The sequence below is a fragment of the Podarcis liolepis genome (genome assembly GCF_965112155.1).
Source record: "Podarcis liolepis genome assembly, chromosome: 1".
In the NCBI taxonomy this organism is placed as follows: Eukaryota; Metazoa; Chordata; class Lepidosauria; order Squamata; family Lacertidae; genus Podarcis; species Podarcis liolepis.
The window spans coordinates 57,085,418-57,223,950 of record NC_139554.1 but is presented as its reverse complement, the minus strand read 5'-3'; the positions used below and the strand labels follow the sequence as shown (position 1 = coordinate 57,223,950).

The window sequence follows — 138,533 nt, the reverse complement described above, 5'->3', positions numbered from 1 at the left end:
TACAGGGTTCATTAATTGGTTGCTTTCATGTTAATGTACAAACCATGAATGGTTTCCTGGAATGTTCATTGTTTTTAAAATGTATTATCTTCAAAGTATACTCACCCCTTATTTTGAAAATAGCAACAAACTCAGTGTCAGCAAAGAAGAGTCAGTGAGCAGGCTCTCCATCATAATTCTCTCATTCAGCTGCAGCCTGCTGAGTTGATCAGGATCAGTGGTGAAAAACAAGAACTGAGTAAGTACAGTGGTACCTCGGGTTACATACGATTCAGGTTACAGATTCTGCTAACCCAGAAATAGTGCTTCAGGTTAAGAACTTTGCTTCAGGATGAGAACAGAAATCGTGCTCCGGCGGCATGGCAGCAGCAGGAGGCCCCATTAGCTAAAGTGTTGCTTCAGGTTAAGAACAGTTTCAGGTTAAGTACGGACCTCCGGAACGAATTAAGTACTTAACCCGAGGTATCACTGTACCTTGTGGTCAACAAGAAGGTACAAATGTTTACTCTGACCCTGCATAGTGGTCCTCATACATTATTTTTTATCCTACTGATTGTACAGAAAATTACTTCTAAATGCCTCAGGGAGGCCTATTTAATATCTGTTCTAGCAGCTTGTAGATAAATGGACACCAGCTCATTTGAATTGGTATCTTTGAAATGGAAAATACTACGGGAAGAAAGGGGTAAAAAGAAGGTATTAGAGATATCCTTCCCAAAGAACTATTATAGAGGGAAATGTTTTGTGGTTTTGCCCATATCTCTCATAGCTTCCTTTAGAATCCATTTCTTATATAATCCTAATCATTTAAACACACTTCTATTTCCTTTATCAGACCAATGTAATAGAAAAAAGGTGTGCATTGACAGGCACTGTGTGTTATCTCCCAGACCTAAAATGCTTGATCCATATGCTGTACATTTATGTAGGTAATTTTATATTTTCTGCTAAATTTGTCAAGAACACTGGAAAAAAGTATGTGGAACCTCTAAGCTATTCAGTGGCTCTTCTTTGCATGCAAATTACCACTAGCTGCTGCAGTCAGAAAGTCATGAAGAAATACTGTAAAAAGGGCTTTATAATCTTAAAGTGGAGTAGAAGTATGCACTTCTGTAACCTATGAAAACCTTATTTAAAACATTTTAATTAAAAAAAGAAGAAATACATGTGAAGATGGTCATAGTTTTCTCAGGAAATACATTTCCTTATACATTTTCATAATGGTACAGTGGTAACTCGGTTCTTGAACGTAATCCATTCCGGAAGACAGTTCGACTTGGAAAACCAAGGTGCAAAGGACTGGCTGCAAGTTCAACTGAGAAAACTGAAAAACATGCAGCGGAAGCTAGTTGACTTATGAGGTGTGTTTGAAAACTGAAGGTTTTCGGCATTCAAAAACAGAAACGTTTGGCTTCCGAGATGCTGGAAAACTGAGGTACTACTGAACCCAGCACAACAATGAATACAGTCAGAAGGTCAGGTCCCATTGAAAGTCCTTCTCTCTCCCTCCCTTATCAAAGCTGCCCACCTCTTTTGCCCAGCTTGTCCATAGGTTGTCTTGCAAGTCTAAGATTCTAAAGGATCCCATTCACACCAACACGTGACACTTATTTTCTCGGTATCTCATGTATTTGTGTACTTGACCAAACCCACACAACTCATGGACCACTAAGACAGACACAGTGCTTTAGACATGTATTGTGGCCTAGCAGGTTTCTCGTTGCTTTTGTAATCTTAGCAAGCAACTAAAACAGGACAGTCACTGAACCCCTGATGAATCACCAAACACTGCTAATAGACTCCAATTCAGTGCAGACCTGCTTTAGGAAGCTTCTTCATAGCAGACTTTGAACATTCTTGTTCCTTTCACTATATCAGACCCTCCAAGTGTCCGTATTTTCCAGGGACATCCCTAATTTAGAGAAGCCATCCTGGTTTCTGTGTTGGGTTTTCTTAATATTGATGTGGTCAATGGTGCTACCCAGAGGTGTGTGTTTGTAATTATAACCTGCATGGCAGCACTCTTGACAATTGAACACACCTGTAGTATCTTAACAATTTAACTAATTAGCAGGGAGGGGAGTTTACCTGCTGCACCAAATGCAGTGATGTGATAGGGTAATTGATTATTCTGAAAACTGTATTTAAGTTGACCAAATGCTTTGTATGGTACTGGATGATGTAGAGTTGCAGCTGTTTGATTATTATTTAAAAATAAAGATAAGCAAAGATATTGCAAGCATGTTTTTACTCCATCACCCCAGTCGCTGTGCAAACTCAGTTGGCGAAGAAAGTCCAACATTTGATTCCAGAATGTCCCACATTTCATTAGGATGTCCCTATTTTCACTGGAGAAATGTTGGAGGGTATGGAGTTATCCAACCCCGGAGCCATCTGAAGACAATCCTGTATAGGGAAGTGTTTTTTTTTTAATATTTAATGTTTTATTGTGTTTTTTATATATGTTGGAAGCTGCCCATAGTGACTGGGGCAACCCAGGAAGACGTGTGGGGTATAAATAGTAAAATTATCATTATGGAATGGAACGTCCCTATTTTCATCAGAGAAATGTTGGAGGGTATGCTGTATTTTTTCCTCATTGAAGCATGGTCTGAAACTGCACATAATCAGTGCTGACTTTTTTATTTAGATAGGTTGCTTCTGTAATGTAACTTTCAAAGTGTTGGATAGGACACTTCTGTTTATTTGCTTAAATTGCTCTGATGTGTTTATCAGAATGTCTGTCTAAAATTCCCATGCAGCACAATGCTATGCTCCTTTCCTTAGAAGCAAGCCCCACTATATCCAATGAGACTGAGTCCTAAGCATGCATCCAGTTCCAGCCCTAAACTTCTCAGGTATTCTGCTTATTAGCTTGTTCTCCCTTTGCTGCTACTTGTGCATGATGACAAGTGCATGTTTGTTTGCATCATATATCCTCGCCTAACACTTTCGATTTTTCACTGCACCTATAAATTGGGCAGCAATTTATGAGTCCATTCCATCAAATGCATTGTGAATGGTAAAAGCATTTGGGGCATGTCATAAGGAGTTCTGTATGACTGGAGCCTTGCTGGAGGCTGTGATCAGCATCAGCTACATATTCAGGGTGTTATCCATTATTACTGTTACGTAGGATAGAACCAATGAAATACCAAAATCAGTTTAAAACAACAACATCACATTTACAGCTACTGTTGAATAGATTAAAATGAATACAATAAAACAACTGTCTGCTTTCCAGACATCTTCTTTTAAAGGTTGTTGGGTTGCTGTTTTTTTGCTAGCTTCTGGAAGGCTGTGCAAGAAGAGGTGTGCGCGCCTCCTTTAGAAGGGATTTTTGGAGCATTTGCATAGCAACAGAACAAACCTTTCTCCTGGTGACAAGCAAGCATATTTCAGAGGACAGAGAGGAGGAGCTTTGAAGATGATCTCAATCAGGGGTTGACTTTGGTAATCTTCCGTAATATGGCGCCCTGTGCAAGGCTAAAATTTGGCGCCCCCAATGGATCTTTTCATTTATTAATCTTCTCCGTTTTGTGTCCCTTTGTCTTTGTACCCTGGGTGGGGGAAGCGCCCACACTGCCCTAAATCTGGAACTGATCTCAGTACATGGGCAGGTTTGGGGGAAGAAGGCACTCCTCTAGATAACCGGGTCCAGAATGATTTGGGGGGTTGAAGATAATCACAACCAATTTGAATTGTGCCTAGAAGCAAATAGAAAGTTAGTGCAGCTGCTATAGTAAGGAATCCCCATGCACCCTATATGCGGACTCTGTTAATATTCTGGCTGCTGCAGCTTTTGTATCAAGGGTAGCTTCTGAGTATTCTTCAAAGGCAGTTCTATACAGAGTACGTGGCAATGATCCAGGTATGATGTAACTAAGGAATGCATCACCATGTCCAGATCTGCATTCTCTGGGAATGGGTGTAGTTGGAGAACCACTCTAAGCTGGGCAAAGAAACTGCTGGCCACAATGGCACATTTTCAAAAAATGTAAACAGCAGCTGAAGGGGGGGGGGAATTTGTCTCGGAGCACAGGAGATCAGGAGGGAGGAGTTTAACTCTTTACCCCTTACCATAGTCCCGATGAAAACTGATCCTCTGAAGCTGCTATTTGCATCACAACAGCTTCCCTCCCTGGTGGGTGGGTAGATGTATCAGGACCACAGCAAGTTTCCCCACCAGTTTAAGTTCTGATGCTGCTTAGGGCCCCAGAGGCTATTTATATTACCATATTTCTTTTGTTAATTTCCTGTACTGCTTTACTTTTCTTTTGGGGTAGGGGGAGATCTCTAAGCAGTGTACAACCTATCTTAAAACACATAAAGATTGAAAATGAAATACAGAAGACAATAAAGACCCACATTTTAAAAATGCATGTATTTTTTTACATTAAAAAGTGTGTTAATTGCATTCACTGAGGCTGAGTCTACACAATCCATTTAAAGCACACCCATCTCCCAAAAGGGGAAAAAATAATCCTGGGAACTAGAGTTTGTTAAGGGTGCTAGGAACTGTAACTCTGTGAGGGATAAATCACAGTTCCTAGTATTCTTGTAGTGGAGGGATATGCCTTATGTGTGCTTTAAACGGATGGCGTGTATGCAGACTCAGTTAAAGTTACATCTAGTTTAGCTCTCATGGTGGCTCTGTGTTAACTTAGAGGAATTGTTGATCATTTGCTCATTAGAAAAGCAGCAACTGAACTGCCTTGCTGTGCGATTCCTCTGCTAGTTAGCAGCTTTCTTGTGCTTTCCAGAAGAAAGGATGCATTTGCTAATGGACAGCTCCTACACACTTGACGTGCTCCAAAGTCATGTGTAGATTCTTCGTTCCCCATTTGCCTTTTTTTGTACCAGTAATTTATTTTCTGTGCCAATTATTCTCTTTTGCTGAGACAGCTAAGCTGAGCGTCTCTCTGTCTGCACGAATGTTTGCAATCCTCCTGAGATATACCGTGTCAGATACAGCACTAGCATTATGCAACACAGTGAGGAGTGCAGCACACCCACACTTTTAAAATACCACAAGGTGAATCTTAATTGCATATTTATTGAGAAATAATACAAAGTGTTGCTGTCTGGTCTTTGACCATAATAAAGATTGATTGACTGAATGAAAATTGTTTTTCAGCAGTCATATTCCATACATTCATGGGAAATTTGTGTAGCATTATTTTGTTGTGTCTGATAACCATTTGAAATATTGGATTGACACATGTGCCTTAAAAAAAAGAATGCACCTTGAAGACATTTATTTATTTATTTAGAAGAAGAAGACGATGAGTTCGGATTTGATATCCCGCTTTATCACTACCCTAAGGAATCTCAAAGCGGCTAACATTCTCCTTTCCCTTCCTCCCCCACAACAAACACTGTGAGGTGAGTGAGGCTGAGAGACTTCAGAGAATTGTGACTAGCCCAAGGTCACCCAGCAGCTGCATGTGGAGGAGCGGAGACGTGAATCTGGTTCCCCAGATTACTGTACGAGTCCACCGCTCTTAACCACTACACCACACTGGCTTTTTTACCTGTCCTTTTCCGTAAAAAATTGGGGTTTGCATGCACACACGTTCCAATGCTCTGACTCATTGGTGTGTTCAGGTAAATGCCTGAACACATCTTTGATGTTACACTCATCAAGTGATGAACATGTGTTGCTTTTTTGTTATTTATTGTTTTCATGCATGAGGATAGCAATAACAGTAAACAGAAACAAAAATCTAAAAGTCTGGAAATGAAATATAAAACCAGTCTATAACCACAAAGCCATTATGGGGGTGATTCAAATAATATGGTATCTCTCACACATACTGTACATCTTATCTAGATCTTACATTGTGGTTCATATTGTCCATATCTGAATAAATCACCCAACCACAACTTTTTCACCACTTCTGGTAGTGTCTTGTATTCTCCAGTGCCCATTGTATATTGAATAAAGTCCCACCAAACAGCACAAAAATGCTTGTGGCTGTGCTTTTAGTTGTATCAAATGTGTGGAGAAAGCATTTTTTCTGATATTGCTATATACCATATGTTTCCATACCAAGTCTTCAAAGACACATTATCCAGGTTTTTAGGTGATAAACATGTGTGTGTTTGAATTAGTGCTTAGGAGATACCTAATATGGACATAACCGGGACGCGGGTGGCGCTGTGGGTTAAACCACAAAGCCTAGGACTTGCTGATCAGAAGGTCAGTAGTTCGAATCCCCACGATGGGGTGAGCTCCTGTTGCTCGGTCCCAGCTCCTGCCCACACAGCAGTTTGAAAGCACGTCAAAGGAAAGTAAAAACGGTGTTTCCGTGCGCTGCTCTGGTTTGCCAGAAGTGGCTTAGTCATGCTGGCCACATGACCCGGAAGCTGTACGCTGGCTCCCTCGGCTAATAAAGCGAGATGAGCGCACAACCCCAGAGTCGGTCACGACTGGACCAAATGGTCAGGGGTCCCTTTACCTTTAATATGGACATAACCTGGTTGGTGCAGCCCAAAACCCTTCTTACAGTCATAAAGGCATAGCTAATTTACAGTCAAATCCAGCTGAATAAAATAGAGCTCATGACAAAATCAAAATGAGATCTCGCTTTCGGTGTGAGGAAAGAGAAGAGCCCCCTACTAGAAACATTAATAAAATATGTGATGGCATGAATACACCCTTTGCCATAGTTAGTATTTTAGCACTGTGGCTTGCTGGTCATTGCCACGGCACCTACTATATCAATACTATGTAGTAGAAGAGCATCCTTATAGACATGTTTCTGCAGCAACTTTTGTTATTCCAGAAAGGGATTATAAATGCAAATTTTAGGGTGTGTGACTGGGATGAAAAAAATGAGGGATCTGCCAAAGTAAACGACTGAGGAATTCATCTATCAGCGTTCTCAGAAAAGGAGTCAGATGTAGACCACTTCTAAGTATAGCGAAAACGCGTAAATTTGGAAAGCTAAATATTTCTTAAGTTACTTTTCCATCTCCTTTCCAAGGATCCATTCACTGTTTTCACCAAACACACACTTGCAGAATACAGGCAGTTTATACACTCAGAAAACAGTACTCGCATGTTTTTTCCCCATCACACACAAAGCTTTGCCCTCTTAAGGTCCCAATCCTGCAGAATATGCTTCAGCTGTAGCTGGATTGCCATGAAAGCTTCCCATATATTTAGCATATGTTTTGCAGCAAGAGAGTCCATTTTTGTCATGGTGGCAAAAGCTTCACCAGCTGAATTTTCACATGTTGTGCAGTTATTGAAGAGACAGGAGCTATGAAGGGGTGCAGGGAGTGGACAATGCTTTCTCTATTATCTGTGCACCTCTTACTCTAGGATAAATTGGGTAGGCTTGAATGGAGTTGGCCTTAGGGACAGTGTTAAAAAGGTGCTCTTTACTCCATAATTTCATCAGATCCAGGATTTCTGGCCCAGGAAGTTCTCATCATGGTTTTGGAGGAAATCAGTGTTGAACTGAGTCTGGGGGATCTAGGTTAAAATTTATGTCCTTCGATTTACAGATTGGGTGAGTTTGGGCCAGTCACTGTATTTCACAGTGCAGTTACCTCACAGTGCAGATAAAGGAGGGAGCCATGGAGATTATCCTGACCTCCACAGTAAGAATTGTCTTACTCGGCTCCAACAGAACTTTTTTCAGCAACACACAAACATACACACAAAATTCCCTTAACTTTTTCAAATAAGTTTGGTTCCCCCGCAATTCACATGTGTGAAGTAAGATCAGCGAGAATGCTCATTTAATTGCAAATTTCTCTTTTCTGCTTTGTGTTTCGCTTGACAACATATGAAAGACTCAAGATTAACCTCTGTGAAAATGCCCCATGCCTCTCTGCAAGCACTAGCACTCTGTCTGCCAGTAGATAGCGTTTGTTTGCCATCCTGGGGCTCACACCGGACCCAGTGGGAACATCTTCTGCCATGATCAATGCTGAATAGCTGCTTCTTGGACCTTCCATGTCTTCAGACACCAGGAACATAGCAAGCTGCCTTATAACAGGTCAGACTGCTGGTTCATCTTGCCAAGTACTGACATCTTTGTTTGCAGTGGTTCTCCAGAATTCAGTCTTTCACTCACCTACTACCCCATCCTTTTAATTGAAGAAAAATAGTGTTTTTTCTAATGGGTAGATTATGAAGTGGAAGTCATCATGACAGCCCTCCATAGCGTTGCCTCCAAGGAGAGTACAAGCATGCAGGCAGCTGTTTATATCCATAAACTCAGTGGCCCTTACTTCTGACTTCCACAGGTTCAAGTTGCGAAACAAAATCAGCATTAACAAAAGATCTAGAAAGCTGAAGCGCAACCCCTTAGGCTTTAATTAGAAATGTAAACAATTTTGCAAAGATGTGTTATTTAAATTGCTCACATGAAATAGGAGTCTGCTTGATTATTGTCTTCATTCTCCAAATTTGTCGCAAATCAACTTGAAAGCCTCATTGTCCCCTCATTCACACGTCAGGGCAGGGAGAATCCATCAGTAGTTGTTCTTGTTCTTAAAAAAAAGTCCTGGAGCTGTGCTCCCCTCACCTATACCGTGGGAGAAGCCAAGGATTTTTACCGTGACACCTTCCTCATGTAAAGCTTGTAGACCAGATGTGGAGAATTTCTGGACCGCCAGCTGTTGCTGAGTTATAGCCCTATCAGGCCAAGCATGAGCAACAACTAGGGATGATGGGACATGTAGTGTAGCAACAGCTGGAAGGCCAAATTTTCCCCCATACCAGTTGTAGACAATCAAGAAGCTACATTTTTTTGTCCTCATCCTCTGATGTACACCAACAAAACCAAAATGCTCAGGCCCAAGGTGGCTCTGGGAAGGAACCATCCTCCATATCTCCTCTCGCAGCCAAAGTGTTTCTCCTACAGGCTGGTCTCAGCTTTCATGGATAATTCTTAGTCATAAACTCTTATTTTTGCAAGTGATGTTTCTTGGTTTGAGAAGTTATATTGATTCAAAATGGTCACCGCCACAGCCAGTGCTTCAGTTTTTTAAAAGCAAGGGTTCATGTGCATTTAAGTGAAGTCATTAATTACTAATGTATTTCTCCCCAACATGCCCCCCCTTTGAGTCGCTCTTTATTATACTCCTACGTCGGCACTCCTCTATTTACAGACAAACTGAGTAAAACACACCTAGTCATGTTGTGAAATTTTATTGTTTCATTTTTTGGCTAGAACTTTTGTAGGTGTAGACAGGCATTTTTATTTTTGTAGCATGAGAGGCATATCCAAAGTCATTGTAACCTGACGGCTGATCCACATAATAGCGCTTTGACCCAAGAAAATATTACAGCACAAATTATGGCATTTGAGATAAGTAACACCCCAAAGGGATTGGAATTTTACTGAATGGCTTAAAATGAACCCATTGTGGAGGCAAATTTATAGTAATCCTTTGGTATTTCTTTGTGGATAGTGACTTATCTAGGAGGAGCGTGACCTGGTTGCTGCAGCACAGTCTTAAATTACTCAGGATTTTGAGGTACTGACTAATAAAAAGCTTTCACTCATATAAATTACATTTGGGGCTTGGCAACCAAACAATCCTCCAGATTTTCCCTAGCTCTTCCCAGATCATGATTATGCAAATCTTTTACAGGAAACTAGTCATAGTTATGACAGTGTTCATGCAAACTACCAGATTTCTCCCTCATTATAAAATCTTAAAAAGTTCATTTCTCTGCCCAGCAACTAATTTTAATCAAGATAGAGGAAGAGGGTCTCCTGGTTGTGTCAGACCAGACCTCTGCCCCCATTTTCTCAGAGTAAGTTCTTAGCTACCACTCTGTAGATGCCTCCCTTTTGCCTTAGCTGAATTTGACCATCAGAGCTTTACATGTGGATCCCTAGGTTTCAGCTCTGTGTTCCATATTTCCATAATTCATGATTATGCAAATATTTTACAGGTATCTATAGTCAGTCCTCCTGAATGTGTCCGTGCACAAAGTACATGGTGTGCCACCATTGCATAAGGCACTGAAGGTATGGAGCAACAATATACTTTCTAGCGCAATTTATTTTTCTCATCCTCTTCCGGCCAAAGTAACCGAGGTTGACATCCTATTTGCCAGCGGTTGGGAACTTTTTCAGCCTTTGGACCACATCCCTCACTGGGGAAGTTTTTGGGGGTAGTGGTAGGCATGGCCTGTGATGGGTATGGCCAGAGGCAAAGGTGGGCAGATCAACAGAGGCAACAAGTTGGGTGTAGCCCTGAGCCAAGGAGGTAAGTAACTAGGAAAGGTTTTTTTATGTTAAATGTTTTATTATATTTTTATACGTATATGATGGAAGCTGCCCAGGGTGGCTGGGGCAACCCAGTCAGATGGGCAGGGTATAAATAATAAAATTGTTGTTGTTGTTGTTGTTGAATAGGACATCCCTACTTTCATCGGAGAAATGCTGGAGGCTATGTAGGTTCCATGCCAGCCTCACAAAGGTTTCTCCTTACACACTCCAGCCCATCTCTGCTTCACCCAACCAGGCAATCAGGAAGCATTTCACAGTTCAACCATACAATCCAGACAGACAGAAGCATTTGAATTGGACACAGAGTAGGCCTGGTGAGGGGTGTGCCCTAGAGAAAGTGGGTGCACCTGGGAATGAGGCATGGCCCAGTGAGAGTGTCAAGGGCCAGAGGCCTGGAGGGCCATGTTCAGCCCTGGGCCTCAGGTTCCCCACCCCTGCTATATACAGTTACCTGAGATTGAGTCCCCTGGACATCAGTGCATTGCATTCAGTGTTGCATGCACAGAAGACAAATTTGGGTAAAGCATCTTTCCCTCCCACCCTCTGTTTATATATTTCAAAAGGGTTCAGGAGTGTCTTCCAAATGTTGTCATCTGGAAGGTCAAGGTTCTTCCACTCAGTTGCAGGCAAATCTTCTACTGCAGTACTGGTCAACACAGCCAATGATTAGTAGTCCTCCATTACCATCTAGAAAAGTTTTTTTTTTTGGGGGGGGGTATATGGGGACGAAAAGGCCAAGGGACAGATTAGTTGCGCAAGCTGCCTTCTATTTGTGCAATGTTGGATGCAGCCCAATGGTACTAACATCTGAGTACAGATATGCTGGATTGTCACTATGACTTGCACGATGGAATGCAAGGGTTTGGTAACATCTGCAACTGCAACGTAATGGTGCCTTCTTCCTTCTCCTTCCCTACTATCACAATATCACCCTCAGAGGATCCTGTGTTGGAAAACTACTCATGTAAATCTGAGGATCTCAAGGACTATACTGGCACAGTTGTGTGCATGCCATTCTTTGTTGATCTGCTACCTATAAGAAAGTTAATTGAAAATGTTGATACTATAGACTAGTGCTTAAATACCCCCAGTTTATGATTTGGCGTTATGACTTAATAAATTCAATGAACATAGTGTGCGTTCTTGTTTCTGGTGGCCACTTATACAGGGCAAAACAAGTAAATGTTTTTGAAACTGCAAAATGTGTGTGTGTGTGTGTGTGTGAGAGAGAGAGAGAGAGAGAGAGAGAGAGAGAGAATTCATGAATTTGAAAGGTGTCATTCTGAAGAAGATAGGAAAGGAAGAGTTTGTTACATAAGAACTTGTATAAGACACTAACAGTGCACTTCTGTGTAAGTCTACTCAGAGGTAGGTCTCTTTACATACAATGAGATTTACTCCCAGATGTGTACAGAAGGGTGACTAACCTGTGACCTATGGGCCTCCTCCTAAGGTTTATAGCAGCTCTCCTGTAGATCACCCCAAAGTATGTGCAGCATTTTAAATTAGTCACTGTGGTGACATGATGCCAAATGATATTTGTGTCTCCCCCCAAAGTGTCAAATGGCTATTTTTAAAAAAAGAAAAAGATTCTACCTGAGTTTAAGAATGGATAATGAATGCTAAAAATGATTTAAAATATTAGAATGATTTGAAATATATGAAATATATAAAGCTGATGAGAAGGCCTTTTGGAAAGTGATATTGAGAATTGCGCTTGTCACCATGCCTGCTTTTACACTTTGGCCAGTCCCACCTTGACATACAGCTCACGGAGTCTTGAGCATGAATCAATGCCCAAAAAAGGTTTGCCAATTCTGATGTACAGGATTGCAACTTAATTCTGCTGTTCTTCAAATACTTGAGACTGTGTGGGGATGCTTTCCCCAATACCACTGGGTGCATGGAGAATTAACTCTGTAAAACTGACGGAACTTGTGTTATTGTTATTCACATCATGTATTTCCCATGAACATTGAGGGTTGGGGACATTTGCCCAGAATCTTGACTATAGTTTGGAGAGTGCGGATCAATGATATCTTTGTGCTGGTTTGTGATAACTTGAGACAGTGAGCTAGTGAGGACTGCATCTTTGGGCAAAAGAGTAGCATCTTATTTCTTCTACGTGACCTCCTACACTTTTTCTTCTTCAAAGTAAGCGTTGCATAACTAAGGCCTTTATGCAGACATTCCTCTTCAAATTGGATGTTAACCTGAGACAGCTCATAAGCTATTATTGGAGGCCTGTCTGAAGATGCAGGTTTTATTTGTTTGTTTAAAAACAGATTAACTGCCTTTCAGGTCACACTGCCCTCAGAAGGCAGCATACAAAATTATGCAGCAAAATTAACACTATATAAAAGCATCAAATTAAAATCATATTAAATCTTGAAAATGAATTGTAGCTCATTTAGGGCGTATTCATGTAATTTGAATGTGTCAAATTTTATTTTTCTAAAAATCATTGTTCCCAAGCTGAATCGTTGATTTCACAATTACACCGAAATTATACTAGTCTTGCATCTTGTTAACATCTGTGAAAATAACATTATATGAGGAGGAAATGCTTTGCCAAAAAAAATGTGCATATGAGTCACAATTGCAGACAAACAGGATGCACTCATATGCTGGATTTTCATGAGATTTTTTTAATACGAACTGAAGTGGAAACTGAATTTAGGATTGGGATTGGGAAAAAGAGGAACTGAAGTTAAAAGATTCAGCCATCCCTAGCTGGGAGACTCCTTTTAGTGATGCTCTGGCAGTTCTCAGCCAAAGGGAAACACAATCAGATGCTTCTGCTACCAGCTGGAAGACCACACACTACTAAGAGATTGCACTCCCTACCTCCCAGGAAGGAAACCACAGCTAGAAGAAAAACAGCATGGCCCTATCAGAAAAGGAATAGCTGCAGGAATCTTGGGATTGCAAGAATCTGCTTTAAAGTGAGCCAGGCCATTGATCAGTCTAGCTGAGTATTGCCTATATCTCCAGAGTTTTAGACAAGGGGACATTCCCAGTCTTACCTGGAGATGCTGGGGATTGAATTTAGGGACCTTCTACATGCAAAGCAGATGCTCTCCCACTACAGTTGTCCCCTTCCCTGCCAGAAAGAACATTGGAATCTATATACCAGCTGGAACCGCAAAGCTGAAGCAAAGCACTCTCTGGCTTCTGCTCCTGGCCAGAGGGCAAGACTGTGTATGTGTACTTAAAGGCAGTTAGTTCCATCTGTCCAGATCAGATAATGTCGTTGAGATTATGTCACTTCAAGAATTAGTATCTGTCTTTGATTCCTTTCCTTTCCTCTCCCCATTCCTTTTTCCTTTTATTATATGTTTATTAGACTGAGTCTTCCAGCATTTTAGAATTTAGAAATTCTTCTAAATTTCTGTACAGGGCTTAGAAAAAAACTTAGGTGCTTAGTAATTAATAATGGTAATTTCTGCATATTTACATAAGGTGTAACTGCTGCTGTGAGATGGAGATCCAATCATATGGAAGTAGTTTCTCACGGGGAGCCAGGCCACGGTGATAATGTATGAATTGGGCATTAGCCACGCCTGGAGTGCTTATTTTGGCAGAATATGCTGGCATTCCAATGCGCTAGCTCAGCACCTTTCAGCAGTTCAGATGATACGTTTTCGAGGGCACTCTTAGACCGACATCCTAAATCAACGTGGGTAGCTGGGAATAAGATCCTTGAGTTATGTTTACTTTAATCATAAGCCTGCCTCTTCACTTTATAAAGAATATGGTAGATTTATAATTAACAATGTACCACCCTGAATTTTTAAAAGGCCACTAATTCAAGAGTTACACTACCCTTTGCGGTTACCGTTCTCGTTGAGCAGGTTTCTGAAGATTATAAGCTTTACCATTGTGTTGCTCTAATGCCCGAGACATCTGCTTCTAAGGAGGCATCTGAGCTGCAGAACAACAATCCAATTGTGGTTGGCAAAGTCTCTCCGTTTTTGAAGATTGTTCATTAAAAAGTGATGGTGAATGACAGACAGGCAATCGGGGGGGGGGGGTCCTTTCTCATTATAGTCTTTCTGCAGAAGATTTGAGACTAGAACACATGAAGAAACCCCAAACAGCAAAAAAAGGTTACACAATATATAGGATTGAAGATTAAGAATTTTATCAGCATTCACACATACACACACCCCTTACTATGCTTCACAAGTTAACTTTAACAGTTGAATGGGGTGGAGCTGCGTAGGATTCAAACTCCCATTGGCCCCACACCGTGTGCCCAGTTATCAGGAATGAGGGGAGTTACAGTCCAGCAAGAGATGGAGGCTCACCGGTTCCCTATCTCTGCAATAAAATTACTACCTGTTGAACCTTTTCTTGTCAGTGGTACCTCAGTTTAAGAACAGTCCGGTTTAAGAACAATTCGGTTTACAAACTCTGCAAAACCGGAAATAGTGTCCCGGTTTGCGAACTTTACCTGGGTCTAAGAATGGAAGCCGAACGGTGGAAGGGCACCAGTGGCAGAAGGCCTCATTTGGGAAAGAGCATCTCGGTTTAAGAACGGTTTCGGTTTAAGAACAGACTTCTGGAACAGATTAAGTTCGTAAACTGAGGTACCACTGTACAGTCATATATATTTAAGACAAGTCATTTTGTAATACTATGATCAGTGAAGGTGTACCTAGGTGGGATGTTTGTTAGAAAATTAATTTTTATGACAAAATGCCCATTTTGTTTTTTAAGACGTGTGCTGGAAATGGGTAGAGCAGCTTTTAAATTCAACACCTGCAATTTATCATAAAACAAGGTATTAAGCTCTACCAAAGCATTCACTATATGGGGAAAATAATATACCTGATGAGGGCAACAGATTATGCAGCCTGATCCACTCCTATTGTCAGAACTATTGATTAGTTTAACTTGGGACTTTAAAATTCATACTAGTTTGTGAGCATGGTGGAATCCTGCCTTGTGAGATGTTAAAATAAAAAAATTCCTTCCAGTAGCACCTTAAAGACCAACTAAGTTAGTTCTTGGTATGAGCTTTTGTGTGCATGCACACTTCTTCAGATGTTATAAAGGTAGTCTTGGCCCAGTATACCTGAAGGAGCATCTCCACCCCCATTGTCCGGCCCAGACCCTGAGGTCCATCTCTGAGGGCCTTCTGGCGGTTCCCTCACTACGGGAAGTGAAGATACAGGGAACCAGGCAGAGGGCCTTCTCAGTGGCACCTGCCCTGTGGAATGCCCTCCCAGCAGATGTGAAGGAAATAAACAACTGACTTTTAGAAGACATCTGAAGGGAGCCCTGTTTAGGGAAGTTTTTTTAACGTTTGATGTTGTTGGTTTTTTATTATTGTTATTAGTGTTCTGTTGGGAGCCGCCTAGTGGCTTGGGAAACCCAGCCAGATAGACAGGTTATAATTAATAAATTATTATTATTGTAGTCTTTAACAGCTGCATTAAATTGATCACATAGTTGCCTATGATTGATGTGCAATCCTTGAGAAGATGAGTGAAAGCAGGTACTTTGAATTATATAAGCAACCAATAAATACTGATGCTTTTGCATTGACTTTGCACTAGTCATTAATGCTAACTTCAGTTACCTTCAACCTGACACACTTTAAATTCATACTAGACAGGAAAGGCACATACATTTTGAGGCCTTCAGCCAGGTGGTGTCCAGAATTGCTTTTTAAGTATATTCTGAGAACTCAAAAGTGAATTTACTCATAAATACACAAGTGAAGCAAGAATGAAAACGTAAGCTGATTAGAACTTTCACTTATCTAGCGCCCTGAAACAAAACTCAGAACACTGTTTATTAGGAGTAATAAGGCCTGTGGTATGTCTGGTTCATTATATATTTGTGTCTATAGTGTTGAATGGATCTGATCAAATAGTAGGCAACCTTGCCAATTACTTACTGATGACCTGCTACTAAATTCTGGGTGCTCTGCTACAGGAGTGCACAGGATTGGTCTGAAGTGTCTCTATGAGCCTTTTGTGACACCTAAAACCATCATAGGCAGAGAGCCAACAACTAGCCTAATAGTTTAGCAACGCTGACATTGAAACAGTTGTCCAAACAGGGTGCAGCTAAGACAACCCTCTTGCAATATCCGATAGGCAAAGACAATGTCTTGAGTGTATCATCCACATACAAAACTATCCTCTGGGGGAAAGGCAGAAGGTACTGGGTTCAATCCCAGGCATTTCCATGTAGGACTGGGAGAAACTCTTGTAAGTCCTAGAAACTTGTAGACAGTACTGAGCCAGAAGAGGCAATGATACCAAAGTATAATGTGAAACTTCTGCTCCCTTGACGTTTCACCAAACCTGGAAAATTTTCTAGAAGCGCTTCAAGATCTTACTGACTGGTTTTCTGGGACCGTGCTGAGGAGGAATGGTGGGAACTACCCCCTTCCCCTGATTCTGAGTCTTCCCAGGAAAAGGATGACAGTGTAGATTTGGAACAGTGGTTTGCAGAGAGGAATAGTTCAGAAGGCAGAAACTGGGAAATACTGGATGGGGAACAGTCTTTGGACAGCATTCCTCCACTGCCCTTCCCAAGGTTGAGAAGAGCTCAGAAAGTCTCAGAGCAGAAAGAGCAAAGGGTACAAGTTCAGATTTCAAGACGTAGGAGTGACGTAGATTAATAGGGATGGATGGGGTGTGAGCCTTAATTGGGAGCACCGCCATTTCTAGGGAGACATTTTCTTTTGTCTCTCACTGTGATTACTAAAGAATCGAACTGGTAAGACGTTCCTTTTGTTTGATCTTCTTTACTGACACAGGGAAAGAAGCCGATTCCCCAAATCCTGACACAGGTAGACCTTTAGCTGGTGGAAATATTCTCTTCCTTGTATCTCCATCCTGCATGAAATCTTCAGATGTTACCTGTTTCATGGAAGCTATTTGATAACAATATGTGCCTAATTAAAAAGGGTATACTGCAGCCATAGGCAAACTCGGCCCTCCAGATGTTTTGGGACTACAACTCCCATAATCCCTGACCACTGGTCCTGTTAGCTAGGACTGCTCGTATAAACCACCCACTTGTAGAATTCAAAGCTTTTGTAATCAAGTCTCTTTAGTAAAATTACACATGGTGTAAGCCATACTGAAAGAAACTTGGCACAAAGTCTACCTTACGAATATTACAGAATTTAATTTTCCTTGAAAACAGAGTTGTTTCTAAAGAGGATTAAATCATTTGGCAATATTATCCAACACAGTTATGTAACTGAAATGGTGAAGAAATTATATGTGCTGTTTTATCCACAACAATATCCTTACTGGAAGGAAAAGAAACAAAGACAATAAACTTTTTAGAAAGGAATGGAAATGTTTTATAGAGTATTTACAAACAAATTGTAAACAAATCAAGACATTGGTAGGATTATTGTAAGAACCTGCGGCTTCAAAAATGTTTATGAGATAGATATGAGAATAGATGACTAAAATAATAAGTTAATTTGGAGTATGCAGGAAATGATGAAAATAAATGCAAAGAACCGCAGAAAGAGGGGGAAGAAGAGTCAAAGTTTGAAATGTTAGAACGATTGTTGAATAATTGTACATTTGTACATAAACGGAAATTATAAATTTAATTATATAAAAAAGAAAGTCACCATGTACTTTCACATATCTGATTCTCATTTCTACTTCAAATATTATCATTTTTAATGCATACATTTTCTCCTCTGCTTAACTTACAAAGAAGGCATCCATTAAAATTAACCAAGAGAAAATCTATTGTAACCTAGGGGTTGCTAAGGAAAGAGGATAGTGTAAAATATAATTACTACTGCACTTTTCAAAGAGAAAAGGCTAATGTTTCATTTTGGCGTACTTTTATACGTGGCACTCTTTCAACACTATCTAGCTTTTCCAGAGACAGACTCTTTGTTGATTTAGTTTAAAGCTGTTTTAAAGAACTTTTCCATTTGGTGCCATGCTAGGCTTTCAAAATGCAACTTGTCTTTTATTTATGAAAACCTTACAATAATTTGAAGTTGTAAGACATTTGCATTTTGATCTTGCTATATTATAGAATACGAGCCACAAGGAAAATCCTAAAGAAACATGCCAGTTGTGCTGTGAAAGTAAAGGGAAAGGGAAGTCCCAGATCCTTCAATATGCACAATTGGGAATCCAGACTGCCTTGGGAATCCTTCAGGATTTTAACAAACAGCATAAAATGGTTTGTATTTAGCAACAATATCTCACTAAAACCAATAAGCACATATTGTGCAAAATGTTAAAAGTTGCTTGGGCGTGAACCCTAAAACCTATTGATATTTCCCTGAAATATCAGTGTCATTTTGGTAAGAGATGTCGAGGTATTAAATGATCCCATTTTCTTCCTTTGGAACTGCAGTAGGATCAAGTCCATGTTGCTTCATTTGTACCGCAATATCAAAAAGGTAGTCATAACATTCACACCTAAAAGACAAAACGAAAGAAGTTGGCATCTTGCTATGTGATTTAGCACTAATTGTAGCAATATGAATTTTGTGTTTTTTCTTATACAACGTTATGTTGGCAATGTCTTTCCTCACATTAGAAACATAATCATAAATAGCAACAAGACCTGAATTAGTTTTTTTAAACTATGCTTAGCTTCCAAGTCTGTGCTACGATCTGCAAAACATGTGAAGGCTTTTGAAAATATTTGCAAAGGGGAATTGTACTCCCAGGGATCTTCACTTTTGGGAATCTGAGTGTTTGAGGGCTGTTCTCAGTATCTACATATATTAAAGGAAAGACACAGGTGAAGCAGAAGTGGCGATAGCTTCATCTGAAAGCAACATGCATTCTCTAGTACACTTGGGAGTGTAAAATCCAGTGGTATTTGCTTGCAACAGCAGAGGGCTGCCATTGTGCTGCTTCATAGTTGTACTCACATAGTTGTACTGGGCTATGAGTGATTTCCAAAGAAGAAGAAGAACTCACATTGTCTTGGCTTTTTCCCAAGTTTCTCCCCAAACATAGACTCCATGACGTCTGACCAGCACAGCACAGGAGTCTGGGTAGTCATCCATTGCCTGAGCCATTCTTTCCTTCAGGTCCTTCTCTTCAGGTGTGTTCTCGACAATAGGAACCACTAAGGTATCATCATACCTGAAAAGATGATGGAATTGGGACACGTGTTCCGTTTCAGGTTAGCATTGTGCTTCTGCTACCTGGAAAGGCTGGTCCAAAGCAATCTGGTTGGCATCCGTCTGTCTCAGGAGACAATAGAAGAGTATGTCCCACTTTTCTGCCACAAAGCCACCCAGGTGATTATCAATGAATTAAAATCAGCAATGGTATCCCGTATACCCAGGGAAGAGCAATCCTTTCTACCTGGCTCTCCTGGTTAAGCTGGCCTCCTGCTGGCTAACAGTGGTACATTACCCCTTCCATCAGTTCAAGATGCATGAAGACAGGAGGACCACTGCAGGGATGCCTAGCAGAAGCATTCGCCAGTGGAAAGCCCCAATGCAGGATGTTTTGGAGATGGGGATTGACTGAGTTGGTCCCAGGTCTGCTGGATCCCAAGCCAGTGTCACTGTTGTCATGCAACAGCATTAAGCCTGAGCTGGGTCATATTACGATTCCCCCACCTTCTGCTCCACCAGCTGTGTACAGCAGAGCTCTGGATGCTTGGTGGCCCTGTCACTCTGTAAAGACTCCCCAGTGTGTGTGTGTGCTGGATTGCAGCCTAAATCACGTAGCACAATGACGACACCAGCACCATGTTACCATGGTATTAGGAAGAGTTTGATCTAAAGCATAGAAGTGAATTAAAGAGGAACTAAATCATCAAAGAGACAGTGAACATCACAGCTTGTTTGTACTAAGGACTTTTTGAAACAAACATTTATTTGAAAACATCTCCCTATCTATGTTTCCATTGGTTCATCATGGCATTGGCACTCAGGAATGGTAGCGTTTGGCTGCACAGCATCAATGGGCACGACCAACCAGGTGACTTAAGGCAGCAACCGTGCACCACACGCCTACCTGGGAACAAGTCCCACTGACACTTATTTCTGAGGAGAAATGCATAGGATTGCATTGCAAGTGTCAACAATTTCAAAGAAGTTGAAACTCTTCTTAAGTGTGGCTAGACTCTATCAATTGTTCTGTATTTTGCATTTATTTGTCTTAAGCATTTACCAGCAACAACGGAACGTCACTCTGCTGTGACAAACAGCACAATATTAATCTCTTGTTATTAATCACCAGCATATGGTAGGTGATGCTACATTGTTGGAACGGGTTATTACTGCAACGGACATAATATCCATGAATTGTAAAAAAAAGTCTGCTTATGCCACTGGTCATCCTAAAACACTAGAGAAGTCAATTCCAGAAGTTAATTGTGCAAAGATCAGACCACTTATCAGTTTCGCTGGGTCACGAGTTCTTTCATTTTGAAGGGAGTGAGGAGAGGAAAATATCACGTGAATTCCAAGAATTGATGTTTTGTTCCCTAGTGTAATTGTTTGCTTAGAAGTCTTAGCAGATCATTCGTATTGTTCTATCGAATTCTGAGAATCTCAACTGTGAGCAAGATGGAGCCTGTCCCGCCCTGGAATTTGCTCTATGAATACTAAAGTGGGATTAAGATAACCTGGCATTGTTTAAACCAAGTTAATTAAAACTGGCAGGGTACTAGCTATACACTGTTGGAACCATGACAGAAATAATAAATTAAACATGCCACAATTTATATGCTTGAACTTTGTTGTTCTAAAATAAGATATGACTCTTAAGTATATCTCGCTCTTATATGTAAAAATGATTGGGCACCTCTCACTCACACAAGTATCGTGATTCTTAGGATACTTTCACGTGATCTAGAAAGGTTAAATACAGGACATGTAAGTTCAATCCATCTTGATTGCCGGGGCGGGGGGGGGGGACTCTGGAAAGGGAGTATTTGTTATGTGTCTTCCATAAAATGGGGGGGGGGGCGCGTTAGAAGTGAAAACCAGAGCAGCATAGTAGGCCCCTCTGCACTGTACATTTAAAGCAGTATCAAACTACTTTAAACTGTTTGGGCTCCCCCCCCAAAGAATCTTGGGGACTGTAGTCTGCAATATGGGGGTTATGGTGCTGAGAGTTGTCAGGAGGCCTCTATTCCCCTCACAGAACTCCAATTTCCAGAGAAGTTTAACAATCAATCCCTTTTTTCCCAGGGAACTCTGGGAATTGTATCACTTTCAGGGGAACTGCAGTTCCCAAAATTACTTGGGTGAAGCCATGACTGTTAAAGTGGTTTAATACTGCTTTAAATGTATAGCGCCAATGGGGCCTTACAGTTCAACTGTAACCACGTCCTCTCAGAAGTAATTCCTATTGAATTCAATGGGGCTTACTCCCAGGCAAGTACGATTAAGACTGCAGGTGTACTTATTAATCAGAAAGTCCCAGTTTGAAACTTTCCTCAACCATGTATGCGCTAGATGGCCTTAAAGCAAGCCACCCTCATGCTACTCCCCCCCCCCCCACATCTGCAATATGGGAGTAATAGTGCTCACTTCCCTTACAATGTTGTTGTAATGGGCACAACTAAATAATTATAAGAACTAAGATGTTTCATAAACTAGCTACAAAGCTAGAATCTGGTATACAAAAAGAAACCCTAGTTACTAGGAAAACAGAGGAGATAATTTTCGCTAATGTGCAAGAAATGTGCTAAGTAGTTGAAATTGCAACAACTATAGGATTTTGGATTTAAAACAATAATATCTACCATCCCACTTTACCCAATTCTTCCAAGGCTATCTGTAACAGTAACCTGGGATCTCAGAGATTCTGTGGAATTATTAGATAGCTCTACATCAGGGGTCAGCAAAGTTTTTGTGGCTTGGGCCGGTTCACGGTCCCGCAGACGCCGTGGTGGGCCAGAGTGCGTGCACACATGCGCAAACGCTATTTCCGGCTCCTTCCAGTGCGGAGGAGGCGTGTGCAGTTTCCAATTGGCTGCAGGAAGCTCCTGCAGCCAATGGGAAGCCGGCCAGTGTCATGGAAGGCAGTCCCTGCTCTGCTCCGCACTGGTTTAGCATGGCGCACAGGAGCTGACCGAGTGGGCGGTGGGGGTCCATGGTCTGGTTAAACGACCCCCATGGGCCGCTTGTGACCCATGAGCCTTAGGTTGCCGACCCCTGATCTACATCTACTAACATAGGTTTGTAAAGGCAGGAGAGGTAGTGTATCTTGTACAACAAAAGCCAATTTATGCCAGTTCCGCTCATATGTCCCACTGAGTTCAACAGAATTTGTGCTCAACATAACCATCTATAGGACTGCAGACATATTTTCTGGGAAATTACCAGCAGAAGTTCTTTTTTTAAAGTGAAGTATTTGCACATTGCACATAAAAACGGATTATCTGAAATATGAACAAGAGAGATTGTTCTGAAATCAGGGTAAACTATGACACGAGCCTGAAAACTTATCAAGGAGAAATTACCTGAAATAGCCTCCTGCTGTGCATTTCTTGATTCCTTTTATCATCTCCTGATGAGTAATTTTAAACTCTCTTCCAGGATAGAGAAGTGTGGCCATTACAGCAGCTTTGGAGTGTGTATGGATTACTGCTCCAGCTCCTATGAAAGCAAAAACTTAATGAAGAATATGACTCATACATTACTCTTCAATCGCAGCTCCTTTTTTTCTTGATATGTTCCTGGTATATAAACTTACGACCTACACTAAATATTTTTGCTAATACAGACAAGGTAAATTAAAAGACAAAACAACTCACTTCTTTAAATCAACGGAAAGCATGGCAGACTGCACTCAGTAATCCTCAGAGAAAATGTATGGGTTGCCTCAGTTTCACTAGCTCAATGCAGCCAGCTTCTTACGCACCACAAAACAATGAAGGAGGCATTTGTACATTTCCCTATAAGCTTTCTTTGTAGTATTTTATCAGAGATCAGCAAAACTTGTTTTTTATTATTTTAACCCCCATTTGTAACCAAGAGTGCAAGAGAATGCTCCATATATCCCAACACTGTCACTGAATATCAGGAAAAGGGAAGTGTGTGTGTCAAAATGTTAGCAGTGGCAAATATTCAACAGGGTCCACACCAGCAGAGTCAGTGTGGTGCTCCTGCCAATGTGACCACACTGCTCCAAGCTTGTCATCACCCAGTTCTGCCCCTGTCCCCTCCAGGTAAGTTGCAGTGACACTGGAATGGTGGGTTCACCCCACCACAGCCTTTCTTAATAAAATTGTGTCTACATCTATACCAGTTTCCAATTGTTGTTGTTTAGCCATGTCCGACTCTTCGTGACCCCATGGACCAAAGCACAACAGGCACTCCTGTCTTCCACTGCCTCTCGCAGTTTGGTCAAACTCCTGTTAGTAGCTTCGAGAACACTGCCCAACCATCTCGTCCTCTGTCGTCCCCTTCTCCTTGTGCCCTCCATCTTTCCCAGCATCAGGGTCTTTTCCAGGGAGTCTTCTCTTCTCATGAGGTGGCCAAAGTATTGGAGCCTCAGCTTCAGGATCTGTCCTTCCAGTGAACACTTAGGGCTGATTTCCTTAAGAATGGATAGGTTTGATCTTCTTGCAGCCCATGGGACTCTCAAGAGTCTCCTCCAGCACTCCATGGACAAAAACCAGTTTCCAATACTAATTACTAATACTAGCATGCAGCTACCAGCTAAGTAGCACAGGTGGGAAACGGAGGCAATATTCACAGTTTCTAGTAATTTGTATTCCTTGGGGAACGAACTTAAAAGGAAGCAAATAACAATCTAGAAAATTATCACTCTCTACTTGGACTTCAGCCACACTCTCCACCTGAGGGTATATTAATTACATTCAACACACACATCCCCAGAAGGCATACATTCTCAGAATGAAAATTCAAACGCCCTGTCAAGACTGAAATACCCCAAACTACTTCTTCTCTTTTCTCTCTAAGATTTGATTTGATTTAATAAAGAACCAGTCCTTTGAGTTTAACCTTTGAACTGGTCCTCCACCCATTCCATTCCAAAGGTGCCAAGCAACAATTTGAACAGATTCTGATTTACTGGATCTCTTGTTAATCATGCTAGACATATTTTTCAGGATTATACAGTCGTACCTTGGTTTTCGAACAGCTTAGTTCCCGAACGTTTTGGCTCCTGAATGTCGCAAACCCAGAAGTGACTGTTCTGGCTTGTGAACTATTTTTGGAAGCCAAACGTCCAACGGGTGTTCTGTGGCTTCTGATTGGCTGCAGGAGCTTCCTGCAGCCAATCAGAAGCTGTGATTTGGTTTTTGAACGTTTTGGAAGTCGAACGGACTTCCGGAACAGATTCCGTTCGACTTCCAAGGTATGACTGTAGTCTAGTGCTAAGGATAAGGACTAGAGTCCGATAGTCAAACATTTGTCTTATTTTGAACTGAGATACAAAATTCAGCCTTCATCTCCCTGCATTCATTCCTACCAAGAGCACACAGACCCCTGTCCACAGACACAGTATAAAACTTTTCTCCAAAACCTGCCTGCTTCCTTGTCTCCTGTTTCCCCAGCCTAAGTGGCAGACAGGTTCACTGATTTTTAACATTCTGCTACTCCTTTCCAAATGCTCCTCCTCCTCGCTTTTAAAGTATTGCCACTGCTAATATGGCAGCAACACGCCTCATTCATAGAATCATAGAATCATAGAGTTGGAAGAGACCACAAGGGCCATCGAGTCCAACCCCCTGCCAAACAGGAAACACCATCAGAGCACTCCTGACATATGGTTGTCAAGCCTCTGCTTAAAGACCTCCAAAGTAGGAGACTCCACCACACTCCTTGGCAGCAAATTCCACTGTCGAACAGCTCTTACTGTCAGGAAGTTCTTCCTAATGTTTAGGTGGAATCTTCTTTCTTGTAGTTTGGATCCATTGCTCCGTGTCCGCTTTTCTGGAGCAGCAGAAAACAACCTTTCTCCCTCCTCTAGGTGACATCCTTTTATATATTTGAACATGGCTATCATATCACCCCTTAACCTCCTCTTCTCCAGGCTAAACATGCCCAGCTCCCTTAGCCGTTCCTCATAAGGCATCGTTTCCAGGCCTTTGACCATTTTGGTTGCCCTCCTCTGGACACGTTCCAGTTTGTCAGTGTCCTTCTTGAATTGTGGTGCCCAGAACTGGACACAGTACTCCAGATGTGGTCTGACCAGAGCAGAATACAGTGGCACTATTACTTCCCTTGATCTAGATGCTATACTCCTATTGATGCAGCCCAGAATTGCATTGGCTTTTTTAGCTGCCGCGTCACACTGTTGGCTCATGTCAAGTTTGTGGTCAACCAAGACTCCTAGATCCTTTTCACATGTACTGCTCTCAAGCCAGGTGTCACCCATCTTGTATTTGTGCCTCTCATTTTTTTTGCCCAAGTGCAATACTTTACATTTCTCCCTGTTAAAATTCATCTTGTTTGCTTTTGCCCAGTTCTCTAATCTGTCAAGGTCGTTTTGAAGTGTGATCCTGTCCTCTGGGGTGTTAGCCACCCCTCCCAGTTTGGTGTCATCTGCAAATTTGATCAGGATGCCCTTGAGTCCATCATCCAAGTCGTTGATAAAGATGTTGAATAAGACCGGGCCCAAGACAGAACCCTGTGGCACCCCACTAGTCACTCTTCTCCAGGATGAAGAGGAACCATTGATGAGCACCCTTTGGGTTCGGTCAGTCAGCCAGTTACAAATCCACTGTGTCCTTCCCTGAAGAAGGGAAGGGGTATTTTCTCAGAGCAAGGCATTGCGGGACAGGTGGCCCGGGAGAATGCCTGAGCTGCCACTATTCTGGGGTGGCTGGGAATTATTTAAGAGAGGATGTCTACTAACCCCCCCAAAACACTGGAAAAGCATTCTCTAAAGCCCCCTTTCCCAGGATGCCTCTCCGTCTTGCTCAGAATGAGGCAGAGAGGAGGGGAGGATAAGCTGCCAGCGCATGAGCAGCAGCCAAACATTGAAAGTAAGGGGAATGGCCAGGAGGTACTCATTCATTGTCCCACTGCTAGCTGAGGCAACTGGGCACCTCTGATTCTGCCACTTATGATTTCCCCCTCAGAAGACTAGTAAGTCAGCCATACTCTGTGCACATACAGAGAGGCTGAATTATTATTATTATATAATAATAATAATTTATAATTTATACCCCACCCATCTGGCTGGGCTTCCCCAGCCACTCTGGGTGGTTCCCAACAGAATTAAAAGCACAACAAAACATCAGACATTAAACACTTCCCTAAACAGGGCTGCCTTCAGATATCTTCTAAAAGTCAGATAGTTGTTTATTTCCTTGACATCTGATGGGAGGGCGTTCCACAGGGTGGGTGCCACCACCGAGAAGGCCCTCTGCCTGGTTCCCCGTAACCTCACTTCTCGCAGGGAGGGAACCGCCAGAAGGCCCATATTAAAAATGTAGTAATTGTTACCAAAAAAGAGAGACTCCATTGGGGTACATATTTGTATTTGCCAAATGAAGCTTCTGTGAATCATTCCTTTTCAAAAAGCCATCAAGAGAGCTTTTTGTTATAAGGAGGCATATATATACTGTAAATTAAATCAACCAATCGGTAAAAGAAAGATGCTTTAGCTGTTATAGCAATTACTGCAAGAATTGCATTGTACTGTTATAAAAGCATGTTCCAATTCTGCTGCAGTTTCAATTAAGAAATCTCCATTTTATAAGCAGAATACACTCGTGTTTATGAAGTGCTGACTTTTCAATAACGCTGCTTGCTGCCTACCTCTCATGGTGTAAGCATTCATGAAGAGAGGCGTGCATTGACTCTTCTTTAGCTTCTTGTGTGGTGGGGGACCACTGATGTCCCGTTCTTCAATGTCACACACAAACATATCTTCAGGCTATAATGAAAGCATTTGGAGACACAGTTTGAGTATTTATGCACACCTACATTTCGACGAACTAAATTATAAAGGGTTCAAAGATCAGAGAAAGATTTGTTTAAAGTGCATTGTGAGCTGAAAAACCACTGAAACTTTTTTTTTTGGCTCTGCTTCGGAATTTAATAACTGTTTTCTGTTATGATTTTGTTTGATGCTTGGTTTTGCATTTTAATAAAACAAGAAAAAAAACCCACTGGAGAAACTAGTTCTTGATAAAATACATTCAATATAATTAGATTCTGAGGGGGTGCAGAAATGTGAGTGTGCAGTGGGTTATGGTGGTATGGTGGAAGTGACCAGTTCCCTGTCCAGGATCAAACTCGGGGGGGTAGGGGAACCAGTTTATCCACTGCGAAGCAAAAGCTGGTTGATCCTTGTGTTCTTGGAATCCTTCCCCCCCCCCAATAACCCTGGAGCAGTTTCACAGATGTTTTTAAAGCATCTTCCATTGAAAAAAATAAAGTGAAAGTGCCCTTATAAAGTTTTGTGCTGCCTAAAGACAACCCAGAGAAAAATGTTGGGGGCGAGAAGAGAGAAAGTAAGGCAGATGACTGAGAACAGCATTTGACTAGCTGATAAATACCGTATTGGCCTGAATACGTCACACTATTTTCCAAATTCCGACCGTGAAAAGTTAAAGTGCGGCTTAAATTCGTGACCTTACAAAAATGGCCTTTTAGGATATAGCTGCTGAAACAGACATATGGTAAAACAGAACCAAAAAAAATGTTTTCTTGCTGATTTGCAAGCTTGAGACTGTTGTGCAATTAATTCTACTGTTGTCTACTGGGGGGCAGCGGCGCCAGGCAGTGAAGAAGATGCTTCTGTGAAGCTGCATGAGCAGAACCAAGGCGCCATTTCCACCAGTGTGTCCGCACAGCACCTCTCTGTCTCTGCCACATCACCTCTCCCCTTCTTAGCAAACTGCAGTGGTGCTGGTGCCAGGTCAGGCGCATGAAGATGCCTTTCCTGAGAATATCATTTTTTAGTTGTTCCCTTTCTGGTGAACTAATTTATGATAATGTTAAGAAAACTGTATGACCAGTACTATATAGAAATGCACACCCTTATATATCACTGATTCTGTTTTATTTTCAACATTTTGTGTTGCTCGACTTTAAGAAGTAAACTCCCCTAGGAAGTGCACTTTGTTCGTAATTACCACCATCTTAGCATGCTCGTTGGTTTTCAAAACTCTCTCTTTCAAAGGATTAGAGACAAACAAATGAAAGCTGAGACCGAGAGCCTCTGGAATCCATCTTTTGATTCTGGCACACGTACAAACAATCGCAGAAAAGACACAGAGCCCTGGTCAAATATTTACAGAGCAATCCTATATGCACATTTGTTTGGAAGTGAATTCCATTGCATTCAATGGGCTTGCACCCAGGTGAGTATAGGATTACAGCCTTCATCTGAAAATATACCTTCATATTTATTTCTCTAATGTTGCAGCAGAAACAGCCTATGATTTAATCTGTAGTCCTGCCTGGGAAGGAGCTCCACTGAACTCACTGGGGCCAACCTTTGAGTCGATAAGTATAGAATTGCACTTAAGTTTTATTTTACCGATACATTCTTGGGGCACCTACGAGAATTCAATCTAGTAACTTTTTTTAAAAAAAAACCTGTATTGGTCATGCTTTCTGTTAATCACAACACAATATTCACAGACTGAGTTTCTATGCCAATAGGACACAAAGATTTCCTTTAAAATCCAAATTATCGAGTTCTGACATCTGACTCATTTTGTCAGAAGTCTTTTTTATTTAAGTGTTTATTTAAGTATTAATTAGGAAGATTAAGTTTTTTATGCATGTAAATCTGCTTTTTCTTTTCTTTTTTCTGTATTTTCTTCTTTTCTTTTTTCTGAATTCTTTTTTCTTTAATTTTCTTTTTGTAGTATGAGATTGTAAATTCTTTGTATATGTGTGTAATTTAAATTAATAAAGATTGTTTTTTAAAAAAATAATCCAAATTTTCATTATGGTATACAACAGGCACGTCCAACATCCAACAGGTTGTGATCCATCATCCAATATAAAAAACTGGCAGTGAGCTACCACATTCTCCCATTGTCATTCTTCAACTTAAACATATTATATTTAGCTGGGGAAACCCAGCCAGACAGGCGGGGTATAAATAATAAATTATGATAATGATAAAAATAATAACAAATTATTACCCCCATTCTAGCCCCCTCCCAAGGCCATTGGTGTGCATGGGAAGCCAACACGCCCTGAAATGTCCAATTCCCCCTTTACCAGATGGAAGAGCTCTGTAGGGAAGGGGGCGGTGGCTTACTTTCAAATAAATGCATGTAGGCTGGAGCTGGAAAGGCAGGGAAAGTTCAGCATCCATGCAGAACTAGGAGGGAGAGCAGCTTACTTTTGAGTAAACGCAGCTAGACTGGAGCTGGAAAGTTCCACATCCATGCAGAACTAGGAGAGGGTTTTCTATCTATGGGAACCGGTGGGAGGGGGGGAAAGGGAGGAGAAATGTCATGGTCTCTCTCTCTCTCGCACGCTGCCCTTCCCTCGGCTCCCTTTCCTGACTAGCCAGCTGACTGGGTGCCTCCACAGCTGCAGCCCGTGCAGAGCCCTGTGTGCCCCATTTTTGCCTCCCTCCCCGGGGCGGAGGCTTGTCCCTGAGTCGATCGTGATACAACATACAGGCCCAATTGCACAAACCTATTTTCATCATATTAAGCACTGTTTCTTCCCAGCTTTGCAGACTGCTCCAGCATTCTGGGGTGGTAGAAGGAGAAGCCCCTTCAACCAGCCTCTAAGGTCAAGGGAAACAGTGCTGTACAGAGCCAATTTCCTGATTTATTCTTAGTGGCTATTCCTGCTTGGCCACTGGACCAAAGCAATGCTCCTAATCAGTCCTGCTATTGTTAGGCTCTTCTAACCCAATATGAAGCCAAAGGGTAAGGCAGGCAGCCCACTCTTGTTCCTAACAGTAGCTCACAGCAGCAATGGCATTACAGTGGTGCCCCGCAAGACGAAATTAATTTGTTCCGCAATTTTTGCTGTCTAGCGAATTTTTCGTCTTGCGAAGCACGGTTTAAACGGTTTAACAAAGTCGCAAGACGTTTTCGTCTTGCGAAGCAAGCCCATAGGGGAATTCGTCTTGCGAGGCAAATCGCGAACAAAAAAACCTTTCGTCTAGCGAGTTTTTTGTCTTGCGAGGCATTCGTCTTGCGGGGCACCACTGTAATGGGAAGTAGAACCCTCCAATGAAATAAACTTGGCTGCACCAAAGAAAATAAACCATCTCCCTTTACCACTTCCGAGTGTCTGATGGGTGAGGTGGCAGGAACAAAGGACCAATAAATGGAAAGGAAAAGATGATAAATAAATGGACATACATGAATGTAGGGTGGATCACAATTTAAATCACTAGTCAGTAAGACTTGATTTAAATCTTCTTCTTTTTTTACAGAAAGGCTCATTCTCACTGGTATAATCTTAATATTTACAACCAGAGAAAGGTTTCATTTTTGGAATAATAAATTTTCAGAGTACTTTTTACAGTTATATCAAAAATTACTGATTTGGTTACACTAGCAGAAATACATAAACAGATAATTATGAAATTATTGTGAGGTTTAATAAGCTAACTGTTTATATTTGGACAACTTTTCTGCTGTATTTTATTGGAAAGAGAAAAATAATCATTTTCTTAATAACAATCAAAACAATTTATTTAACTAAAACAATAACATTATAGCATATGTATCCATGTTTGTTAACTGATGTGGCTAAACGTGGTTTTTTTTTAAAGAAACAACTTATAGATAAAGTTTTAGCACACATGAAAAACTTAAAACAAATACTTATTTGTTGATGAATAGCCTTTGAATCATAATTTCATAGAAAACTATCTTTAGAAAGATTTTTCCTTCAAAAGGATTTTATTTTAAAAATCCAATTTAAATTTTTAAAAATCTGATTTAAATAAAAAAAATCTGATTTAAATAAAAAAACACTGATTTAAATAAAAAACACTGATTTAAATTTAAAAAACCCTGATTTTTTAATTATTATTTTAAAATCATTGCTTTTTATCCACCCTGCATGCATATCTTAGTTATGTGGCTTCAATAAGTTTCTCTCCAATACTCATTTTGGCTGCCCAATAGGAATTACAACCCTTCCATACAGGCAAAAGGGCTTCCCAGAGTGAGAAGATCCAAGCAAAGTATCGCCTCTCTCCTGCAGACGAGGAACACTGCAATCTATCTGGCCCATTCATCCAGGTTGCCTCCTTAGTTTTTTCTTTAGCCCAGGATACCTTAATGCCACCATTCAAGGCTGTTCCAAAATTAGCCTGTTTAGGCCAGAGCCAATTAGAAAATGAAGCTTTTGGACTTTCTTCCTACTAATAAATGTGTGTTTAAATATGTCTGCGGCTGCAATCCTATACATATTTACCAGGGTGTAACTCAGCCAGACTTCCTTCTGAGTAAGCATGGATGGGATAAATCTTCAGATTAGTTTTCAAGGAAGATTATCAGAGGAAGAAATGCTAGCTGTACCTACCTGAATTCTTTCTTTTTGGACACCAGAGGGAGCAATATATATCTCATTGCTAGAGGGGGAAATCAAGAGACGTTTAGCTGTAGGCACAAAGTGGCATGAAGCATATGGCTTCATTTATCAACAAGAGAACACGCAGCAATTCCTCCCATCACAACATGATCTGCATCTGACAGCAGTGCTTAAACTACTGCCACAGGCTTAGCTAGCCCTAGAACACCCGACATTATTATAGCTTAGAAGTGTTATTGCTTGCCGTTGCCCTTAAAGCTCTTCATAGCTGTGATTATGCAGTGCACGTTATGAGACAAAGAAATCCCTTTTGATTTGCAGGGGAATAAACATCTATACTGCTGTAGGTTAACAGAAGCTGCAATTCTAAGGAAGCTGAAGTAGAAGAAAATCCTTCTGAAGCCAAGGGGACTTGATACACAAATAAAGGGGTTTAGGACTAAAGGGTGAAACATAAGCTGTATGCTTTGTTCTTTCTTACTAGTTGTTAATATTTTACTGTGTTTAGCGTATGCCACTATTTAGGGAGGAGGAGCGGGATTGAAAATGATTTCAAATAAATATATATGTTTTTAAAAACTATTGCACAAATCTGTTTGTGGGCAAAAGAGAAAGTGAGGCAACGTCTGCACGAAGAACCGTTGCTTTTAATAATATTGGAGTAATACGGAGCTCCGGAGCTCTTACTTGGAATTTTGCAGAACAGAGACATCTAGTGGTTAATTGGCCAGGTTATGCACAGCTGATATTTGAAGACGTTATTCATTGAATGTTAAAGGGAGATGTATGGGTGCACATTTATGAAGAAGATTCCATTTGGTCACTCAACTGGCAAGGATTTGCAGTCAAACTAAAAAGCACACTATATATCTGTTAGGAATACAGTGGTACCTCCGGTTGCGAATGGGATCCATTCCAGAGGTCTGGCCGGATCCCGAGGTTTTCGGAACCTGAGGATCACTGTTATACGCATGCACACGGCGGTAGACCACTTCTGTACATGCGCACATGGTGAAACACTCCCGGGTTTGCCACTTTCGCAACCTGAAGTTTACGTTTCCCAAGGGTAACGTAACTCGGGGTGCTACTGTACAGTGGTGCCTCGGGTTAAGAACTTAATTCGTTCTGGAGGTCCTGAAGCTGTTCTTAACCTGAGGTACTACTATAGCTAGTGGGGCCTCCCGCTGCCGCTGCGCCGCCACCGTGGGATTTCTCATCCTGAAGCAAAGTTCTTAACCCTAGGTACTATTTCTGGGTTAGTGAAGTCTGTAACCTGAAGCGTCTGTAACCCGAGGTACCACTGTACTAAGAATCAACATGGTATCTTGCATAGAATTGTCAGCAATGAAAACACAGTGCTTTGTGAAATATATACTGTGAGTATATAAGGCAGCAGCCTCAAGTCACAGACTAACTTTTGTGACACAGGAGCCATTTTCAGTTTAGATGAAAGATTAAGGCTGCAATTGTTACCCCCTGATCAGAAGTGCTGGTGGGAGTTAGGATTAGGTGGCAGAGTCCCTCAGCTGGGCTCTATGTGGGGAATTTCAGTGAAGCCACAGTATGGCCCCAAAATGGGGTGTGGAGTTGAGCAGCAGAGCTGTGCATATGGCAAGCAAAAAAACCAAACACATCTACACAAACAGCACTTCCTCTACCTTTTGCCATGATGGACAGGAACCAGCAGGGTTTCAGGTGAGGCAAAGGATATGCCACTCTGCACCTCCCTGGATCCTTTAGGGATTGCCCTGCATACCAATCTCTTCCCTAAGGCTTTTACACCATTTGCAATAAATTGAAGCAAGGATAATTTTAAGATGTCAGCATTTGAAACTGATATTACACTCTGTTTATGGGAATGCTATCCTGGCCTTAAGAATAATTTAGCCTTTATTAAGTGGTGAAGTTATACTTTATTATTATGTAAAAAAAAAATCAATGGGATTTATTTCTGTGTCATGTGCTTTTGTTTTGAGACCTGTTACTTTATGGCTTTCACTACAATACTGGCTATACAGGAAGAGGGAAATGGCAATTATCATTGGAAAACTCTTTTTTGGAACAGCTCAAGATCCACCTGCTTGAATCCACATGTGACCCCAAGGCTAGAAATTGGCAGCCCATGTGGCAAAACCCTTCACAGTGTAACTAATATGTCTTTATCCAGGCACACATATATCTTTATGCCAACAGATTGCAAGTTTTTCCTTTTCCCACCACTAAGTGGAGCTAGGTATCCACAAATGCAAATATCCAGAGCAACTCGGAAATAAGCCAAACATTTCATGTACATGTTTCTTTAGAAAATCTATTTAGAGCACTGCACCTGCACAAAATCATTCACTTTATGTTCTGCTGTCAGCTGGAAGAAATTATTTATATTCTGCTCAGAGAGTCTGAGGACTTACTTGCTTAAGATATACAAGAATGACAGCTTTCTTATCCGGGGCCCACAAAGTTCTTAAGCTGCTGTATTGCACGTAAGTAGCCTTCTTTGACAATGGTATAAGGCCACTCTAATGAAGTTCCAATTGGCTACTTCTTTTCAACATCTATCATGTTTTATCTTTCACTTTCCCTCCACTTATGCTGATCTCTGCCTAAGTGGGTATTAGTTTAAAACAACAACCACTAAACACTCACCCGTGCTTCATGCTGATTCCACCACCAGTCCCTGTAACCCATCCTAAGTTATAAAACTGGCGGCAGAGCTCTGGGATCAAATTCCTTGGATGCACATTCTCCTACGGAGGAAACAAAAAGAAAAGGTACATTTTAAAATGGTTTATTTGCTTTTTAAATGAAAGCTGCAATATTTATCTGATTCCTTGATTAAAATGTGATTCCATCTGATCAGCAACCGCCCCCTTTGAAGTTGTTTTAAATAGAAATACTTAGAAATATTGCTATTTTGAACAGATTTCTGCTCTTCTCTCTCAGTCAAGGGGGATTGCTTCTTCCTGCTGTAACACACGAATCTCTAAAAACAAAAAGTATGCTTTTTCTTCAGCATTATGGTTTGTGTATATGCAAATTTGATGAATCAAAACGCGCACAATAAATTCACTGAGATTTGTTTAAGTGGGTGGCAGCTGTTATATAAAGTCCATATAGCATGGGTGACTAAATTATCTATCTCACATTTAAGATTTTGCTAAGCTAGAACTCCCATCAGCTCCAGTGAGCATCCCACGGATGATGGGAGTTGTAGTTCAGCAGCATCAAGAGGATAAAAGGTTCCCACACATGGGCTCTATCCTTTTGGTCAGTGGTAGACAACATGGCGACCTCCAGATGTTGAACTACAATTCCCATTAGCCCAAGGCAGCATGGTCAATAGTCAAGGAAGATAGCACTTGGGAGTTTAGCAATTTCTGGAGGACCACAGATGAGCCATCTCTGCAACCAAGTAAGCCTGCAACGTACGTGGGGGATCATGCCTAAAGCCAAAATTGTGTATAGTCATAACATACTGGGTTCAATGGTGGTGAGAATGCCAAAGTCATTTTTTCCAGAACTTTGCCCCCTTTCCATTTTGTTTAACTGCCGTGCACATAGGTTACTGGCTTACTGTATATCATTTTACTTTCTGCAGAAGCGTCACCTACCCTTCCATACTATCCATATACAGTGGTGCCCCGCAAGACGAATGCCTCGCAAGACGAAAAACTCGCTAGATGAAAGGGTTTTGCGGTTTTTGAGCTGCTTCGCAAGATGAATTTCCCTATGGGCTTGCTTCGCAAGACGAAAACGTCTTGCGTTTTTTGCAAGTTTGCTTCCTTTTTCTTAACACCCTTAATACAATTGTGACTTGACTTCGAGGAGCAACTCATAGAACGCGGTGTGGTAGCCTTTTTTGAGGTTTTTGGCGATTTTTGAAGCTTTTCCAAAACTTTTCCGACACCGTGCTTCGCAAGACGAAAAATTCGCTAGACGAAAAAACTCGCGGAACGAATTAATTTCGTCTTGCGAGGCACCACTGTAAACTGTGCACTAGGACTATGAATGAATCAGGCCACACATAAGCCATAAGCATTGTGGTACAAGCATCCAGGAGTCCATTGTGATTTCTGTGTAGAATGGGGACCTGTTTGACCTGGGGCAGTCCTGTCCCATGATTCTAGGAGGGACCTGACCCCAGTTGCTTTTTCTAAATAGCACAATTTTCACCGTTTGCAGCTATGGAGGGTGGGGTACATGCTTTTAGGCACTTGGCTATGGTTGATCAACAGACTTTTCAGGTCCAGTCCAATGCAGAATCTGCCCAGCAGTGGAAAGGGCTGCACAAAAAGCATTTGCTCTTGTGCATATGGTGAAGAACAGTGTTCCTTCTGGTTCCCTTGCACAGCATTGCTTGACACCTTTAGATATTATGGGTACCCGTGGGTTCAATACCCATCTCTGCAGTGGTTTCAAGTAAAAACATGAAGGTTTCCTGTACCTGTGATATATTGTGCACAAGGCTATCACAGTAGTGACCATTGACTTTTATGTACAGCTTTAAAACATCTGCTTCTAATACAGCTTCCGAAGTTGCACAGTCGACTGTGCTTTTTTTTTTAATATTTCACTCAAACTGAGACTCTATATATTTTCTTAAAGGATGAGCAACTACAAGATTCCCTAAATATTTACATTTAAATTGAAGGGGAAAATAAATTAGATTTCTGCAACTCGTTCAGCTTGATAAACGGTCATCAGTAACAGACATTGAGAGATAACTTTCAAATGGAGTTTCATGAAATTACTATTAACAACTGCAATTTGTCATTCTTCATTTACCACATTTTAGCAGATACCAAGCAAACACTCCAGGGCACCTTCACAGTTGATGTAAACTGGAGTATCTGTCCTGAATGCAAGGCAGCCATGCAGGTTTACACCAGTTAATGCTGCAAATCATTACTAATCCCAAATCTGCTATGAAATCAAAGTCCTTTGAAACCTTTCATATTATTATTATATGCTAGTCTAGCTATTATACACACTATTTGCTGCAAAGAAAAATGATATACATTTGCATAAGCTGGGTGTAAGCTTCATCTCAGTAGAACACCTTCTAGTACGGGCTTCAACTTATGGTATGTATCAGCGTAATGACAAACATTTGCAAAAGGATTCACCAAGGATTTACAGAATTACTGTTAAGCCAACATGACTGAAGTATATTGATGGCAGGGTGGGGGAGATTGCTACTTTTCTCTAACATTTCAAATGAAGTGAATCATTTATCCAACATGAACTTGAAATTGTTGTTTTTAAAATACAGATAAATCTGGCATGTACAGTGGTACCTCTGGATGCGAACGGGATCCGTTCCGGAGCCCCGTTCGCATCCTGAGCAGAACGCAACCTGTGTCTGCGCGTCTTGCTGCTTCTGTGCATGCGCGTGACATCATTTTGAGCATCTGCGCATGTGGCGAAACCCGGAAGTAACCCATTCCATTACTTCCGGGTTGCTGCAGGATGCAACCTGAAAACGCTCAGCCTGAAGCGTCTTTAACTCGAGGTATGAAGGCTGATCGCCGAAGAATTGATGCTTTCAAATTATGGTGCTGGAGGAGACTCTTGAGAGTCCCATGGACTGCAAGAAGATCAAACCTACCCATTCTGAAGGAAATCAGCCCTGAGTGCTCACTGGAAGGACAGATCGTGAAGCTGTGGCTCCAATACTTTGGCCACCTCATGAGAAGAGAAGACTCCCTGGAAAAGCCCCTGATGCTGGGAAAGATGGAGGGCACAAGGAGAAGGGGACCACAGAGGACGAGATGGTTGGATAGTGTTCTCGAAGCTACCAGCATGAGTTTGACCAAACTGCGGGAGGCAGTGGAAGACAGGAGTGCCTGGCATGCTCTGGTCCATGGGGTCACGAAGAGTCGGACACGACTAAACGACTAAACAACAACATGACTGTATTCCAAAATACACACTAGGTTGTTAGTGAAGGCAGGTCCACGCAGTCATGAGCCAGGCTGATTGTGTGAATAGCAGTTTTAGGCCCCCTCCCCGCTGTGCATCCACAACTGCCTTCATTCACACACCTGTGTGAAGGTATTCTCCATTTTACCATCTGTTGCCTCCAACTCAAACATTTCACCTTCCTATTCTGGCAATCCTATATTCATATTGTTCTCCAAAATCACTGTGTGCTCTTTAATTCCACTTCCCATTTCATCCTTCTCTGGTCCACTTTCATCAATCCTAGCTCTGATCTCTTTTTAACTGCTCATCAAACAATTGCTAAAGGATGCCAACAGTCCATGGAATGTCCAACAGAGTATTTACCATACTGAATGTTCCTGTTAACAATTCAGACTCAATCTTAAGATCTTCAATCTCCCGTCTCCACTTTAAGATCTTCACAGTGTTATCTCTTATCAGAACACATTCCTTTCCCACAAAGCAAATATGAAGTAACAAAATTACTTTTGATTTCAAGGCAACACTTTCACGGGGAAAATGGAGAATTAAAAATTCTTAGCACTCAGAACTCACTTTATCATAAAACTTTCTTGGTTCAAACAGTTAGAACACCCCAGCCCCCCGCTTGCTTTCAGCCCTTTAATGATCAACTCTTCTTAAAGCCATAAAGTAGCTCAAACACCAAATGTAAATTTCAACCAGCAGACAGAAACATCTTTCTCATTTGTAAATTTTAACAGTCTTAGAGATATTTAGAAAAAAGGCAGACTTGCAGCCCCTATGGCCTCCAGGGCTCCTGAGTGGCTTTTGGGCAACATGTTGATTCCTCCATTCTAAGTTGCTCACCCCCACCCAGATTCCCAGGTACTGACAGCTTCTTGGTCTCCCGGTGTAGAAAAAGGCTTTTTCAGAGCATCAGAAGTTATTAACCTGTTCACTCTTATCTCCAGAGTGAATTTTGATAGCCAAGATTTATGTCCTGGCTATCATCAGTCACCATGTAATTATCTCGGTCGGCAACTTGCCAACAGAAGACATTCAGTCTGCCATGTTCATCCCCTGGAAGTCCTCCATTTCTCATAAAACTAGAACCCAGAGCCATCCAATTAAGTTGAATGGTGGAAGATTCAGGACAGACAAAAGGAATTCCTTATTACACATTTGCTACTACAAGAGGTATTGATGGCTACTAACTTGGGTGGTTTTAAAAAAAGAATAACATCAACAGTACAGTGGAACCTCGGGTTGCGAATGTGATCCGTGCAGGAGGCGGTGTGCAACCCGAAATCACGTAACCCGAAGTGTCTGTAACCCGAGGTACCACTGTATGGCTATTAAAGACTACTAGCAATGATGGCAATGTTCTGTCTTAACTTGGAGACAGTATGCCTCTGCATACCAGTTGCTGGAGGAAACCATTGGAAAGAGCCCTGTTGCACTCAGTTTCTGTTTACGGACTTTCCATAGGTATTTGGCCACTGCAAGAACAGGATGCTGGACTAGATGGGTCTTTGATTTCCAACTTAATAATAAGAAAGTGATCAATACTGACTGGCATAAACCAGCTGAATGCCACGTTTCTGAAAATATGCTCTCATATGGAAGGAGTGTAGCTCAGTGCTTTAAACATGAGAAAAATCACCTATGGAAGTGAACATTGCACGATCTGAAGCAGTCCTTGAACCAACAAATATTATGGAATGTGTTAGCTTAAAAGTTGGCAAGTAATTTTCTTTGTCCATCAGACATCCGCCCCATTTCATTTCTACCACGATTCCCAAACGAGCAAATTTCCATTTAATATAATGGTGTGAAGAACGGTCATATTCCTTTTCTAAAAACAGCAACCATAAAACCTTTAATTAGTCAGTTTTGTACAAAATGTATCAAAATAATTCACATGATATATAATTTTGTTGTTTTATTTTTGGAAGGAGATGAATTACATCTTAATTATAGAGACGAACTTATAAACTAATGTAGTCAGAGCTTCTGCAATTTTCAAAATTCCAAAATAGAATTTGAGCTCTTCTCATTTCAGTTCCTTTATTACAAGAATTAGAAGCATTAATAAACTGAGGAAGCAACAATAGATGAGGCAGCTGTGCTGATAACCTTAGCAATTTAAGTGCACAAAATGATACATATGTAAGAAGCAGTGTCAGACAACTCTCCCCCCACAACATGATTTGAAATAATCCTTTAAAACTAGATTAATTAAACAGCTAGTTTTCCAGGGGAATTGACAGTGGCATTATCATGTTTGAAGGGCCCTGGTGATTCCTGGCACCCTGCAGTTATGATTCCCCTCTGCTGAAACCACAGTGTCTCCCCACTGCCACTGCTCCCCTGCTTGCCTGGATACTTCCTGGCTTGCTCTTTAGCCATCCATTCTCTTCTGAGGGTAGAATGTAGACAATAACAGCCTGGATAGCCCACTGCAGATTTGGAACTGGAGACCAAAGGAAGTGGAGCAGTAAGTAGGCTTCTTACTTCCTGTCAATACCATTTGCAAAATGGGCAGTAGGCAGCCTTAAACAGAAGAACGAATGAGCCTTTCTGGCCTTTGGGGTCTAAGAATAAAAGTTGGGGTGGGCACTAATGCTATCAGCTTGGGGGCTACCCATAAGGTAGCAGGAATCAGAGAATAGGAATAAATGTTGAGATATAGTGGAGTCTCCCAAGGATTGATATTGGGACCTGTGCTTCTTAACTTGTTCATAAACATTTTAGAATTAGGAGTGAGCAGTGAGATTGCCAGGTTTGCTGATGAGACTAAACTGTTCAGGACCATTAAAAGAGATTGTGAAGAGCTCCAAAAGCTCCATCTGCAGCCATTTGGGTGGGTACATTGGGGAGTTCTTTGGTGGTTGGGCTCCCAGGCAGAGCTGAACTGAAATGACAGATCTCACACTCTCTCTTGTTGATTTCACCAAACCAACAGGTCCTTTCACTGATTATGAAAGTGGTACAACTTTCATTTCTTTACACATTGAAATTACTCATTCTGTCAAAGTTCTGACTACCTTGGATCTTAAATATAAAGCTAGAAGATTACTGCAGCTCAGTTCTATGCTAACTTCAGCTCAACTCTCTCAAATAGTACTCAGAACGCTATTCAAATTAAAAAGGAACAATAAAATTAGTAAGTATTAACAAATAAAAGCATTAAAGCTCATAAAGCTGTACACTTACAATTTGTAATACAGCTAGATAAAGGTAAAGGTAAAGGGACCCCTGACCATTAGGCCCAGTCATGGCCGACTCTGGGGTTGCGGTGCTCATCTCGCTTTATTGGCCAAGGGAGCCGGCGTACAGCTTCCGGGTCATGTGGCCAGCATAACTAAGCCACTTCTGGCGAACCAGAGCAGCACATGGAAATGCCGTTTACCTTCCCACCAGAGCGTGCTTTCGAACTGCTAGGTTGGCAGGAGCAGGGACTGAGCAACGGGAGCTCACCCCATCGTGGGGATTCGAACCGCTGACCTTCTGATCGGCAAGCCCAAGGCTCAGTGGTTTAACCCACAGCGCCACCCGTGTCCCATTAATACAGCTAGATACATATGTGTAAATATACTTATTAAGTTAACTGAATTTAAGCCTAGTTTCCAGTGGCTACAAAAATGTTGTAATCCAAAAGCCACTCCGCCCCAGAATAAGAAGCAATGTAAATAGAAACTGTATGCTGATTAGTAGGCACTTCAAAAATTGATATTAATATAGGTATTGTATTCATCTTTGATGTGGGCACATTTGCCAAGTAAACTCCACCCAATTTTAAAATGCGTTATACAGGCACATATGGAAAACAAGATCTTAAAATAACTTCAGTAATTAAGCAGTGTTTTAAGAAGTACTCCCCAACAGAGCAAGATTAGTGACCTGCTACAGGCCACATAGTAAGCTTCATAGCCAAGAAGAAATTAGATCCTGGGTAAGAGTTGACTCCAGAAGGTGACAATGTCGCTTTTATTTACCCCATAGGGACTCAAGATTGGGAAGAAGCGGCCTGTCCTGCCTTTGCCAGCATTCTCATTTTGAACAGAATCCAGGATGCAGAACTAGGGAATTCTCGTTTTCATGCTCTATTCCTCTGGGTCAGGCATAGGTAAACTTGACCCTCCAGATGTTTTGGGACTACAACTCCCATCATCCCTAGCTAACAGGACCAGTGGTCAGGGATGATAGGAGCTGTAGTCCCAAAACATCTGGAGGGCCGAGTTTGCCTATGTCTGCTCTGGGTTACTGGTCTTCATCTGGCGGCTGGCACCCACTATCGAGTCACAGCCTGATCAAAGGTGGGTGCAGGTCCAACAGCAGCATTACTACTATACAAATATATAGGGAATGTGAGAGGATTGGGGGAGGTCTTCAAATACATGAAAGCTGTGTCTAAGTCTGAAAAAGTAGGAGACTGCTGCTCTAGGTGAAAGGGGGTATTGGTGGTGCTTTATCAGTGCTAGCATACATTTAAAAAATCCAGTCTGATTCCCATTACTGGTAAAAACTGAAGGCACAGTTGGATCCTACAGTTCCTTGCATTTGCTGGTTATCAGCTACTCCTGATTTCTGCCCCAGACTATGATAACAGCTATGACAGCCAGACGTGGTGAAGCCTCCCTCTCCATTTTCTCCTTTCCTTGCTTATATGGCTTGTGTCGATATGCACAGTACTATTAATAATAACAGCAATCGTTGCATCATGCTTCCCAGCCTGTAAATGAAAACTTTTCATCTGCTGAATTTTAGGATTTCCCCTAAAACAGTGTCCTCTCGTTTTACAAACGGAAGTTCCCCTAGGAAAGTGAGCTTAGCCTTGCTCCGGCGGGCGATCTTCCCTGCTCCACCTGGGACCCTCGGCGACTGAACCTGGCCCTTCCCCTCCCACCACGGAGAGGGAAAGCTCTTTACCTCGACTTTCTCCAGGCCCTTCCTGCAAGGACAGCCACAGTCGCCTCGCTGCTGCTGCTTTTCAGCCATCTCGCTGCACGCGAGGAAGAGAAAAGGCCCCGCGCAGGGAGGAGCTTGGCTCAGCCGCCGGCAAAAGGGGCGGCTGCCCTCCAGGTCGGCGGCAGTGAGTCCTTATATCCTGCAACCTTATCACCTCAACCCCGACGAGCCACAACAACAAAAACGCGGTGCATTAAGTGGAATGCGTACATTTACTCAAACGTGAAACCGACCAAGTTCAACGGAGCTTACTCCCAAGAAAAGGGTCGCAGCCATAAGGCTCCAAATTTGGCGATTTAGCAGGCGGGGATGCATGTCTCCGTGTCTAATTTTCCGCTTAGTAGGGAGTGATAATGCCTTTTTTTTTTTACATTTTTCTTAAGCATTCGCCCACAAGGCTAGATATGACTGGGGAGCAGCTGGTGACGGGGAACCTGGGAGCAGGTGGTGTTAGGTGTTGCAGGTGTTGTTAGACTCCAACTCCCAGCATCCCCAGCCAGCGCTGCCAGTGGTCTTGCACGATGGGAGCTGGAGTCCATCAGCGCCCGAAGTCTCCCGCTTTGGCTATCCCTCCTTTTGCGGGCACAAGTACCAATCCATCACTACCCTCTAATAGCCACCCGTCCGCATAAGAAATAATTCTGAATCTGCTTTGGGTTCAATTTATTTATTTAAACAAGATACACAATGCTGTACGGCGCCCACCATCTCCTATGCGTTTGCTGCATCCTTTCTCCTGCCTTAGTTCCCATCTCTAATATACGTTAAGATTGTTGGGTCAGAGTGACTGAACGGACAACTCGTGTCTCCGTTTCCTTTGTCTCCCCGGGTCTATTTTATTGCCTGGGCATAGGGACTGATTAAGTCACCTGTTCTTTGTAAGATGGCACTATATAAGTAATAAATATCAGATGGGCACAGAGATGAAGCTTCTTTGGGCGAGTATGAGGAGTGAGTGGGCTGCCCCGGGTGTCAGGTGGAGGGTGAACCAGGGAGACCATTTGCTTATTTCCAACCATCCGATTTCGAAACGTGCTTTTGCATTTAGACTACGGCTGCTTGCCACATTTATTTAAATGCCTGGAAAAATGAAAAGAAAAATCGACCTAGCGCGGAAACGCGATCTCCAGAAAGCGTCGCGTTTTTTATTCGCCTGCCTGCTTTCCGGCTGCTAAAGGGGAACCTCTCCCAATGGGCGGCAAACTTCCTTCAGAGAGAGCGAGAGAGAAACCTCATGCATCCACCCGCTCGCGCTGCCCGGGGAGCCTCGACTCCAGAGGAGGAGGAGGAATTCCTCTCGCGCGCATTTTTGTTCAGGCGCTTAAAGGGCACCGCGCCGTCGTGGGAGTATTTCTTTTCAGGCAGCGGCGAGGACAGCCCCGGTGGGCGAAGGGAGGGGGTGGTGAGAAGAGGGCAAGATGGCCGCCTCCTTGCGGCTGAGCTGCAGCGGCCGGGGAGCCGCGAAGCTGCTGCTCGGCAGGAATGTCGCGCTGGGGGCTCCCGCTTGCCGGCCTCCCGCGGCTGCCTGGAGGTTCCTGCACCTCACCCGGGAGCGGCTGGGTGAGTGTTGGGTTTCATTACAGACCGAAGCCCCGCATTGGTCACCTGCCTCTAAAGGGTCGGGGTTATTTGGCTGCCTGTGGGATCAGGTCGCAGGGTCATTGGTTTTTGGGGCGCTGGTGGGAGAAAGAGGCTTGCTTGTTTGGGTGGTCGGAAGGTCGCAGGTGCCCTTGCTCTGGGATGGAGTTTAGGCTGCATCCCCGGCATGCCTAGCGGCCTTTCACGTAGGTCTGTCTTTTCGACGTACCTGCAGCTGCTTCTGTTATGTCACAGTTCGTTTCTATGCTGCCTTTGGGGCGAAAAGGGTCCCCGATCCGGTTTTCAAATCCTAAATTCAAACGGTATGATTCAGTGGGGTTTCATGTGTCACTCGCTTAAAAAGAGATTTAAAAGTAAAAACAAAAACCAAACAGACATCTTTTTTGTGCCTAAAAGCAAAAAAAACCCCAGCCCTCCAAAAATGTGAAAAGGGGGTAGGAGTAACTCCAATACAGTGCAGGTAGCCAATACAGTGGTACCTCGGGTTACATAAGCTTCAGGTTACATACACTTCAGGTTACAGACTCCGCTAACCCAAAAATAGTGCTTCAGGTTAAGAACTTTGCTTCAGGATAAGATCAGAAATCTTTCTCCGGTGCCGCAGCAGCAGCAGGAGGCCCCATTAGCTAAAGTGGTGCTTCAGGTTAAGAACAGTTTCAGGTTAAGTACAGACCTCCGGAACGAATTAAGTACTTAACCCGAGGTACCACTGTATATTGTTCACTATAAACTACCCACCAGTCCTACTCAGCATGGTCAGTAGCCAGAGATGATGGGGTTTGTAGTCTAGAATATTTTAAAGGGGTTAGGTTTTGGAGAAGGAGGAACAGCTGGAAAAATTTTGTCCTTGATGTGTAACAGTCTCTTCAGCAATGTCTCTGAAGCTGTTCCTCTTAGTACCTTAGCTTTTAGGGATAAAAATCAGCAGTCTGAGAAGATGCCACAATATACACTTTTAGAATCGGGTAATTGGAAGGGACGCTGACAGTCATCTAGTCTAACCTCCTGCAGTGCAGGAATCTCAACCAAAGCATCCATGGCAGATGGCCACGCAACCACTGCTTTAAAAACCTCCACAATCTCCCAAGAGCATCCATTCCACTCTCGGGCAGCTCTTATTTGGCATTCACTCGGGTGTTCTTGTAAAATGAAACATTCATGAATTATTCTTTAAAAGACAGAAAAAATGGGAACTTTTAACACATTGAAATGAAAAGTTACAGAATCTTAGAAAAGTCTGTCAATTCCAGGCGATATGTTGAAAACAAAGAAATGGTTCAGATATTGCTTCTAATTATAAATATGGCCGCATTCATGAACTCTGTCTGAATAAACTTCTGTCAAAGAGGACCCTTAAAATCCCTGTATTGTAGATTATTATCTAGGATATTCCTGTTCTTCATTTCAGAAGGACTCCCTTAGACAGAAGACAAGGGGTAGATGGTTTCTTAGAAGTAAGTCCAGCTATGGTAGCTGGTGCTTACTCCCAGGTAGGTCTGCACAGGACTGTAGTCTTCAGCCCTCATCATGTGTTTCTTGCATGAAGAGGTTGTGGGACCACACATTTTAGGCCCGCCCAAAGCTTGTGCATTATGGGATTACTTCTAAAGCAGTGAGCTTCTTTCTGTTTGTTTATCTAACTATTTGTTACCAGTCCTTCATAGTTACAAACAATTCCAAAACGAGATACATAGCAATTTTAATACACAACACCTCAAATTACAAAATAAATATCTTTGTAGACTCCCTGCACAATTTAAAGTACTGGAAGGTCAGGATTCTCAATCACAGAGGAAACCTACAGTAATAGAAGAAGTAACACCACCATCAGGCCAGGGCTAAGTGTGCAACGCTGCAGTGCCTTGGATGTGTGCTATCCCTTTGTGTGAGTAATGCTTAAAGAGGGCTTTAATGAACTCACGGCTTATGTAAAAACTGAACTGAGGGCTTTACACTCTGAGCCAATATGTCACATGAGCTCTGAAGCTGGAGGAGGTTGTTAGGCAGCATCATATCTGACCCTACATTACTTCTTCTGTGACTTTTCTGTACTGCCTAAAAGCTCTGCCTTATCTACTGATGGGGAATATTTGCAGCTTAGTAGCATTGACCCAGTTGAATGTTTGCAGCTTAGTAGCATTGACCCAGTCTACTCCTATAGGTGGGCTTGCAGTGTCAATACTCTCTTATGACACTGGCCCAGAGAATGTCTGAAGGCATGGTGGTGGCGATGGTGGTGGTGGTGGTAATGGAGTCTGCCCTTGAGCTGTGCCTAGGTTGGAGAGCCATATGTAAGTTGTTGTGGAGTTTCTTGGAAGACGAGTAGGACATGACATGTGCAACACTAATGGTGGTAGCAGCTATTGCTTCCTGTTCTGAATATTGCTTTGACGGTGCAAGAAGCCACATAGTTGAGCTGGAAGACTCTTTGAAATCCGCTGTTAGCCAAATTGCTACACTCCTTCAAAAGGGCAGTTACTTTTACAATTGGGAGCAAAGCACACCACTCCAGAAGTGATAATCTAAACGTTAATGTTAACTCATCTTGCCTCTAACCTTTCTGTATTGTTGCCTGTGAAATATTTCTCACCAGCCACATTAATTTTAACCTGCAGGTGGCAGAAGTACATATTCTGGAGCATAACCATACAGTTATCCTAGATGAATATTTGCATAGAAAGGCTGCTTTCTAGCTGATAGATGCATAACTGAAGCAGGAAGAAGGGTAAGGGATGGATCCCTACAATGAAAAATGATTTGACATCTTGTCCTGCCATTGATACGTTGATGAATATTGTAGAAATAGATAAAGTGAGATGATTCATGTTCCTGAGCTCTCTAGAGAAATGGGGACCATAGAAATATGATTAATAAGTATATTGTATGTTGTACATAACTTTTAGTTTGCATTCAGTAGTTTGCATTTTAGTTTGTACGGTATTATGTGTTCAGAGATACTGGAGCACTATATCCTGGGTTCTAGCTAAGTTAATTAATGTAGCTTCACCACAGGAGTAGGAACCTCCAGCCCACACACATAGTACAGCCCACCAGTTGGGAAGAGCCCCCTGTCACTCACAGCTTTCTCTTCACTCTCTGTCCTCTTCTCCAGCTGCTTTGCCATCCCTTGGTAGGGCTTGCCCTGAATGAATGAATGAATGAATAAATAAATAAATAAATAAATAGTAATGTTAACAACAAAGAAGGAAAGATTTGTTGAGTTGCTTGGTTAGCTGTATTCAAATTCTTTTCAGTTGTATGCATTTTGCTTCACTATTATAGCTGATCGCTATACTGTTGTGTTTCATGGCTTATGTATTTTTTTTTATTTGTGTACCACTCTTCCACAAAATTGAGTCCAAAGTGGCTCATATCATATCAACAGAGCAATAAGTATTAACAATTTCAAAATACATAAAGGGATAGTTAAAAATAATCATAATATCAATAAATAAATGCAAAACAATCCAAACAACAGTGTAGAAAAAAATACACATAACCGAACCTAATTTAACAATTTAAAACTAAAGAGCGAGAACAATGCCTAACAGAAATAATATTGTGAATGCTCATATTTGTGGAGTTCTTTGGTGTTCTCTGGAAATTCACTACCATGCATGTACAAAATCCTATCTGTTACAATAATGGGAAAATATGTACTTTATCTGGTAGGTAAAACTGTCAGCAGCTGTCTTGGTAATAGAGGTCTGTGATCACACATTTGATACCTGATGTCTTTATTATTATTATTATTATTATTATTATTATTATTATTATTATTTAAAAATGAGACCACATTTCACACTATAGTCTGATTTTGCAACAGCTTATTTAGTCACCTTTCTTGCTTAATGAATAATGATCCCGTTTTAGAATTTCTCCAATAATGATGTTGTAACTCTGACACATTACTCAAAGGCAGGTCACTGTGGTTTCTTTCCTTTCACAGATGGGTATAATTTGAGTTTTTCCACGCGTTGCTCAAGTCCAGTCTGAGATCAATATGAACCTTACCCAATATTATACCAGTGCCTCAAAAAACCTTATGGAATGCATAGTTCTTTGTGATTACATACTGATGACTTTGACAGGCTAGGTTAAATTAGAAAGTCATATCTAAAACCTCTTGAAATTAAGTTAAGGTTGCTTGTAGTCAGGATTTGAGCAATACATGAAATAGTTCTTATAATAATCCAAAAAAGTATGTAATCACAAAATTCAGTTTCTTGGTAATATTGTTTGGCATTATGCTTTGTATATATGCCTTTCATTCCCATGACAGATCTACAGTAGAGTAGCTTGGGAAAGTTGATACTGTGCAAGCAAGCATAATTTAATACTATGCTTGGGCATCCTATGTGCAATGATGAATCATGTGTTTTGATGGAAATTTTATTTGTAAAACTTAATAAAACATATTTATTAAAAAAATACAATGCTTGGGCATGTATTTTTTACACTGCATCAAGTTTATCTCTTTGGTTGCCCCTGTAGGAGTTAAGTTAAAGATATACTGAGATCCAATTATTTAGACTAAAACTGGTGTGGGTAAATTTGTATGTAGACTGAGCTGAGCTTATGACACAACCATGAGGACATCTTTCACCTTGATCCACTTTTACTTAAATTGCCACCACTCAACTCTCTGTTGCAGTGTTGTAGTACAAATTACAAGTTGTGCTTGTGGCAAACTCTTTATGCATCAGCTTCACCATGGGCATAAGTCAGCTCACATTCTAGCTACATGAATTACAGTGCAGCTGCCAGACCCCTCCTGTATGGCTGCTTTGTGACAATTCTGATGGAGTTCAGTGGGATTTACAAAGGAGTAAGTGTGCATAGGGTTACATAGGATTTATTACTCCTCTTTACGCTGATAAAATGAAATCATATCCTTATCGAGAGACTTGATATTCCTTTTTCTTTCTTTCTTTCCAAGGTACCCCTGCAGTTAAAATCCTCATGCCTGCGCTATCACCTACAATGGAGGAAGGAAACATAGTGAAATGGCTGAAAAAGGAAGGTGAATCTGAGATAATTAAATGCCGTTTTGGAGCACTGAGAACTGTGTCTTTTTTCCACTTCAGCCATCACTTGCCACATCTTAATTCCATCAAAAAGAATTACCACAGTGTAATCACTGCAGTACATTATATTTACACATTGATATCCTGCTTCTCCTCTCAGAAACTTATGGTGGCATATGTGGTCATCTCATCCCCCTGCCCCACAACTGTATCGTGGTGTGAGCTTTGTGGCCAAGTGAATATTTGAGCCTAGGTCTTCTCAGATGTAGTTCACAGTAACCACTACACTACAGTGACTCTGCACTACTTCTAAACCATTATTTATTTATTAATGTATTTGTATACCGCTGAATCACAAAACATCAGAGTAGTTTGTATCATTTATTTATTTATTTAATTTGTTTACTGCCTTTCATCGATAGATCTCAGGGCAGTTCACTACATAAAAATACAAGATTTTTTTTTTTTTAAATTGCAAGATTTATCAACTCTCTAGAATGTTTCCAGCAACCTGTCCAGTGACTGCTGCGGTTGCGATACGAATTAAGATGATTAAAAACTGTGCAAAAGAGAGACTCATTTAATTCAGTTTTGGGCTTCTAAGGCAAAAATGTATGCATCGGTTGATATAACTTTAAAACATGTTGATTTGTAGCTAAACGGAGCTTACTTCGCCTGCAAGCCATAAGCCACAGAAAGCCTGAAGCCACCAAATTTGCTGCTCATTTTGCACTTCTTTCCCTTAAGGCATTTTCTGGCCAAAGGCTCTGGACTTCAGCAGTGCGTATTTGTTTCACTTGTTCAAAGGTATTTGCAATTTGGAAGGTGGACTGACTGAACCTTGGTCCCCAGCCCACATGCAGGGCAGATGACAGAAGCTTGAGATACCATCCTCCCTGCAAATCAAACACTTAACACAATAGGGGGAGAGGTTGTAGTCCAGCCAGCTTTGCTAGGTTGGGTTTGTTGTGCAGGGCATTTTCTAGATAGAGAATAATTTAAAAATGTGTTTCACACCCCCCCCCATGTATATTCTGAGTTGGTTTAGTCCATTCCACCACAGGACTTTACAACTTTAGTTCTTCCTTGTGTGCTCCATATGTAGATCAGGTCTCCGTTGGTAGGAAGAGACACCTCTTAAATGAAGGAAACAATAAAATCTGACTTGGCTTTTGAGAGTTCTGTAGCATGAATTATTTGGGCTCCTACTAGTCTATAAAATATTTCAGGCCTATGCTATTAATGCTATTAATAAATCTGCCTATCTGTAGTGTTAATGAGTTTTTAAAACATTCTATCAGTTTGCAGGTGCCATCTCTAAATTAGGAAAAGCTTTTTTATTTTTAAGACTAACTTCTTAACAAAATGATATTTTGGGTCATTCATTACCACTGCTCTTCTAGATTCTTGTCACTTAAAATAGCTGCTCTTTATTAAGGCATTTGGAAGGTTTTAAATTAGTACAGTTTAATCACATATTTTAAAGAGGATTTGAGTGTTTGGGGGGGACCCAAATATAGTCTGAACTCCGGGCCTCTGAAAATTTCCATTAATATGTTTGTTTAAAAATAAAGGTAGCTAGCTACCTTTGTTGCTACCTTAAATAAAGCAGCACAGGAGTTTGAATCTCCCATAGCATCAAAAATGACTCATTTTTGGCCCCCGTTTCTGTTCTGAACATGGGATTTTCTTATTCTTCTGTCTAAAATTAAGCACTCTCTCATGCAGATGCTTGCTATCCATCTAAATAGTTCCACATCTATTCCATATGTCAAAAGGACAATCCAAATCAATAACCTTCATTCACGAGGCTAATGTATTGAAATACTGGCAAAATCTCAAGGCATCTTGAGAATTCTTACTAATTCTTCAGGATTTAATAGGTAAACCCATGGAAAGCAAATAATGGGAGAAAAGATCCAATAATCTCTATACAAGTGTTTTATTGGACAGATAATTAGACCATTATTCCTTTTCTTTAAGTGAAATGTTTGAAGAGACCAAATACAGTTTTGAAAGAAGTTTGCATTTGGCAGCTGCTTACTGTTACCAAAGGCACCTGAGTTATAAACATCACACTCTTTCAATATTCTCTCTTGTTTTCCATGAATGCAATGGAGGAAGGAAAAGACAAAGACGTGTGTGTCATTTCATTGACACAGCTATTACACATTGCCACCGTAATTGCTCAATGTTTTAAGTGTTTCATAAAGAAAGCAAAGAGAAATCCAATTTAGGGCTTAGGCAAGTCACTCCATTTCCTTTAGGCAAGGCTGTTAAAAGCCTTTTTTTTCATATTTTGATGAAAACTGTACTGCATGCAAAGTTGGTACATAAGCAAGCCTTTGTTACTTCAGTGCTCTAAAGAGAAGGTGTGTGTTGGATGGCTTTGACCCCAGAACCATTCAGAAGCCTCTCCCGCTTCCCACTGTAATCCAGCTTTAATGGCAGCCATCCAGCAGGTCTTTCAGTAGACAAAGGCGTCTGGGTTCACAGGTCTGCTATCACAAGGCAGCAGATGGTGATCTTCTTGAATTGAGAAGAAAATACTGGCTTGAAACGATTTAATTTCATTTAAAAAATCAAAATGCATTTCTAAAAGGACTGTTTCATGTTGAAAGAAACTGATCTTGCAGAGTTGCTTCCCAATTTTCTTCTCTTTTTGGTAGGGTGGAGAAGGCAGAGGAGCATTGCTTATCTGCAAATGATAGTATGAATTAAAATATCATTTGTTTGAAATCTCTGCTTAGAAGCTCAAAACAATTTATCTTTTAAAGAATATATTGCTTATCAAGACTGGACTTATTTATCTACAATTTTTGTTGCTGATTCAGATGGTTCCATTGTTGTTGTTTTTTTAAATAAAAAACCCCCTCTCTGGATTGTCCTAGCTTGGGAGCAGCCCTTGTGACTGATTCTGAATCAGCCATTGGTTCATATCCCTTACAGTTTTTTAATGTTTTTATTTAGATTTTCCAGTGCTGCCTTTCCCTCACTGCCACCCTAATCTCTCCCCCAATTGCCCCAGTTCACACTGTCCTTGCTTTAACAGTTGTTACTGTCCAGCTTGCTGACATCCATTTCCCATATAGGTTTGCTGCCCCCAACTTGACACCCCTTTCCCTTGGAGGTAGCAAAATGATAGAGCTGGTAAAGACTAAAGCTGCAGTTAGCAGTGGCAAAGAGAGTACAGTCGTACCTTGATTCTCGAACGGAAACCGTTCCGGAAGTCCGTTTGACTTCCGAAACATTCAAAAACCAAGGCGTGGTTTCTGATTGGTTGTAGGAGCTTCCTGCACTCAAGCGGAAGCCGTGTCGGACATTCAGCTTCCGAAAAATGTTCGAAACCCGGAACACTTACTTCCAGGTTTCTGGTGTTTGGGAGCAAAAATGTATGAGTACCAAGGCATTTGAGAACCAAGGTATGACTGTACTTGGCTTCTTGATATTTAGTGCACCCACATGACAGGCTATAACCTCCGCCCCATCCCAATATGCCAAATTATATGATGATGGGATTTAGGGTGGTTTTGATTAAAAAGTGGTAATAAGGTTATGCAAATGCTTTTATTCCTCACTTTATATTACTGAGATTCCTTGAACTGTAGAATCATTTCGTAATGCTATTGTGAGTTGCTAAGTGTAGTCCCTCTCTTTTCCAGTATCAGTTTTCACTATTGTGTCTTGACTTTGTTTCTAAACATGCTACACTATATGCTTTTAAAATACTGTTCTTTCTCAGTGCTCTGAAATGAATTGATTTAAAACGTTGAATTATCTTTTGATTTTTACAGGAGAAACAGTGACTGTTGGAGATGCATTGTGTGAAATTGAAACAGATAAAGCAGTGGTTACCTTGGAGTCAAGTGATGATGGCATATTGGCTAAAATAATGGTAGGGAGAACTTTTTTATTCTGTATTACGACCTTTGGTGTATGAGCTCAGCAATCAGTAGACTCTTTGCTAGGACTTTCCTTTATTTTAGGGATGTGGAATTGGATGTTACTGGCAGACAAGATCCTCCCTTCTCCCCACCACCCCACAGGCCAACTTTGATATGTGGGCGGAGCCACTCACTTGTCAATCACTTGATATTGTTACGTTGTCAAGCAACAATGTGAAAGGGGCTCACCTTTAAGTCTGTTTGTAGGAGGTTTAGTTCATTTGCAGGTGGTTTGTAAAGGCAATGTTTCTTAGGGTCCATCAGCTGACTGACTCTGAGAGTCAGTATAAGCAAGCATCAAATGATGCATGTTGGCACAGAAAAATCTCAATTTCACATATACCTTCATGGGGTTGAAACTGGCAGTGACTAACCGGAAACAAGACCTTGGATTGCAGTGGATAGCTTAATGAATATGTTGACCCAGAGTGCAGCAGCTGGGAAATGGACAAATTCCACACTAGCGATCGTTAGGAAAGGAATTGAAAATAAAACCGTCAGTATCGCAGTGCCATTGTACAAATACAAATCTGAGGTGAACCGCATTTGGAATATTGCGTACAATTCTGTTCGCTTTCCCTCTAAAAGGATATTGGAAAAGCTTCATAAAAGAGCACTGAAATGATTAAGGGGACTCCTCTATGGTGAAAAGTTTTAGCTGTACACTTTTATGCAGCTCATAGTTGAACTGTGGAACTCGCTTCCACAGGTGGCATTGGTGGCCACCATCTTGGAAAGGATTGGACAAATTAATGGGGGATAAGGCTATCGGCGACTTCTAGCCATAATGGCTGTTGTCTGCCTCCGCTGTTGGAGGCAGTATGCTTCTGAATACCAGCTGCTGGGAACCACAGGAGGGGAAGAGTGCTCTTGTCCTTTGATCCTACTTGTTGGTTTCCCAAAAGCATCTGTGTGACCATTGCCAGAACAGTATGCTGAGTTAATGGGCTGTTTGCTTGATCCATCAGGCTCTTTTTATGCTCTTATTGTTGAAATGGGTTTACAAATCAATTGAGCCCACAATATGTGTACAGTGGTATCTCGGGTTACAAACTTAATTTGTTCCGGAGGTCTGTACTTAACCCAAAACTGTTCTTAACCTGAGGCGCACTTTTGCTAATGCAGACTCCCTCTGCCATCGTGCCGCTGGCATGTGATTTCTGTTTTTATCCTGGGGCAAAGTTCACAACCTGGAGCACCTACTTCCAGGTTAGCAGAGTTTGTAACCTGAAGGGTTTGTAACTCAAAGCGTGTGTAAACCGAGGTACCACTGTACTCATATGCATGTACATGAAATACGCTTATGAGGATAACTTATTTGTATCCAAATGTGCTCATTAGGCCTGTTGGCATCAGAATGTGATTGATTTGCTAGTCCACCAAGCATCTGTTTTTTGAATGCTTTTGTAATGCTTTTTGATGGAAGAATTTTATTTTAACAGAAGCTGCTCTGTGTCTGGTAGTAATACTTTTTTCACACCACATCATTGCAGCTGGTAATGAGGAGGAGACCTTTTGTATTGTCAGTAGGATGGGTTGTTATAATACGGTACAGATTGAACGAGTTGAGAAATGTGTTCATTGAAATGAAGGGTATTTCTTGTTTTTCCATTCTTCTTTCCCGCTATTGGTAAATACATTGGGGGAGAAAAAGGGGTGTAGCAGAGTGGAGAACAGTCTTAACCAAGCAAAGTCATATGCAGAAGCCCTTCTGTCAGCATATCTTACACCGAGGCTGCATTTAAAACACTATTATAAAGTCTACTAATGTTGCACATTAAAATCCCATTAAGGCAGTGTTATGATGTGCAGTCCCTTGTGTAAATTCATATCACATCATTGGTCCTGATACTGAACTTGTGGTGAGCTGAAATAGTTTGCTTAAGCGTGTTTTGCAAATGAGTTTCAAAGATAGCCCAATGTGTGAAAAGGATATGAAATAGCAGCCAGGCTAGTTAAGGAAGAAACCAAGCAAGAAAATGCCTGCTTGAAGCATGACGTAAGATGTGCTCTTTTTAGTTGCTTCTTATGCAAACAGTACAGTGTTTGTTTGTGATAACCAAATATGTGGACTTCTGTTCACAAAAAAAATCCCCTGCGCACCCCCTATCACCTGGTTAGAAAGCAAATCCTATTAAATGGGAAAGTATGGAACATCCTGGCATCTGTTCCCTCCCCTTTTCCATTTCCTCCTATTCTTTTTGTGGTTTAATTAATACAGCTTATAGTTACAGTCATTCTGAACACTAAGAATTCTGAGCATTCACTCATGTAAATCTCCATCATCATTTTGAAATGGTATAGCCCAGACACAGGTTTGTCACCTTATCTGTTTCTGGGGACAATGTCAGTGAGCATATTTACTATTTACTGAGCATATTTACCTCAGTACAGCATGTTTCTGACCATGCAATCCTATTGGGAACAAGTCTCACTGTAATCAGTAGGAGACTTGAGATAAGTTTGATTGGATACTGTCAGGGAACTGACATCGGAGCCAGAGGCGGAGGCAAGGCTCCCAAGTGATGCTGGAGAAGGGCCCAGCAGGGAGAGAGGCAGCTCATCAGCGGGGGAAGGAAATCAGCGTAACACCAGGGATAAAGGGGGGCAGTTGGGGGAATCGGCGAGGGGGCTCCAGGACTCCTCACTGGAAACCAGCGGGGAGAGCACGGGTCCTCTGCTACCCACACCCTCCCTGCGCAGAAGACTTTCGCGCAGGGAGAGTAGGAGGAGACTTGGCGTCAAACAGCTTTTATGCTGGAAAAGGTTTAAGAAACGCCCACTGACGGATTCTGCTAGCGACTGAAACAGCCACGAAGTGAAGGGCTGTACAGACAGAAAAGGTTTAACCAGGCAACCTAGCCAGGAGTGGCGGCAACGTACGCACGAGCAACCCCTATTATCATTACAGATACATATGCTTAGAATTGCAGTGTGAAATAGTTTGCTTTGTGTCTACGCTACAGCTTCTGCAACTAACTTCAGGAGCATGGCATAGTTATACTAACTACAATATGAGACTCTGTTGCAGGGTCTGGGTTGGCTGCTAAAAAATACTCTGGTTCTTTCATGGGCTTGTATTTAACTTTCAGCGTTAAACCTTCTGCTATATATCCTGCAGGACTAGGCAGTCCTAGCTCCTTAGAATAAGTGGTTGGGCTGGTAAAGCTGCTGAGTGGGTGCAGGGGAGCATATTTCTCTTTCCCAACTATAAAACATTTACATTAGGTACAGGTGTGTGTATGTAGACATCAACCTGATTTCTCTACCACCACCCCCATCCATTTTCAGAAGGAAGAAGGAAGCAGAAATGTGCGTTTGGGTCAACTAATCGCCTTGCTAGTGGACGAAGGACAAGACTGGAAGCAAGTTGAAATACCAACTGAAACGAGCATTGCTGTGCCGCCAGCAGCAGCAGCAGCCCCTCCTCCCACTCCTTCAGTAACATTGGCCCATAAAGTGGAACACCATCCTGGAAAGCTACAGTGAGTTTCTGCACACTTTTTGAGCCAAGGCCTTCACTTTTTGATCATGCCCCACAGAAAGTTAGCATTTGATGACAACCAAATTCATTGCCCTTAATACTGCTGCAAAGCTATGGCAAAAAGAGGGATTATGCCTGTAGATTTGCATGCTGTACAAAAGAGAAAAATTGTACAGTGGTACCTCTGGTTTTGGACGGGATCCGTTCCAGAGGTCCAGTCGGATCCCGAGGTTTCCGTAACCTGAGGACCACTTCTGTGCATGCACACATGGCAAAACCCGGTAAAATACTTCTGGGTTTGCCGCTTTCGCATCCCGAAGTTTACGTAACCAGAGGGTTATGTAACTGGAGGTACCACTGTAGTGCTTTTGGATGAAGATGCAGGAATCTTTAACCAACAAACCTTGGTTAAAGCATGGAGGTAAGAGACCAGTTTTAATACCCCTGTGAACTTTCAGTGATAGCAATGGTATTAGCAGCACTGGCTGTAGTAAAGTAATATAAAAAGCAAGGGGAACCATGTCGGTCCATAAGAATAAAAAAAACTCTGAAAGCCAGAGTTAGGTAATATCTTTATTAGGACCAAACAAAATGTCACAAAATAGTGACATGATTTCAGAACTCTTCATCAGGCAAGATATTACATAAAGCAGAAGAAATGAGGAAAACAGTGCTGCGGTTCTAGACTTTCCAGTACTTGTGTCATAACATTGGAAGACTTGACAGACATCACTTCAGAATGTAATGAGTAATGCTGAAATAAAGCATTGAAATAAATGACCAATTATACTGTAGTTGAGCTTGTGACGTTCTGCATGATGGGGAACCCTTTAATGTCAAGGAGGTCCTTGACGTAAAGGGACCCATGTCTTTCTGGATTTGCTTGGAGACGAAAGGATTTAACTTTTTTGTAGGGCTGTATATTGAGTCAGACCGTTGGTCCATTTAGCCAAGTATTGTCTGATTTGATTTTCAGTGACACTCTAGGAAAGAGTGTTCCCCGTGATTATTTTTTCTTCCATTAAACAAATTTCAGAATCTCAGTTATATGGTTGTGATGGGAGATACACCTGCCAACTTATTTTTCATGTGTAGAGTGTTTCGGTCATTTTTTGTTGTTGTTGGTATAATCTTCAATTGTGCATATGAAAACAATCAACTTCTAAGCATTCAAAATTATGCATAGCTAGAGCTGTACAACTTGATAGTTTCCTGGCAATAAGAGAAAGAGCCATTAGTCTGGAAATAGGGTCTACAGATACATAGCTCATCCAGGTATTGGTGGATTTCTAAAGTTCATTTATATGTATGCAACAGGATGATCAAATGTGCTTCTTTTTAGATGCTACATTCTTAAATATATTGTTTAATATTCTGGCTGTCCTGTATTTTTTATTTTATTTTTTATTTTTTACTTTTACTAACTTCAGGGTTACCACAAGTCTGCTGATACTGTGTGTGGCCTGTTGTCATTTTGACTACAAAAGTGAGAGCATACAAAGACTTGGTTCAGAATTAGAATATAGGATGATGGTGTATAAACTCCTTTACCAAAATTGACAGGTTTTTAAATATGTGCCTTTTTAATGCAGTTTTTGCTTTGTCTGTAGGTTTCGGTTAAGTCCTGCTGCTCGCAACATTCTGGAGACACATGGACTTGATGCAAGCGGTTGCACACCTTCAGGTCCTCGAAGCATCTTCACTAAAGAGTATGGCATCTGTTCACTCCTTTCTTCCTTTATTTCTATATTTCTTCCTCAATTTTTTTTTTTTGTAGGAAGGATCAGTGCTAGGTAGATGTTGAGACTGATTTGATGTCCAATGAAACAGGTATTGGAAGCTATCTTAGGAAGATTTTCTAATCGTTATTAGATTGTGGCATATTTGAACTCTGAAATATATTGGTATATATGTGTGGTAGAAGAAAGGAAGGATGAAAGAGAAAAGCAAGACTGCAGCAAAACCTTTACCCTTTACCTTTTTAACACCTGATTGGCTCTCTAAACACTCGTGCACATTGGCTACATTCAAGTGAAGGAAAGCTACTGCATATCAGCCTAAGCAAGTTGTGCTTCCTTTTTCTGGTTATTTGGCTATACCTTTTGATAGAATACAGATAATTGAACAAACTTTATTGCATTACATTCTTCATTAAATTATCTTCCTATTGATAAATAATTTTATGACATTACTAAAAAAAATAGTGGTGTTATGAGCCATCAAACCTCAGAAATACACTTTCCCCAAAAGGTTTCACACAATTTTGGCCACTAGTTTATGCATCACACATTCCACAGCCACAAAAGTTTCTGATGTCCCGATTAAGCAGTTTCTGATATTGAAGCCTGTGTGATCAATTGGCAGAAGAGGTACAGTGGTACCTCAGGTTAAGAACTTCATTCGTTCCGGAGGTCCGTTCTTAACCTGAAACTGTTCTTAACCTGAGGTACCACTTTAGCTAATGAGGCCTCCTGCTGCCGCTGCACGATTTCTGTTCTCATCCTGAAGCAAAGTTCTTAACCCGAGGTACTATTTCTGGGTTAGTGGAGTCTGTAACCTGAAGCATCTGTAACCCAAGGTACCACTGTATAGTGCTTTGGTTTTGAATTTATTGAGATTTTTCAAGTAGACAGAAATTACATAACTTGGTTGAACCATGGCGTTGGAACAGTTTCTCAAAGGCCTTCTTGTCCAACCCACTGCTGATATACAGTGGTACCTCGGGTTACAAACACTTCGGGTTACAGACTCCGCTAACCCAAAAGTAGTACCTCAGGTTCAGAACTTTACCTCAGGATGAGAACAGAAATCGTGTGGCGCGGCGGCAGCGGGAGGCCCCATTAGCTAAAGTAGTACCTCAGGTTAAGAACGGTTTCAGGTTAAGAATGGACCTCCGGAATGAATTAAGTTTGTAACCAGAGGTACCACTGTAGATATCTTTTGCTATAGAATCCCTGATGGGCAGCCATCCAACCTCTGCTTGAAGGCTGCTTTCCCCCTTCCTTAGAAAAAATTGTCTGCCTATACTGTTTAGGAAATTATATATTAAAACAAACAACAATGAGAAGCAGCACAGCTTGTGCTTCGTTCACATTGTGACCTGATTTAGACAGAACAGTGAGCTGTGTGGATGTTATATCATTTGTAATAGCAGCTCATTATCAGGAAGCTTAGTCATTATGTAAGTGTAACTGTAAATTATGGTATGTAAGTAGTTCGTGGCAGGTGGGAACCCTCTAGGTCACAAAGATATCTAATTAACTTTTCCTGGTAGCCATGGAGATGTACCACAGATTTTGCTAGAGGAGTAGAGGGGATGTTTGCAGCTAGAGAAATGCCTTTAAAACACACACATGCCAACACCTACCTTTATTATTTCTTTTAACAGAATAAATTGTCTTGGAATAGCCCATTTAAAAGAGGAGTTTGCAGTTTAAATCATCACTGTAAAATTACTAAATCGTGGTAAAAAAGAGGGACACATTCACTCATAGTTACTGTTGTTGTTTTTTTAAAAAACCAACAGTTTATGGATTTTTTTTGTTTGGATAAACAGATTTGAATGAGTGTTGGTTGGGAAAATATATGCTGTGCAGCTAAGGCTTGCATCCAGAGTAGTGTAGTGTAGTGTAGTGTAAAGTCTCATGTCCCATAAGTTTAAGGATTTATGCTTGGGCAACAGAAATTCGCTGGGCATGTGCCCCGCACCCTTCCCAAATGCCAGCAGATATAGGGAGGACATGAAGGGAGGGGAGAGGGGAATGTTATATTGTGCAAGCATCAGTCGTGCTAACGAATCCTGTTTGAAACCAGAGGTACCACTGTATCTCCATGGAAAGGAACCCTAGAGCATTTATCGGTAATTCAGTTCTAAGGGCAATATCCAATGCCCTTGTTCCATTAGCACAGACATAGGCAAACTTGGCCCTCCAGATGTTTTGGGACTACAATTCCCATCACCCCTGACCACTGGTCCTGTTAGCTAGGGATGATAGGACTTGCAGACAGGTGGGAAATGTCATTGGCTACTTCACCTCAGGCTACAAAATGTATTGGGCCAGCCCTGATACTTCTGGTGTGAAACTATCACAGATCAGGGGGCCTCAGACATTTTTGAATGAAATTATTACTGCTTTGTCTGGCTGGTCAGGCTTACTAGTTGAAGGCAGCAAGGCAAGTGTCTGTTTGCAGTATAACTTGTTTATTTATTATTCTGTTGATCTCTTGAAGGCAAGAAATTTAAAAGATTGAAATATATATCCGGTGCCATCCAGTTTCAGTATTAAGTGCAATTCATCACACATAATGTGGTGGGTTGTATCATTGTCCTGGAAAGTACTGCAATGCTTACAAATCTATATTCACATTGGCACTTACCATAAACCTTGATTAATCATTGCTGCCATCAAATATTGCTCTTGTTCCTCTTTCAGGTTTCCCTATTAGCATGTTGTTACCCAATTAACTTTTATGTTTACTGGACAGTCAAGTGTTTTATGTAGTATACAAAGCTTTGTAATTGCATAAGCTGTCTGCAATTATTTTCATAATGGTGGTTACTATCAGTATAGCATGTGGGCATGACTGACAAACAAAAGACCCAAATTCTGTAGATGATACGTTCAGCAATTATTTTTTGCCTTGGCTGATCTTTTCAAAACTCAAAGGAATGGCAGTACATATATCCTGTGTATTTGAGCCATTTCATTGGGAGTGTGTGGGAATTAAGCATACAATTCTTCTATTGATACCCTGTTCAAAATCCCTGAGCAATCAAAGACTTGAACTTTTTCCATATATGCATTCATTTGTGACTTGGAATACCTTGAAGTGTTTTAGCTGGATTTTTCCGTGTATAAGACTAGTGGTTTTCCCCCTAAAAAATAAATGTCCAAAATTTGGGGGCGTCTTATACACGGGGGCCATCTCCCCCCCCCCATTTTCTTAAATTGGAGATGGAAAAATAATGGTATGTCGATAGTTTCCTCTGTTGGATTAGGCAGCATTACTTTATTAGTAATTTTGGCACTTTTCATTCTATTTGATTAGCTATCCAGTGTTTACATATTTTTTTTAAAAAAAACAATTCCTGTATTAAAGGAAAAAATATGGACTAGGATCTTAGAAAGCTACTATAGGTGCAGCCAAGGTTTTGAGCATGGCTAGTTAGTTTGCTTTTTACACTTTCAATAGCCTCCCTATGCCAGCTGTATCACAAATTCAAAGTTTCCTAGGTTTGGAGCTACGGCACAGGGATCTGCAGCTTGAAAGACACAAGCCAAAAGTCCCTTGTGTGTGTGAAATTAGTTGCACAGTTCTTTGGAGTCTGGCCATAGTCTTAATATGAATGCAGGTGATATTTGTGGATATTTGAATATTTAAAATAGGGGCGGGTGTGTTTCTACTTAATATGTATGTACCATGCTGTTTGGAAACCTGCCAAATTCAGAAGGGCTGTTCATTATTCCAACTTTGCTCTCACATCTGCTTTGAGCTGTATTGCAAGGCACAGGTAAACATGGATCTCTTGTATGTGAAAGAGCGATAAAAAAACTTACTTGGATGGGTTAGGCAACCCTTATGCTTTTGGTAAACCCTTTTCAGTAGGAAAAATAAATAAATCTTAAAATAAGTGAACTATGGGCAAAGTTGCCTACTTGGAAGTTAGTCCCTAAACATGCATGAATCAGCAGTTCTGTGCATAGAAGTAGCATTCAGTGTGCACATGACAACTGCCTGCTGCCTGAATGTTATTTACAGATTGCAGTTCATGGTCTTTATGCCGGTAGTTGGATTGCTGAATGTTATTGGCCATAGCTGCCAAGGAGACTGAATGTTCCATGGCAGCTGTAGTTAGTCAGTAAAATGACTACTTGTGTGGAAGCCAGAGGGGAAACTAGTGAATTGTGTAAAGATGGACCTGCCATGTGGGAGATATCACCTCAGTAGTTTTCTGTCTTGAAGGTGACTTAACTATGGCTTGGGAAATCTATCTTTTATTTATTATTGAATTTGTATAATGTCCTTCCTCCCAAAGGCAGCAGACATCAAAACGTTAAAAAAATACAACGTTAAATAAATTTTATTTTTAAAACAATTTAGAATATTTCAAAGCCATCGCATCCCCTCACAGTTACTAATTTCAGAATTGCCATGGCCAGTATCTTATCAGCCATCAAATACCTGGGTAAGCAGATATCTTTAAATTTTCTCCTGAAAGTCAGTAATGAGGGAGAGAGACATATCACCAGGCAGGGCACTCCACAAACGGGGAACTACCACCAAGAAGGCACTGCTGTAGGTCATTGCCAACAGCGCGGCTGCTAGAGCACCACCAATAGGGTGTCCCCTACCGAATGTGGGGCCCAAGATGGTTGACATGGGGGAGATGCTTTCTTAGCTGCTTGAGTCCCAAAACTGTTAACACTTGGTACACTAGCTAACATTTTGAATTGGGCTTGGTAGTTCACTGGCAGCCAGTGCAGAAATTTCAGGACCAGTGCTAGCCTGGCATCCAAACTGAAACCTGCTTATGTAGCTTTGAGAAGAAATTCAGAGTCCAGTTGAAGCTGTGGGCCTACAAGCAGTGCTTTTCTTCTAGAAAATAAAGTGCCAGAACTGCTTGCCCCTTGAGTACCCCTAGAAAAAAGCACCAGCTACAAAGAACCCTCTTAGTTGTTCTGTTCACACTATTCTGCTAATCTTACTGACAGTATTTGGCTCGATAATTCCCAGCCTGGTTCTTTTCAGAACTGCAGGTGGCAGCAAGACACAATTTTTATAGACCGTGATATCTTAACCAGTTAAAGTAGCTAAATCCCTTGAATTCTATCTTGCAAATTAATTGTGGAAATGGATCTGGATTCCATATAAAGGAATCATTGGTCAATTACCACAAAATCTTTACTAGCATGAACCTGTATTTGGTTTTAATAATACTGGCTTTTACCTTTATTTGGAAATATATACATTGTCCGTTTGTTCTAACCTCTATACAGTTTAGTGGAAGCAGTTTCTGTCCTGTTAAAACATACCTTTGCTCTTTTTGTATCACAAACCAAGAAATCCTGGAAACCAGCTTATATGCAAAATTGGAATATGAATTGTATTTTTTTATTATAGCATTTTTTTTTAAAAAAATATCAAATAACTATATACAGCATACTTTAAGAACATCTAATAAAAGGCAAAGTGACACTTGTTTGTGTAAATTAAACAATAGTGAAAAGGAAGCTCACACACCAGGTCAGATGTTTATGGCTGAAGTTCATACTTCATTGAAATCAGTGGCAAAACCCCTATTGATTTTAATGAGCCAGATCAGCTCCCATAATTATTAACTAAAGCGCTGCATGTCACAAATAAATTAATTCATAACTAGCAGCAATATATTATCTATGCAAGTCGCAGGGGAAGCAATTAAATTTTATGGGGGTACTGTGGCATCTAAAAGAAGATATATGTATGATATATATGTAATTTTCAGTACATTTAAGCATCTTTCTGGCTGACAAATGGCCTGTCCTGTTGAACCCTGTAATTATTTATTACTGTTACTAAGATTTTCTATAGTGCTTTGAATATGTTAATTATTCCAAAGTCACTGAAGCTGGTAATGGTATGAAAGAGTTGATAATGGTATTTTATCGTATGAGAATGAGGGTGAAAACTTATTTCAACCACAACTTTCAAATCTCTGTGAATTAGGAAAAATCTATTAATAATGCAGCTAGCAGTATAAATTTCCTAATAGCTATTTTAAGCTGTCCAGTCTTTCTGCACAAGCTAGTTACGGCTTTTTGAATTAAGAAATTGAAGACTGTAAAATTTTATGGCTTTATTATATCAGTCTTTAAAAATAGTCAATGTTCCATTATATGAACACTGTAATATAATTCCCCAGGCTTCTTTTTGTTCTTTACCTACCAAAATGCATCTATGTAACTTGGAACAAGGTTATTTTTTCCCCACTGACAGGTTTCACACATACAGTTGTACGCTGGCTTTGATTTCCAATGATGTCTAGTAGTGCAAAATAAGAAAATAGTACAGTTGCCTTAAGAACGAGAATGAATGACAGAAAATCCTAACTAGTCTATTACTATTTGCAGTCAATAGCACCTCCGTTCTGTTGTTTGCTTCCAGTATCTGCTATTACCTCTGAACATTGAGGTTCCATTTAATCCCATTGCTGATAGCATCTGTTAGATACATTGACCCACTTCACATGTCACAGGAAACCATAGTTAATAGTTTGCCATCAATATACCTTTGGGGGCTGGTGTGTGGAGGAAATAAACTTCAATTCTAGCTTTAATGTTACTCCCAAACCAGGGATCACAGCTTTTGTTTTACTCCCAACAAACCATGATATGTAGCCTAGACTTATTTTAGGCTTACTCCGTGCAACCATTTGGTGCCTGTATATAATACTAAGCCTGGAATCATGGTTTGTTCTTCCATATGCTAGCACAGCAGTTGCAATCATGGCAAGCAATTTATGGTGGTTTACTGTGGTGTGCAAAAAAGCCAATCTTTAAGAGTCATCTAAGCTAGTAGTCATCATCACAGCCTGAGGCAGTGGATTCCTTCTAGGTATTCTTTTTAAATCGCCAATTAAAGAGAAAAGGAGGATAAAACAAAAAGGTAAATAATGATACTTTTGTTATAATCTTGCCAGTATGGATGTAAAGTTAACTTCCTCTAAATCAGGCATCCCCAAACTCGGCCCTCCAGATGGGACTACAATTCCCTTCATCCCTGACCACTGGTCCTGTTAGCTAGGGATGGTGGGAGTTGTAGTCCCAAAACATCTGGAGGGCCGAATTTGGGGGTGCCTGTTCTAAATCATGGTTAAGAATTCAGGAACCAGCCTTGGGAATGTGAGTTCACTCTCCCTCTCTCTGAAGCAAGTTCTTTCCCTTCTGCTGTAACCACATTTAAAGGAAATGTCAACATATAACATGGTTTTGGACCCGATTTAAATGGGAAGCTTTGTCAGCCACCATTAATGTAGACATTTCCTTAGCTATAGCGAGAATTCACCCCAAGGGTATGGGGAAAGGGACTGCATATCCCTCAAGATGGCTCCCTATTTTTTGGTGAGGAAACCAGCACATACCGCCCAAGTGTCCTGGAAACAAATGGGGTATTCTGTTTCTTTGGGTGAGATCGCAGTGGCCATTTTGGATGCTGCGCTCTTGCTCTATGCTCTCGCCCCAGAAAAAGTGCTTCTTCCACATTGAGAGTGCAGCATGGGTCACATGACTCGTCCAGAAGCAGACCAACGTTCAACTTATTCTGGATCCAATCCATATTTTTAGAAGCCTTAAATACGCCAGTAACTTATCGTCTTGTGTCTTGTAAAGTACAGTGGATATTTGAGCTGCATATTACCCAGCCTGAGAAATGGCTGAGAGGAAAAATAATGTTTAGTTGGTACTGTTCCATTTAATGTACTAGGCCGACAGTAATAACTGTAGCTGTATGTGCAGCCATAATTGTAAAGTGGGGGGGATGGACTGTATGGACTGACTAGGTAAGAAATCTCTCATGATACATGAGAACTACAGCAGTGATGAGCGTAAGGTAGATCAACTTTTACTTATTCATCTCTGAATGATTTGCAATAGATTTGTGGGAAATGATTTTTTTGTGTTAAAGGATTCAAAATTCAATTTGTTACAGTAAACCAATTGTTGGTCGGAGCCATGTAAAAAGAACCCTATTCCTCAATTCTGCCTTCCTGAGCCACTGTTTTGAACCAGGAACCAATTGAACCTTTGTGTTTCAGTAAATAAAAAGAGGAGATCTCACCAGTCTACAGTCTGCCCACCTCATGGATGCTTATGGAAATGGCACCATTTGAAAGATCTGTTTGGTACACTGGATTAATAAAATCTGTTATAAATCAAATTACTCATATTTGAATATTTTAACTTCTTGGGATACTTGTTTAAATTCTTCATATCTGAAGACTTTTTAAATAACTGGAGTAAGATTTTTAAAAATCAAAAAGTGATTCTGCTTCTGTAACCATGAAAATGACAATAGTACATTGGCTGGAAGCATATACAACCCTGGAGAATTTGTTGTTTGCTGATTGAACTTCACCTGTACCTTGTACTGAGCATTTCATGTACCAAACTTGTGGGAAGATTACGTTCTGTATATATTGCATCATAATCCCTGGACAGAATAATAGCAGTGTCTAGAAAAGGTGTTGGCAGGGCAGGGAGACTTTGTGTGCGCAGGAAATCAAAATGAAAAATGTGTTTGCTTCCTATTTCATAAATTCTAATCTTGGATTAAACACTTTCCACACAGTCTTCTCACCCAGGGTTTTTAATTTTAGTTTTAGTCTTGTGATATAAAAAGCAGATCAGCTGCCAGCTACAATTTTAAGGTGTTGTTGCAGTACTAACTCACAGCCTTGTCACGTTTTCAGCTTTTGTGTTGCCAACCCCTCACTCCCAACCCAAGTTACACATTTGATTTCAAAGGTGATGAAGTTGTCGTGGATTAAATTCCCATCCCACTATGGGATGTGGTTTGTCCGAAATATATATCTCACGGGCAACAAGAAAATTGAAAGGTAGCCTTAGCGGAAGAAAGATGATAAAAGCTCTTTCCCCCCACTCCCCATACCACAACTTGGCATATTAGTGAACCACTGTTCCCATAATTGTTGAGGATTACTTGGAGCAGGAAGTGGCTCTGGTTTGAAGAAGAAGAAGAGAATAACTTTACAAATATTTCAAACAGTTGTTGGGGTTCACAGCAATCTTCATTAGCATTAGAGATTTAGTTTTTAATTCGGGGGTGTGGGTTGTTTTGCATTTCTGCTTTTACTGTATTCTAAAGTGTGTTTGCATTTGTCGTTTAAACAACAGGGATGCCCTCAAGCTTTTAGAGCAGAAGCAGAAAGGGAAACCTGTAGCAGCAAAGCCAGTGGTTTCTTCACTCCCTGCACAACAACCTGGAGTGCCTTCAGCAACAACACCTCTTCCTCCTTCTCGTCCTCTGGCTCCACCTGTTTCTGTGCCAGGTCGACCTGCTTCCGTGGTAATAACTATGGCAGAATTGCCTTCCCCCCTTGAATTTTCAGACAGGTCAAAACAAAACACAGTAATGCGGGTTAAAATAAGAGGAAGATTTGTAGTAAACAAGAGGGATCTTCATATTCAGATCACAGTATCTCTTTCAAATAGCTGATCGGGGGAATAGATAGATACAGGGCTATCTCTGTCATAGTCACATACAGATTGGACTCAAGAGATGCCAAGGAAGAAGAAGGGAGCGAATTCTAGAATCTGTCACATCCCAGTTGAAAGAAGACAGAACATTTTGCATATGTCCACCACAGGGACATGGATAAGCATGCGCAAGTGTCCTATGTGACAGGGGTCACATAGCACTGTCGAAATTACATTAGTTAAGCTTATAAGGTGGGCAAGGTCCCCACCCCACTCTCATTTTAAATAGAGTTGTATTTCTTAGGATCTACTTAGATTGAGTTTTCTCCATTGCGTTGGGTTGGACTAGGTGACCCTTGGGGTCCCTTCCAACTCTACAATTCTGTGGTCCTGCTGCATTTTTCCCCTTCCTTCCCCTCATTTTCTTGGGTTGGTGGGAATTTAAAAAGCGCCTCATGGCCCTCAGCCGCACCTAGTCCTTTTCTTTTTCTGCAGTTAAAAAAGGCATCCCCGGCTCTCCATCGCTTCCCTATCATGGAAACTCCAGAAAATATACAGGGCTATCTGAGAAGACACAGGTGCTGTTTTTTAATTGCACAAAAAAAAAAAGACTTGTGTGAGATACACAAACTTGTTGAGGCTTTTTCCTCATTTTTGTAGAGGACAAATGAACTGGCCAGGAGCACACCTTCAAGTAAAATACATCTATCACTTGTTTCAATCGTATAAAAATAAAAAAGTGTGTACTGAGTTCAAAAAGATGAGAGATCATTTGAAAAGTTTCCTTATGGCAGAGATGGTTCTGGGTGGATCGCATCATTCCAACTTTCACCATCAATATTGTTTTGAAATTCAAACTTTGTTATTTATTGCTATTAGCATATTTCATTGAACTTGTCTTCCTTTAATGTAGTATGTGCAATGTGTGGTTTTTTTTATTACAGGGCACATTCACTGAAGTCCCTGCTAGCAATATTAGAAGAGTTATTGCTCAGAGGCTAACAGAATCTAAAACCACCATACCTCATGCATATGCAACTGCTGATTGTGACCTTGGTGCTGTTATGAAACTAAGGCAAGAGCTGGCAAAAGGTGAACTATTACTATTTATAAATTTTTGTTTCATATAATATGCTCCGTTTGCTGATCTATCCTGATCTACTATTTGGTCAGCAATTCTGCATACTTTGTCATGGATGGTTAGTATTTATATATTCAGCGATCCAGCTAAGCATTGCTGGTAATAAATTAAACTATCCTGCACGTGAAGGAATGAAACTGTTCACTCCTTCATGTTTTGTTTGCCTCTTGTAAAATTGTTACTTTTTGCTGGGGTTCTCCTGCACAGGAAATTTAATTAGGGTTCTTACTGTGATGTGTTATGTGTTGTTGCTTTCCATTTTACCGTTCTTTGGGATTATACAGTAATTAAAAGTGGGTAAGAAGTGTTTTAAGTAAACAAACAAAGCTAGCAATGAAGGGGAAACACACTCTTTCTAATTAGCTTTGGAGTCAAGCGAGAAAATAAGGTACCGTATTTTTTGCTCTATAAGACTCACTTTTTCCCTCCTAAAAAGTAAGGGGAAATGTGTGTGTGTCTTATGGAACGAATGCAGGCTGCGCAGCTATCCCAGACGCCAGAACAGCAAGAGGGATCGCTGCTTTTGCTGCGCAGCAATCCCTCTCGCTGTTCTGGCTTCTGGGATTCAGAATATTTTTTTTCTTGTTTTCCTCCTCCAAAAACTAGGTGCATCTTATGGTCTGATGCGTCTTATAGAGCGAAAAATACGGTAGTTGACTTGTTGCGTCAGAGCCATGACAATTGAAGAGAGGGAGAAGAAAGGTCTGTGGAAAAAGCACAGTTGGGCGTTGCATCAGAGAGGTCAGAAAGGGACCTAGAAGCTGAACTGGGAGGTGGAAATGTTGACTTATTGACTTGGTTCGGGAAATGGTCTAACTAGGTACATATTTCTCCATTGATTTGCTCTTATGAGTAATTACTCACTCTGTAAACCTAGGGTTTTCCCCCTAAAATAAACAGAAACTGTTAACTTGTTGTCTCACTAAAACCTTAAGTAAAACCATGACATGTTTTGGGGGGGAAATGTTCTGAGGCCTTGTTTATTCACCTCACACCTAAATGCCACACCACTCTCCTCAGTCCAGGGAGTAGGTTGGGTGGGTTAAAAGTCCAAGAGATTAAAGGGCTGTTGAGTGGAGGCAGCCAGAAGAAGAAAGATATATCCACTTGGGGGCAGTGATGAAGCTAACAAAAAAGAGTGGTTGGCTTGGCAGGTTTGCTTGCCTCCCCTTCTTCTCACGGTCCAGGCTTTAGCCCGTGCCATCACACTGCAAATCACCAAATTGATTTAAGCAATTTTGCTTTCCCCATATTTCCATTTAAGCTGCCTTGATTTCTTAATTCTGTTTCGGCTGTAACGATTTTCCGTTGAAATTGAGAGTGCTGCCTCTCTATTACTTAATGCTTTAAACACAGAGAATGAAATTGCTTCCCTGATTGGGGGTATAATTTAAAATGCCCTGTTTTAAAAGGTATTGGCGCTTCAAAATTGCTGGTTCACTTTTTATACATAAATTAAAACATTTACAAAATGAGTACATGCTGTGAAACAGGGATGGGGAAATTGCTGCTCTGTGGACTGGATGGGGTTCACAGTGCTCTGGCCCACAGGCTCGCTCACCCATAAACCCACGCACCTCTACAATGCAAGGCTTTTTTGAAGCCTAATTGCTGTGCTGGAGGGCAGAGGCTAGAATGAGAGATTGAGAGCATGAGCTGTCTGTTTGGAGCAGCCCATCTACTCTCAGCTCTAGCCATGCCCACTTTGACCATGCCTACTTTTGATTTTGCCCTGCCCACCACTGGCCATGAGAGAATGTGTTTCTTATAAAAGGTGAAAAGCCAGAATTATCTGGATGACAGCAGTAGGGGTTGTTTTTTTTGGGGGGGGGGCGTTGTATTTAAAAATTTTCTCTAAGGATTCAGATAGACTAAAACACCTTGTTAGACAAATATGCGCACGTGAACAACTGTCTGAAGCTGAATGGGTCTCATTCGATAAAGTGTAACAGACAATGAGTACAACTGCTGAAGATGGTGTGTGTGTGAGAGAGGGGGGGGTGGTCAAGACAGAAATATATCGTTGAACTAAGCAGTCTTTGTGCCCACTTAATAGGAGTCCAGATTGGGAAGAATATGTAAAATATGTAAAATCTGAGGGAGATAAAGGATTAGTTTCTTGAGGAAGATCTGCAAATCTTTCACAAGGTTAGTTCCCATGAAGATGATGTGTCTTAGGGGGCATGACTTCATGAATTTCACCAGTCCTCATCATCAGGTGGAGGAGCCAGGCTCTGGTGAGTGAGATGCACCTGAGATTTCCTCCAGATCTGGAGCTGCAGTGCAGATAGTGCTATTTTTCTAGAAAAAGAGGTGCTGGAACTCACCATGAACGCCTCCCCTTGTTTTTTCATAATGGCAATGGCGCCCACCTGAGAGGTTCAAGAATTGAGTTCCAGCTGGGGGGGGAAAGCCCTGGAGAAACCCACTCTTGCTCCATACACAAAGCTTGGCAGGAGCCTGCACAAGCATAGCAAGGTTCTGCCTCTCAGTTCAGAACAGAAGGCAAGACATGGGGGTTCCCTCAGCTTGGAGCAGCTGGCAGGTTTAGAAACAGAGCCAGATCTTCCTCTCCCTTCAGCTGAACAGTTGTGAGTTGGGGTTGGCCCCCCGCCCAAAAAAACTCCTTCCCAGCTTCAAAAATTAGAGTGAATTTGATCTGTTAAATTTTGGGGGGGCATTTTTAAAAATAATTTTACATGGAGACTTCATTATGTTCAGCGATTAATATGTTAAATGATGATATTGATGTAAATAACACAGCAGGACATTTCCCCTTGACCTCTGCATTTCAGAGACCTAGCATGAAACTTGAGAGGAAAGAGGCTCTCCCCTATTCCTTCATCCCTCTGCCAGCAGAGTCCCTCTGTGGATGGTTTTCATTGAGCTGACTCTTGGGGCTGACTGATGACTTCCCTAAAGCTTCTCTTAGATCTCCCCAGGCTCAACTGGTTGTGTTCAGAGACCCAGCAAGTACCTCTGAGCTTGGGAGGGGGAACATCCTAAAAAGTGAGTTTCTCTGCCTGCCATCTCCAAGGAGAAGTCTAGCACAGAAACAATGAATTTTGTGTAGGTGGAGAGAGAGGCAACTGCCCTCCGTTGGTCCTTCCCTGGGGGGGACATGCCCCTTTCAGGCAGGGAACAGATTAGTTGGGGGGGGGGGAGCAGACAAGAGGAACCCTGGTGGCTGAGGAGGAGGCTTGAGACCAGGAAAATCCAAAAAAGATGTTATTCTCCAGAGTCTACAGATATTGCATTAGGCTGCAGAAAGGCAGCAGATTTTTCCTAGGCATTCAGTCTCCCTTAAAAAAGGAAACTGATAATTTAGATCAGTGCTGCTGACACTATTGTACAAAAGACTTTAAACCAGAAATGCTAAATAGTACACATGATAGCACATGATAGCAAAGGCTATATTTGTGTCTAATAATTAGCTCAGTTTCATAAATGTAGACAGCTTGGGTGGTGGGAGAGAAGACAGCCTAGTAGAAAGTGTAGCAAAAGGAAACTTCCAAAGTGAGCCTAGCACAAAGGAGATAAAAGGTAGTCAGAAGCAGTCTGATGTCTTTCATATAACGAATGTCTCTTCAGCAGTGACTATACTTGAGGGGGGGGGGCGGAATTCCTTGACTCTCCTAATTCAAAATTACGGTATGTGTTCAAGATATGCAGTCCCTCTGATGACAGTCCATTTGTGCTCCAAAACCTGGTGCATTTTAATGGAACAAAATTTGTCTTTGCACCACTTTACAGTCTTCTGAACCTTAGCTGTAGTTTGGTAATCGGCTTCTCTTTTGTGTGTGTGTGTGTTGCAATCTAGCATTTAGCACTGATCATTCGTAAATTGGTTTTGATGACCAACAGGGTCACCTGGATGTCATGCCACAGGCAAAGGATTTTGATTTAATGGAAGCTTTGCTTCTGCAAAGAGTTAAACTGCTTTGATACGGCCATATTCCCAACTGCAACAAGAATCCACAAGTTCCACTGTAAGCTTCCTCACATGAATGGCTTTGCCTTTTGGCTGAAGCATTTCAAGGTTACCTTTTTAATTAGCAGCCTTGGCCGATGTGAAGGCCAAAAGTCTTCCATTAGAATTCTAAACAGGTACGGTTTATTCATATGGTGATTCTGGTTTTCCAATATAAAACTAACTCTATTGAAGTTTGTGTTTTGTTTTTGAGCTCCCATAATTAGACGCTTGACAGCATTACAATTGGGGGAAGGGGAAAAAGAGATTTCCAGCTTTCAGGTCTCCAACAAGAGATTTCTGTGGCTTAAATAAGAATATTGCATGGTATTTATATTATTTTTTCTTACTGCTAGTGTACTTTGTTAGGACAAATAGGGAAAATGATTATGCAGCTTGAGACAGGCATGGGGTCAGTGGAAAAACTAAGGTCAATATGAATTGGTGGTAACATTCTTCTATGGTTCTGCAAATTCTCTCCCTCCACCTCCAAATATATAGGAGGTTAAGTTCATAGTAATTTTGTCTGGTTTGAACCTTCCTCAGCTATATTTTTGTAGAAAAAAATATCATCTCAGTAATCTGAACAGGACAAGTCCCCAAGGGACATCACACAATGACATGTTTTGCTTTTACAGTTGAACAGATATGCAAGATAATTCTTTTGATTATTCCATTTCATGCATCATAGAATATCAGACTGAACAATGCGATTTCTATTTTCTGTGTTTTTCTCATTTGGTTGTATTTTTAGACATACAGTAGATCTTTGCATCACAGTAAACCAGTGTGTAATACAGTGGTACCTCGGGTTACATACGCTTCAGGTTACATACGCTTCAGGTTACAGACTCCGCTAACCCAGAAATAGTACCTCGGGTTAAGAACTTTGCTTCAGGATGAGAACAGAAATCGTGTTCCAGGGACGCGGCGGCAGCAGGAGGCCCCATTAGCTAAAGTGGTGCTTCAGGTTAAGAGCAGTTTCAGGTTAAGAATGGACCTCCGGAACGAATTAAGTACTTAACCCAAGGTACCACTGTACTTACACATTGCTGTCATTCACTGGTCTGTGTGTATGTGTGATAAAATTATGAATAATATTTTGTGCTGGTGTTGTTACCACAAATGTTTGACTTCAGGTTAGCAAATCTGCACATGACATTATTCCTGTGTATGACATTATTCCTTCAATTAAATATAATTATTAACCTGTTTCGTTCTTTTATGCCTTTCCAAAAAATAGTTGCACGTCAACTGTGTTTTGGTTGGTGGGTAGGTATATGAAATCATTTATGTGCTATGAGCTGTATTCAGCTAAATTGTTGCACTAGCAAATGCCAGCAAAAGGATTCCTGCTAGTACAACAGGACTTGCCTTAGTCTCCTCACCCCATATGCATTCTACACCATGCTCAAATCTTCTCCCTGCTCAAACCCCAGAACAGATTTAAGGGACACATGGTGGGTGGGGGGAAAGAGAGCAGGAGAAGGTTCCATCACACAAGAAAAATCCTTGCCCTTAATGGAACCTTAGCCTTAGTTCTACATCGTATACAACCCTCTATGTTGTATAGAACCCTTACCACTTTCATCCAGAATGCTGTTATACCTTAAGAGCTATATTTTTTGACTAAAACTTATAATGAATATATCACTTTGGGTTCTCTCCAATGCTGTGCCATCCCATTTGCACAACAGACTTCCACTTGGGCAACTGAACTTCCTCCTACTCCTTTCTTCTCCCTTGTAGCCCTTCACCCTCCCTCAACATCTGCTCTAGAGACATATTTGGGGGGCACATAAGGAAATGAAGGGTAGTCCCATTGTGTAAGTAGAGCTCCACATACACAGTGTTGGGTACAACCCTTAAGATTTAAAAATGCTTTCTAAAACTACCTTAATTGATGAAGTAACCTTTAAGCCTTTAGCTTACTGGTTTAATATCATGTTTATTTTTAACTTGATTACAGTAAATGATTACAGAAAGCTTGATATAACAGCAGTATTTATTCTGAATGACTGGCATCTTTCCCCCATTTTTGAGTTCAGCACTACTCTTGTATTCCAAGTTACGTGGTCAATGAACATTTCATTTCAGTGAGTCAGTTGGAAACCTTGCCTGCTCAACTTGGATGTACAGCTCTAGTTACCATCTTTTTGATTGTATAATCCAGTGCACTAATAAGGGCTCCTTCACATATACCCAGCTATGGGCAGGACCAAACCTCTGGGTCTTTTGCACCTAATGCTGCCCCGGTGGAATACTGATTGAGTGCAAAATGCCCCTTCAATTGACCCAACTTATGTGGCTGCAGTATTCTTGCAAGCTTCCCTGTGTGAAAAGAAGAGCTGTACTTCTTGTGTGAAAAGATAATAATATCACCTATCTTGACACCGACTTTGGCATTGTAAGCAGTTTGAGGTTTAAATGATAACACTGTTAATCGATATGCTCCCAATAAAGATGCTGCATAGCTCAGGGATGAGGATGAAGAGATGATAGTAGAGTGGAGATGAGGAAATTCCAGCTGTACTTCTGCAAAGGCATCTTGGCCATCATTGCAAATCTCTACATATTTTGTCTTGAATAAGCCTTCCCCCCTTTCTCCTTCATAGGTGGAGGTGTTTTGGTGACTAGTGGTTTTCCATCTCCTGTTTTGTTCTCCATTTTCCCCTTGTATTTACATCTCCTCTTAAAAAGGCATCCAAGTTTCTGGGTTGGTCTTGTTTGTTCCTTGCTGTTATCTGCAAAAGAATGGGGGGAAATAAAACATTATTATTGTGGAATGCATTAAAAAAAAAAAAGACTTTCCATTCTGGTAGACTCTAGAGAATGCAAGTATTCTGCTTTATATGCTCTCAGTTAATAGCATATCATTTCTAAATAGTTCTTTTCCTATAGCAACAGCAGAAATATGTTTTGAGTTTATGGTACTATAAAAACACCCCTACTATGAAGATAAGTAATTAGAACTGGTTTTGACTACATGATTTTCTAAGAGGTCATTCTGTTCTTCTGCTAATGACTCGTATATTAATTGTATAAATTGGGGCAGGTGGACTGTTTATCTTGAAACTATGTATCTTAATTTCTTGCTCTCTTTTATACAGATGATATTAAAGTGTCAGTGAATGACTTTATTATCAAAGCAACAGCAGTTACCCTGAAAGTAAGTAACCATTCTTTAATGATAGTTGTAGATTTTCTGTGTTCAATAATGGTAAGTGCTGTGTTGAGTTAGGCTTAACTGAAGGTTTGGTGCCTTGGAAGTCAGCTCAAAATCAGTTCCCCCTTTCTCTGTTCTTCTGGAATATTTGCTAGCCTCAGAAGTAGTTTCTTAGTCACCATTCAGATAGACATTCTCTTAATGGTGAGATTACAGCTTCTGTGTTGTTGCCATACCAGAGACCATCTAGAGTATCCCTCAAACTGGTACCTTTCATATGTTTTAGACTACAGCTCCTGTCCGTCCCAGCCAATTTGGCTAGCGGCCTTGCTTCCAGGTGGGGGAAGGCTGATCTAAATTCTTCTACGCACATGGACTACTGTTGTTTCAAGGTTATCTAGTCTTCGGATTAAAATCATCTTTAAACCTTTGTTACCAATTAGACAGCACTACTGGGAGCAAACTGGTGGAATTTAAGCACATCTTGCCTTGAATATGGTTTGGTATGGCAGCTAGTACAGGTGCCTGCACTACCATTAATAACAAAATGGGACAGATTCCCACTCCCCATTCAGATCTTCTTCTGACCAACAGCACCTCTGTCTGATCTGGATTAACCCTCATTATCTTAGCTCACGTCCAATTCATCATTGTATCTGGTTGTGAATGAATAAATGCACCCCCACCACCTGCAACTGCCAAAAAAAGTACCATATGTTTGAACATGGGTTTATGTTTACATAGCAGCATAAAATGCAAAATTTTCTGTCTGCCCTGTTTTTCAGTTCTAGCACTATGCAAAGCAAATCCTGTGTGGGCTGCTATCTTGGATAGGATTTGAGAGTGTCATCTTCAATTAAAATTATGTTCCTCATATGTGGGCATCTTCTTACTTAAGAGGAAGCTAAAATATTTCCCCATTATTCTGGGATTTCCAGTTCACTTGATCTGTATCAGCTCACTGAATTTGTAAGAAAGATGTGCTAGTTTTATTTGGCCTTCATGCAGAAAGCATTGTCAGTGAAGGCGCTTTTCTGTTGAATATTTGTGAGTATCTTTTCCAACTCACAAGCTGTCCAGCACACTCCTCTGTGTGCTCCACTCTGCGCAGCGTTGTTAAGCCTTTTGAGGAGACAATCACTGATGCAATAAACTCACTTCACACCCACGATTCAGGAAGTAAGTTGTAGTGCTGGTTTACAGCTTAATGGCTCAGTACATCAGTAGGGGAGCAGGTGGTGCTGTGGTCTAAACAACTGAGCCTCTTGGGCTTGCCGATTGGAAGTTTGGCGGTTCAAATCCCCATGACGGGGTGGGCTCCCATTGCTCTGTCCCAGCTTCTGCCAACCTAGCAGTTCGAAAGCACACCAGTGCAAGTAGATAAATAGGTACCGCTGTGGCGGGAAGGTAAACAATGTTTCCGTGCTCTCTGGCTTCCGTCACAGTGTTCCATTGCTCCAGAAGCGGTTTTGTCATGCTGGCCACATGACCTGGAAAGCTGTCTGTGGACAAACGCCGGCTCCCTCGGCCTGAAGCAAGATGAGCGCCGCACCCCATAGTCACCTCTGACAGGACTTAACCGTCCAGGAGTCCTTTACCTTTTTAACATCATTAGCCCATAAATCAGACACTAGCATGATGCTAGTACGGTTCGCATCTGGAGATGGTTTTCTTCCTCCCTGCAGGGAGAAGAACAGAGCTCTTTCTCTCTGTCTCTTCTCTAGGCCCAAAGGCACATTGCTCATGCTTCTGACCTTGAAGCCACCTTCTTCTAGATTGTTTCATTACACCGTGCAGATAAGGAATGACTACTGGTTTCAGTTTCACATGTGCCAACACTTTCTTCCTAGGTTTAATATGGAAAGAAAACTGAACATTGAGCTTATCTTCTTTTGCTTTTTTGTCTTTTAGTTGAAAATAAACCCTTGCCTGATATTCCTTTTTGGCCCAGCACTAATACCGTTTCATTGGTTTATTTGGTATTATTTTTTCTAGCTTGAGTACTGCTAGTATAGGTAAAGAGGCTTATGGTATTTTATACTTCAGTAAACTTTTCTATCCTTAAAAGATCACATACTTATTAGCTATGACCAATTAGCATCTGTCAAAAAGCAGGTCTCCCATGCTGTACTAGTTGCAGCCTTTTAAACTCTCCAACAGCAGCCCTACAGAGGATTTCCTGCAGTAATCCAAATGAGACTTTGCTGAGGGCTGCAGTGTGCTAGCCAAGTCCAGATCCTCTGAGACAAAGAGCAGCTAATGGTAGAAAGCATTACTGGCTTCCTTTTTTATCCAGGTGCTAAACTAGATCAAAAATATTCCTCAACTGGAAACTTTATCCGTTGGCGCTGTCTAGAACAGCCAAACACCTGTCTTCCAGTTGAACCAATTATCAACATCCTTGCCTGGATCCCCCTCAGACCTGGCGCCAGGCAAGACATCTACCAATAGCCTGCTTTATCCGAATTTAGTTTCAGTTACTTAGCCCATGACATTGAGAGATCTTTTTGTCATTAACTGAGTCTTCCTTTCATCCAAGGAAGTAGAAAATAAGCTAATGTGTTGATGATGGTGCTGACCTTTAAAGCCCTAAACGGCCTTGGTCTTGTATACCTGAAGGAGCGTCTCCACCCCCCATCGTTCAGCTCGGACACTGAGGTCCAGCACCAAGGGCCTTTTGACAGTTCCCTCCCTGCAAGAAGTGAGGTTACAGGGAACCAGGCAGAAGGCCTTCTAGGTAGTGGCACCCACCCTGTGGAACGCCCTCCCATCAGATGTCAAGGAAATAAACAACTATATAACATTTAGAAGACATTGGAAGGCAGCCCTGTTCAGGAAAGTTTTTAATGACTGATGTTTTAATGTATTTTTAACCTTCAGTTGGAAGCCGCCCAGAGTGGCTAGAGAAACCTAGCCAGATGGGCAGAGTAGAAATATATTATTATTATTATTATTATTATTATTATTATTATTATTATTATTATTATTTATTATTATTAAATGTTCCAACTTCAATCCTAGGAAACTTTTCGAAGGGTCGTGTTCCACTTCTTTCAAACGAGTTTCTATATGTGTGGTGACTTGTGTCTGAAAAGGGAAACTTGCAAATGGCAGCTACTGAGGATACATATAAACATTACATGAGCCAGGAAAGAACAGGCTTTAGGCTTGGGGAACCTACCTTGTGTTTTACTAGAAGCCCCAGATCCTTCAACCAGAGCCTAGAATTGAATTATTCTGAGTTCAGGCATTTGAATATCAGAATTGAATGGAGCTCATTGTCCTTCCACATACATAATATCCACTGCTGGTGGGAAAAATATTTTTGATTTGCTATTGTTAAACCATTAGGAAGTAGAAATCCTTTCTAATTTACTGCTTTAGGCACACATATGTCTTGCTCAGTCCATTTGTGTGATCAGCATTGGGAAAATTTTACAAGTAGAATTCATCATGTACAGGTTTTAAATAAATTAGTTACATTAGCTTGATGGAAGCCATGAATATGGGAACATGAGTAGGGGAAAAATGAGAACATTCTCATACAAAATATCCATTTGTATGCAAAAAAAACCTCAATCTAATTTTAAAATGTGATTTTAATTCTGACATTAACAAGTTTCAAATTAGTCAAATTTTGTTTTACATTTAGAGCAGATACTGCTAACAAGGATATGTCGATGTGAGTTTTTCTTCTTTTTAACATTGAACTTGTATTTTCTCCTATGAATCAAGTGGCAACAGAAAATCCATATGTACTTCCTTATGATTAGGGCAGCAGCCACAATTCTTGTTTCCAAGGCATCTGCAAGTTGAGGGTTGATATCCGATGGGATTGGAGTCTGTTAATAATTCACTAGCAGTTCAGAAACCGTGTATTTCTTGGCTGCCTGCAGCTGTGCAATTTCCAGTATACTGTACATTCATGCCTTGTGACAAAGTAGGTATACATGGATGCTAGCTAATAAGATAGGTCTATTTTTAGACTCACGTGGCAGATCTTTTGTTATTATTAACCTTGTCTTGCTTAAGGCAAACCTTTCCACATATGTGAATTCCTCCATCACCACACATTCTAAAGGATTTTCCTTTTCCTTGGTAATTGGTTATGCTATTATTCTTTTAACAGCTGCGCCTCCCTCTGTTTCCTTCTTCCAGCAAATGCCAGATGTGAATGTGACCTGGGATGGAGAGGGCCCCCGGCAGCAGCAATCTATAGACATCTCTATCGCTGTGGCAACAGACCGAGGTCTCATTACACCAATCATAAAAGATGCTGCAGCCAAGGGAGTTCAGGAAATTGCAGCTTCTGCAAAGGTAGGTATTCCACATACATGGTAGTAATCTTTCGGAGCATAATGGCATTTAGATGTGCAACCAAAGACATGGTGTACCTCGGAAAAAACACACTGCTTTAAAGCCGCTTCTCTGTTGGATGTGAGACATCTGTGATGATGTCCCATTCCACAGGAATTACTGTGTTTTGCTTTTGGCAGGCATTCAGGGATTTTAAGTGAAATTAAAATCAACAAATACATTTTGTTTCTGGCCCACATTTATTTAAAGTTCCCCAGAGGGAGGCTAATTTTGAGTTCTTTTGTGGAAGTTGGGGACTGCACATACTGTTCCTTTCTTCTTGCCGTAGGTCGTCATTATTAATCCCATTCTGCATACAGGAGCCTGATGCTCTGAGATCTAGTCTCGCCTAGGCCATCCTAGTGAGTTCATCAGAATAGTGAAATTTGTATCAGACTCTTTATGATTTGCCTTTTAGCCACTGTGCTGCACCAGCTTCACAAAAGCTGGCAGTATGGAAAATGGAGGATTTCTTAAGATTAGTTAGAATCGCCATGGAGGCCATTAAAACCCTAGCTAGTGCACTAGAGTCCACCTCAGTATGGATGTTGAAATCACCCAGAACTATTGTTCTGGGCTCCTCCAACACCATTCCGCAAATAAGTTTTCATTACCCTTTGAGAGCGAGGTTTAGATGTTTGTGTATTTTAGAAAAAAAACCAAAGGGCAAAATATCCTTGATCCTTGCCCACATTTAGGCCTGTCCTCAACTCTTTGCTTATTATAAACCACAACAATGGAATGATTTGGAAGATTTCATTTTGCCAGTAATCACCATGGGGTTGTAAGTAGTAATTCAAAAATCAGTTAGAAATAAGAGTGTGCTTTTATTTATCTTCCTGCTTGCCAATTGTAGTAACTGTTACAGTAATTCTGAAAGGATGATCAATGAAGGCAATTTCATCAGAGATGCATTTAAATTTCAATGGAAACATATCTTTTTATCTCCAGCAATAAGCAACTAAGCAATGCAATATAGGCCAAGTATAGTCATCCATATCTCAGTTCAGTAACCAAGACTGCAATCCTAACCCCACTGGAAGTCCAGTAGAATTTAAGAAGTGGAAGAACAGACCCAGAGAAACCTATGCATATCTGTGGTATTCCTTTTGTTTTTGTGTTTTTGCTGAAAGGAATGTAGACCATTTCATTTTGTTGATCTTTACTCCTTAGCTTCCTGCCACAGGGTTGTGTGATTTTACTTTGTTTTTTCTTTGATAAATGTTTGCTAGTGTTGTACTCATCTGTAAAACTTTATGCACGTCATCTTAATTCACAAAGAATATTCTAGTTCTACAAAGAGCCACTGGAGCATAATCTTAAATGAAACTATTGCAGATTTCTTCTCCTGTGTTTATGTAAAACCTAACAACTTGTCTATCATAACTCTAATGTGCAGCAGGAAGTAGGCATCCATAGTAAGAGGTATTATCTACCAGTATCTACTAGGCCAATATATTTCCATAAAGATAATGGATGGATTTCGGAAATCTGAGACTTCCATCTATAACAATAAGCTTTGCTGTTAATATCTTTAGCAGAATTCCAATCCCATCTTAAGACTACTGCAGCATTCTTTACTGCCAGATATTTTCAAATAAAAGGTGCATTACCAGCACTGTAGTTATAAACGCTTGTCAAGATTAATATTTTTGCTTTGAACATAAGCATGTATTATCCCTCTCAGTATTGTCATGACCTGAATATATTGAAGGGCTAGGTCTGGTCAATAGAAGTGTCCCCTAATGCACTGGGATTCTTATAAGAGGTGTAACATTGCTTTGGCATAGCTGAGCACAGTATTGGACTGTAAGGACTTACATATATCACTGTGAATTGAGTTTACAGTGTTATCTTTATCACAGCTGAGCTGAATATTCCTCAATTTTAATTTTCTATAATTTCTTCCTGTCTCTCTGGCAACCTCTTTATTTCATTCTGCTTTAGTAAACTGAGATAGATTATGTAAGTGGTCTAAGTGATCTTTGAATCTTTGCATGCATTGATGTTTTATCTTGAAATTGCCGTGGCCATGGTGGCAAGACAGTAAAAACAAATATTTCCCATAATTGTGGGGAATTTTCAGTGACACATGTCTCTCAAATGCATTTGTTGCACCATTACTTTTTAACTGCTATAAATCTGAAAAACTGAAATTTCCGTTCCAATTGTATATTGTCCGTATCTTGTTTCTGAAAAATGCACTTTCAAACAGTGATGTCATGTACAGATATCTCATGCATCCAAATGTGTCATATGAAATCATAGGAAATGGTAATTTTTCATGAGTCTTGTTGCCTCCTAGAAGGAATGATTTGACACTTTGTTAGCTCCACCCATCAGCTGTGAATCATATAACAGGATTTACATTTTCCTCTCATTTTTGGTTGGAAAACAGTTGGGTGAAATTTCCTGTCAGCGTTAAAATTAATGGCTACTTACAATGAGATCAGACTATTTCATCTATAGGTTGTAGGCAAGGCAATGCTGACAGTTGAATAACTAACACAAGCTACGCATAACAGAAATTGTTGTCTGATTCTATTCTGAAGCTACTTGAGGGATCACCACAGAAATTTCTCTGCTACCCCCTGTATATTCCTACTTTGGAGGCCTATTCCCAGAAGATACAAATTTAAGAGTTTTGCTAACACAAATTACAGCATCTGCTTGAATTTATTGATATTAATTAAACTGAACTATTTATACAAGCAAAATACGCTTAAGAGCATATTTATTTTACAAATAAAATTAACTTTGCGAAAAGATATTCTTAAATTACTAACATATGTTTGGATTTGATTTCCATAGGCTCTAGCAAAGAAAGCAAGAGATGGAAAATTGCTACCAGAAGAATACCAAGGAGGATCTTTTAGGTATTTCAAATGTATTTTAATTGCTAAAAATTTAGTAGTGTGGAATGAAGTTGTACTCTTGAATACTTATGCTCCAGAATATTGTTAGTCTGTAAGTGAAGCACTAAACTTGGTTTATCTAGCTTTTTGTGATCTTGAACTGTGTTCAGATGTACCTACAAATGGCACATCTGGCGTACTGCATGAGCTTAGCTTCCATCCAGTTTAACTCCTCTCATAACATTCATATTTGTTAAGAATGCAATGCTGATTTTCATTTCACCCTCACTCCATGCTGCGGGAAGCGCGACTGGCAACAGCTCTTCCAAGTTTCACACGGGGGACACTCCCAGGCCTGCCTGGAGATGCTGATGTTCGAAACTGGGATTTCCTGAATTCAAAGCAAATATTCTGCCACTGAGCTGCATCCCTTCCCCTTAGCAGCATAGCGTATACAGAGAGAGCAGTGCAATTCCACTGACTCAAAAATATTAAGTAAAATCCAGTCTCTGGTCATGTGGCTGGTCATGGACAGTATTGCACTAAAAATCTTGTTTTTCCTAGACACCAGATAATGGTTCCTATGGATGTCTTTAAAATTATACATAACATGCCAGAGGAGAAATCTCTATCGAATTGTTTCTTGAATGCAAACTTCTAGCTTTATTATGAACAACTGGTGACTCCCAATAATGTTTAGGATGCACTAGTAATAAAGGTACCAGCTAATACACCTTGTTTAATTGGGATATGCTTCTGTAAAACACAGCACCTTTTCTTTTCTTATGAGGGGTTTTCAGATTAGAAAATTCTTCCTTGAACGTAATCAGGTATTTCAGTAAAACTGTTTAAAGGCTAACGGGGACATAGCAGAGCAAGAATATAGACCCTTGTTGGCAGGAAAAGCTTCAATGTTGAGAGATGTTTCACATAAATTTAAGAATTTCATCATATCTAAATGAGTGTCCTAGAGTTGGCCAGGAGGAATGTCCATTGTTAGCTTATTCCCATGTTGAATAGTGCAGTAGAGTGAGTTTAATATTTAATTTAAAAAAAAATGTGGGGTAGGGGTTGGTGTAGCATGCTGTGTAAAGGGTTTCAGAATGCCAGGAAATTACAGCTGTTGAGGCCACAGCCTTAACTGATGCATTATTGAGGCAATATTGATACACCATGGTATCCTATTCTGTGATTAATTTCACCTTGGATGCTTGACCCCAGTTTCCAATCTCTTGGCCTATCTGCACTTTGAATTCTGCAAAGCTGAGACCTATTCTGTAACAGTCTTGCCTAGCAACAGCAGACTTCTGTGCTTCCAGAGGCTAAGATTGGCCAGAATGAAGTTGTGTATATAATGCTGAGCAAAGATGATAACCTAAAAAGAGCCTTCTGTTTAGATGGGCCTTCAGGGGTAAATGCTGATTTCCTGTTGGCTTCCAATTCCCTTTCTTGTTTTCTGTTCTGAAGATCTTTGTGAGAAATCCTAGACGGTAGGAATATTGGGTGCATGGAAACCCCATTACAGCTGCTTGGTACAAAGGATACATTTTATTATAATTTCCAGGACCATCCCATGTTCTATAAAATTGTGAAAGGAAATGGCAGTGACAGTGTTTCCCACCCCTGCCCCCCACTAGAATTGTCATGTTCAATTTATTGGTAGGGAAGAGTCTTCTTATTTAGCAGGGAGAAGTTGTTGTTAAATCAGAGTTACTGAATACCTGCATAGGCAGCCAAGAAACCTTTTTCTCACTTTACCAGATGTTCCTAGCATTACTTCCACTGCTGTGTAGCAGCCAAGGTTGCTTTCTCTACTCTTGGATTCATTCTGACATTACCTCAGCTGAAGAGACAGGATAAATCACACTGTAGCCAATGTGTTTTTAAGAATCTATTGCTATGTTTCTCATAATGCTAGTAAGCCAATGAAGATAGTTACATCCTAGAGTCTTAAATATTATGAATTTGCAGTAGTTAATAGTGATGAACGGGTTCAAAGTCTGGTTGGAAATTGGTTGGTTGTATTATTTTCTGCATCCATGCCTATTCCAGAATCTATTTAAGAGACTCCATGCCGTAGGACAAAGCTTTACTCCAAAAGTCCACTATCACGACTCCATGGCCTATTTTCAGCTAACAGTGCAACCCTACACCTTTCTGCTCCAAAGTACACCCCACTGAGTTAGCTGAATTTAAACCAGCCCCAGCACACTGCTACCGTCTCAGCCAGTGGTGACAAATGAGAGAGAGAGAGGTGCCTGGTGGCAAATGAGGAGATGAGAAAAAACATGAGGGGGTATGACTCTCTGTATATAGTTTTTCAGACTGAAGTCAACAACAAAAAACACGAAAAACTGTCATTTAAATTCGACTCAGTGTTGATCCAGAGTAGATTCCAATGTATAGTTAGCAAAGTAACAACTTAAACATGTTGCAGGATTCCCAAAAAATAGACCAAAGGCAATTGTATTTCATCCAGCAGCGCTTTGCTGCTACTAAAGGCAAATAAGCATAATGGTCACAAATCCAATACATTCAGGATTGGTAATGTCCATAAGAAACCCAGCTGCAGCAGATTTAAACTTACAATAACTTCTAATTAGTCTAAAACTTTAACACTAAGCATACTATGTACAGAACACTACACCAGAAGGAAAAGAGAGAGAAAGAGAAAGTGAAACTCAGGCTCCTTCTGGCCTTACTTTTATAGTCAGCATGACCTTGACTGAAGAGATAAGACAACCAAGTCTACTCAGCTTCTCTGAAGGTATAACCCAAACATCATGAACCTTCTTTCACACAGAGAAGCTTCCAGAACCCTCTTGAATTAAGTAGAGTGGGAAAGATCTCTACACATAAGATCAATACTTTCCGCACTAAGAAATGCAGACTGACAAAAACAACCCCAGCTAATCTCCTTTTGGTTCGTCACATACTCACAAAATCAAACTGATACTGATACTAAAGTTATATGAATATCGGGAAATGGTGTGTTTCTTTGTGTGTGGTTTTTATTCATCCTTATTCTTTATTCTAAACCTTTGGTTTTAATTCATTAAGTTAAATTTCTAACTCCATATGTTTATGGCAGTACATATACTTTTTTCTGTGTCTAAATGAATCCTTAATAATTTCCTAAATATGTTTTCAAAGTGCCTTGTTCATACTTATCCTTCCCCCCAATATTTGTTTGTCTTCTTTTTCCCTTCCACCAATAGCATTTCAAATCTAGGCATGTTTGGCATCAGTAGCTTCATTGCTGTCATAAACCCTCCACAAGCTTGTATCTTAGCTGTGGGACGAACTCGGACTGAACTCGCAGTTGCAGTGGATGACGAAGGGAATGAGAAGCTTCAGCAGCATCAGTTGATGACAGTAACGCTATCAAGTGATGGCCGAGTAGTAGATGATGAACTAGCTTCACAATTTCTGGAGAGACTTAAAAGCAATTTGGAGAATCCAAGTCGCCTTGCCTTGAGCTAAAATGGTCAAGATTTGGTCCTCTGCTTGGCAATATAGGGGATTGAACTGCAAAAGGAGATGAAAGAAAACCAGGTACAAAAGATAGGAAGATAAATGCTTAGTGAGACATGGACAGTTAAACAGCTTATTTATTTGAACTGACTTGAAACACTTTCAAAGATTTCCAGATCTTGGTTTTTATATGCTAAATACTGTTATTGAACATGCTGAATATATCAAACTGTTTAAGCAATTGCACAACAGGGTGGCTATATCAGATGTGGATATCTTCAATATGCCTGAATGCATAGATCTGGGTGAGAAGTAGTAAAAGAGAACAAAACCATCCTTTCTTTCATTTTTTTTTCAGACTGAAAAAAGTTGAAAGCATTTTCAAATACCATTTTCAGTCTAGCAGATTGTCTGTGTCACTTATGCAGCTGCTTAATAGAGAAAGAGAGTGTTCCCATTAAAACTAGGATTCATCCATGTGAACTTGGACTTTTTGATGGGAATTCTTTGCATTGGTTCTCTGCCTACTGTATATGTAATGGTATGATAGTTTTGAGAAGTTAAGAGTAATAGTGAGTCAAGTCTAAAGTGTAAAACAGATGTAAATGGGGGAAATGTGTATAAATATTTATAACAATGTAATGCCCAGTACTGACTCCAGAAGAACAAATTGCATTAAAAACACAACAGATATTAAGCGCTCCTTTTCCTGTTGAGTTCTCTGTGTTGTCTACCTGTAGTTTCTTGATCATCTTTATAATTCCAGTCACTGACTAAAATCCTGCCCACCAGTATATTTTTTTCTAGAAAAAAAGGTGTTGGAATAAGTCAAGCTGCAAGCCCACCAGTAGCCCCTCCCAGTCTGAAAACCATTGTTTTGGATCATAGGCCACATCATTCCCCTTCTCACTAGCAATCTGTTTATGGAAAATTAGCAAACTTAAGAGTCTTCTGACATAACCATGAAGACTCTATGCCTATATATGGAGAGATAATGCTTTCTGTCAGCCTTTATCTTCATATTATGGATACCAGCCTTTATCTTCATATTAAATAGTATGTAACAGTGTGAATTACAGCTTCTTGCTGACCTTTAGTTCAAAATTAACTTAAACAGGATGGGTTTGTCCATATGATTGAGGCACCATTACCATGCCTCTGAGGCCTGTTCCTGAATTGCAGCCCTATTGTACATGTGGCCACCGCATCAGTATAGGATATTAGGCCATTCAAGCACAACATTCGATATGTTGAAGTTCAAAATAATAAGTCCTCACATCCTAAACTATTAATTGAAACTACATTCACTTGGAATCAAGAGGGCATCATTCTTGGACTGAATATCTACTTACTTGATGTTCTTGGTGATTTGAGCTATGTGCTATTTTCCCATCAGATATACGTTATGTGTAATTAAATTGGCCACTGCACCATCAAGTTTAACGGTTCTTATAAATGGCATGATATTGTAGGTGCAACTTGGTATAAGTTTCATTGTTACCCATGGCATTGAACAAATGGGAATTCCAGTCCAGCTTTTCTGTGTGCTTCAGACTAGTGGCAATTCCTCCACCCCCCACCAAGAAAATGATTGAAAGGGAGTTCCTATTCATCTGGACTTTGATCAAATTGTGCCTCTAAGCTGGCCAAACAGAAGAAGATTCCTTGGAAACTGGAACTCTTCTATCTTCAATAGATGAGTTGAATTAAGAAGATCTCCAAGTTTGACTGGAGAAATTTTGAAAGAGTTCCACCAGCTCAGAATGCAAAGATGAACTATTCAGAAAAATACAGGCATTGCCTTGCTGTAGGACAAAGCTTTCTTCCAAAAGCACAACTCATAGATGAAGGTCCCTAAAACCTTTGGCCCACAAACTTTTGCAGGGCTACCTTTTCCATGCCACCAAGCAGGAATTAATGGACTCCAGGAAGAATCTACTGGCTCCATTTGGTTTGAATTCAGAACAAATATTTCCTCACTTAAAATATTAAGTAATGAAACACTGCATATATCTTTTATGAGTAAAGTTGCATCCAACTTCATATCTTAAATAAAATGAGTTCTAAACCAATGTCTGCTTCATTAGTTCTTTGCAAAAAAAAATTCCAGTGGCACTACTATTGACAGAAGCCACAACAAAACTGGTGGAGGAGAAAAGCAGAGTTTGGTTTTTTTGCATGGAACACTGAAACATATTTCAACAAAGTGTTTGATAATAGGAGAATACTTTCAAGGAAGAATAACATGCTTACTAGGTAAAGCTCCCCAGTTTGGCTTCTGTTACCTTTTTTTTTCAGCACACCATCTAAAATTAATTTCTAACCCTGTTAATATGACTACCCAGTTTTCCTTTGTTCCTGTTCTCCGCCTACCAAGGAACCTGTGTGTTTTGCCTAAGGATGGAGAAAGAACTGAGTAACAGCTGATGGTTTTACTCCTAGAGGTGAAGAATCTGCCATTACATGTTCCTTTTTCCCAGAAACCTTCCTGATACCTGCATAGCACAGCCACATTAGAAGGTCTGCTACCTCTTCCCACAGTCTACCTTAAGACTCTTACCAGAGGCAAACACAGCTGGCTTTAACACCAGACAAGATGTGTGCGGTTTTTCCTCCTCACCCTTGCTTTTTCTTTACCACCTTGCTTGATGAACATTTCCGGAGAAATCAAAAGCTTGCACACTATTGCAAGACATTTTGGTTGGCCTAATAAAAACAATATCTGAAAGTGGATTTCAGGGTGCTTGTTTTTTATGTGGGAACTCTAAACAAATGCTTTCATGTTTGAAATTTATATTGTGCTTGGCATTGTTTTAAGAAACATAATGCACCCTTCCTAACCTAATTAGTCCCTAATTGTGTTTCCATCTTCTGTCCTTTTTATTTACACACACACATAAATTTGTTGGACATGGAATCAACTCAAGTGCATGTTTCAAGAGCAACACAGGGCTAGGAAATGGATGCTCTTTTTTCATTATCACATAACAGGCTTGATTCTTGCTTCTCTCACTCTTCAGAAGCACAATGGAGAAGGGACAGTTGGTTGTTGGGAGTAATGGATAAATGGTGTTAGTAAGTGGGCTTCTAGAGCAGGCATAGGCAAACTCAGCCCTCCAGATGTTTTGAGACTACAATTCCCATCATCCCTGACCCCTGGTCCTGTTAGCTAGGGATGGTGGGAGTTGTAGTCCCAAAACATCTGGAGGGCCGAGTTTGCCTATGCCTGTCCTGGTTTCTAGTTTCCATCTTCATATCTGCTGAAGATTTGAGTCTGATGAAAAATTGTGGAGAAGTCGAAAGTGTGCTCATAACAAGTTGGTTGGTCCCATCAAAGATAATACTTTTTTGTTGTTTTGTGGAATCCCTCCAACACATAAAATGCACAAACAGAGCTAGCTATTTTTGTCTAATTTTCTTTAAAAGTGTACCTTGATCTGTCCCTTCTTTCGTGTTGTTTCATTAAAGGCAAGACATATTTTTAAACAAACAAAAAAGACTTTTTAAGAAGTTTTCACTCACAGTGTCATTAGAAGCTTGTAACTTGTATCATTGTGCTTCAGTTAGTTGTGCATGAGGGAAGGAAGGTGGAGAATAGTGTGCCCAGGAAATTAGGATAGCACACAGTACCCAGAGTGCAGCTGGACGTCATATCAAATGAGGACTCTCATGTTTGTGCACAGTGCCTGGCTTTGAATATATCTTACGAACATGCCTTACGTGAATCTAAATTGTCACATTTTGAAATGTTTTAAGGTGCAAAATAAAAATGCTCTGCATTCAGTAAATTATCACAGTGGGGTGTGGATTGAGATAGAACCTTTCTTCCTGCTGTGTTAACATTATTCCTCTCACAAGTAAACACAGAAAATTTATCTCGCAAGTGAAGTCTGAAGCAGTGCAGTCCATTCTCCCACCTCATTCTGTTGATTGTGTAGACCAGCCCTGAGTTGCAATCAAATATATGCATTACTGTGTTAATCAGAGGATGTGCCGCCACAATGACTACAGTTCTTGAAGAAAGCTGATTAAGCGATGAATCTCACCAGGTAGCTTTGGACAAGTTGCTGTAATGAGGTCATTGTAAGATGAATGTGAGCTGTGTAGATAAATGCAAATGTTCAGCACATAAAGATAAGTTCCGGAAATGATGTTATCCATGATTCATGGGCTGGGAGAAAAATAAACAAAAAAATGTATTTTTGTGGTTGTTGCTTAAGTCTTTTTCTGAATTTCTGAATAGATTTCCACATTTTTGCTAATTAATACAAATTCTAGGATTGGGCATTCATCAACAAAAAGTGTGCTAATTTCATTTCCCATCATCCTGGCTGATGTTCAGAGAAGGCACCGGTTCCAGCTAACAGGTCAGTGCATTGCTAAATCCTCTGTAAAGAGCAGATCACTAGTATTGAAGACAAATTCTATTTGAAATGTTCCATGTTGTTGGTTGGCTTTTAACCAGCTAAATATGTATGCTACAAAACCACACTGCAGTTGCTACTTTGAAAGAATGTACAGTTGTACCTTGGTTTTCAAACAGAATGCGTTCCGGAAATCCATCCAACTTCCGAAACGTTTGGAAACCAAGGCGTGACTTCCGATTGGCTCCTGATTGCGCAGGCGTGCCGGAAAGAATAGCGGAAGCCACATTGAACGATCAGCTTCCAAAAGAATGTTCAAAAACCGGAACACTCACTTCCGGGTTTCGATCGTTCAGGAGCCAAAATGTATGAATACCAAGGCATTTGACAACTAAGATATGACTGTAAAAGGACAGGATCATTGGTGTAAGAAGATGTCGGTTATCACTCAGCTGTCACTCACTATTAGAAGGACATCTAAAGGTAATAGTGAGTGACAGCTGAGTGATAACCGACATCTTCTTGAATCAAAGTGAGGGGCAGGGAAAGAACCAAGAGATCTCTGTCACCTGCGGGGCACTAAGCTCTTTAGGAGTCCTGAGTTCTAAAAGCCTGTACTGCTTTAGTCACAGTCCAGATCAGGGGTTGTGTCTGCTATGAAACTAATGAATCTTAAGCTTCAGGGCCCCTCATCCCAGAGGGGTCCCAGAAATGACTTTAGTTCACATTGATTAAAATTTTGGGATCTGTCTTGGACACAGGTGGGTTCTATGTAAACCACTTAGAAGTCTACATCCAATAAAGCAGTTTGAAAGTTTTGTTAAATAAAATAAATAATAAATGTAGGTTGTCTATAGAACCAAGTGACTAGGAGGGATCAGGTGTCCTGAACAAGCACCATCCCACTTTCCTAAAACTTTGAGCTGATTTAGGTCTGAGTTCAACTGAGAAAAACTTTTGTCTGACAATTCTGAGTCATCTTTCCCGAGTTCTTCATTTCAAGTCTATAAAATTGACCGTGACTAATCAGATTATTTTAATTGCGACAGAAAAGGAGGGCAGTCTCATTGCTGGTGAGCTAAATATATTAGTAACCACACCTGGGTGGGTGGGGCTAGGGTAAAAAGCTCTCATGAAAGGAGACTGCGGAGACATGGTTAATAAGGCAGATATAACTACCTATTGTGTGTTAGGCTTGAAGCGTCTTGTGGGTGGAGCTGAACAAATTTGCCCCTCCAGTCACACTCTTCAATGTAACACTGAAATGAAGGCTCTCGTTAAAGAGTGCCAGAAGAACAGAGACACCATCAAGAGTCAAGAGACCATAGCAGGTTTTTGGAATGAAAAGTCAGTTGAAATATCAAGTCACCGCACGTATTTGATCCTCAGCATGCTCTTTCAATAAACTTTTATTGAAAGACCGTTACGTCCATTTTGCTTTTCCTTGTCCCTCTTACTTGGCTTATGGCTCTCAAACACATAGTACTTTTATCATTTAATCTTTGATGGTTCTGCTTTATCACCCGCTTTTTCCTGTCCCAACTACTTTCCTTCTGGCAATATTGGTAATATTTTTCAAGTTGCAGTACAATGTTTTGCCAATCTGCATAAATAGGGTGAAGGTCTCTAAAGGCCTCGCAGTTGTTCTCAAACCTGTGTATATATTTGGTTGAATGATCTAGCATTCCTTTACCCAAAGACTCAAGGATACTAACAATTCATTAATGGAAGGAGATAGAATAATAGAAGGAAATTCGTTCTTGTAAACCACTTAAGAGGTTTTACAACAATCAAGCAGCATAGAACTAAAAATGAGCATGGTCTTGTGACACACTTGTGCATATCTGTACTTTTGCTTTTTCCCAGGAAGCCGTTCAAACAACCTTCTAGTCCCAATACCTACTGTAGGCATAATTGTAATAATTGTGTATCTTTCCCATCTTCAGCCTAGCTTCCATAGCCCTCCCCTTCCTGTATTGTTTCTCCATGTCCACTTTTAGATTGCAAGTCCAATGGTACAGGGACCTATTGAACCCCTGGAAAATGTCGTGTGCATTTGGTGCTATAGAAATGAACAACTATAATAGTACATATGGTACATAATTACTGAACTCGTCACATTTTTTACAGCTGTGTTTTTGAATCATCCCATCCTTCCTTGTATGAAAAAAGCACAGTCAAGCCATATTGTATGATTTTGCATGTGTTTCCCATTTGTTCTCCACTATCATGCTGTTTATTTTCATCTGCAGCTGCTCAACCTTTGTTATCTTGCACGTAAATCATCTTTAATTAAATTGTAGCATGTATCTGGGGTGTATCAGCAAACTTAACAATATAAATAGAATTATCACTGGCACCTTCTTGTCTAAAGGCTAGGTTCCTGTCTGGTGGAGAAGGGGGGGATTATTTTAGCTGTACAGTATCATTTACTGAGTGTCACTAGGCTGGTTTACCTTCATCCTTCAGTGTGTGTCTAATTTGTATTAAATTAATTTTTCAGTCCTAAAGCAAAATAAGTAGCTTATTTTTGTTGCGCTCCCGTGGCATATCTTTGTAATTCATTAGCAAATGCAGGAACACAGAATGGTTGCTCTTCTCTGTAACCAAATATATTACTAGGGCACACAGGTGTAAACATTTTTTAAAGGCTATGAATCCTTTGAGAATAAGCTCAACTGAACTCAGTGGTACTTCTGAATCAACATAGGGTTGTGCTGTGGGTTCAGTCGCAAGGGGAACTTGGAAAGCAGCCTTATATCAAATTAGACCATTAGTCTACCTAGTTCACTCGTGTCTATCTAGTTCACAGCCATACCTGAAGACACCATGAATTGAACCTGGAACCTTTGCCTACAAAGCAATTCTCTTTACCCCTGAGCTATTGGGGGAAATCTAAACATGTGCTTAACTCTCCCAGTAAGATCTATGTTATGAATGAGTGGACCAAGCCTTTACTATTCTAAGTTTCCAGAATTAATCTGTTAATCATGTTTAACATGTTAATCTGTTGCAGCAAAAAACAACGAAACGTCTTATGGCACCTTAAAGATCAACAAATTTATTTTTTCTTTTATATAAATTTGCATGCCATTTCCCTATATAAATATGCTCAGAGCAGCTCACAACAGAACAAAATTGCAAATCAATACAGCATTACAAATACCAAATCAAAACGCAACAGTGCAACAAATAATTCGACATGATTATATGAACCCGATAACATTTTAAAGCCACCATAAAAAACCACTTGTTACAACATAGCAATTAAAGACCTATGATAAACATTCCAGTGCAACTGCATGTTGTCACCAATAATATCACCAACAGCCAGTGCATGGCAGTACTGTATGAAATGGTACAAAAACTAACATGTAAGTACATTATGGCATAAGCTTTCTTGAACTTCAGCCTACTTTATGCTTCTGATGCCATGGACTTGAGTCCATGAAAGCTTATGCCATAATAATTTTGTTAGTCCATAAGGTGCTGTGATGTTTGTTTGTTTACTTTCGTGTTGTTTTTAAGGAAAAGATGAGTTTGCTTCTTTGCCATTTTCTCTGCTTGGTCTTTTTCTAGTACATTTTCACCACACTGTTTTTGGGTATTTGGTTACTCTTCCGTGCTCAGTTTGTGAGTCAGCCTAAACAGTCTGACATGTGTTCAGATTTTCCACTCCACCATGCTTCCTGTTTCAGCAACACATTTAGCCCAATAGCAGACATAACAGGGGAAGATAAGTAGGATGGTGGCATCCATTCTGTGTATCTTACACACACGGACACACCGTCAGAAGTCTGAAGCGTTGCCCACAAGGAAGCATTACAGAAATAAATGCTTCAAGCAAGTGCGAATGTTCGCTGCAGTTGACATACAAAGGCAATAGTTGTGGAGGTGACTACACTCTGCACTTCTCCCAACTGCAAAATTCAAACCGGTTAAGGCTCATGACACAAGCAGAAAAACACAAGACAGCTTTGCAAACCGGGAGCGGAACACCAGAAGTAAGCAATAAGCGTAGCTAAATTGCATTGCGCTTGTGGCAATGAAGCTTCTGACAGGGGTTATTAGCTTGAGCAGGTGACAACATTCCAGCTGTCCAGGCACTTAAAGCTGTTGGAATATTCAGAGGAGGAACAGGCTTAAAGAAATCTCAAAGTGCTTCAGGCCAGGACGGCCTGTACACTCTTGATGTGCGTGGGAAGACAGAAGTTCTAGGGAATCTGGCCAAGAGACAAGTTGGCAGAAGTGGGTCACATGAAATGGTCTGAACATTCAGAGAGCTGAGGAAACCATGGTGAGAGTAGAGGGAAAGCATTACCCATGGTCCTAGGAACAGGAGGGGTTCTTCGTTGTTGGCAAGAAGGAAGTCAGCAGGGAAAGGGGTGCTCTTTTCAACCATTTTAGTGTTTTGCTGTGTTTGTGTCAGATTTTATGTTTGATGCACCCTGCCCTGGGGGTCACTTGCATGATGAAAGGAAGGCTGGAAGGCTGCAGAATGCAGACCAGGGAGCCAAACAAAGCAGGTTATCAGGTCTTATGGTCTAGACCAGGGATGTCCAACAGGTTGACCGGGATCGACTGGTCGATCCCGAGGAGGTTGCTGTCGATCGTGGGCTCATTTTCCTTTGCTTTTGCCTAAGAGCACCCAGCCTCGCCCCCTCTCCCCTCTCCTGATCTCTGTAACGGAAGACGGAGTTTTTGCTGTGAGGCAAAATGCTTCCACAGTGCTGTTTTGGTGAGCGACTAATCCGTTAAAAGTTGCCCTCCCTCCCAAAACATAAGTTTTCTCCCAGAACTCCAACAAAATGGGCATAAAATGGGGTAGTACCCACCTCTAAAAGAAAGTAAAAAAAACCTTCTACCTGAGCTCCATAAAAATCGGGGCATTTCCCCTCCCTAAAAAAGCTCAACATCTTTGACCTGAACCCCCCAAAAGGGGGTAGATCACTGCCAGATTTTAATTTTGAAAGTAGATCATAGTCTCTCGGGAGTTGGCCACACCAGGTCTAGACCAACCATACTCAATCTGGTGCCCTCCTACTATCTCAACTATAGCTCCCCTTATCCCTGAACATTCTACATGCTGGCTAAGGCAGATGGGAGGTGTAGTCAAAACATCTAGAGTCACCAGATTGGAAAAAGCTGGTATAGATCCTAAAAAATCTATTTCTTTGAGAGCTATAAGACAAATTCTATTGTTGCTGTCCTGTTGTGGCTACACCTGTGACAAGGGCCCCAAAGCAGAAGTACAGAGGAGTAGAAACTGAATTCCACAAGCTTTATTTCAGCTGATTGAAAAAGCCCTTGATTTCAGGCTTCTTAAATTTGCAGAAGGTTGTTGTTGTTTAGTCGTTTAGTCATGTCCGACTCTTCATGACCCCATCGACCAGAGCACGCCAGGCACTCCTGTCTTGCAGAAGGTAGAAGGCCACAAAAGTTCAATGTACAATAATAGTATGGAATTACTATAGTGTATATTGCAATAACATTTATCTTTTAGATCGTATTTTTATTCCAGGTATGGTTTCCCCCCATTTTATCCTTGCAACAACCCTATGGAGTAGGTTACTATGACAAATACTGACTTGTTCATCCGACAGGTATTAACTTGGTTTTGATCTGACAGTCCTCTTCAGTGGAAAGCTCTTGCAGGAATGATGAGTAGCATGACACAACACGAGAGGAGGGAATGCTACATATGTGAGTGAGAGAAGGAAGGGGAATGTGGGAGATCAGAGGATAATGTGTCCTGTAATGGATGCCCACACCCAAACCAAAATCCTTTTCAGTATTTTTTTTTAAAAAAGGTTTATGTGTTATTTGCACTACTTAATAGTGTCAAGAGAAATGAAGGTCCAGCTGGTCCACAGAATTGTAAGAGAGACTTGCAAAAACTCTTCAGACCCAAACAACTATGTAAAGAAATGTTGCGTTACCATTTTGTAGGGGAGGAGATGATAGCAAGTTTTGCAATCCGTGAAGCTGATTTGTATTGTGTAATTCTGTTGGGGCGACTGAGAATTTGACACTGGGAAGTTCAGGATTTTATATATACTGTTGTACCTTGCTCCTCAAATGCCTTGGTACTCGAACAAATTGGAACTCAAACACTGCAAACCTGGAAGTAAGTGTTCTGGTTTACGAACTTTTTTCAGAAGCCGAACATGCTCCATTTTGGGTGTTATGCTTCCGATTTGAGTACCACACTTCCTTTTTGATTGTTACACTGAGGTCTGTCTGTTTTTGCTATTTATTTTGTGTTTTTGTGGCTTTTTGTTTTTGTGACTGTGTGGAACCCAGTTCAGCTACTGGTTGATTGTGTGACCACAGTACATTGTTTATTGCTTTCATTTTATGGATCAATGGTCTCCTTAGATAGTATAATTCATGTTAAATTGCTGTTTTAGGGGTTGTTTTTAAAAGTTTGGAACGGATTAATCCATTTTGCATTACTTTCTATGGGAAAGCATGCCTTGGTTTTGGAACGCTTTGGTTTTGGAACGGACTTCCGGAACGGATTAAGTTTGAGAACCAAGGTACCACTGTATATATACACACACAATTGATCAGCTTTGGTGGAGAGGTGAGAGTTGAAGAGGAATGCCACTCCCCTTCTTCATCAAAACTTCTTGTTGCATCACTCCTGGCATTGCCCCTGGTAGGACTACCAGCAGAGCACAGTGCATGACTAGGTCCTGCTTCTGCAGTCCACGTCGTATTTGTTTTGGCTTCCATCTCTTAAAACCAGTTTCCTGCGTGCAGGTAGTGAAGCAGGTCTCCTCCTCCCACCCCCACTAATAATCCTCTCACACAGCAGGCAGAGAACTTCCTGAACTGGAAAATATATATATATAGATAGCCATAATACTTGCTAAAGCTAGGCATGATCTAGCCAAAGTTAAGCACGTCTAAGCCCCTTTTGTTTTCTCGGTCAGTACTTTGGTTAGCCTGATTTAAGCCATCCATATGTATTGTATGACAGCTCTTGTATGCAAGAGTGTTTTAGGATTTCTGTCACCTAGCTGTGAAAGAGATTTCTTGCCTATTTTTTATTTCTGTAATTAAAGCTCAAAGACAGATAAACAGCATGGAATTACATTTGAAAATATCCAGAAGGCACACTGACTGCATTCAACAGTAACGTCCTGTAGGAAAATAGAGGCATTACCTTTTTAATGTGAAACATGCCTCTTGTATGTGCCTTGGTTAATCCATTCAAATTGTTTTGCTCCCGCTAATGAAAACCCTTGAACCCAGTATGAGAAAGCAAAGGCTGTGGGCTTTGATTAGGTTTAAAATGGGTTTGAGGCAGCAAACCTGGTTTTCACAAAGTAGAAACACCAGGGAAGCAAGCTTCTTTTAATCTGCACTTTGCATTAAATTTGATTCCATCCCTGGTATTAGTCACTATGGTTCCAAAGGTTTTAAAAATGAGATTCAGAGATGGAGAAAATGCTGACTAGTAATTCTATACATAAGAGCTAGAAGGATTCTCCCAAGTAGTTGCAGAAAAATATTATCAAATGCAATTTTAAGCCGGGAACTTCCAGTTGCTGGTACAACCCCTAGCAGAAATGCCAGGTTACTGTAAGAGTGAGTCATCCAGGCAGATGGTTACAATAAGCACATGCTTGTCTTAACTAGAAAAAAATGTGATTGTTAGAGTAAGTGGACATGATACACTAAATTAGACTCAATGATGCACTAAAAAAAAAGTATTGGTTTCAGAATACGTAAATACATAAAGCCAAATAGGCTATTAGGTCATCCTCATGCTATTTTTATATTCATTTTAATATAAATCTCCTGTACAAGATGGCAATCTTGATGGACAATCTTGTGTGGTAGAACAGAAGAACTGCTTGCACTGAGTTGTTTAGAACTGTTTTAGTACTGTATAAAGGTAAAGGTAAAGGTACCCCTGACCATTAGGTCCAGTCGTGGCCAACTCTGGGGTTGTGGCGCTCATCTTGCTTTATTGGCCAAGGGAGCCGGCGTACAGCTTCCGGGTCATGTGGCCAGCATGACTAAGCCGCTTCTGGTGAACCAGAGCAGCGCACAGAAACACTGTTTACCTTCCTGCCAGAGCAGTACCTATTTATTTACTTGCACTTACTTGTCTCTAAATCTTCTGTGGCTTGCTGCAAAAGCTGCCATTGTCCAATGTGCTCACCTCGTAAATTTCAGGAAGTAAACATGGGAAAGAGAGGGCCTAGAGCAGGGGTAGACAATGCGTCCCCTCCAGATGCTGTGGACTGCAGCTCCCATCAGCCCTGAAATTAGCCATGCTCACTGGGGCTGATGGGAATTGTAGTCCAAAACGTCTGTATGGCCATGGGTTGGAGAAAGCTGATGTGTATGACTGAACAAGCAAATACAAAACAGTTCCCGGTTTAATTCCAAAGCTGGTCATTCCAAAATGAGCCCAGCGCAAGTGATTCCTCCTCCCTGTAAAGCAGGTGCCAAACCATCGCTGAATGTCCGATGATTCCACTTCTAGATACAGACTGCCATGGTTCTCCTGTCCATTTTATCCACCCCCAATAGATCCATCAGTGCAGTGGCAGCAAAGGAAGGTGTCTCAGCAACTGCCTCTGCCACAGCATAGTAGCGTGATTGCTGCAATGTGAGTTGAGAAAACTGCCTACCCGCTAGTCATCTGCTGTGCCAGCTTATATTATTCTTAGCTCTACCATAAATCAGAAGGACCTGCAGTGACAGATCTCATTAATAAAACAGAAAAATGTTAATAATAAACATGTTGTTTGTTGCATTATTTCTAATAAACATTATCCTTTCCTCTGCACATTCCGAAAAAAGTGTTCAGCCTATCACACTGTTACTAATAAAAGCAGGCAGCATACCAGAGTTCCATACTGGAATCATTAGCTGTTCAAGTCTTTCCACAAAAGACCTATGAGGATTATAAACCTACCAAACTGCTGTAGGTCTAATCCTCACCCAGAAAGAAACAAATGTTTAGCAAGAATAGCAAAACTGATCTCCATAACAAATAGCCCCACCCCAGATAGAAATAATTAAGAAAAATAAGATATGCTTGTACATGATAAACGCTTTTCTTTTCTTTTTGCAAGAGAACAGTACTGTACAGTGATGCCTTCAACTCTGCGGCATAGGAAAAAAATATCCAGGATGACAAGGCAAATTTCTGGGCTGGTGTTTTTTGTTTTTTAATCAGCTGGTTAATGGGTAGAAGTATATTTTTGTTTTGTTGTTAGGATACTGCCAATGTTTTCTATTGCTTATTATGGGGGGGGGGGCTGGTGTTTTGTTTAATGTTAATGTTTAATATGATTCTCCCCACCCCCTTTTTCTATGGTATAATGTATTAGTGTAAGTTTTTCTGTGTATGTAACTTGGAGTCCTTCTAGGTGACAAGTGACTAATAAGTTTAATAAATAATATAAATCAAAGAAACAAATTCAGTTTTCATTAAAGGCTCTCCACATTTAACAGCTGCATGACAGCCAGAAATCTGAATGCCTGTGAAATCACGACCAAAGCTGAATTGAAATTGATTGGGTTTTTTGGCTTACCCTACAATTGCTAAAGTATAGGCCCTTTGTCAGGGGGTGGGGTGGGGGAATTTAACATTCCCAGTTTTCACACAGTGCTCCAATTTATTTTATGGCTGACTTCCTCAGATGCTATTTCCAGATACCTCTCTTGTACTTGGGATACACAGATGACATCTGCACCATCTGGACTCATGGAAAAGTGACCCTTTTCTTCACAGTAGAGTTTCCACCGGGGTTTGAATGATTTCTACTCCACCACTAACCTAACCCTGCACCGTTCTGTTCAGCAAGTGAAGTTTCTGGACCCTCCCTCTCAATGCAAGTACACAAGGGGCATTAAAATGCCACTGGAAAACAACTGCTATGCTTATCTGCATCCTTCCAGGGATCACATTGAAGAGCACACCACACAACTGTGAACTTAACTAATTTGACACGGGTCCATGATGGTAGAGTTAGCTGCATGTCATCATTTGAAAGGTTGGCCTTGATCTCTGTTGCTTCTCAGTGTAAGCAAGCTTTGAGATCAAGGACCTCTGGAAGCCTGTGTCATTTCTCTAAAGGTTAGAGTTCTCACAGTAACCTTAATTCTCCAACTCCAGTCGGTTTGCAACACAATGAGGGCTTTGGATCTCTTAGATGGGCTCTATTGACTGCATCCTTGCTCAGCAGGGGTGGAGATAAATGATTCTTGTGCCAGGGCTGGCATCATTCATGTATCCAACCCAGAAAAACTTGTGTCTGGGATGTCAGCCAGGAGTTATTCAGCCTGACTTGATGGAAAACAACGAAGCCTTTAATACTAAACATTTAATAAAAAGAAGACCCTTTCAGCACTAAAGAAAACTGCATTTCCTCTTGCCCTCTTCCTTTTGCTGTGTGTCATCCTCATCTAACTGTCATACGCCATTACACTACAGACTACCAAGGAGGCACTTTGATGTGGTCTACTCAGAAGGAAGTCACAAGGCAGCACAACTTCTATTTGCAATCTAGGCTTCAAGCTTTGTTCACGAGGTTATTAAATAAAGCTTGTTGCCTTGGTGTGTGGTGTACAAACACACATTTGCAAATATATGTTGAAATAGCAACAGCTATCGGGGAAATGTTTTTGCAAAAATGTGTGTATTAGGCAAAAATGCATAGAAAAATGTATATTTTAGGAGAGGTTAGCACTAAAATGCTGATGACTTTTCATGAGGACTCCCCCCCCCCCATTTTTATTCTTCCAAACTACTGTGGAAATATAGAGACCTAAAGGCTGGAAGAATTAGGAATTGAGAAAAACCAAAACTGACATATCTGAGCATCATGTAACAGAGCTGGTTTCAGAAGCATCTCCAGCTGCAAACCTGAGGGAACCATTCTCATAATATTATACAACAGCAGAGCCACAGCTCAGTTTGGGCTCTGCTCTATTTTGCATAATGATTAATCCAGCTGTGATGAAAATATCACAGGAACCTTCCTGCAGATTCCCAATGTGACTAATATTGATGCAACCTCTGCGGTAAAAGCTGCTGCTCTTCCTTTTGTAAATTATTCCAACGTCTTCACTGCCCTGAAAAAAGGGGCATTCTCAAACACTTTAGCCACCTGAAGAGTAAGGTAATCTCAACAACAACAAAAACCCTTCACCCCAGCTATGAGAATTTATCTGAAACTTTCTCTCTCTTTTGATAATTATTGAATGCATTTCTTTTTTCTAGGTACATGGTCAGAACATGGCCAAAGGCACATCTAGTCAAACATGCAGTGGTCTGGGGATCAGAAATCTAATTTGATACATAATTTGATTCCTTAAGTGGTAAATTTGAACCATATAAAAATAGTTTCACAACTGAGGATATTTCCATATATTCCTAATTGTGGGTATGCAGTATTACATTCAGATCCCAAGCAGATATATGACAAGTGTGGAAACCTTCTCTCTCTTTTGAGCACTTTTCCTTCGCTTTGTAAGTTGAACAGGGCAAAATTTCTCCCATATCTTGATCAAAATGCACTAGAGCTACTAGGAGTAAACATTTGATTTGGGTGCTAGCCTATAGAATTCCAGCTAGCCATCCCTGTTAGGATATATAGCAGCCTTCCCCAACCTGGTGCCCTTCAGATGTTTTGGGTTACAACTTTCATCAGCCTCAGAAAGCATGGCCAATGGCCAGGGGTGACAGGCATTTTAGACTAAAACATTTAAAAGGCAACAGGACGGGGAAGACTGGTATACAATATTCAAGTCCAATAATTTTAATAATCAGAAATTGTGAAAGAAGCGGTGTCATCATTGAGGGAGGTAATGAGTGGGCCTGGCAGCCGAAGGGTCCCAACTCCCTGAGCTTTAAGAAAATTGTTAACTTGCTACGGCAAATTTATGCAGTTAATGCCATTGCTTATAATTAATCTGGCAGACTTTTAAGCAGAGTCACTCCCCTGGCATTCAGATGGATTACGCTGCTGCTTTTGGCTTCACTCAAATATATGCAGTTGAATTTACTGTACACAAAGCTCAGGTTTCTAAGAGGTGCATAATTTAAAGTGGAGCCTGTTAAAGAAATGGTTTGCCCTTAAGGCAAGAACAAAGAAGAGAATCAAACTCCCCGTTTCCCCCAGATTCTAGAGCAATCCTTCAGGGTCTTAAAATAAAAAAAGTAAAATCAGCACTGCAACTTTATCAAGATTTGTGTTATGCTGGGACTGAGATGCAACACACAGTCAAACCTCAGTTCCCAAACGCCTCCGTTTTGGAACGTTTCAGCTCCTGAATGCCAAAAACCCGGAAGTAAGTGTTCCTGTTTTCGAACATTTTACAGAAGCCAAACATCCGACGCGGCTTCTGCTTGAGTGCAGGAAGCTCCTGCAGCCAGTCAGAAGCCACGCCTCGGTTGTTGAACATTTTGGAAGCTGAACGGGCTTCCAGAACAGATTACGTTTGACAACCAAAGTGTGACTGTATACTAAATGGTGCCTCCAGTTTTATAGAAGTCATTTCTTAGCTGCCGATAGTTCTATTTTTTCTAGAAAAAGAGGTGCTCACCACGAACCCCTCCCTTGTTCTCTTAGAATGGCAATGGCTCCCACCTGAGAGATTCTGGAACTGAGTTCTGGTGAGTTCTGGCTGAAAAAAAAGCCCTGCCTGCCGCTAACGAATATAAATGTATTTATTTTGCCAAATTCAATGGAAATTTTGTGTGACCAGATACAAAGGACAGGATTCCTGTTCCTTCAATAATTACAGAGCAGCTCTTTCCACTGAGATAAACTGGGTGGATGGGGAGTAAAATGGTAAATGTAATTTTAGTGCAAGCAAGTGTAAAGTGATGCACACTGAGGTTAAAAAAAAAAGTCTTAATTTCACTTATACATTCAATGGTGTGGCTGAGATCCTGTGGTTGTTGTGGATGGCTCAGCTGTAAAGAATGTGAATTTGAATGTTAAGGATCATTATGAAAGGGATGGGAAATAAAACAGCCAATGTTATAAAGCTGTTATAAAGCAACAGTGTGATTGTCTAGTTCTGGTTACCTCACCTCAGAAAGGAGATTGTAGAGAAGGTTCAGAAAAGGACAACCAAAATGTTCAAGGGGGTGGGGCAACTGCCCCATGAGGAAAAGCTAAACAGGCTAAGCTTTTTAGCTTAGAAAACAGGATGTTGGATTAGATGGGCCTTTAGGAAGGTCCAGGAGGGCTCTTATGTGCTTAAAGGAGAGAAACTGAATCAACCATATCTGGTTCTTAGATTCATCAGCATTGGATCCATTAGCTTCCTTCTTCCTTCTATAACAATGCTTTATTCATTCATTCATTTCATGAAATTTATATACACCTTGACTATAACCCCCCTATAATGTATGGAAGACAGAGATAGTCAGAGAGATGCATGTGATTTAATCCATGAGAATTAAACAAATGAGGAAATGTTTCCACAATTCAGGTGCCTGGGTAATTTATTAGTGGGCGGTCTAACAGCTGTGCTTTCTGCAAGATTGCTCTGTCTGGTAGTGGAGAGAAAGAGGTGGAAGCCCTCTGACTGTCTAACCCAGAGAATATGTTTCTTAAGAAAAACTCTAGGCTTTGAAAGTGGCCCACGCTTTCTTTATTTGAAAACAACGGGAAATACCTTGCAGAAATAAAAGGCGCTGCTGGTACAAGAATACAATGCTATTTCTGCTCCAAACGTCTGAGGAACAGAGTCTGCTCTGAGCATGTGATTTCTGCTTTAACAGCATGTGGGTCTGTGCACTGCATCTCTGCATGTTAACTTTTAACAAGAGCCATATTTTAAATTGAGCCAAGGTCGAAGGGTCAGCTAGAGCACCTGAGATTTCATGTGAAACCAGGCCCGTTCAAAGGGCTCCTTTTTCCTGACATGAGAAAAGCTTTTGCACAGACCTCTCTTATTCTGCACTTGAGCCAATCACTTGTACAAAATGGGTTCTTTACTCTCCTCTCCCCCAGCATAATCAGCAGCACTTGAATTGGCCCGTAGACATCGTAGCAATGGGCTCCCATTTTGTATATCCCATTTTGTATATCTTGGTTTGTGATGGGTGTCTACATACAGTGGGAAGGGAGAAGCAGGCAGGCAGAAAACAGCCATGTACCCTATCCTGAATGCCTTAGAGGAACAGCGGTCTAAAAGTACCACAAGTAAATAAGGGGAGAGGTATTATTATTATTATTATTATTATTATTATTATTATTATTATTATTCGGTATTATCACTGTACATTACATAATTCTTCCAAAGCTCTGTTCCTATTCACACTAGGGGGAAATGAAGCTAAAATGAGTCCTTTGCCTGTGTCTCTGCCCAATAAAGGCGGATTTGGGATTGGTTAAATTAGAGGCAAGAGAGAAAGGCGCCGGACCGGGCTGAAATAAGCCCCCATGCCAGGAGTTGCTTGTTCCTGTTTTATGAGAAACAACACAGGCCAAATTAGTGTACTGGCAAGCTTTTTTGGGCCATCAGAGACCAAAGAGTTAATCCTATTTACAATAACAACTGCTGTGGGACTTGGATAGCCTGCCTGGAGTTGGTCCAGCCAGCTAATTAAAGCCCAGGCTGGAGGAAAGATGGAGAACCTTAATTATTGCTCATAAAACCAGAAGGAAGGAAATCAGGGGAAGAAAATACATTACTGAGGAGGTGGGCATTGCCTTGTCAAAGTGCACCGTTTAATCTGCTCTGGTTTTCCTTTTCTTTTGCTCTCCTCTGTCTTTGCCATGTACATTTCTCTTTGAGGTTCTCGTTTATTTCTCTCTCCCCTCCCCTTTTCTCCTTATCGTTTCTTTCATTCTTGGGCATTCATTTTTCTTCCTCTTTTATTTTAGGGATTTCTTACATTATTGCTTTCATTTTCTCTTTTCCCTTGAGTAAAACATTCTTTTGTTTCATTTATGGGTAACCAGCATGAGAGCTTCAGTTAAAGCTAGCAAGCTTTCACTGCTTGATGCCTCTAATTATGGCTTTCGTGGAGTTTTTTTTGTTCATTTGATAATGGCATTTTCCTTCCTGGGCCTCCATGAGTGATTGGGCCAGTCAACATGGATGTTTTTCTTATGTGCTATCCAAGAGAAACATCTGAACTAAATTTTCTTTCCAGGTTTGCAGAGTCCAAGCAGTAGCCAGAGGACTTCCCAAGCCTCCACAATATACAACAAAAATTGGCAACACATCCTGTCCCAGGTTCCAGCCAGAAAAACAGCAAGCACAATGAGCGCACTAGCGGAATGGGAAGGGAAATATACACTGAGCCCAGTGGTGGGAGAAATAACTCCCACAATAATGACCCAATTATTCTTATGCCTGATCTATAAAGTCGTTTAAGTCTTTTGTAACTCAGGTTGCATACACAGCATACATTTGAAGCACATGTAAAGTATGTCCCCCAAAGAATCCTGGGAACTGTAGTTTATTAAGGGTGCTGGGAATGGTGGGTGAACAACAGTTCCCAAGATTCTTTGGGGGGGGGATGATGTGCTTTAAATGTATGGTGTGTACGCAGCTTCAGAAGGGCCCAGCAGAAGGTTAACACAGTTTGGGATTAATACATTTTTGCACGTTGTATATATGGAACAAGCTCTCAAAAGTGCATCTTAAGGGTACCTCATGACTCCCAAGGGATGGATTCAAATAAATAGTTGCACTAGTGGGAACCTGCACAATGAGTCCCACTAGCGCCATGGGACTTGGCAAACCTTTTCCTCCCCACACGCCTCCACAAATCGGCACGGCTGGGGCAAGGTATTGGGAAAACCCTAAGAAGAGCGCATGAGGGTAGAAGGGGGAAGATCATTCCATCCAGCAAGGAGAAATGCTTGTGCTGATGGAACAATCCTATCAGCATGACGCTGAATTCTAGCCCATGTGTTTATTGAATGTAAACATTTATATTCCGCTTTTAGAAGAATTTCCTCCACAAAGAGGCTTGTGATCTCAATTAAAAACCGACACCATCTGGAAATGAAGATACAAAACTACGAAATACAAAAAACCAGAATAAAAAGTAGAGTACAGAAATATACTATAAAGCATAATATACATAATAAAAAATGGATTAAGACATTTTTAAAAAACCCAGTCTAGGGCAGTCCTGCCATGCAAACAGATCAAGGTATGGAGGACTTCTCTTCCGAGAAATGAAATGCATTCTCTGGATTGTAAGCCTTCACCGGAAGCCTTCAGTGGGCATTCAGTTTCTGTTGAGTATCTTCCTCTGGCTGATGGCTGTTGCTTCAGGAGATAGCTGATGAAATTCCCCCCCCCCCCCAACTAGCAGGATCAAGTAGAAAGAAGGGCATATGGAATGATTTAAAGGGGAGGGAGGGATGGAGAGAGAATGAAGTACTGTAGTATTAAGACAGACTTTTCATTGCTCATAAGCTACCCACGTATCTTTGGGGTTTTCCTTCTTTTTTTTAAATCATGATCATTTTGCATGTTTGACCAGTTAGCTATTCCACCACGTTATGTGCTATTGGTCACCCTTAGATACTGTTGCTAGCTGTATTGTTTATTTTAAACAAACATTCTCTGAGTTCTGTGACTAGAAAAAGGAAGTGATATGTTATCTGTTTGACTTCGTTGGTTCATTGATACTCATGAGCCACTGGAAAGCAGAACTTGGTTCTTTGAAACCAGTGATGTGATGATTAATCAGCAGCTGTTCTTAGGACATCCTGTGACTTGATGTATTAGCTAGGCTTGCCATACATCAGGAAAATTCCTGGTTGTTTTCGGGTGTAAAAATGGCGTTGGGGGGTTTCTTTAAAAAAAGCTCAACAACCCTAGTTTTAGCAAAAATTAAAATACTGCTAAAGAACTGGGGTGACAGAATTTTGGGGTGCAAGGGCACACATATCTACTGGAGTTAGCAAATGTTAGAAATAAATAAACAGTAGAATTTATTGAAGGGAAGATGCCGGGCCAGGGCCTCACCTGGGATGGAAGTTGCTAAGAATGACAAAAGGTGCTAGAAGCAAGTCGTTAACACATCCATGAAAAACATCAACAGGGCACAAGATTCTTTGCATGGACAGAGTGGGAGGTTGACAAGGTTCTGCGGAGGGGGCATGATGCCACACAGAAAAAACTGTGTCCTTTTGAAATCTAGAGGTGGGGTGAGAAGGGAGAGAACTTGAAAAGCTCCTGTAAAGGCCAGAATCATCTTGGTTCACTGGCTGAAGGCAGGATGAGAAAGAAGCACAGAGAAGTCTGGGAATCCAAGGCTGGGCTGTTGTGAAAGTGCTCCTCTTCCTGAGATGTGAATGCTTTGAAATCCATTTTCTCAAAAGGAACAAGGTCCCTGGTGAATCTTGTGCACCGCTTGGCAAAGACTGGGTGGCAAGTAACAGGGCTTTATGGCATGAAGCAATAACCGTGTTGTCAGAATGGGTGCCCTTTATGAGTAATGGGGTGTAGAATGCATGACTCTTGTCACCAATGGAAGCGAAGGCACAGAAAAAACTCAGTAAGGAGGCCAAATGGCCGAAATATTGGGAAATTCTGGAACAAGATGGAGACAGATTAAAATTGCAGAGTTTTGAAAAATTGAAAAATAGAGTGCGAGATTGGCTCCATTATTATCAAATAATGGAGACATACAATTTGGATTAAAAAGTTGGTTTCCAGGTGGAAAAAATCAAAATTGGAAACAGAATTGTTAGAACCAAAAATTAAGAATTTGTCAAGAATGTATAACTTGCTGTTGAAATGGAACACTCAGGATGAAATGGTGAAATCAGCTATGATTAAATGGGCACAAAATGTTGGACATAACATAATGATGGCTGACTGGGAACAGTTATGGACCACAGGCATGAAATTCACGGCATGTAATGCCTTAAGAGAAAATTTAATGAAAATGATTTATAGGTGGCACATGACACCAGTCAAGCTTGCAAAAATTTATCATTTGCCCGACAATAAATGTTGGAAATGTAATGAGACTGAAGGTACTTTCTTTCACCTTTGGTGGACATGCCCAAGGATTAAGACATTCTGGGAGATGATCTATAATGAAATGGAAAAGGTATTTAAATATACCTTCCTGAAGAAACCAGAGGCCTTTCTCCTGGGCATGGTCAGCCAATTGGTGCCAAAGAAGGATAGAACTTTTTTATGTATGCAACTACAGCAGCAAGAATACTCATCGCAAAGTATTGGAAGACACAAGATTTACCCACCCAGGAAGAAAGGCAGATGAAGTTGATGGACTATATGGAATTGGCGGAAATGACTGGCAGAATCCGAGACCAGGGAGAAGAGTCGGTGGAAGAAGATTGGAAAAAGTTTAAAGACTATTTACAGAAATATTGTAAAATTAATGAATGTTAGAAAAATGTTGGAATGAAGTTATATGGCTTTAGTAGAAATGTTATAAGGAATTAAGTATAAATAGATTAATAGAGAATTAAAGGGAAAAATAAGGTTAAAATGTGTTAAGATAATTATAGAATAGAAAACAGAGGAAGATGGAAAGGAATTGCTGAAACAACTAATAGAAGTGGAATACAAAAAGGGAGGTGTGAGGAGGTCATGGAAATAAGTGAATGAAAGACTGAAATTATTTGATGTGTTTTAAATTGTTTTTGTTTTGTTTTCTTAGTTTAAATTGTTTTTGTTAGTTTAGTGTTAGGTATTGTTTTTGTATTGTATTGTATTGTTTATCTTTTTTTCTATGTAATGTCTAAATTGTTGGAAAGTAATAAATATTATTATTTTTTTAAAAAAAGAATGCATGACTGAATGCTATTCCTTACCAAAAACAAAAGTCTCTCTACCACACAGAAGCCTAGATTTGGGGGGAAAGAATTCCTACCTTCAGTGGCTACTAGCCATGATGGCTCTGGTCTGCCTCCACAGTCAAGAGGCAGTAATGCTTCTGATTATCAGTTGGTGGCAAACCAGAGGGGGAAATGCTGCTGTGCTTGAGTACTGCTTGCAGGTTTATCACACCTGGTTGGCTGCCATGAAAAACGAATGCTGGACTAAAATGGGCCACTGGCCTTGACCCAGCAGGCTCTCCTTATGTTCTTCTTCCTGGTATGCTAGTGTATCTTCTTCTGTGGCGATCACTCATAGCCGAGAAAGATTGTATTCCATAACAGTTTTAACAGTGAGTGCATAAGTGACTGCGGAGGCCAATTCTGGATCCACATGTCCTTCCACAGTGGGGACATAGGTTTCTGGGCAAGAGTTGATCATGGTGAGGGTTTGCCAAACATGCCTTCCTCCTAGCACATTTATCCCTTTTGTCCTGAGTTCGAGCGTCTTCTAAGTCTATGACACCTTTGGTAAAAGCTGTTCTCCAATTGGAGCGCTCACAGGCCAGTATTTCCCAATTGTTGGTGTTTATACTACAGTTTTTTAGTTTTGCCCTGAGAGAGTCTTTAAACCTCTTTTGTTGACCACCAGCATTACGCTTTCCATTTTAAAGTTTGGAATAGAGTAGTTGCTTTGGAAGACCATAATCAGACATCCAGACAACATGACCAGTCAAACGAAGTTGATGTTGAGGAATCATTGCTTTGACACAGGTGATCTTTGCTTCTTCCAGTACACTGGCATTAATTTGCCTGTCTTCCCAAGTCATGTGTCAAAATTTGCAGAGACACCGTTGATGGAATCTTTTGAGGAGCTGTAGATGGTGTTTATAAACGCCATAAATACAAGGGCATAGGGAGGTTGTTTGTGATGGAGCATTCCAACATATTACCTGAAATGGACTACCACCCACCATTGTAGGTGAAGGATCCTTGGGCATCTGCTGCCTTGAGAGGATTGCTTCTCTACCCTTCATGGGATTCTACCTATCTTATCTGCTGTTTTGAAATAATAATAATAATAATAATAATAATAATAATAATAATAATAATAATAATTTATTTATACCCCGCCCTTCCCGGTTCAGAAAACTGGGCTCAGGGCGGCTAACAACAAATTTAAAACACTTAATTGTAGATGCAGCATAAAATACAATATAAAAACATGAATAACAATAAAATTCAAAAAATCAAATTGGGGAAAACCCATGTAATATGCATTAGATAGTCACCAGGGCTAGCTGGCTGAATTAGTCCTACTTGGGTCAGCGAGGAGGCCAGGGGAGAATTACCTGTGGGTTCTCAGAGCAGATAATCTTCATAAAAGGGGAGGGGGGTTGAAGAGAAAGGAAATAAAATATCAGGCTGAATTCAAATTAAAGGCCAAGCGGAATAGCTCTGTTTTACAGGCCCTACCGAAGGAGGTTAAATCCTGAAGGGCCCTAGTTTCATGGGACAGAGCATTCCAGCAGGTCGGAGCCATCACTGAAAAGCCCCTGGCCCTGGTGGAGGATAGTCTGACTTCCTCAGGGCCCGCGACATCTAAACTATAGTTATTCATGGACCTTAAGGTCCTCTGCGGAGCATACCAGGAGAGGCAGTCCCGTAAATACTGAGAGACACTTCCACACGGCCAATGATCTGTAGATGGAATTCAATCGCATAGCAGCAAACTCAGATGGAGCAATTAAAGTGGATCTGTGTTCTTGCACAATATACTGCTTTCCACTCAGCCCCCAAATTGACCTTTTTGCAATACGGAAAGTAACAGGGAAATGCACCGGAGACTGTGGCATAACCATTTCTTGACGCAATTGTATCCTCCTGGAAAACAACTCAGAATAAGTGTTCACTGAACTCCTGGTGACATATACAGTTTGCGAAATGTGTGGCAACAAATAGTGATGAATGCTCAGTAAATAGTCTGGAAGCGACATGGGCAAACAGGAGGGGAAGGGAAGGCAAGAGGACTCATGCCCACCCACCTGCCAGCAAGGTGGGTTTTAAGGAGGGATTTGAGAGGCGTGGCATCAAGAAGATGCTTGAGAAGGCAGGTCCCAGAATTCAGAGCACCAAGGAAGAATGGCTTATTCATCTTCAGATGGTTGAAAGTGGTGGAGATGGAACTGCAGAGGCGACTGGCAGTGATTTAAGGAGCTGGGTGGGGGGTGGGCAGGGAGCCAAGTGCATGGAGGAATTTGAAGATAACGCCCAAGGAGATTGTATCCAGGACCAGATAGGAAGTCAGTGTATGGATTTAAGGAGGGAAATGAGGTGACTGGTGACAAGAGAAATGGATGGTTTTGACAGGAGAGAGAGAATCAAGGGAGGCATTGGGAATGCTGGCGCATGTGCTCATGTGTATCTTGTTTCATAAGAACCCAAGTCAGGTTCAAAATCTGAGAAGGAAGAGAAGGACATGAGTTATCTCAGCAGCCTTAATTCAGCAATGACTTTACAAGCCAGTGATACCCTGTTGGATTCCCATACCTACCCAGACATACATGTGATTTATAGCTCAGGGATGTCATGCTAGACTAGCATAACAAGTAATCCCAGGTTGCCCTAGCCATACATAGTAATTTTTGAGTAATTAATACATTTTTACCTTGCACTGTAGCCAACAAGGCTCTCAAACCAGCTCATAAGATCTGTGGAAATATAGTTCTGTCTTCAGGCTTACAAATCTAAGACATAACATACAAGGAAAGTGGGGTGGGGAGGGAGGAGGGGAAAAAACAAGTTCAGGCACCCACAGTTCTTATAATGACCAGCTGCAATGGAGACAACTCAGCAAGCCTGATTGAATGCCTGCGGGTGGTGATAGTTGAGGGGAGGGCGAATGGCAGTCGGTCTCTTAGCAGGGGTGACAGAACAGCCCTGATTTCCTTCTGTTTCTCTGCTCTGTAGCTTGATGGAATGGCTGCCACTAGGTGTTTACTATGGAGAGGTCATTCACAGGTTAGTTGTGTTTGCATGAAACTCTGGCTGGATCCAGACACATCAAAGAAGCGTTTCGGTTAAATGCGTTGTAAACTTTCTATGAGAAATCGGGTTGGCAGAAACGGAACTCCACAGCGACATCTGGTGTCACAGTGTTAGAATGCATAAACCAGTGTTTCCCAACCACTGTTCCGCGGCACACTAGTGTCCCGCGAGATGTTGCCTGGTGTACCGCGGGAAAAATTAAAAAATGCGAAAGAAATTTTTTTAAAGTCAAATTGGGGCGCCGTCACTAGATGACCCTGGGGTTCCCTCCCTCCCTCCCGCTCTGCGCCTCCCTCCTCCTCCTCCGGGGAGGCCCTTCCTGGCTCTCGGCCAAGGCTTGGCGGCTGCCACTCACTCGCTCGCCCACCCGTCCCTCCATCCCTGCACCCGGCCTCTCCCCCTCCGTCCCCGGCGCGGGGGCTGCCGGGATCCGTAGTCCCCTCGCCCTTGGGCTCCGCGCCCGCGCGGGGTGCGCAAACTACGCTTCCCAGCGTGGCCTGGCGGGCCGGGCGTTTTGTTTGAAGCGCTCTTCTCCCGGCCATGGAATGAGCGCAGCGGCGGCGGCCGGGCGGGCAGGGGCTCTTCCGCGCAGACCCCGCGCAGCCTGCCTGCGCCCCCGCGGAGATCGGGCGGCAGGATGGAGCCCGGGGATCCCCGCGGAGGCGGAGCAGCGGAGGCGGAGGCTGCCCCCCAGGTAGGGCTGCGTCAGGGGGGGTTTATTTTTGCAATGCTGCATCCGCGCCGGAGGGGACGCATCGGACCGCGGGGAGACCCCTTGGCGGGCGTGCAAGGCAATGCATGCGTGCAGGCGTTGCATGGAGTGCAGTGCAATGCAATGGCAACGCGGCGCCCTGCATGCATGCATGCAACTTCCACCGGCGCTCCGGACTTGGCAGGTGAGGGGGGGTCCCCAGTGGGCGGCAGAGAGAGCCGGGAGGGCGAAGGGGAGCCGGGGGGAGCAGCGCTGCTCCCCGAGCCTAGCCCGGGGGGAAACTTCGGCGTCGTTGCGCCGGGTGTTGGAAGCGGAGGCTGGCGGGGGCCCCTCACCTGCAAAACCTGGTCGCCTCTCATATATTTTGTGCATTGCATTCATCGCCCACTTTCTCCTCCAAGGAGCTCCCGGGGGCGCGCGTGGTTCTCCCCGTGTTATCCTCGCAACAACAGCCCTGCGAGGTGGGTCAGGCGGGTGGCCCAAGGGAGCACCCAGGGATTGTCCTGGCCAGGTGGGGTGATTTGAACCCTGCTCTCTGCCCGGTCTTCGTCCTCATTTAGCCCCCACATGTGCATGACTGTGCATGACTGAGGTTTTTCCCCCTCGTCTTGGCTATGGTGTGAGTCTGTGCTGTTAATTAATGGGGTTCTGCCTTCGGAGAAGATGAGCCAGCCCTCAAGGAGGTGATTATGTAATTTGCTAGCAATTCATGTCCCTCCCGGCGTGACGCTGCGCGCTGACGTCACGGGGCTGTAATGGTGGTGTGCCTCGAGATTTTTTTCATGAAACAAGTGTGCCTTTGCCCAAAAAAGGTTGGGAAACACTGGCATAAACAACGCGTATAAATCACTTGGAATACAGTAAAGGTGAATTGAAACCATCTACACTACAGCAGTCCTTTCCCATTCTTTTAGCCCTTAGCAACTTCCTGTACATGTAAAAGAAGAAGAAAAGGTGGTTTAAAGCAAGCTAAGTGGTTGTTATTGAAGGATAACTGACTGTGTGACAAAATCATAAATGTGCGGCTCCTTAGGTTCCTTCATCAGAACTATCAAAGCTAACTTTGTATACAGTGGTACCTCTAGATACGAACGGGATCCATTCCGGAGCCCCGTTCGCATCTAGAGGTAAACATATCTAGCGACGGCACGTCTGCGCACGTGTGCATCATTTTTGCTGCTTCTGCTCATGCACGTGATGTCATTTTGAGCATGCGGAAGCGGCGAAACCCGGAAGTAACGCACTCCGTTACTTCCGGGTTGCCGCGGAGCGCAACTCGAATGCGCTCAACTTGAAGCGTATTTAACCCGAGATATGACTGTAGTGGGGCCTTCTATAGACTATCGTGCACGACATAGCCAGCACATCTAAATATATCTAATGGATCTTGTGCCCAATTTACAGCTAGGAAAATTGGAAATGACTGGCCAATCCCGCAGCAACAGAGTTCTGAATAACTCAAATGCAGTTAAGTATTGTTGTGACTACTTAGACACTTCTCTGTTATTACGGATGCTGAAAGAATAATTACGTTTGCAGACATTATGTTTGATTGTCTTGCATGTGTATAGTCAGTCTGCTCAAGGTAATATGCAAGCATCTTATAAAACTTCGTGAATGTACTCTCGTCGCTTATGAAACCTGACACAGGAAACTACAGCAAGGCCTATTTTGCATGTGGGCAAGCAGTCACTGATCTGGGACAGAGAATTAGAATCAAAGCCAGTTCCACAGCTGGTCTGGTAGCTTATGCTAAATGGCTTTTTTTCTCTACACCAGAAGAAGGAAGAAACAAAGTTTTTGATTCTAAATATACATACCTGGAAGGAAATCTTGATCTATTGGCTTGTGAGCCTGCTTCGACTCAATGCCAAAATGCTTCCTCCGGAAACTGCATATGGGGGAAACCAAGAATATTATTGACCGACAAAGGTGATTACATCATGCCATCTGGAGCTTGTCTTAGTACGTTATCATAGGTGGTGCCATTCTCCTTTGGAGTAATTCCTGCCTCATTTGTGGGGGAAGTGCTACTTCTCCCCATGGCAAAGAACTCCTAACCTTATTTCTTTCTTTGGGTGAATTACATCAGCTTAAATGTCTCCACACACAGCTGGGTCTGGCAAATGAATTCCATATGTAGGCAATATGATATTGGATTTCCTACTGTAAACTTCTGTACGTTTACCCCTGATGAGGAGGTAGTGGGCCTCTTTCCAGGGTTTCCCCCCATATATGTTATCAGCTCACACTTCATATGTATGTAATTATCTTTCTGAATGTACTTATTTATAGGAGGCCCTTCTGTGAGTGACATTTTATACTGTTGCTTTTAGATTTGAATTAATTTTGATAAATGTCTGGTAGTCAGCAATTTGCAATGAGATAGAAATGGCGCAATTGTTGGCTGAAGTGTAGCAGATAAAATGTTTTCACATTTGGCTTTGTACAAAGTCTCTCTCTCTCTCTCTCTCTCTCGGCCGAGATTAATGCAAATACCCCTGATTTCATTCTTAATTGAACTTCTGAATTTTCTACCCAGGAGACTGCTTTCCACAAAGGCTGATAGTTTTGCTAGCACATTATCAGCAGCTATTTGTACAATAGATAATTGTTTATTAGAGCTATCTCAAGATCTACGACTACCGGAGGCAATACTGATGTTTATATAGATCAATGGTATAATAATTGTAGAATCATAGAGTTGGAAGTCATCTAGTCCAGACCCCTGTATTGCAGGACTCCCAACCTGGGTCCCCATCCAATTTGAAACCATATTGGTCCCTGCTTAGCTTTACAAATGTGCTAGCAGTTTTACTGCTACCCCACTAGGAGGCTGCTTCCTATTTTTCCCAAGTGGTGGGGAATACGGGCTAAATCAATTCTTCCTGCTTCTGGGCCTGCAAGACATCTACCCAGTAACATCTGCATAGAGCTTAATTCATAAACGCCTCTGTGTACTGCTCTGAACAGTGTCATCATCAACCCAAATTAAAAAAATTCCTTCCAGTAGCACCTTAAAGACCAACTAAGTTAGTTCTTGGTATGAGCTTTCGTGTGCATGCACACTTCTTCAGATCTGAAGAAGTGTGCATGCACACGAAAGCTCATACCAAGAACTAACTTAGTTGGTCTTTAAGGTGCTACTGGAAGGAATTTTTTTATTTTGACTATGGCAGACCAACACGGCTACCTATCTACTACTGGAATCATCAACCCACAAAGTCTTATAATTCAGGCCAAGAATCTTCAGGCTTTATATACATTGATCTATCCAAACAATAGAGGCAATTTGTACAGTGGATCTCAAGGTGGGGTAGGGACACAATCTCTATATTTATTCAGAATTGTCACAGTTTGGGCCAGTCACAAATATCCAAATCAGATTTTCAGAAACTCAGATTTAAGCAAGGATTTTAGACATTAAACCCCATCTTCTTTCAAAACTGAGAGAACAAACAACTTTGCAGAAACTATAGGACATTTCCAGTGTAAACATTAATTTTAATGTATATTTGGGGATATGTTACTAAAATAGTTACATATTACATATTACATATATTACGGCAAGCCCTAAACCACAGAGCCTAGGGCTTGCTGATTGGAAGGTTGGCAGTTCGAATCCCCACAATGGGGTGAGATCCCGTTGCTCGGTCTCTGTTCCTGCCAACGTAGCAGTTCGAAATCACATCAAGTGCAAGTAGATAAACAGGTACTGCTCTGGCAGGAAGGTAAACAGCGTTTCCGTGCGCCGCTCTGGTTCGCCAGAAGTGGCTTAGTCATGCTGGCCACATGACGTGGAAGCTGTCTGCGGAAAAACGCTGGTTCCCTCGGTCTATAGAGAGAGATGAGCATGCAACCCCAGAGTCGTCCGCGACTGGACCTAACGGTCAAGGGTACCTTTACCTTTTAAAACTAAAACAGATAAATAATATAGTAGCATAGGCTGTAGACATTATCTGAAGAAATTATAACTTTAAAAAATGAATGAAAAGGTTTTTGTTCAGAATTGTTGCCACCTCATGAGCTACTAGAGCATAGAATATAACGTTTTAAGAGATACAGAGGGAAGTTTCCTTTGCTGGTTTCCGGAATGACCTAGTATCACAAACTTGATATTTTTTTTGTCTCCAATGAGTTAATTTCGGGAGACCCGAAATACAAAGCTGTGTTTACATAGGACCTTCTGAAAAGGGAGGCCTGGCGCCTACAGAGAACAAAACTGGAAATGAAGGTAAACCAAATAAAAAGCCGCAAAGTTCCTCCGAGCCTGCAGTAAAGAAAACAAAAACTGTTAAAACATTTTTCCATGCTTTTCGCTGGAAGAAATTATTTTAATGCACATCAGAAATGCAAATTTAACACTGGTGCAAAATAAACGAAAGGAACATTCTTTGGCTTATTTACATTCCGTTCCAGATTGCTGGATGGGCACTCTCAGCCTGTTTAGCTGCATCAGCTGATGCCAAGGAACTCTTCCCTTTATCCCTACACTTTTCACATGCGGCTGATGCAGGGCTAAGTTGTTATCTGTATCTTCAATTGTTCAAGGAAGGGCCGGAACCAAGGTGGGGCTGCCTGAAATGTTGCTAATGGGAGAAATCATGCCACAGAGGCTTAGAGATGAGATCTTCCCAGTGGTGGCCCCATATCCCAGAGTCCCCTCTCTGGGTATGTATGCTTAGAATCCATCAGCTCTTTTAAACACACACAAACAGGTCTTGGCTTTTGAGTTGCTTTGACCTGTAATTTTAAGCATTTAATGTTTTTATTACTGCTGATTTTGAATTGTTTGTTTTATATGGCTGTTGCGCTTGAGTGGGAAATGTTTTAAAGCTTTAGAATGAGACTGTCGTTTGGTTTTATTCTCATACATTAAGCATTCTTGGGAAGGTTTTGCTATGAAAGGCACCGTGGAAATATGTGAAACGAATAAGCGTTCAAATCACTACTGCTGCCCTTTCCTGAGAGCATACAGAACTTGCAGAGTCCTTTTGTATATGGAGAGCAGATGCTTTCAAATTCAAAAATTATTTACTAAAACCCGCAGAGTACAGAGAAAGAATGCTGACTTATGAGAGGAACACAAACAGTAAAAATCAGGACATTGTTCATTATTTAAGTTGTTGATCTTAGTCAAAATTGCCCAGACCTTTTTTTTTGGGGGGGGGGGGACCTTTAGCAAGCCTAATCTTTCTCCCTCCAGCTTTACACCTGAAAGTGAAAGCATTATCTTCCGTTCCTGTCACATGGCCTGTTAGTCGATGACCTTCCTGGCTTGTCTCTTAAAGAGACAGGACGCAACATCCTCATCCACTGAGCAGTTGTTCATCTCAGCTGGAGGACTCTGCACTCACTGGGGGCTTCCAAATAGGACCTGATTTCATACTGGCCCTGACAGAGGAAGTCTGGAGCTTTTCTGCATGTTACAATTTTGGGTTTTTTAAAAAATTTGGCACCAAATTCAATCAATCAGCAATATTTTTAATGACCTTATGATTTGTTTTGCTCTTTTTGAATTCAACAAGTGACCTAAACAGATGTTATTTAGAAAATGCAAATAATCTATTATTATTATTATTATTATTATTATTATTATTATTATTAAATTATATTTCTATACTGCACAGATTTACAATATCAATTTACAATTTACAATATAAAAATACAAAAACAAATACCATAAAAACAATACTACCACCCGCCCACAATTTAAAAGGCCATAGATTGCTTAATTAGCCAAAGACCTGGGATGTAAAGATTCCAAATTAGCCTTTATTTACAGCGTCAGATCATTCTTTTAGTTTTGGTGTTTGTGTTCAGATACAGAGAGCAATAAATCTTTCTTATTTTTGTGGTTTGCGTGCTCTGGTTCCCACACAGCTGAAGCAGCTGTATTTTCTCTATATCAATTCTACGAGTAATCATATTTATTTATAATAAATTAGAAGTTGCATAGCCCTGTCTGAAGCAAACTTTGCTGCCGTTAGCTGAGCTGCTATGAAAACTTGTCTGTGAACTTCTAGTGAAACCTCTTCAGGGAAAATATGCCATCGGTTGCTGACAAACAGTGTAGCATCTGTGAGGGAAGTGAAAGTTCAGTTTGTCTGGGAAAGAGTTGTGTGGGCAGCAAAGCGAAGTAAAGAGAGGCCACCGGAAAGACGCTCAAGATGATGGCTGCATTCAGCCACAACATGACTCGTTGCTAGGGGAACTCATCGAGGTACGACTCTGAGCCCTCTGAGTGTGCACTCCCTCATCCTTCGAGCACAGGGACTGTGAAGCCTCAGTTCGTAGTTTGTACTGAAACAACAGTTTCAGTCAGCATGCTGCAGGATGAAAAAAAAATACATTAGCCCCATGAAGGCATTCTAAAGGTAAAAGGTAAAGGACCCCTGGATGGTTAAGTCCAGTCAAAGGCGACTATGGGGTTATGGTGCTCATCTTGCTTTAAGGATGAGGGAACCGGCGTTTGTCCACAGACAGCTTTCCGGGTCATGTGCCCAGCATGACTAAGCCGCTTCTGGCGCATGGAACACCACGGCGAGTGCCAGAGCACACAGAAGTTGGATCCTCCTAACAGAGGGTCCATGTTGTGCTCAACCCTGAAACTCTTCCCTAACCGGCTTGTGGGCGGGGCTTGCCCCGCTCCAAGCCGGTGGTGCCACAGTTATGCCAATGGCCTATAGCCAATCAGCAGCGTGGCAAGGTTGGGAGCGCGACGTAGGGACCTCCTTTTTGCTTTGCGCTGCCGAACACCCGCCCACCCACCCGTTAATTAGGTCATGTTTGGCCTTGCTTTGGACTTTGGTTGGTCGCCTGTTTTTGGAATGGGGGCCAGGTAGGAATTTTTTCCAATGTGGCAGATTGGCTGTGGCCACTTGGTTTTTGCCTACCTCTTAGCAATCGTCACAACTTTGTAAGGTTTGGAGGTTAGGCATTGGTTTAGGGAAATGTGGGGGGGGGGGGAGTGTGGCCATCACCTGCCCCTCCAATGAATAGGTTATTCCGTTTAAGGAATCCGGGGGTCTGGATCTCATCCAAAGCCCGGAGAGGGGCTAGGGCCATGCCAGGACCTCCGGGAACCCCAGGGGTGAGCTGGTTGTTTACCCTTCCAGACTTCCTGCAGGGTGGGGCAGGAGTCAGGTATAGTTTGATACCAATGCCTAAGCCAATACCAGTCACATTTGTGTATTTTAATAAAGTTGTGGCCAAAATTTGCCCATTAACATTTAAACTAAATTCTGTCTCCATTGTCTTTATTTCCATTCGGGATGGGTTTGGGGGCTCGAAGCACAAACACCGTTTACATTTCTACCACAGCGGTACCTATTTATCTACTTGCACTGGCATGCTTTTGAACTGCTAAGTTGGCAGGAGCTGGGACAGAGCAATGGGAGCTCACCCCATCGCGGGGATTCAAACCACCGACCTTCTGATCGTCAAGTCCAAGAGGCTCAGTGGTTTAGACCATAGCACCACCCGCGTCCAAATGGGTATTTGACTATAGGCATGCTGTGGGTGGAATGGGGCCTGTATTCTTTTGCCTTGTTCCCTTGCCATACCTCACTCTCACACATTGCATCTGCACAAAAGTCCACATGCACAATGCTTCCAAACAGCAGTTGCTGGAAACCCCAGGAGGGGAGAGTGCTCTTGTGCTCATGCTCTGAGAGCCAGTGTGGTGTAGTGGTTAAGAGCGGTAGTCTCGTAATCTGGGGAATTGGGTTCGCGTCTCCGCCCCTCCACATGCAGCTGCTGGGTGACCAAGTCTCTCAGCCCCACTCACCTCACAGAGTGTCTGTTGTGGGGGAGGAAGGGAAAGGAGAATGTTAGCCGCTTTGAGACACTTGGGGTAGTGATAAAGCGGGATATCAAATCCAAACTCTTCTTCTTCCCTGGTTTCCCAGAGGCATCCAGTCTGGCCACCATGAGAACAGGGTACCAGACTGGATGGGCCACTGGCCTAGTCCAGCAGGCCATTTTTAAGCCCTTCCACCATATCTTCACTGTAGCTCTTTTGAACATCTCTCCCCAGATTGGACTAGGATTCCTTAAGAGGGAAAATGGATGCTTAAGGAAGATGGATAATGGAAGATGAGGAAGTAAGTACAGGGCCAGCTCTACCGTTAGAGTGATGTGACAGTAGATACAGGGGCAGTGGGACAGCAGTTTCTCCGGCTGTTTGGCCTGATCATTCCCATATCCAAAGCTGGTGCCCTGGCAGCCACAATGCTTGCTTGTTGTTGCTCTGGGCATCCTGCCTAGTTGCTTTCTCTCAATGCATCACTGACAGTGCTATTGGGGAAACCCCTGACCAGGCACTCCCCACATTCCAGTCATTTCCCCATTGATGAAATCACTTTTTAAAGGTTCTACAGTATGTGATTTTATTCCCAGATAGGAAAATCACAAATAGTCACTGCATCTCCAGTTCTGCTCCTTCCATGTATTCTAGGAGGTAGCAGGGGAAGAAAGAAAATTGTGGGTTGTGGAAGAGGAGGATATGAAGTGCAACATTTCTGTGCTAGAAAAAAGAACAAACATTGGTTTCAGTGCATGGATAACCAGACAGTGCACTGAGTCCTGTTTAAACTGGATCTAGTCACAAGTTCATTTGGTGTGCTGCCATGTACAAAGTCATAATGATGACATGTGAATAATGTTATAATTTGGGTGTCCTTGTTTTCCAATTTGATTCTTTTACATGGTTTTGTATGTTTCTGGTATTTTATTGCTTTATGTTTTGCTGTTATTTTTGTTGATTATAGATTGGTAATTCTTTATTGTAATTGATAAGTGTAAGTGTTTAATTATTATGTGCTCATGTTTACTGTTTACTATTGGATTCTAATGGGTTATTGAATATGGCTTTATTTGATATAAGTTGTTCATTTTAAAGTTATTGTGACCTTTTATATAGGATCTGATTGTTACTATTAATGTTTGATGTTTTATTATTATTTTTATGTTTCTTGGGAGCTGTCCAGAGTGGCTGGGGTAACCCAACCAGATGGGCAGGGTATAAATTATTATTATTATTATTATTATTATTATTATTATTATTATTATTATTATTTAGTGTGGGTGCCTGTTAAATCATAATAAGAGAGATTAAACTGGTTAAACTGATAGGCAGCCCTGTTTAGGGAAGTTTTTAATATTTAATGCTGTATTGTTTTTAACACTCAGTTGGAAGCCGCCCAGGGTGGCTGGGGCAACTCAGCCAGATGGGCGGGGTATAAATTATTATTATTATTATTATTATTATTATTATTATCATCATCATCATCATCATCATTATATAGATCTGATATGCCATACAGGGTCAAATAATGCAGCAGTCTCTATGAATTTCATTGCAGAAACAGCACCTGGCACAGAATCCCATGCATTACACAGGCTATTGGGATTGTAAAACCCTTTAACATTTTGTTCTGATTTTTAAAAGATGGAATACCAGAACCCAGCAACTGATAGCAGTACAATAATGTATTATAACTAGCAAAGGAGGGCTCAGGGCTGTGCAGGAATTGTTGAAACCAAAAGCAGTATTTTTAAATGATAGTGTGACTTGAGAATTTTGATCGGGCTTGCCAAAAGTCACAGCAAAGTCTCATATTGGTCCACCATATTGATTCAAAATGGCACCTGGCTCCAAAACATCAACAAAGGCTGCTGCCCCTTCCTCAGCAACCCTCATGCCAAATCTCAAGAGAATCATAGAATTGTAGCGTTGGAAGGGACCCCAAGGGTCATCTAGTCCAACCCCCTGCAATGCAGGAATCTCGGCTAGAGCATCCATGACAGATGGCCATCCAACCTCTGCTTAAACCCACATTCACTTACTTACTTAACTTTGTATAGAATCACGTGGCTACCCAATTTCTTCCTTTGTGTTTTTCAGAATGAACAGATAAATTCTATAGAAGTTCCAAGGGATCTGTACCTCTCCAAATGATAGGAACTGCCAGTTCTTCTATAATTGCCTTTAATTAGTAGAAGCTCTCAGAAGCTAACAATAAAGGCTCTTGTTTTTGCAATATATCTTTCTTTTGGGAAATGCACAGAAACTTCCTCTTTCATTAAGCTTCACAGCTGGTAAATGAGATATTTTATTGTAAATGCTCTGCATTTTTGTTTACCAGTCCCCCCCCCCCCCAATTGTATTTGTTGGTTTCTACACTACTGAAATGTAAGAGAGCCCATCTAATCTATTCCAGCATTCTGTTCACACATGTAGCCTATGGGAAGCCTGCAAGCAGAGCACAAGGGCAACAGCACGCTAGCAACTGGTTTTTAATGTCATACTGGTTCAACACTGCAGATGGTACACAATCATCATAATTAGTATTCTGTTCCATTAGCAGACCTTCCAAGTGACCCTGTTTTCCTGGGATGTCCCTGATTTAGAGAAATTGTCCTGGTTTCTGATTTGATCCCAGAATGTCCCTATTTTCATTGGAAAAATGTTGTAGATATCCAACCCCTGAGCCGTCTGAAGACAATCCTGTATAAGGCAGTTTTTAAAAAATGTTTAATGTTTTATTTTGTTTTTAAATATGTTGGAAGCTGCCCAGAGTGGCTTGGGCAACCCAGTAAGATGTGTGGGGTATAAATAGCATCCCAATTTTCATCAGAGAAATGTTGGGTGCTATGCATTAGTACACTATTCCATTAGAATACTATTCTATTATATTAGCATATTATTCCATTAATTTGTCTAATCCCCTTTAGGCCATTTATTTGTATAATGGCATTATTATATTGACAGTTTTATTTTCAATCTCTTTCCTAATGATCCCTAAAATGGAATTTGCCTTTCTCATAACTGACACACACTGGGGCTGACATTTTCCTAAAAACTATTGACTAGGTAAAGGGCAAAGGGACCCCTGACAGTTAAGTCCAGTCGCAGACGACTCTGGTGTTGCGGCGCTCATCTCACTTTACAGGCCGAGAGAGCCAATGTTTGTCCGCAGACAGTTTTTCCGGGTCATGTGGCCAGCATGACTAAGCCACTTCTGGTGAAACCAGAGCAGCACACGGAAATGCCATTTACCTTCCCGCTGGAGTGGTACCTATTTATCTACCTGCACTTTGACGTGCTTTCGAACTGCTAGGTTGGCAGGAGCTGGGACTGAGCATCAGGAGCTGACCCCGTCACAGGGATTCAAACCACCAACCTTCTGATCGGGAAGCCCAAGGCTCAGTGGTTTAGACCACAGCGCCACCCATGTCCCCTAGGATCCCAGAAAACATTGCTTTTCTGGTCAGTCACCTCCATTTCAGATATCACTAGCATGCATGTAAAGTGATAATGTTTTGCCCTAATGTGCATCAATTTCAACTTGCTTACATTGAACCACAATTTAATGCCCATGCTCCTTCAGTGTAAAGATCAGTTTGTAGCTCATGGAAAGCCCTTTTTCCTTTTTACCACAATGAACACTTTGTGTCATCAGCATCACCTCACTGCTCACCTCTAACTCTAGCGCTGCTTCTGCAGCTGAGTGCTGTGGCCAAGTGCCGTCTTACCTCTGGCCCTCTGGTGTCCCGCATCATCATGACTTCTTGATGTTAGGCGGGGTACACAGCACCCACAGTGCAGGGCCCAAGTTGGCTGTTTGAAGCAGTATCATACCATTTTAAACAGTCATGGCTTTCTCAAAGACTCTGAGAAATGTCATTTATTAAGGTTGCTGAGAGTTGTTGGGAGACCCCTATTCCAGGTATAGAGCTACCATTGCTAGCATTCCCAGAGATGGGAACTGACTTGTAATCTATACTATGGCTACAGTCAATTAACAATGTCATTGTATTGTGTTTTTTGGTATTCAGTTGGGAGACGCCCAGAGTGGCTGGGAAAGCCCAGCCAGATGGGCGGGGTATAAATGGTAAATAATAATAATAATAATAAGAAGAAGAAGAAGAAGAAGAAGAAGAAGAAGAAGAAGAAGAAGAAGAAGAAATTGTTCCAATCTTAAAAATTTAAGAAAGCTGCTAAGGGCCATAATGTTGCCATCCAATCGTTGTGTGGCGCAAATGACCAAATTACCTCACAATCTACTCCCATGTCTAAAAACAGTGAATTTCTTCTCATGTCCAAACAACTCTAAAAGGGTTAGTTAGATGGGATTTACAGTGGTGCCCCGCAAGTCGAATGCCTCGCAAGACGGAAAACTCACTAGACGAAAGAGTTTTCTGTTTTGGAGGTGCTTCGCAAAACGAATCTCCTATGGGCTTGCTTCGCAAGACGACAATGTCTTGCGAGTTCCTGCTGGTTTTTCCCCTCCCCCCTTTTCTAAGCCGCTAAGCTGCTTATCAGCTGATCCGATCAGCAGATAAGCCGCTAATAGCGCTAATCCGCTAATCCGTCAATGGTCTTGCTTTGCAAGACGAAAAAACCGCTAGACGAAGAGAATCACAGAACGGATTCTTTTCGTCTTGCAAGGCACCACTGTACCTTGGTATCTGTAACAACACATTCTACGAGTTTCACCAGAAGAAACAATAAAATAATAGGCCTATTAGAAATTTTCAATTTCTCCCCTCTCCAACCTATTTTTTCATTTTAAAAAATGGTGTTACATTTACCCCTTTCCAGTCCTCCGGTACAGAAGCCAATTTTCGGTACGTTACATCTTTATGTTTGAAGATGACCCATTTCACATTTTTAGAACCCATGGGTTGGTGTCATCGAAACCCAGTGATTTGTCAATTTCTAATTCATCTGTAAATTGTAAAACTTCATTTCTGGTCACCAGTATTTGTCTCAGTGTAGTGGATACTAGAGAAAAACAAATTAGTTTTAAATGAAGTTTGTACATTCTTGCTGTCTAAATCACTTACCTATGACATTTTTGCTTTATGTTTGGATTGTTTCCTATGTTCTCATAGAAATACAGTATTAAGAGAAAGGATGAACATGTGAGTTATATTCACTCTCATATTAAGCTTGTTATCTTAATCTCTCATATTTGCCTTTTTTATCCTGTTCTTTTCAATCTGTTGTTTCTTCTTAGCTCAGTATTTTCTGATTAGTATCTATCAACAAGGCCAGCAACCTGTTTGTCTGCAGTTCATCTGTTACATTCCTGTCTCCAGAAGAGTGAGAATGACTAAGGAGCTGAACTTGGTGAAGCTAATACTGTTAATATCTCCTGTTAATATAACAAGATGAACACATAGTGGAAATGTTACAGATAGGTAGCCGTGTTGGTCTGCCATAGTCAAAATAAAAAAATTCCTTCCAGTAGCACCTTAAAGACCAACTAAGTTAGTTCTTGATATGAGCTTTCGTGTGCATGCACACTTCTTCAGATAGGTATCTGAAGAAGTGTGCATGCACACGAAAGCTCATACCAAGAACTAACTTAGTTGGTCTTTAAGGTGCTACTGGAAGGAATTTTTTTATTTTGACATAGTGGAAATCTTTTTGTAGCATCAAAGCACTTATATTGGGGATCACGTAGGGAAGGAACTCCTATCTGGCCTGAAATCAAGTGTTTTCTTTTAAACCTTAGTGACCTACAGACAGTTCATTACAGGAGAAGAATGATCCAAGACAATTTCCAATTTCTGCTGATCTATATTAGTTTAAGGCTTTCAATATTAGAGCGGGTTCAGATAAAATCTACAGAGGCTTTCTACACTTTAGCTCCTCACATCAGCATGGCTTCCCTTCGCCTCCTCCTCTGGGGAAAGCTTAGAGGAATCATTTGGGTAAGACTTTGAAAGAAAGTGATACTCTTTAGAATTCTAAGAAAACTTTTCTTGCTGTTCTTGCTTATTAGAACCATCACTACTACATTTTTTAAATTCTGTTCTATGCAGTCATACCATATGTTGTTATCCTTTAACAGTATCCTTTAAATACTGTTTGATCTTTTAAAGTAAATTACTTTTTGTAACACCATTCTCTCAACTTGATTCATATTTATTGTTTTACAACAGGGTTTCCCAAACTTGGGTCTCCAGTAGTGTTTTGACTACAACTCCCATCATTCCTAGCTAGCAGGACCAGTGATCAGGGATGATGGGAATTGTAGTCCAAAAACAGCTGGGGACCTAAGTTTGAGAAAAAGCTGTTTCACAATGTCACCAGCTCACATCTGAACGCAGTGGACTGAAAATGTCAAACAATGGGGGGGGGGGGAACCTCCTCAAAGTCTCAAAGCCACACTCTTTCCTGCCCCACATACATTTTGTACTTTCTTGAATTTACAGAGGCATTTCTGCCAATCTCCTGTTCTCTGGCCAATCAGCTCTCTACACCACTCAGACATTCCTAATCCAAAAGTATAGGTGTGGCAACAAGGTCCCTCCCATGTGTCTCTAAGCAGAAAAACCATGTGACTGATTGGGCTGCTGGAAAGTCAACCATGGTAGGAAAGCTCCTTTTCCATCTGCTGCTTTGAGTACTGTCCAGCACAGAATATATTCCAGTGGGCTCAAGATAGTTTTAAACCTTTCATTGGTTACTCGGTGGCTGGAATCTTATTGTCCCATCTCAATAGAAGCTATTCCCCTCTGATTTGTACTGTTTTAAAAGCTATGAATCCAGTTCTGCTGGCATCATTTCAAGAGAACAGAGATGACACATGGAACAAACATATTTTAACAGTTAGCAAAGAAAACTATTTATACATTTTTCCATTCCTTTTTAACAACCCTTCAGAGTTTTCTGGCTTAAAAAACATCACCTAAAATATTTAACGAGATATGGGAATAGATTTATGGCTAAAGAATAGAGAATAAAATGCTCTTCTTGGGGTCTGGAATGTTTAAGGGGGACTTGAACCAGACTTTCTATCCTGCTGTAGATTTTGTTTTCAAATGGCAAAGGAAAAATACCCTTGGTACTTAGCCAGATTGCTAAATTAGCTGCCAATGTTGCCTTCTGAATTGTGTGGAGTAATTTTAACAGACACATACTCTTTAAAACTGGGAAAGTCCAACAGTAGCACCAGAAAGCTGGCGTTTATTGTACAGCTAGTTTAAAAACTCCCATTTCCTAGTAATTATTTCAGACTTCTTTATCTTTCTTTCTGCTTTCTTTCTTTCTTCAGTTTCTCTTCCACCTTGCAATTCTAAGATCACTCTCCACATTTTAAAAGTGCATTGCAAGAATTAAAAAGAATTAAAAGTGTCTTTGCAACAATTTCATCTTGTGGTAAGATGACAATCTTCAAATAAATAAACCAGATAAAGGCTGCGATCCTATACCTACTTAGCCCAAGAGTAAGTCTGATTGAAATCAACAGGACTTACTTCTGAGCGGTCATGCCTAGGATTGCATTGTAAAGGATCTACTGTATATTTCATATCACTTTCATAACAAATAAGCATATGTCAAATCTCCTGCTTATGAATGAGAAAAATGAACTTGAGGGCAGGAGACTCTTAAAAATTCTGTTTTCACAGCTGAGGACCACACACTTCATAAAGGCCATCTCAGGATTTGCTTTTTGCTCAGGACTGAGCGTCTAATAATAAAACTGTAAGGAAATTCAAAGGTTCAAGTGCCACAAGAGAAACAGAGAGGCAAAGATATGATTTTTAAACATGCTTCAAATCTATGTCTCAAGGCTGTGAGAATCCTTGGTTTTTGTAATGTAATTGTAACAGCATGCCCCAGAGGGCTAAAATGGCTGTTCTTTGTATTATTGGACAGAGCCATGGATTTTTAAACTTAGGCCACCTATTGCTCAACAGTATTGCTCAACAGGGCCTTCTCGGTAGTGGCGCCTGCCCTGTGGAACGCCCTCCCAGCAGATGTCAAAGCAATAAACAACTATTTTACTTTTAAAAGTCATCTGAAGGCAGCCCTTTTTAGGGAAGTTTTTAATGTTTGAAGCTGTACTGTTTTTAATATTCAGTTGGAAGCCGCCCAGAGTGGCTGGGGAAACCCAGCCAGATGGGCGGGGTATAAATAATAAATTATTATTATTATTATTATTATTATTATTATTATTATTATTATGAAAAGCTCACTAATGTATGGTTAGGAAAAGTGAGAAATAAGTGTTTGAAAAGTGTCTTTTCTACAATACGTTGAGTTTATCAGAGGGAGCTGGACAGGCTTTGGGAGATGTGCCAATAGTCCTCATCTTCAAACATTTGGAAGGCAAGGACCTCCCATAGCAACCTGTTTTCCATACCACTCATCTCTGTATGTTGTGCCATCTCTTCCATGTGATTCTCCCAAATGCTGGATGCTGAATTGACAGGGTCCACAGAATGCAGAAGCCCTCAGGATGTCCTGCTACACCACATGATGTGGCCTAGATGTATGTGTGCGATTGAAGCGTGACTGAGGCATCTGTATGTTTAACTGAACGGAAAGAAAGGTCTGTAGATGTGCTAATGTAATGAGAAGTGAATGAGTGTGTGTAAACTGAGATGAAGTGTGCATAACAATGTGGAGGATGTACGTGTGCATTGCTTCGGAAGGGAAGGGAAGGATGTGCATCTCTCTATGAGAGTAGAGTGAATTGCACGCAATGAAAACCATCCGGTTGGAGATGTTCATTTGTGTACTTTGAATATAAATTAGCAAAGAACAGAAGTACTGTACGTCATTTAGAGGTCATCTTGCTTGGAATCCAGTTATCCTGTGTATATTCCATCACTGATTATCCTGTACAAGATCTTAATCAGCTCGATCTTGGACAGCAGTATTCTCAATATAAAGTCTTATTTTTGGTAACATTGTTATGAGGAATATATACTATTTGGTGGCAAATGAAAAGAACAAAGAGTATTGTGGCCCTAGGAAGTGTTGTTTTTCACATTTTTTTTTTCTTCATACCTTAAGTCCAAGACATGAAGGAGGAACTGAGCGATTACACCTAGTTTCAGACTGGATATTTGTTTTAATCACTTTGTAGTTACATTTGGTGATACATAACTATATAGCAAGAATCTGTGTGCCCTGGTTGCACATAAATGCTACAGTTTATTTCATGGACAAGTGCTACATACTGAAGGCACTGGGTGTTTGGGGGTGGAATTCTTTTCTTTTGGGATAATGTTTGCAGTTAAGCAGTATCATGCTGCCAGAAAGGATGGACAAATCGAAGGGAGTCACAACAACCCAGGAACTGGAACTTTTGACTAATAGAGAAGATAAAGTTATAGCTGTATATGACTTAGCTAAGGGATGACTAAGAGGGAGTCATCCTTCTTTGAAGGGTGTTAACATTAAGGAGGGCAACTAACTATATATTTTGATATTCAAGGCTATTTCTAGAAGAAATGATATGAAATTAATTGAATAAAAAATGGGTGAATCTTGGGACTCCTGCCAAGGAATTAGATACATTAGATGTAAAATATCTAATTTTGCAAAGTAGTTGAAACATTGGCCCTCTAGGCCAGTGTTTCCCAACCGGTGTTCCGCGGCACACTAGTGTGCCGCGAGACGTTGCCTGGTGTGCCGTGGGAGGGAGGCGGGCGAGTGGGGCGGCGAGAGGCGGGGTGGCGGCGGCGAGAAGAGGCCGCCCAGCGCGGGGCTCTCGCCGTCTGCCTGCCTGGCTGCCTGCGTGGCGCTGACGTCACGGGGCTGTAACGTGCCCCACATAGGCACACGCGGGGCGGCAAGCGAGCTCCCTCCCACATCCCATCGCCGCTCACTTCGGCCGGCCTACTGGGCTGTCGCAGGCGGAAGGCCTGCACATGCGTGAGGTTTTCACGCCTTCGGGATTCCCTTCACGCCTTCCTCCTCCCGGGTCCTTGAGAGCGCGGGAAGCGGCAGCGCGAGACCGGCGTTGAGCCTGGTAGGTATTGCGCTTGCCAAGGGAGTCATTTGGGAAATGAAAACTTGCAAAGCAAGCAACCAGTTCAATCTGAAGTACGTGTATGCTTAATATCCTGTATCTGAAACCTGTTCTGCCCCCTCCCCCACACTTGGTGCCATTTTCATCTACACATGCAGCAGAGTAAGTTGACCCAGAATAGTACCAATTCAGATGGCAGATGGGAGAATGACAGTGCTGAATGCTTTCCCATGTAGAACAGTCCCTGCAAATAAAAACCTAGCATATTTGGAAGAGGGATGCTAGCCTAACCATTCCCTTCTATGCTGTTACTATTTTTTTATTTTTTTTTTACATAAGTAAAAAGTGACCTTTCCCCATCTGGCATGGTGGTGTGCCTCGAGATTTTTTTCATGAAACAAGTGTGCCTTTGCCCAAAAAAGGTTGGGAAACACTGCTCTAGGCTTTCATAGTGGATTGGACAAATATCTCAAAATATTAGAGGAATGGATATTATGCTTGGCCAGTTGACAGATGATGCTAGCCATTCCATCCTCAAATTATTCTCTACTTGTTTTATTACTAGTTATTACATATACCAGATTTTGACTCCCCATTTCCTGAAGTTCGGTAACATTTTAAAACATTAAGATTGGTTTTGTATCAATGATAAGAAATGGAGACCTAAATGGAAAAAAAAACCCAGAAAACTGGGAAGCAGGACCAAGGAGAAAATAATTAGGAGAAGAACTCCCAGTGAGGAAACTGGGCAAGTGAGATGAGAGTTTTTATGTTGGTGGCAGGACAATTATGGCTGGTGAAAGAGATATCTGTGGTGGTTGGGCCATTATAATATAATAATAATTTATTACTTATACCGCACCCATCTGAGTGCATTGCCACAGCCACTCTGGGAAGAGTGAGTAACAGACTGATGTGATAGAGAACCTAAGTACAAAACTTCAGTTAGCCTAGTGAAACAGGAAGTCAATAGTGGTGTTCAAAAAGCTAGGTGTCAGGGCCCATATTAAATACTACTGTTGCAGGTGAAGATATGAAGCTGAAAAATGGTTTGAAAAAGGCTTGCCTTATATCTTTTTGACCCAGTCGGTGTAACAGAAAGACACATTAAGCCACATAAACAGGAAGTCAGTATCACAAACAAGACAAGCCATATAAACAGGATTTCCATTAGCTGTGACATTTCCTTCAATGATAGGAGAGTTCTTTGTCAAGTCACATGAAACCATTCACAAAAGAATAAAGCTGTTCCTCAGAACTATGTTCCCAGAGCATGATGCACATTAGACTTGGCATTTCTTGTGCAACATTTTAATGGATACAACAACAGAAGGGAACAAGGAAGAAAAGGACAAAATAGTACGAAAAGGGGAAAACCACATCTGAACATAAATGAGTCAAGTTTCGCAAAAGCTCCCACTCAGGCTGAATTTTTCAAGTCACAAGTGGTTCATTGTATAGGTTCATATTAACAGTAGACAGTAGTGAATCCAGATTACTTGAATTTAAAAGAAGAAAAGGGTCTGAGGGAGGAATTCAATGTCACACTAAGGAGATTGTTCCACCAGGGCAAGCATTTTGGCTTATATAATCCTCTGTTCTGGGGGTTCTTCAGACATACACACCCTGAGCCAATTTTGGGGTGTGTGAGGAGGAGAGTGGGGAAATCCCTGTTGCACAAGCAGAAATCCTTGAACAGGGCTTCTGCTGATGGGATTTATTAGCTAAAACCATCCAGGGTCATTAAACACAGTGCTTAGTAGAGCCTTTGGACATAAAAATAAATACATAGTATAAGTAACACTTGTTACCAGGTGTGCTAACAGGATTTTCTGGGACCAGTACACTATATGCGTCAGGAACTGGACTGAGGAGAAATGGTGGAGACTGCCTCCCCCTTCTCCTGAACCTTCCCAAGTATAGGAGGACAGTATAGATTTACAACAGTGGTTTGCAGAGGGTCACAGCTCAGAGATAGAAGAGGGGCAAAGCTGGGAAATAATGGGAGAAGCAGAGCAGGAACAGCTGGCTGACATCTTATCACTAGAGAGCATTCCAGACCCCCCTTCTCCCAGAACACAGTGAGCAATGAAAGTAGGAGAGCAGAGAGCCCAGAGACAATTGTCCCTAAGCAGACACCGTAAGTGTAATGGAGGTGGGGCTGTTGACGACTGAGAAGGGAAGTGGGGAGGAGATTACTCGGAGCAACACCATTATGCTAGAGACAGCATCCTGCGTCTCCATCTGTGAATATTGAATAAAATACTTTGGTAAGAGCTTCTTGTCTTTCCAGTTACTAGCAGCCCGCTGTGATGGAGGGGGATCGGATTCCCTGAAGCCTATATGTGGTATGTTGATTGGGCCCTCTGACCCACTTGCAAAAAAGAATACAAATTTCCATAAAATATGCACATGCTTTCTGTCATATGCAAAATTATGTTCTTTTTTTTGTAAGATGGAGTGGCCACACACATAATGTCTGACAGACAGAACCTGAACAAGTGATGGTATTCCCATATTTGTATTCCCACACTAGAAAAGGATTAACCTGCCTACCACACAGCTGTTAAAGAAACAAGAAGACTACTTCCCCTTAATGCCAACCCTAAACTGAAGCCTAGTCTCTGCATACCTGGGAGTAAAGACACTTCCTTCTTGGTAGACATGTATACTTTTGCACTGCAGGTTAACTATACAGTGAATTCTTATTGAGTGCCTAGAATTCAGCTGTTGCACAGCAAGGGACATGTCCTTACCTTTACATACAAAGTTTTCAAAATGTGCATTGGCCATTGGGAGTGGGGAAATTCTTTAACATCCACCCACACATACTTTGCAGAAAATAACTTCTAAGGAATGTCTCATTCTTTTATGGTTAGAATTTTAAATTGCTAGAATTTTAAATTCTTAGAAATCCAGAACACTGTCATGATTTAAAGAGTTGAGTGAAAATAACTATAAATAAGAAATATAAATTTAGCATTCGCGAATTCACACATATTTCACCTAAAGTGCCTCTCAAAGGAACAATTGTAATTTTGTTTTATTTTTTACAGAACAAGTTATATAGCTAGAAAAAAATGCAAGGGTAGATCAGATATAATGTGGGGAAGAAATTATGATACCCTAGATTGGCAAAAGGGTAGCCTTTGCCACCCTAGATACTCCCAGACTATTGTCTGTTTTGGATGGGAATCCAACAACTTCTGAAAAGCTGGAGGTTAGCCACTCCTTCCCAAAAATAAATTGGGGTTCTTATTTTTTATATTTGAGTCATCTCAGCATCTGTCACTTGTCTTAATGCATCTCCAAATCATGAGTTGGCATGCCCTTTCCCAACCAACACTGAAGTCAGGATTGGACAAAGTGACTCATGATTTGGAAATTAGATCCACTCCACTCCCTTTCTGCCAACTTGGAATATATTTTTTTCCCTCAATAAGAGAGAAAGAATCCATCTGGACTCAGTTAGGACTACCAACGTTTGAGTCCTATAATACTGGCTCCAGGGTGGGGCCAAGAGATGAAGCCAGTGTGGGCAGAACTAAGAATCTGCTGGGTTTGGGATAGAGCCAGAGAATCTGATGAGCCATCATCAGATCCTGCCAAAACTGCCTGCACTGGTTACCTGATATAACATGGTTTTACTGAGGAAGGGCTGTACTACAGCATCTGCTTTGCAGGTTCCCAGGTTCAATCTTTGGTATCTCCAGGTTGGGCTGGGAATGATTCCCAGCCTGAAACCCTGGAGATGCACTGGCAGTTAGTGTAGACAATACTGAGCTACATGGACCAATGGTCCTTCTCAGTATATGACAGCATACTGAAAAATACTGGTACGCCTGCAATTCTAGGAGCAGGGCAAAGTGTGCTGGTGAAAGCTGGCTTTTTGGTTGCTGACAGCACAAACAGCTATGGCAAGCAGCATGAAAATGAAGATCCCGTGCTCAAGTGGTTGCTTTATAATCTCAAAAGATAATTGGCTTGGCTACTGTGAGTCTTTGGAGCCATGCTTCTTCTTCTTAGTATATAACCTATAAAAGCATGAAGCAATATGAAGATTAAGAAACAGACTGATGTGGTGAAATATGCTAATCCACCACAGGCTAACTCCCAAACACACACACATACACACACCTCATGTTTGTATGCACCTAATTCAATGATATTTTTCTTGAACAGAGAAGGCTAGCAACTAGTCCTGTGGTTAACTTGTAGCTGCCTTGGATATCCAAAGGTGTACTCTTAATTGCCTTAATTTGGGAAGGAAAGCATGGCAGGAGTTCTTTATTATTCTTCTTCTTGTTGTTGTTTAGTCGTTTAGTCGTGTCCGACTCTTCGTGACCCCATGGACCAGAGCACGCCAGGCACTCCTGTCTTCCACTGCCTCTCGCAGTTTGGTCAGACTCATGTTTGTAGCTTTGAGAACACTGTCCAACCATCTCGTCCTCTGTCGTCCCCTTCTCCTTGTGCCCTCCATCTTTTCCCAACATCAGGGTCTTTTCCAGGGAGTCTTCTCTATTCTTAACTAAATGTAAATCATCTAACAGCAACTCTACATCTAACTGTTGACTAGTGCAATGTTTCCATGGAAGGAAGCTGTTTTTTTAAAACAACAACATATATTTTGGTGGATGGAAAGCAAGGCAGGAATGTGGTCCAAATCTCCATTAATACATTAGTCTCTGCCTACCACAGGTTGAGTGAACTTTTACTTCAATTCAGAGACATTGAGTAGACTATTCTGTGACCTATGATGAGATTGCCTCCTTTCTTATATTCTGGAAGTTCAGTCATAGCCTCTTTCCCCCGCAAAAAAAAGATGGCTGTTCTGTCTGGAGGGTAGGGATTATCTCATATCAGAGCTTGTGTGTGCATGTATAGTATCCTGAGTTTTTAAGACAGAGGATGAATAAGACCAATGATGCCTTCCAGTCAGAGTCAAGTCACTCCTGACTAGCAATCTGTTCTTTTACCTTGCAAAGTTCCCTGGAGTCAAGTTGCTCTGAAACTTTGAATTTTAAAATTATATAACACAATTTGAAATTAATAGATTAGACTTGTTTACAGCCCTTTCCAATGTTATAGAGGTGCATTGAAGCATTCTCAAAATATTCTCCATTACAAATACAGCCATAAAAAACACTAGAGCAATTTGATCGTTTTGAGTGTTTAAATTCAAAAACATTTCAAAGGAATGTTGAAGTGCTTCCTGTTCCCTTAATCATAACTAGACATTTCCTCTTCATGACATGAATCTTATCTTGTCTTGTTGTACACCGAACAGTAACTGTCCCAACTTGAATTCATTCAGATTGTGCATTGCTTGTTGGTTGCCATGTCATTTTTCCTTCATGATGTATCGTCATATGATATCTTAAGCCATCTACTGTTCAGAACTGCTATCTCCAACCGAACAAATCTCTCTTTAAAATCTCCATTTTGCAATAGCTTCCTTTCGACTGGTGATTAGATTGCTAAACTACATGCCATTTTCAGATAACTGAGTGTGTGACGATCATGATAACATTAGCGAAAACACTGTCTGATTAGGAGACGATAAAACACAATACAGTGGTACCTTGGGTTACAGACGCTTCAGGTTACAAACACTTCAGGTTACAGACTCCGCTAACCCAGAAATAGTACCTCGGGTTAAGAACTTTGCTTCAGGATGAGAACAGAAATCGCGCGGCGGCAGCAGCAGGAGGCCCCATTAGCTAAAGTGGTACCTGAGGTTAAGAACAGTTTCAGGTTAAGAACGGACCTCCAGAACGAATTAAGTGCTTAACCCGAGGTACCACTGTATCTGGATAGGGTATTTCCCAAAGGAAGCAATTATCTTCTCTCTCCTGATTTGGGGCAAGTAGGGGATAATCCTGTGTAGAAATGAACACGGAAATATACATGATAACTTTTTTTTAAAAGTAGCTTCATTTTTTCTTGATTTGGAACTTGTAGCCTCTATCTTCCCAGCCTAGTTGATGGAGAATGCCTCTGCTAAACTCATTTCTTCTATGACAGCACCCCAGCACAACTATTCGGAAGATGTGATTGCGTTATGCCTCCTCTTTTCTTACACTGCCTCCATTAAGTGTTTAAAATGCAATTAGAAGTCCCTTTCAGACCTTCCTGCTAAAAACTGGAAAACCAGGAGCAAAGTGGGGGGGGGGGGGGAGGCTGCACAGAGTCAGTGCGTGTCACACACATTCTTTTGAATGCAGGAAGAGGGCTATTATGTTGCATTTTCCTCCTCTTAAATCAGATGTGTGTGTCGAGCTCAGATTTGAACTTAAAATGTAGACGTGTAGTATGAATGTGTGTACTAGACTCCATACCAATATTTCAGTCTTCAGTAGAGTTGTTTTTGTGTGGGCAGAAAGCTAAAAACAGGCTAGATGACTCTCTTCCTGACCAACGTTCTGCTCTTGATCTTCTGTATGCATTGAAGTGCTTATTGTAGTCAGAAAGGAGTCTGCTTCCATAATCATAAGTTAAAGATCTTTTGTATTAATTGGATAAAATTGGTATTGTTATAATGAGGCTGCTATTGGAATGATATTGGAAAATCAATAAAAATGTATTTTTTTTTAAAAAAAAAATCAGAGATCTTGTGCCAAATTGTCATTTCCCCCCCTCTGTCTGTAAGACGGACTATTTGTCCAACTTTAGTACAGTAAATAGTTCCTTTACCTAGTATTAAGCTGCAGAATGCATGCTAGGTTTTCCAGTGTAGCACAAGATCCAAACATCATTTAGCAATCATTATGTTGCCTGAAGTTAATAAAATTGCTCCCCCTTCTAGAGACAACTCTTTAAAGTCTTGCTGCACTGTTCCAATTCCTGCCTTCCTCTATCACCTCAACACACACCATGGTGCCACTGAAGGCAGGTCGCTTCACTCTGCTATCCTTACACAATGGTTATCAACATAGTGATTTCTTGGGGGTAGTAAATGCAATATATTATTCATAATGCCAAGTCATTAACAATCTCCTTGTAGCTTCCCAGAATAGCTGGGAGATTAAATTTCACAATAGGG

General features: G+C 41.2%; 2 protein-coding genes across 3 annotated transcripts; one reads left to right on the top strand and one right to left on the bottom strand.

Annotated features, from left to right (window-relative positions):
- Window positions 1–17,571: 17,571 nt before the first annotated feature.
- On the bottom strand, window positions 17,572–42,674 carry APIP (APAF1 interacting protein). Its single transcript, XM_083465697.1, has 7 exons — window positions 42,532–42,674; window positions 34,342–34,442; window positions 31,690–31,738; window positions 26,986–27,103; window positions 22,713–22,848; window positions 19,202–19,369; window positions 17,572–18,691 (listed from the first exon to the last, which is right to left on the bottom strand). The coding sequence occupies exons 1-7, from the start codon at window positions 42,598–42,600 to the stop codon at window positions 18,592–18,594; spliced, it is 741 nt and encodes a 246-aa protein (XP_083321823.1). The 5' UTR covers window positions 42,601–42,674; the 3' UTR covers window positions 17,572–18,591.
- Window positions 42,675–43,787: 1,113 nt separating this feature from the next.
- Window positions 43,788–87,479, top strand: PDHX (pyruvate dehydrogenase complex component X). 2 transcript variants are annotated; one of them, XM_083464709.1, is made up of 11 exons: window positions 43,788–44,130; window positions 49,109–49,192; window positions 52,991–53,091; window positions 56,432–56,625; window positions 58,235–58,333; window positions 67,517–67,688; window positions 68,764–68,911; window positions 76,041–76,099; window positions 80,255–80,413; window positions 83,264–83,328; window positions 86,526–87,479. In XM_083464709.1, the coding sequence occupies exons 1-11, from the start codon at window positions 43,989–43,991 to the stop codon at window positions 86,788–86,790; spliced, it is 1,488 nt and encodes a 495-aa protein (XP_083320835.1). In that variant the 5' UTR covers window positions 43,788–43,988; the 3' UTR covers window positions 86,791–87,479. The 2 variants fall into 2 exon arrangements, with proteins under 2 accessions (XP_083320835.1, XP_083320836.1); XM_083464710.1 differs by lacking the exon at window positions 43,788–44,130 and adding an exon at window positions 46,784–46,894.
- Window positions 87,480–138,533: the final 51,054 nt, after the last annotated feature.

What these genes read in the sequence shown, in the direction of transcription:
- APIP (XM_083465697.1), bottom strand. Translation starts at nt 42,600, where the DNA reads ATGGCTGAAAAGCAGCAGCAGCGAGGCGACTGTGGCTGTCCTTGCAGG. An exon ending in AGGGCCTGGAGAAAGTCGAG is followed by an intron (nt 34,443 to 42,531) that starts GTAAAGAGCTTT and finishes TTTCCTCCGTAG; the next exon opens with GAGAATGTGCATCCAAGGAA. An exon ending in ACAGCAGGAGGCTATTTCAG is followed by an intron (nt 19,370 to 22,712) that starts GTAATTTCTCCT and finishes TCATCTTTTCAG; the next exon opens with GTATGATGATACCTTAGTGG.
- PDHX (XM_083464709.1), top strand. Translation starts at nt 43,989, where the DNA reads ATGGCCGCCTCCTTGCGGCTGAGCTGCAGCGGCCGGGGAGCCGCGAAG. An exon ending in CAGGTCGACCTGCTTCCGTG is followed by an intron (nt 67,689 to 68,763) that starts GTAATAACTATG and finishes TTTTTATTACAG; the next exon opens with GGCACATTCACTGAAGTCCC. An exon ending in AAGGCAAGAGCTGGCAAAAG is followed by an intron (nt 68,912 to 76,040) that starts GTGAACTATTAC and finishes TCTTTTATACAG; the next exon opens with ATGATATTAAAGTGTCAGTG.